The 141,734-nt window shown below is 35.6% G+C and overlaps 14 protein-coding genes, 2 long non-coding RNA genes, 2 other non-coding genes and 1 pseudogene across 43 annotated transcripts; 10 read left to right on the top strand and 9 right to left on the bottom strand.

Annotated features, from left to right (window-relative positions):
- Positions 1–14,635: 14,635 nt before the first annotated feature.
- LOC147533619 (aldehyde oxidase GLOX pseudogene) lies at positions 14,636–16,495 on the top strand (annotated as a pseudogene). The gene has a single exon (XR_015228249.1). The product of XR_015228249.1 is annotated as an aldehyde oxidase GLOX pseudogene (transcript).
- An 11,808-nt stretch (positions 16,496–28,303) lies between these two features.
- VND1 (vascular related NAC-domain protein 1) lies at positions 28,304–32,901 on the top strand. The gene is given in 5 exon segments (XM_086650690.1): positions 28,304–28,478; positions 30,146–30,364; positions 30,701–30,972; positions 32,016–32,612; positions 32,614–32,901. Coding segments are annotated over 4 exon segments (1,131 nt in total). The 5' UTR covers positions 28,304–28,478; positions 30,146–30,201; the 3' UTR covers positions 32,713–32,901.
- A 6,158-nt stretch (positions 32,902–39,059) lies between these two features.
- Positions 39,060–40,462, bottom strand: LOC147533617 (histone H3.3). The gene is made up of 4 exons (XM_086648515.1): positions 39,868–40,462; positions 39,661–39,737; positions 39,473–39,563; positions 39,060–39,384 (listed from the first exon to the last, which is right to left on the bottom strand). Exons 1-4 carry the CDS (start codon positions 39,937–39,939, stop codon positions 39,214–39,216), a joined length of 411 nt encoding a protein of 136 aa, XP_086504641.1. The 5' UTR covers positions 39,940–40,462; the 3' UTR covers positions 39,060–39,213.
- Positions 40,463–42,136: 1,674 nt separating this feature from the next.
- HIS1-3 (histone H1-3) lies at positions 42,137–43,357 on the bottom strand. Its single transcript, XM_086648420.1, has 2 exons — positions 42,934–43,357; positions 42,137–42,817 (listed from the first exon to the last, which is right to left on the bottom strand). Exons 1-2 carry the CDS (start codon positions 43,138–43,140, stop codon positions 42,359–42,361), a joined length of 666 nt encoding a protein of 221 aa, XP_086504546.1. The 5' UTR covers positions 43,141–43,357; the 3' UTR covers positions 42,137–42,358.
- A 2,563-nt stretch (positions 43,358–45,920) lies between these two features.
- On the top strand, positions 45,921–50,441 carry LOC147533615 (putative apyrase 1). The gene is made up of 9 exons (XM_086648419.1): positions 45,921–46,591; positions 46,857–46,985; positions 47,070–47,126; positions 47,240–47,332; positions 48,247–48,452; positions 48,843–48,934; positions 49,357–49,574; positions 49,689–49,878; positions 49,986–50,441. Exons 1-9 carry the CDS (start codon positions 46,277–46,279, stop codon positions 50,099–50,101), a joined length of 1,416 nt encoding a protein of 471 aa, XP_086504545.1. The 5' UTR covers positions 45,921–46,276; the 3' UTR covers positions 50,102–50,441.
- Positions 50,442–51,881: 1,440 nt separating this feature from the next.
- On the top strand, positions 51,882–55,030 carry LOC147533614 (protein BASIC PENTACYSTEINE6-like). 3 transcript variants are annotated; one of them, XM_086648417.1, is made up of 3 exons: positions 51,882–52,134; positions 53,384–53,589; positions 53,797–55,030. In XM_086648417.1, the coding sequence occupies exons 2-3, from the start codon at positions 53,521–53,523 to the stop codon at positions 54,706–54,708; spliced, it is 981 nt and encodes a 326-aa protein (XP_086504543.1). In that variant the 5' UTR covers positions 51,882–52,134; positions 53,384–53,520; the 3' UTR covers positions 54,709–55,030. The 3 variants fall into 3 exon arrangements, with proteins under 3 accessions (XP_086504543.1, XP_086504542.1, XP_086504544.1); XM_086648418.1 differs by having other exon boundaries at positions 51,909–52,982; XM_086648416.1 differs by having other exon boundaries at positions 51,882–53,589.
- Positions 54,918–56,266, bottom strand: LOC147533613 (uncharacterized). The gene is made up of 2 exons (XR_015227744.1): positions 55,789–56,266; positions 54,918–55,062 (listed from the first exon to the last, which is right to left on the bottom strand). It is a non-coding gene; the product is annotated as an uncharacterized LOC147533613 (long non-coding RNA).
- Positions 56,267–56,517: 251 nt separating this feature from the next.
- On the top strand, positions 56,518–60,905 carry LOC147533612 (uncharacterized). 2 transcript variants are annotated; one of them, XM_086648414.1, is made up of 3 exons: positions 56,518–56,552; positions 56,634–59,020; positions 60,523–60,905. In XM_086648414.1, exon 2 carries the CDS (start codon positions 57,303–57,305, stop codon positions 58,590–58,592), a length of 1,290 nt encoding a protein of 429 aa, XP_086504540.1. In that variant the 5' UTR covers positions 56,518–56,552; positions 56,634–57,302; the 3' UTR covers positions 58,593–59,020; positions 60,523–60,905. The 2 variants fall into 2 exon arrangements, with proteins under 2 accessions (XP_086504540.1, XP_086504539.1); XM_086648413.1 differs by lacking the exon at positions 56,518–56,552 and having other exon boundaries at positions 56,602–59,020.
- On the top strand, positions 56,600–109,161 carry LOC147533607 (F-box/FBD/LRR-repeat protein At3g14710-like). The gene is made up of 4 exons (XM_086648412.1): positions 56,600–56,634; positions 100,437–103,209; positions 103,246–103,437; positions 109,082–109,161. Exon 2 carries the CDS (start codon positions 100,515–100,517, stop codon positions 102,345–102,347), a length of 1,833 nt encoding a protein of 610 aa, XP_086504538.1. The 5' UTR covers positions 56,600–56,634; positions 100,437–100,514; the 3' UTR covers positions 102,348–103,209; positions 103,246–103,437; positions 109,082–109,161.
- On the bottom strand, positions 71,607–72,793 carry LOC147533611 (uncharacterized). Of its 2 annotated transcripts, none has more exons than XR_015227742.1 (2): positions 72,690–72,793; positions 71,607–72,091 (listed from the first exon to the last, which is right to left on the bottom strand). It is a non-coding gene; the product is annotated as an uncharacterized LOC147533611 (long non-coding RNA). The 2 variants fall into 2 exon arrangements; XR_015227743.1 differs by having other exon boundaries at positions 71,607–72,211; positions 72,690–72,780.
- On the bottom strand, positions 90,188–90,300 carry LOC147533610 (small nucleolar RNA Z152/R70/R12). The gene has a single exon (XR_015228499.1). It is a non-coding gene; the product is annotated as a small nucleolar RNA Z152/R70/R12 (small nucleolar RNA).
- LOC147533609 (small nucleolar RNA R38) lies at positions 90,769–90,851 on the bottom strand. The gene has a single exon (XR_015228490.1). It is a non-coding gene; the product is annotated as a small nucleolar RNA R38 (small nucleolar RNA).
- Positions 94,289–96,305, top strand: LOC147533608 (uncharacterized). The gene has a single exon (XM_086648411.1). The coding sequence runs from the start codon at positions 94,320–94,322 to the stop codon at positions 96,201–96,203; it is 1,884 nt and encodes a 627-aa protein (XP_086504537.1). The 5' UTR covers positions 94,289–94,319; the 3' UTR covers positions 96,204–96,305.
- On the bottom strand, positions 109,132–111,628 carry LOC147533606 (uncharacterized). Of its 2 annotated transcripts, none has more exons than XR_015227741.1 (4): positions 111,229–111,464; positions 110,741–111,117; positions 110,048–110,664; positions 109,132–109,437 (listed from the first exon to the last, which is right to left on the bottom strand). XR_015227741.1 is itself a non-coding variant. In XM_086648415.1 (4 exons), the coding sequence occupies exons 1-4, from the start codon at positions 111,338–111,340 to the stop codon at positions 109,407–109,409; spliced, it is 1,065 nt and encodes a 354-aa protein (XP_086504541.1). In that variant the 5' UTR covers positions 111,341–111,628; the 3' UTR covers positions 109,132–109,406. The 2 variants fall into 2 exon arrangements, 1 of the variants encoding a protein (XP_086504541.1); XM_086648415.1 differs by having other exon boundaries at positions 109,132–109,424; positions 110,107–110,664; positions 111,229–111,628.
- LOC147533605 (FMN-linked oxidoreductases superfamily protein) lies at positions 111,533–117,109 on the top strand. Its single transcript, XM_086648410.1, has 10 exons — positions 111,533–112,620; positions 113,031–113,147; positions 113,258–113,494; positions 114,007–114,295; positions 114,382–114,635; positions 115,282–115,554; positions 115,755–116,036; positions 116,197–116,317; positions 116,457–116,626; positions 116,715–117,109. Exons 1-10 carry the CDS (start codon positions 112,342–112,344, stop codon positions 116,811–116,813), a joined length of 2,121 nt encoding a protein of 706 aa, XP_086504536.1. The 5' UTR covers positions 111,533–112,341; the 3' UTR covers positions 116,814–117,109.
- Positions 117,110–118,469: 1,360 nt separating this feature from the next.
- On the top strand, positions 118,470–123,156 carry LOC147533604 (protein IQ-DOMAIN 32-like). The gene is made up of 6 exons (XM_086648388.1): positions 118,470–119,048; positions 119,720–120,124; positions 120,237–120,458; positions 120,644–120,724; positions 120,826–122,485; positions 122,755–123,156. The coding sequence occupies exons 1-6, from the start codon at positions 118,971–118,973 to the stop codon at positions 122,772–122,774; spliced, it is 2,466 nt and encodes an 821-aa protein (XP_086504514.1). The 5' UTR covers positions 118,470–118,970; the 3' UTR covers positions 122,775–123,156.
- A 343-nt stretch (positions 123,157–123,499) lies between these two features.
- LOC147533603 (E3 ubiquitin-protein ligase UPL5-like) lies at positions 123,500–126,697 on the bottom strand. The gene is made up of 2 exons (XM_086648389.1): positions 124,416–126,697; positions 123,500–124,264 (listed from the first exon to the last, which is right to left on the bottom strand). Exons 1-2 carry the CDS (start codon positions 125,860–125,862, stop codon positions 123,585–123,587), a joined length of 2,127 nt encoding a protein of 708 aa, XP_086504515.1. The 5' UTR covers positions 125,863–126,697; the 3' UTR covers positions 123,500–123,584.
- LOC147533602 (calcium-dependent protein kinase 18-like) lies at positions 126,457–133,648 on the bottom strand. Of its 19 annotated transcripts, none has more exons than XM_086648392.1 (9): positions 133,426–133,614; positions 133,233–133,340; positions 132,568–132,634; positions 132,353–132,464; positions 132,167–132,245; positions 131,887–132,010; positions 130,464–130,579; positions 128,207–128,347; positions 126,457–126,700 (listed from the first exon to the last, which is right to left on the bottom strand). In XM_086648392.1, exons 6-9 carry the CDS (start codon positions 131,973–131,975, stop codon positions 126,621–126,623), a joined length of 426 nt encoding a protein of 141 aa, XP_086504518.1. In that variant the 5' UTR covers positions 131,976–132,010; positions 132,167–132,245; positions 132,353–132,464; positions 132,568–132,634; positions 133,233–133,340; positions 133,426–133,614; the 3' UTR covers positions 126,457–126,620. The 19 variants fall into 19 exon arrangements, with proteins under 19 accessions (XP_086504518.1, XP_086504520.1, XP_086504527.1 ...); XM_086648397.1 differs by lacking the exons at positions 126,457–126,700; positions 128,207–128,347 and adding exons at positions 130,283–130,361; positions 130,696–130,876; positions 130,982–131,162; positions 131,248–131,329 and having other exon boundaries at positions 132,568–133,648; XM_086648409.1 differs by lacking the exon at positions 126,457–126,700 and having other exon boundaries at positions 128,015–128,383.
- Positions 133,649–138,191: 4,543 nt separating this feature from the next.
- Positions 138,192–140,906, top strand: LOC147533601 (polyprenal reductase 2-like). 2 transcript variants are annotated; one of them, XM_086647377.1, is made up of 7 exons: positions 138,192–138,399; positions 138,677–138,740; positions 138,970–139,319; positions 139,484–139,718; positions 140,149–140,247; positions 140,404–140,475; positions 140,567–140,906. In XM_086647377.1, the coding sequence occupies exons 2-7, from the start codon at positions 138,723–138,725 to the stop codon at positions 140,669–140,671; spliced, it is 879 nt and encodes a 292-aa protein (XP_086503503.1). In that variant the 5' UTR covers positions 138,192–138,399; positions 138,677–138,722; the 3' UTR covers positions 140,672–140,906. The 2 variants fall into 2 exon arrangements, with proteins under 2 accessions (XP_086503503.1, XP_086503502.1); XM_086647376.1 differs by lacking the exon at positions 138,192–138,399 and having other exon boundaries at positions 138,424–138,740.
- Positions 140,907–141,734: the final 828 nt, after the last annotated feature.

The following is a 141,734-nucleotide window of genomic DNA, read 5'->3' as shown; positions in this document are numbered from 1 at the left end:
AACTTTGTGACCAGCTTCCCGCCTGGCCCCCTAAATTAGCAAAAATACTCATATGGCCCCCATTTTTCGTTATCTTTAACTGTCCGTTACTCTCACTCCTCCACCTCATTTCCTCTCTCTGCCAAGTCACCTACAATGCCACATCATCATCTTCTCCGGCTGGGGTCGCCGGCCGGCGACCTTCAAATATTCAAAAAAAAAATTTATTTTCTCTCTCTCTCTAGAATTTTTTTTTCGTCACTCTCTCTCTCTCTCTAAAACTCCGGCGAAGGGGTTTCCCTTCGCCGGAGAAAGGTTTGTTCGTTGAACAGACCTATATCTGCTCAGGAACAGACCCTTCAAGGTCTGTTCGTGAGCAGAACAACAAGGTCTCTACTCACGAACAGACCTTGCAAGGTCTGTTCGTGAACAGAACAGATTTGTTCACGAACAGACCCTTCGCCGGAGTTTTAGAGAGAGAGAGGGTGAGGAAAAAAAAAATTCTAGAGAGAGAGAGAGAGAAAAAAAAAATTTAATATTTGAAGGTCGCCGGCCGGAAATTTGGCCAGCCGGCAACCGATGCCGGAGAAGATGATGATGTGGCCGTGATAGGTGACTTGGCAGAGAGAGAAAATGAGATGGAGGAGAGAGAGTAACGGACAGTTAAAGATAACGGAAAAAGGGGGTCATATGGATAGTTTTACTAATTTAGGGGGCCAGGCGGGAAGCTGGTCACAAAATTGGGGGCCATTAGGGAAATAACCCAAAAAAAAACTAAAAAGAGCCCCACACATAAAATTTGTAGCGCCAGTGGTGACACACTTACTTTTCTTGTAACATTTTGGTAAACAATTTTTTTGGCCAAAATTTTAGTAACATTGAGGTATAATAGGATTTAAATTCCGTCATTGAAATGATTATGGGCATCATTTAATAAAGTTAGAATGCCTTGTATTTTACGTTTGGGTCATTGATAGTCATCTTACTGACGGAAAGCGAGAGTCTCACTCTCTCCTTTCCGTATGTAAGATGGTTACATACAATATTTTAACAAATTTAGAATCATGTCTGCATTTGTAATTTTTGGTGGTCAGGACTCATACTATCGACATATAAGTGGGAGAAATATTTTAAACGGCAACTCTCAATTTTTTTTGCCAGTAGGACGACGGAGTCGTTCGAATAAAATATGAATTATGCCTCTGCTTTGGATTGTAATGTTGGCGATTAGTATTATTTACTGAAGAAAAATCGAGTTTATAAGTAGCTCTCAATATGTTTCTTTTACATTGTGAATATCAATTATACCAAAGGTTAGGCATAACTTGTAAAAGATGTAAACATTTAGAATTAAATTTTCTTTTTTAGAAATCGACTACGGTCTACATACAAGACATTTGTAAATCGCCAAGATGTGGTTGCCCAAATTCACTGAGGGTCATTAAATACATATTACTAGAAATATAAATAATAATAAATTCGTCGGGTTTTAGGTTATATGTTATTATGCTCTAGGCCCTTTTAATACAAAAAAAACACCTACAAGAAAGAAATAACATACTGTACTAAATTTTGATCAGAGCATAAAAGGTTCATGTTATTTCTTTCTTGTAGTTGTTTGTTGTATTCAAAGGTACAAAATTGGTCTCTAGGTTATATGTTATTGGGTGAGATTCAGCCGATCCATTGTTTCTCTGTGTATCAATCAGTCGAGCAAATCAATAAGTGTTATCCTTCCAGAGAACTTCTCACGCAACCACCTCAAGTACATAGCATCTCCGATCTTAGTAGGTAAATTTGTAGCTACAAACACGATTCCCTATTTCTTCTGATGCTCTGAAATAATATATTCAAGTAAATTACACCTTCATCCAATGCCATCGCCGGGTCATGGAGCAACTAAATTGGACAACTAACTGCTGCTACTCTTTCCAACAAAAGAGAAAGTGCTATTACTCTAGCTAGCTGCAGTCTATGTCTTTTCCGCTGAGATCTCAAGCGGACTTCGATTTACCACACTTGACTTTGAGAAGTTCGAACCGTTGTACGTTATCAAACGAACGTCTTTAATAACATCTTTAAGGGAAAGCCAGTTGATTCGGAGTTTAAGCTCCAGTATTTGTTTTGTCACGACCGTTATCTCCTGCCAAGAAACAAGCGAATAGACGTAAGCACGTGAATTAACCTCTGGACTTGGAGCGGCTCTGGAGTGGTATCGATTCTAAGGTGGGCAGCTCTAAGGATAGAGGAAGTCGTCTCAGGGGAGTTTGACTTTTCTGAAGAATGAGTCAATCAGATTTGACCAAACAAATCTTTTAAAGTATGCCACTACTTAATTTTATTCCTACAGGCAAATATGTCAATATATTTTGATTTCAGGACTAGAATTAAATGTTTGAGTAAAATGGTACCATATTTCTACGTGATTCAGTCTAAGTCATCCATATGTGTTACTTTTTTTTTTTTTTTTCTTTCATTTTTGGTAGTTTTTCATTTTTTTTTATTACTACGCATAAATGTTTAGTATTAGACACGAGTATATACATATTGTATTACTATTATGATATGTTAGGGCCATAATGTGTCAAGATCCTATATCACATTTCTCAACAAAAAAAAATCCTATATCACATGTAAAATGACCACAGGTAACTTTAATTGACTAGGGCCATAATGTGTCAAGATCCTATATCACATTTCTCAACAAAAAAAAATCCTATATCACATGTAAAATGACCACAGGTAACTTTAATTGACTAGGTCGAAAGTCGAAACAAATTGACCCACTCCTTCCAAATACGAGTACGAGATACAAGTGCTGAAAATGACTCTCTAATTTCCTTTTCTTATGGAAAACCCTATAGTAGGAAAACACCTCCATTTCACACTACCCTCTCACCTTTTTACTGTCTTTCATACTCTTACATGACTAGCAAATATTCTCTGATGGAAAACAGTGTGACCTCACTCAGACCCTAGGAGGTTAGGAAACAGTGCCTTAGGAGGCAAGGAACTCATTTTCACTCCAAGTCCAAGTAGCATTGATATCAATGGGATCAAAGCGTAATACCTTGTAGCCTGTACATCTTCATCCTATAGCTCAGGCTCTGATACCAATTGTCAAATGGGTATCAGAGCCACCAATTGTCAAATGGGTATCAGAGTGTAATATATCTTTAGCCTTTCATCTAGGCTCTGATACCAATTCTCATATGGGATTAGAGCACCATAGTCTATAGCCTGATAACCAGGCTCTGATACCAATTCTCATATGGGATCAGAGCGCCATAATCTATAGCCTGTCCAACATTATTTTCTTACTGTTTTTTTACCGTTTTTTATGTTTTTAAAAAAAAAACGGGAGCAAGTTACCTCTACTATAAATTCACATCATAAATAGCACAAAAAACCCCAATACCTTGAAACCAAAGGAATAGCTTTCTAGCAAAGAACTACAATCCATTGGAGTTCAAAAAGAAAAAACTACAATCCATTGGAGGGTGAGCTACATTTCTTTACTCTTCAATCTTGTTGAAAACTAAAATTTAGTTAACTTATTTTTATATTTTCTTTTGTTTAAGAGAAATAGTTCTTCAACAATACAACTACATTTCATTTATACTTCAATCTTACTGAAAACTAAAAGTAAGTTACTTTTGTTAACTTGTTTTTAAAAGAAATGGATCTTCAACAATACAACTACATTTCATTTATTCTTTAATCTTACAAAGAACTAAGAGTAATATATTTTCATTAACTTACTTTATATTTCTTTTGTTTAAAAGAAATGGATCTTCAATTACTGTCTAACTTGTTTTATAATTTTTTTTTGTTCAAGAGAAATGGATCTTCAACCAGGGATGGATCCAGGATTTTCACTTAGGGGGTGCGGATTTATATGCTTAATTTTTTTTTTCAAACATAGTAATTAATAAAATATTTATATTAATTAATTATATTAAAACATCAAAGGTTACAAACTCAATTGACTTCTACGAGAGTTTAATTTTACTAAAAACTTTTTTGAGAAAATTGTGGTCTTTTGGTTGAAATGGACCACGTTGTAAATAGTATCTACGAATTTCATGTATATATTTGGATTAATAAAATATTTATATTAATTAATTATATTAAAACATCAAAGGTTACAAACTCAATTGACTTCTACGAGAGTTTAATTTTACTAAAAACTTTTTTGAGAAAATTGTGGTCTTTTGGTTGAAATGGACCACGTTGTAAATAGTTCTTCAACAATACAACTACATTATTTATACTTCAATCTTACTGAAAACTAAAAGTAAGTTACTTTTGTTAACTTGTTTTTAAAAGAAATGGATCTTCAACAATACAACTACATTTCATTTATTCTTTAATCTTACAAAGAACTAAGAGTAATATATTTTCATTAACTTACTTTATATTTCTTTTGTTTAAAAGAAATGGATCTTCAATTACTGTCTAACTTATTTTATAATTTTTTTTTGTTCAAGAGAAATGGATCTTCAACCAGGGACGGATCCAGGATTTTCACTTAGGGGGTGCGGATTTATATGCTTAAATTTTTTTTTTCAAACATTGTAATTAATAAAATATTTATATTAATTAATTATATTAAAACATCAAAGGTTACAAACTCAATTGACTTCTACGAGAGTTTAATTTTACTAAAAACTTTTTTGAGAAAATTGTGGTCTTTTGGTTGAAATGGACCACGTTGTAAATAGTATCTACGAATTTCATGTATGTATTTGGATTAATAAAATATTTATATTAATTAATTATATTAAAACATCAAAGGTTACAAACTCAATTGACTTCTACAAGAGTTTAATTTTACTAAAAACTTTTTTGAGAAAATTGTGGTCTTTTGGTTGAAATGGACCACGTTGTAAATAGTATCTACGAATTTCATGTATGTATTTGGATTCATAACTTGAAATTGGTGGTCCAATATCAATTGGCAAAGATGATAAATTAGAGTCGGTCCCGGTGTTGAAATGAAAAATAACGTTGAAGTCAAGTCCATAACTTCTGGTGTTGAACTTGATGAACCCGAAGAAACATTTCGTTTAAAATTTATAGGATTTATGGTAAATGGGTTGAAGTTTATAGGGTTTAGAGTATATGAATTGAATTTTATAGAGTTTAGGGTAGGTAAATTGAATTTTATAAGGTTTATGGTAGATGAATTGAAGTTTATAGAGATATATAGTTGAATTGAATTTTATAGGGTTTAGGGTAGTCGAATTGAATAATTTCAATTTATAACGTTTTAAAAAGATTTCTATATATAAAAGTTAAAATATTTCAAATTGCTTATAGTGGGACTCGAAATCAAATCTCAGAGTCTCATTCTCCCGCAACTGCACTCCTCAATCATTGGGCCAAGCCATACTAGATGTTATTTAAAAACACAAGATTGAATATATACAGACATAGTCAAATATACATTAAAAAAACACTAAACGTAAAAAAACACCAGAAGTACTTGTAGTGGGATTTGAACTCACGACCTCAAGGTTGTACCCACAATCCGGTATATACTTCATCCGATAAGCCAAGCCGTCTTTGGTGTTATTATTATACATCAGAAGCTATGTATATACACGTATATATAGATATAAAACAATTTGCTATTACTACTATAAGTTTTTTTTCGGGTGGATTCAGGGGGTGCGGCCGCACCCCCATGGATCCGCCCCTGTCTTCAACAATACAAAGCAAGAGTTTCAAACTTGACAGATGAAGGTCTTAACACCTTTCTCTCTACTCTTCCTAAATCTACCCTGGTTAAACTATACAATGCATTGGACAAAAACAAGAAGTCAAAGGATTATTTTGCGGAAGATAAAAATGTCAGTGAGGTCTAGTCACGAAAGAATATCGTATTGAAAAGCGAAAGGGCTGAAATGAACCGCCAATTAAAAAGTGCACAATCATGTAGAGAAACGAAGAAAGCTGGTCTCCCAGACTCCGACGATGCCAAACGAGCTCTGATCATTTTTTATGATATAGATCTCTTGAACAAACACTTAGAAAAGGTGAAACGACTGATCTGAACTTTCTCTTGGGTTTTATTAATTAGTCTTATAATAATTGTGTTTATTGTCTATCATTAGTGTCTAGTGTGTCTGTTGCTTATGGTGGATATATATTTTGGTGTGTCTATCTAGTACTCCATATTTACTGTGGATATATTACGGTTTGGTGTGTCTATTTAGTACTCCATATTTATTGTGGATACTATAGTTTGGCGAGTCTGTCTACTACCCACATTTATTGTGGATATTATAATTCGGTGGGTATGTCTACTACTCCATATTTACTATGGATATTATAGTAACTGGTGAATTTTAATATATGGTAACAGGTGTTTATATATTAAAAGTTGGTGTTTTTATCTACTTCTAACTTTGTTTTTTTTTTGTTAAGAATACTTCTAACTTTGTTGTTTGTTGTTTCTTGCAAATCCTAACAAGAAACAGATAAAAAGCAACTTAAATAACATTCTGTTAAAAAGTGGATCTGCTTTCTTTTTTTTTAAATCGTCAACATAATGAAATTAGATAACATAATATTAAGATTGGTACAATTTCACTATGAAAGAACACAAATTACCTTCAATATTTGTTTGCTTATAATTTGTTAGTTCGACAGAAGACCTGGAAAATAAAAGAATGAATTAGCAATTCAATCATATAATTGATATATAATTAGAGTAATTTAGACAATGAGCATAGGCACTCACCTTCATATCCATATGGTTAATAAAACCTTTTATGGAAACGACATTGTGCATACACAATAAGATCAAATCCTAAGATCAAGCCATTAGAATCCTTCAAATTGATATTACTGTAGTAACTAGAAACAAGAACAAGTATCTTGTAAATGGTATCCATGCCTGAAAAACTAGCACCTCGTTATTGAGAATCACTTGATGATCTTGTTGAATCCCCTTTCCGAGCTCCTCTGTCGAAACACGGTTTTCTTCGACCTTACATGATGCTGAAACAACGACCTCTAAGAGAGTGAGCAGCAATATGAAAAAAAAAAAGCCGAACAGATCACATCATGAATATAAAAAATAAAACAAACTGAAAGCTGTAGAAACCGGATCTGTTTTTTGTCAATTTGGGCAACTAAATGTTGTCCAAATCAAGATCAGGATGGACTACTGGATTCGTCTCGTCGAGCTCTTGAATTTAGACATAAAGTTTGTCCGAATCCGATTTCATATGAATGAGTTATCATTGATTTACTTCAGAAAAATATACGGATAACTACAACGTGTAGTTTTATTATTAGTACAGTATTAGAAAAATAAGGAAAGTTCTACTTCCTTATATAGATTTTTCCTTATGTTACTAATAATAGATTGGTTGGGATGATGGGATGGTTGGCGTGGTTTGCACCACGCACGCGCGGCGTGGGCGTTTAGGGCGCATTGGGCGCTTTAGAGGCGCTCGCACGCACTTTGCACGTCGCACGTCGCACTTCACACGTCGCACGTCGCACTTCGCGCGTCGCACTTTGCACGTCGCACGTCGCACTTCGCGCGTCGCACGTCGCACTTCGCTCCTCGTTATTTGACGTTCTAGACCATCTAATCACGAATACGTTATTTATTACTAATTTCTTTTTGGAGATATACATGGATCTCGAAAAATAACATAAAAGAGTCAACTGTTTAAAATACACGAGACATTGACTTCTTTCTTAGCCGTCCAGGAACCTAAGGCGAGGTAATCCAAGAGAATCATAAGGTTGAAATGTGATTTTATAATCTACATAAGATGTTTTACCAAAAATATATTCGAAGTTAGATGAGAAAGTATTTAATATGTTTATGAGCAATAGAAGTCAACTGTAGGTTTTTTGTTGAAATAAGTCAACTGTATGTTTTTTTAATGTTGAAGGTAATCAACTGTAGGTTGGGTAGTCGGTTTTTTATTTTTGAAATAAATTCATAAGTTAGTGTGTACCCTGGCCCTAGTGTGTTCAAATTAATTTAAGAACTGGACTAAGAGGGGAATTTTCACCTTTTTTTTCCTCCCAAAAATGCCACATTGATTTGGGGAAGGATATGCCCCATCCCCCAACTTGAAGTTTGGGCGAAGCGCACCCAGTACTTCTTCGGAATAGATACAGAGAGCGAGACGAGAAGAGAGATAAAAAAATAGGGACTAGAGAGAGTAAGAGAGAAAAAAATTACGATGGCGGTCGAAGTTGGTGGTAGTGGTGGTGGTCGTGGGTGGTGGTCGGAGATGGGAGGAAATGAGAAAGAAGAAAAATCTTGTTGCAGAAAATTTGACAAAACTCAAGATTATCTTTTAAAATTAATATACTCCTAATTTTTGTTTTGTTTCTTTAAAACGGTGACCTTATAAAATCCTAAATTACATGTATTTTACGGAGAGATTTGTAATTGTCCAAGTACGTATTGCAGTAATATACTTATTTGTATATCCCCCCCAGGTGCAATGGTTAGACACATCCTCAGACCATGAGGTAATGCCGGAGTCCAATGTGAATAAGTAAGGGTAGATTTCGCTTTGGTATCCATAAGTGACATGTAGTTCATTGCCTCCCAGATCTCGAATTATATGTTTTTCCGAAATACCCTTATGATATTTATGCAAATAATTATTTTATTTGTTTTATCCATGTCATCTCTATCTCTCTCCTACACTTCATACTCTTATTCCTGCACATCATCTCTCCCTTTCTCCATCTCGCCTGTATGAGAGGGATAAAGTGAAGAGAGAGAGGGATGATGTGGAAGGGTGAGAGAGTGAAGGGAATGTGATAAATAGAGATAATGTGGATAGAGAAAGACCCCCCAACTTTGTGACCAGTTTCCTGCCTAACCTCTTACTTTATCAAAAATGTCCAGACAACCCCCTTTTTCAGTTACCGTTATAATTCCGTTAACCCGTCATCACTTCTCTCTCCTCCATTTCATCACCTCTCTCTGCCACCTCATCTTCTCGCCACCTCATCGTCTTCACTGACAAGGTCGTCGGTCGACCAATTTTCCGGTTAACGACCTTCAAACATAAAAAATATATTGTTTTTCCTCCTTCCTCGACTCTTGGGTGTTCACAACGGGTTTTGGTTTGTGGGATTGTTTTTCCCAACCCTAATTTTCATTGGATATAGATATCTGAAAGAAGTTGATAACCTCAATCCTCCTCTAGCTTCCAGCCTCCAGGTTCTTTCTCTCTAATATTAGGGTTTGAAGTATTTGCTAATTGTGATGTAACGTTTCTTATTCATTGAAATATCTTGTGTAAATTTCTTGTACTGTTAGGTTTTCCGTGACCTAATTGTTCGATCATGGCGCAATAGTGACTTAACCCCAAAAATTGCTCCCAATCTGGATAGACATCTTGTATTTCCTCTATTGGAATTTCCGCAAGAGCATGAACTTCATCCTAGTTAGGGGTGGGAATTTTGCCCATGAGCCCGAATCCGCCCACGGGCACACGAGCCCAATGAGGACCATGGACGCCCGTGCCCATCTCGGGCACAACTCGCCCAGCCAGGCAAGTTTTGGTGGGCGAGCATGGTTTAAAACATCTACCCGCGCACCCGCCCATGCTCGCACCCACTTAACCTCACCCAATGATAACCAACCAAATTACATCAACTTTATGGGTTGATGAAGCCCAACCGTCCATGTTCCTAGGGTTAGTTGAGATGGTAAACAACATGTTTAAGGGCAATCACATGAACCCAAAGCAATGGCCCGAGAAAATTCCTAGTTTAACACTGAAGTTGTCTTTGGCTTTGAGGGAACAAAGAGTGGGATAAGTTTTATTATATATCATGAGAATTCTTGATTAGTTTTCAATGTGAGATTAAATTCCTAAAAGGAACAATACAAATAACGTCTAGTTTTAATCCCCACATTGTCTCTTTAGAATCAGGAATGGTGTTTGGAGATTTTATAAAAGGAGAGGAAAAAGTGATTTTTTTTTTCAAGTCATGAGATTACCCGCTACCCGCTCGCCCATACCCGAATTACCCGAGCTTCTTAATGGGCTTGGGCGGGTAATGGACAAGGCGAATTTCAAAATTGTCCGTCCGATTAACCCGCTTACCCTAATAGCCATTAAAGTTTTGTGTCCGACCCGACGCTTCAAGTGCCCATGGGCGCCCAGTTCCCACTCCTAATCTTAGTGATGAAATCCTCAAAGCCAAAATTAATTACGCCAAGGATATCCACAAGAGTCTACCATACAGAAGAAGTTCCACAAGGTTCGTTATCAACTTCATCTTTTGGCAAATGTGAAGTTACTTTTTAAGGGTCTTATTAGGGTTTTGATTTTAATTGGTGTTTTTCTATTAGATATGGTTGATAGGCGAGCTGAGGTAATTGGGAGATTGAAATCTCTAGAAGTATTTGATGCCCCCTTGATTTCCTTTCTTCAAAACCCTAACATGATTTCCTTTCTTCAAAACCCTGACATGATTGAGGAACTCCGCACGGATAAGCAGTAAACTTCAGATGTCGTAGGGCCCGTACCAAGTAAAATTTCATATACTTAAAAATTTTAGTTATTTGAATTTGTTGATTGGAGCTTCTTGAATTGAAGTTACTGGTAATTGTCATGAATCCACAAGAGTCTCTACCATACGAACAAACCTAGCTCCGGCGAAGGGAAACCCCTTCGTCGAAGTGTTTAGAGAGAGAGGAGAGAATAAATTAATTTTTTTTTTGGAGAGAGAGAGGAAAAACGAAATATATTTTTTTAATGTTTGAAGGTCGCCCGCCGGAAAATTGGTCGGACAGTGACCTTATCGGTGAGGTGGCGGGAAGATGAGGTGGCAGAGAGAGGTGATGAGATGGAGGAGAGAGAAATAATGACTAGTTAACGGAGTTATAACAGTAACTGAAAAAGGGGGTCATCTGGATATTTTTGATAAAATAAGGGGCTAGACAGGAAACTGATCACAAAATTATGGGCTATTTGAGAAATAACTCAATTTTGTATCAGGACATTTACCAAAATGGTAAAGTTTTTTGTCCTTATGGGCCCAAAACGAATTGGAGACTTAAAATAGCCAAATTCACCCGCTAGTTACAAATTGGGTACCGATACAAGATTAACCTTCAAATTAGGGGCTTGTTTGAGGGGGTGCGACCGGTGTGGTCGTACCGAGCCCCCTCAAACTACAACATTTTTTCTTTGTCGGAGGGGCCTCTAAATTGCGAACCAAGTCTAATAGCTAGACAATGTAAAATGATTCAAAAAATGATGTGTAGCTTAGTTGGTAAACGACTTATAAAATAAGCATGAGGTCACAAGTTCAAAACTCTCCCTTGTCTTTCCTTTTTGTTTATTTTCTCAAATTCTTTGTTAGTTCGAACTATTAGGAGTAGCAACAACAACTATTTATAAATAGATAATAAAGTAGATTTAGGTTACTTTTGTTTTGTTCCAATAAATTTAGGTTAGTTTGTATGGTTAAAGACTAATTGTGAAGTGTAATACTTGTTGTTTCATTCAAGGAATAAGTTTACTTCGATGCGTGTGGTTCCTGCTTAAATAAATTTTTCGGAACAAAAAAAATACACAACTTAAGAAAATAATTTCTAACTTAGTCCATTTTGATTTTTGCTAAATGTGTTACATTTGAAATAGAAATTTACGTTTTAGTGTTATCGGAGAAAGAACCCCCAGTTTTTTTACACACCGGGCCTCTAAATTCTCAGTCACGCCACTAGTCTATAACATGAGTTTTTGTCTCTGAACTAGTTTGACAGACAAAAACAAACGACCTAAGCTGAATTAATAATGTGATCCTCGCTAAGGTTGAAATCGAACAAAATGAAGATTAATTTGAACTGCCATGACCAGTCAAACCCGACAGCCAAGTGGGTCAAACCAATCCGACCCAAAAACACCCGTGAAGGGACTGGGAAAAACAAATTAAGAATCCAAGAGTCCGTGCCCAATTTGTTGTCCACCTCCCAGTGGGTAAGCACGTGTAAAACGTAGACAAAAGCATTACCTTTTTATCTTTTTGTTTTTGTTTTCTATTTTCCTCATAATATTTTAATGGAGAATCAACAAAAGAAAATTGTAGGCTATAAATTGTGTGCATGATTCATAAAAGGGGATTTTGCTGAATTGCCCCGATCCAAAGGGTTAAATTTTTTTTTTTTTTTTTTTCCCCAAGCCAAAGAATCTTTGCGAAAATGCCCTAAATACTATATGTACGGATATACTAATGAAATATCTTTAGTCATTATGAGTGAAACTAACAAGTGTAAATATATTCAGATACATAGGCATTAGCATAACGGATCAATTACATTAACCTTATACATATATGACGTAAATTCATAGAAGACTTACTGTCAAGCAAGTTTTTTTGGGTTAGAAGCTAAGAGACTTAATCTTACATAAAGAAATAAATTCTACGGCGAATATTGAATTTGAGGACGTGTCGTCCATAAACTTTTCTATTTATTTACTTGAATTGCACACACACTAAATATACCATTTAAGTTGTATGAAGTTGACGGTAGTCTTAATTGCTTGTTACAACAAAACACCATAGTTCAATTATTTTATTCGACCTGTTTTTGCACATTTGTAATACAAAAGAAAGATAAGAAGACGACAACAGAAGGAAAAAATGTTTTACTAATTAAAAGAGAATACAACTATCAAGAGTAAAGAGATTGTCACACTAAGCATAGAAAATATAAATAATTGAAACTATGATTTTGTGTGTTCCTGATTAGAACAAATTTATTTTCAATAATGTTTCTTGTTTAGATTCAAATTTCAATGTCAAAAAGTACCTTCATTGTGAGCTAAGTTCCTTTTCCCAAATTGATTAGGTTGACAATTATATATTTATCTTGTTAGGTAGTCATAATCAAACACTCACCTCCCTCATAGTATTTGTCTACGTCTCAAAAATACTACTCTACGTAGAGCCTTAGAATTCTGGAGCAGAGGACTATAAGATTTACGTAAAAGTAAAACAAAACAAAAGAAAGAACATAACTATCCCACGGTGACCCAATTTCTTTGTTGTTTCATAATTTCTTTGTATGATCTTTGTTCTTAAAATAAGTTCTAAAAATAATAACGAGATAAATGCATGCAATGATAGCAAATCCACATTAAAAATTATACATGAGAATGTTGCTTTTAAATTTGCTTAAATATATCTGGAGTATGTTAGGTAGAACATGTTAGAGACCATTAAAATTTGGTGGCTACACCATGGGAATATATTCTATTTAGAAAACATTTTTAATGCCAAAGTAAAATATATTATATATTCATAATGAGTAAGTATAGGACAATATTAATGAATTTGTCACCACATTGACTAATGTTTGAGACCCCTAACCAAAAGAAAATACTAAGCAACTTCTAAAGTGAGTTGTTATTTTGTTGTCAGAGCAAAAAGAATTATTTTTTTGCTCATTGGCTTCTTACTCATATATTATATATTGTCCTTTAAAAAAATATATACTATAATTGTAAAAAAAAATGTACGCAAAAAATATCCAAACTACTAAAGGTGTAGTTAGAACTGAAACTAACTGCCATACTAACAATGTCACCGAAAGATTTAATAAGTCAACTTTAACTTAAATGAAGCATGAATCATCTTGTATGCGAAGAAAATTCTAATTTTGTCCGGACTCAGTGAATACAATATTACATGGTTTGGCATTAGACAATTTATTTTTCAGTTTTTAAAATATTTTAAATATATTTCGGTTGTACCTGTCTAGTTTGAGGATTGGGGTATGTGCATCCCTCATAGTTGGTCAAATTAAGATGTGTGAGGATGAACATGTACCAACTAGACAGCTAGATAATGGAGGTAACCAATACCCTCTTCTTAGAGTGTGAATAGGAAATCAAACCGTGTACATTTTTCTCACACCAAAACAAAGCTACTTGGAATACATAAGATAACAAAAAACACTCCCACCACCCAAAAAAGAACCAAAAAAAAGTACATGTTACCAACTATCTTGCAATTTTTCTCTCTTAACAAAAAAAAAAAAAAAAAAAAAAAAAAAAAAACTATCTTGCAATTTTTCAACAAAAAAAAAAGAAAATAACTATCTTGAAATTAACCAATTTCCTGCGAAATTATTAAGTTGCAGTTTAATTTTTTAAAATTTTTTATGTGATAGTAAAAAAAAAGTATAATTCGAAATTCAATTTTAGTTTAATTACGAAATAGTAACTTGTTTGTTTAAAAAAAAATTGTAATAAATGAAATGCAGATGTATGAGATAGATATATGAATGGAGTGAAATGAGTCTGAATCAAATTAAGATGAGTGACTATCTATGTAGTCATATTCATTCATTGGAAAATAGAACCACACCTTAGAGGTTAAAACTCCTTTATTTTTTTTTTTTAAAAAAGAAAATCAAATAAAGCAAGAGCTTTTAAAAGAACTTGCTCTCCTTCTTCCTACCCTTCTTTCTTTCTTGTACAACTTGAATTTCTTCTGTGAATGAAACTTATTAGTATATAAGGAACAAACAATACACACTTTCTACACCAAACCTCTCTCTCTCTCTCTCTCTCTCTCTCTCTCTCTCTCTCTCTCTCTCTCTCTCTCTCTCTCTCTCTCTCTCTCTCTCTCTCTCTCTCTCTCTCTCTCTCTCTCTCTCTCTCTCTCTCTCTCTCTCTCTCAGACACACACAATAGTCAATAGACCCTTCAAAATGAATCATCTCTTTTTCTACCTATGGAAGCTTATCTTCATAACTGGAATACTCCACCAAAATCTAACCCAAGCTGCTAATTTAGGCCAATGGAACCTTCTTCAAAAAAGCATCGGCATATCGGCAATGCATATGCAATTACTCAACAACGATCGTGTAGTTATCTTCGATAGAACTGATTTCGGTCGATCAAATCTATCCTTACCAAATGGTAAATGTAGAAATAATCCAAAAGAATTAGTTCTTAAGATAGATTGTACTGCTCACTCAGCTGAATTTGATTCTTTGTCTAACTCAATTAGACCTCTTATGGTTCAAACTGATGTTTGGTGTTCATCTGGTTCTGTCTTGGCTGATGGAAGACTAGTCCAAACTGGTGGTTTCAATGATGGTGATACCAAGGTTAGAACTTTCCAACCATGTCCTAATTGTGATTGGCAAGAATTTGATGGTTTAAATGCTCGAAGATGGTACGCAACTAATCAAATCCTACCTGATGGACGTGTGATTATTATCGGTGGAAGACGTCAATTTAACTACGAGTTTTACCCAAAACCCACATCTCCAAACCCTTCCACATTAATCAATTTCCCGTTCTTGGCTCAAACTAATGATGTTGGTCAAGAAAATAATCTCTATCCTTTTGTTCATCTTAATGTGGATGGTAACTTGTTTATTTTCGCCAATAATCGTGCTATCTTATTCGATTATACTAAAAATACAATCGTAAAAACGTATCCTCAAATACCCGGTGGTGACCCACGAAACTACCCGAGTTCGGGTTCGTCGGTGTTACTCCCATTGAAGAATGGAGTTGAAGCTGAAGTTTTGATATGTGGTGGTGCACCTAAAGGTTCATATATTCAAGCAAACAGAGGAAATTATGTTGGAGCTTTAAATACTTGTGGAAGAATCAAAATTACAGATGCTTCACCAAATTGGGTAATGGAAACTATGCCATTAGCTAGGGTTATGGGTGACATGACTTTGCTTCCTAATGGAAATGTTTTGATGATTAATGGTGCTTCAGCTGGGACTGCTGGATGGGAAATTGGTAGAAACCCGGTTTTGAGTCCGGTTATTTATAGACCCGATAATGTAATCGGGTCAAGGTTTGAAGTTCAAAACCCATCTACTATACCTAGAATGTATCATTCAACTGCAATTTTACTTAGGGATGGAAGAGTTCTAGTTGGAGGAAGCAATCCTCATATAAACTACGATTTCGTCGGTGTTCTTCATCCAACAGAATTGAGTTTAGAAGCTTTCTCACCCGGGTATTTGGGTTTGGAGTTTTCGAATATCCGACCCAGAATCATCTCACCCAAGTCACAAGTTAGTCTAAATTACGGACAACAATTAGCCGTCCGATTTTCTATTCCAGGCGTAATAAACTCGAGGAAGGTAACAGTGACTATGGTGGCACCATCTTTTACTACACATTCGTATTCGATGAATCAAAGATTGTTGGTTTTGAGTGGAACTGTGAAACCCGTTTCAAAGTCCACTTATGATATTCAAGTAACGATGCCAGCTTCAAGTATTCTTGCTCCGTCCGGGTATTATCTATTTTACGTGGTTTATTTAGATATTCCAAGTGTGGGTATTTGGGTTCAAATTAAGTGAGATATTTTGTATTTATATTTTATTTATTTGTTATGGAAGTGTGTATAAAATAAGCCCAAAAAATTAGGTAAATCTTTATATAGTGTTACAAATATTTAAAAATGTACTCAGCCGATAAAAATCTGCAATTGTACAATTATTAATAGAATTTGTTATTTTTTTTCATATTCTCATCCGTGAACATTATCTGGTTGAATGACTCCATGATTGCAATAGGCTCTTGTGAATCATGCTTCTAAACTCTAATTACTGCCTTTTACAGCGAACGTCATAGATCAACTTGTTGTAAGTTGAGTTAGGTTTCAGAATAATAATCCTCACTTGTATGAATAGTAATATAAATTTCTCTTTACGCGAGGGACCAACATTGAGATCTTAGTGTTTCAAAAAAATAAATTAGTATTAATTATTGAAGTAAAACAAGAGAGACCAACATTCAAATCTTATTGTTTCGAAAAGATAAAATAACACCAATTATTGAAGTAAAACCTAAGAAAATTCAGTTGGTCTGTAGTCCATTAGATTCGTTCAAAAATAAAGGAAGCGTTCTTTAGTGCTCTCCGCGTTTGGATTGCGAAAAGAAGTAAAAGTAATAAAGCATCATTAACAAATCAACAATAAGATAACATTAACCCCAAATAAAGTATAGGACCGAAAAAGGAAATAGTGGTGAACTTTTGTAATATAATTCTCTTAAGAAAAAGAACAGGATACAAACATCACAAGTTCATAAAGGGATTGGAAATATCAGTGAAGTCAGTTTTTCTTTTCTTTTTTTCTTAAGTTGGAGTATGAAATTTGAATGCCTTAAGATATCAAACTATCAACTTTATTTCTTCACGATATTACTGTTTATCATTTACTGTTTTGTAACTCTTCATTCAGTGTATATGTATTCAATTATATATAAGGGGCGTGATAGGCTAAAATAAAAGCTTACATCCCCTACGAATGAAAATCATTGGAAGTGCTTTGAATTTGGATCCACATTTAATCAGTTTTGCAATCCAAAAATCGTTTAATCAGCGGTCTTAAATTTTGGTCCGAATTGTTTACTTATGTTTAGCCCAGTCTTATATAAAGTTGTTATCAATGTAAAAATTGTATTATATTTTAATTCGGGTTCGGAAGAGAGTTAGAAGCTTTTGTTATTATATTTTAATTTTGGACTCTACACAAGTCATAAAGATAGATAGCTTATGTTTTCTGTAATTGTTTGTTTTCATTATTATTTTTCTTTTTTTACTTGTTCGTCATAACAGAAACTTATTGTACATCATAAAAAATTTCTCTTGTACTACTATCAGAGTTAACATTTTCTTGTCAAGGTTTGTTGGCGAACTTTGTAACTTACATATGTTTAAGGGATCTTATGTTTAATGCAGTATTCGGGTAATTAGACTATATCATAGAAATCCCGAGAAAGGAAGTGCGTTAAGAAACTAATCTATAAGATACCCTAAAACTATGACTAGGAAGAGTCGTGACATCCACTCTACAGCTACAGGTGCTTGAATGATGACATTGTTAGTTAAGACCTGCCTTTTCATATTAAATGCAGGAAAAAAAAAACGGATTTCCTTCTTATAAATTTTAATAAAAATAAACTATTCACGAAAAATCATCTAAGTTGTGTTTATTATATGTGTTTTTTTCTACTGTAGCGAGTTTGCTCAGTAAAGATGAGTTCCTGAGGACAGAATGGTTCTTTTTGTAGTAGTATCATTAGCGATCAATGAAAACTTCAACAAAATACACCACGAAATGGACCAAAAACTGAAAGCAACTGATATTGGAAAGATTTAGTTATACTCTTAGTGCAGGTAGATCATAGCACAAAAAAATTCAACACTAGTAATTCGGTGATGATGTCATAAGAAGGAAATATTGGGAGCATTCATGTGCTTTTATTGTATTATATATGATTATATATATGTCACCCGTGTGTCACGAGAGTAAGAAACTCATGAATTTCAATGACGGGTCACGGGTCTTTTTCACTTTCATGATATTTTCTCTTAGATACAAATAATGAGATGGGAAACAATTGAATAGAAATAAAATAAATTGTCCTATTTGCTGAAGAATTAACATATGTACTTTTTATTTTTGTAGAATCCCTATATTGATTTGGAATTCGACTTCATAGTATGATGACTTTGAAATCATAGGATTCCAAATCTAAACTCCATTTTTGGAACTCGAAAATCCTTCTTTTGCTTAATTTATCTTCTTCCTTTTGTTCACCGAATATTGGTTTGTTTTCAATTATGGGTCAACAAAAGATTAAAGCCCAGGAGAATACGAATCACTTAGTCGTGTAAATGTGGCGGGCTTAGTCTAAAACACACTCAATAGATCCATGTGTAATGGACCCAAATCCAAATTTGCTTAAAACGCCTTTTTTCTAAGGCTGACACAAAATATTAAGGATTGTTAAAGGTGCCCCCTTGCAGGAAGCACTCGTTTGACATTTTTTACCGAGTAAACTTCTTAAATCCATCGCATAAAACAGATTAAGATGGCAATGAAAAAAAAAAGAAACATAGAAGAAGATGAAAAAACGCAGGTCGTTTATTCTCTTGTTTTCTTTCTTCTTCACCTTTGTTTACTCTTCTTCCATTATCTTGGACATGTTCTTCCTTGTTCTTCAACACATGGTTGGAAGAAAAAAAAAAATTAAGCGTTTTAAGTCAATTCCGGTGCCTACATAACCTCTTATGCAATATTTAACTCTTATGCAATATTTAACGGGAGAAAATGTTATAAACACCTAGATTTTGAAATAGGCACAGTGGGCCTCTTACTTGGGCCTGTGCTTGGACCCAGATGAGGTGGGTGAGCATTTAACTAGGGACTTTATATACATACACTCATTGTTTCTAGCTGTCACTCTCACGGTTATTCTCACTCCGCCTTACTTATTTTATTTTTTCCAGGCACACTCGCTTCTTCTATACACACATATGGGTGCACAATGTTTTAACCGATTTTGTGGCTCATAATCTCGTTAAATGTGCAGTTCATAACCGAGTTGTAAACATTTGGGTAGGCCAAATACCGGCTACATGTAATCGGTGAATATATCTTGGTTGATAGTCTTCACATTAATTAGTTCTTTGATTCTTAATGAATAATAGGCTAGTTAAAGTCACTTTTTCATAAATAGATACAAAAAAAAAAAAAAATTCAAAAGCATCGGCAATGATAGCTTTGGGATTTCCATCATTGGGAAATAAAATAGGAAAGACACCTCCAATTTTGTGTTTTATCATCGGCAATTGATATTATTCTCGATTTTCCATATTTCAAATTTTCGTCAATGAGACGATTACCTACACTATTTTAACAAGTCGGGAAAATGCTTCCTATTGTAATGTTTGATTGTCAGTACTTATCCTATCGACGGAAAACCAAGAGAAATATTCAAAAAAAGGCAGCTCTCGATTTTCCGGGCGATAAGATTATCAACACCGTTTGTACCAAATCGGAATGATGCCTCCCACTAAGATGCTTACCGACTTTTGTATGAACTAAATCGAAAGATGTCTCAAATTTTGTCATTTGTTCCTAGTAATCCTCATACGGAGGGAAAACCGAGAACAGTGTGAAAATAATTAAAATAATCAAAAGTATATATTAAAAAATAGAAAACTTACTTGATTTATTCCTTTGATTATAAACAAAAATAAATAAATGTGTATATTGGACAATTTCTAGTTTCCCCATCCACCATTAATGTATTTTCCTCTTTTTCATAAAAATGAACTACACTGTTTAGTATTCCCCTCTTTTCTTTTCTTATATGTTTGGGTCTTTAGGCACTACACCCATTTTAAGAGTGGAGCAACAAGAATCGCTCCTTTGGCAACTTAGTTTTAGTTGATTATCTTCCACTGAGCGGGTTATTGCTTGAATTGCTTACTCAAACCACATATTTGTGGTCTACCAAATCCTTTACACCATATTGCTAGCTTCTCCCGACTTTCAAACACATCAATTTGTCTTTTATGTTGTTTATCCTATCCTACAAATTATTGTTTAGTTAATAATATACGGTTGAAAAGTTTCCGACAAAAAAATCTTATGGTTAAAAGGGTCTATTGGGTAAAGGAGTCCAGTGCGACGTCAACGGGTGCACCCTTATACCCAAGCCCGTGATGCTTTACATCACCGAACAACAAAAAAGAACACTTGTTGGGTTCAAGAAGACAGAAAGTTAAGGGGTGCATGTGAATAGTCTGGTACGACAAACATCTTACTCTGATTTACGAATAATATAATATTTATGTCATGTCAATTAATTTGAGTAGCATGATGACAAACTTAACAAAAAATGTTCATACGCAAATGCATGTTAAATTTGTGTTCATCTAACCCAAAATAAATTGGCAATGAGTAGAGGACCTAAACATTATGTTTTTGGTCGTTCGATCGCTAGTGAGATTATTCTCGCAATACACTGATCGACTGGTACAAAAGACAACAAGAAAAGAAATGTGGTACTTTTCTTCGAGGACCATTAGATCGATTCCTAAGATGTTATCAGAGATAAATTAATCTCTGGGAGGAAAAAGAACATGTCAGTGTAACTCAAGCAAAGGAACACATGGGGGAGCTTTGTCAATTTCAAACCTATCATAATCTATGTAATGAGCAAGCTTTGGACCCCTCCACTGAAACCCTAAGCAGTTCTCAATTGATTCATTAATGGGGGTCCGGGTCGGATCCTCCTCCCTGCCAACCCATCCAACTGCCATCATCCATGTGGCAGGACCCTTCACTCACTTGTATGTTCATTATGGCATTTTAGTTTTCTAGTCATCTTCTTCTTTTATTTTCAATCAAACATCCATCTTATTCACTTTCCTATTTTTGTGCTTTCTTCCTAGAGAGTTCTACTTGAAATTGATGATCTAATTTCTATCAAAATCATCTTTTTAATGGTACCCTAGCTTTTCCTTTACCTACTTCATTCTCACACCTCTTACTCTCATGCTCAACCTATTTCACTCTTCTTCTCTATTAAGATCACTCACTTTTCTTTTACTACTGGTTAGTGATACAAAGCCTAAAAATTTAAACCAAGAACATATTTTCAAGCAAATTAGGGAACAATTATTAGCATTTTAATTAAAATTCAATCGGCAAATTCGATTATCAATTACCAACTGAATGGCCACTATTATTTAATATGATTATTAATAATGATTATGTCATAGAAAGTTTTTTCCCTCTCCTAGCTAACATATCTAGGTCACTATGTGGGTCATTTATCATTTCATGAAATGTGATTTAGAATCCTTTTTTGCTTTTTGTTTACAATCCAAAAATGGTTATCTGATCATTTCATAAAAACTGAGTTATAAAGACCCTTGTTTTCACATTAATCTAAGGTTATAGGTCTTTTCTATTCAGTCACATAATACTAGTGAGATTTTTTTTTTTCAGAAAGGAATTACAGTATACTAGTCACGAACTCGAAACTTAGAGAGTGAAAACCAAATTAGTAACCACTCCAACCAAGGGTTTATGACATATGCTTTAGATATGCATGCATAATTTATGTGAAAATATGTTTCTCATAAGAAAGGTGAACTCTTGCGCTCCTTAATCAACGCATTTTAAATTAAAGTTCAAATCTCATTCGGAGCTTGAACCCCATAATGGGATTTTCACAATGAGAAAGCATGTGTGTATAGTCAAATTTTTCACATTCGCATTTTGGAGGATTTTGCTCCAACGGTAGTGCATCTACTTCGAAAATTTAGAGGTCAGGGAATCAATACTAAATGCAAGTGTTTAATGTCTTCAAGATATTTTATGGTAGTCATCAGCGTATTTTAATCTTTTGATATATTTAAAATTTATCTCATGTAATTCTGTTATTTCAAAAATAACTTAAGCACTTATCTATTGGAAGTCTTTAAATTCTAATATTTTTCTTTTTGAGATTGGATCCCTGGACATTATATTTGGATGTCATTGATAGATCGTGAATACGATATGCAATACATAACGAATTGAATTAACAGTATAACTGTCAATTAAGACATATTGATCCCCAAATGCCATATAAAAACCTTTTCCAACCATCCTAGGTGGCATGAAGTCCATCTGTGGATACCTCTACTTTATTTGTTGTCTTAGTTACATGAGATAAATCTTGATAATAAATTTTTTCTACCGAAATTCGATCTCATGACTTCATCGGGTTAAGATGGGGTGTCCAACCATTACACTAAAGGAAGGGTATTAGACTATATTCTAATTCATGTTTTCCGTCCTTTAATGCTAATGTTGATTAATTAAGTGTTGCCCTTTCTTTTCATATAACGTTTTATGTTGGGGTAATCTATATATAGGAATGTCATAATCGTTCTTGTCTATAGATAGAAGCTTCTCTTTCACACATTATAAGAGAGAGAGAGAGAAAGAGATGTTTGGAATGGAGAGAGAGAGGAGTGAAGCTAAAGATTATATGGTTAAACCCCATTTAAACTTGGTGGTTTTGCTTATTGAGAATAAAAGAAAAAGTACTTAAGGTGGGTTTAATCTTCACCAACCATATCATCAATCTGTAAACTACTACTAGTAAACTTAATAAACTAACAAATAAATTTGAACGGTTAAAAGGTAGTAATAGGATTAGAGAGAGAGAGAGAGAGAGAGAGGGGATGGGTGTGAGTTAGGAGAAATGTCAATTTCAAAGGGAGGTTGGATCCTCATTGGACCCCCAAGGATCTTCCTTTTGCTGGTTACGCCAAGTTTTCTTTCTTTCACCATTTTATTATCAAAACTCCAATTTACAAATTTAGAGAGAGAGAGAGAGGACCTTTTGGGGTTCACCGCCCCTACTTCGTGCGCGTTTTAGAGAGGGAGGGGGGAAAAAGGGGACCCACCTTGAGTCTCAATGAGTTCAATCATGCGGTCTTCCGCGTGGTTGGAGGTCACGGCCGACCATACCGTCCTACGTGGATGACACCTCGACTTCTATTTTATCCCAACACATCTCGGCTCGGCTTACGTTTTTATAAAGCAAGTCCTCCCAATTTCTTTCAACAAAAAAAAAGTCCTCCAAATTTCCCATCTACTGCCATACATGTCCTTCAACCCCTAATATCTTGCCATGTCTACTGCCTCTTACATCCGATTATGGGTTTACACTTTCCGGATATTACATTATTTTCTAGAACATATATTCAAATTAAATATTTTTTTTTGTGTTGAAAGGAAATTAAATATAAAAAGAGTTTGACATATCTTAAGAGTCATTGTATTCGAATATACCATGAATACATCATGAAAATATGAATGAATTGAATAAGCGTTATAACCATGATAGATATTTGGAACCCTAAAAATCATATAAAGATTCTTAAGATTATTCTAAGAACATTGAAGCTCATTCTTACCTTTACATTTTTTATATTTCTTTACCGAAGTCAATCAAGATGTATTAATTTCCACCTCCATTGTGAATTGAACATATTACCTCTGGTTTATAGAGTAGATCCACAACCAGAGCAGCCAAACAGTTGTGACTAAATCTATAAGAATAATAAGTTTGCAATAAGAATAATAGATAGAAACTGAAGAACATGTAATTGAGACCAAAAAATAACTTTATTTTATTCTTATTATTTTTGAAAAGTGACTACGAAAGTCTTCACAATGACATTTGATACATCAAAGATGTGATAAGCACGATAATCGTCGAATTAAACCTTGAAATAAACAAGTCTGAAGCCTAACTAAGTTATTGCCCTAAAGTTCAACTAAATAAACAGCCTAAAGTTCATCTAACTACATTATTTATACCTTTAATCATCCAAGTTCAATAAACCATAGATTCCGCCTCCTCTGAAAAGCAAACTTGGGACTTCAGAGTTTTGCAGTTTATTTCAACACTTTCAATCACTTGGGCAACCACTTAAACTCTTCAAGGAGTATATAGAACCGTTTACATTAGGATTTACAGAAGAGTATAAATATAAAAACACAAGAAAATAACACTACTAGAGTATGAGAAATTAAAATTCTCTCTCCTTTATGGAGGACCAGCTTTTGGAGGGTGCCTATAAAACTTTGCACCCATTATCTATATCGATCTCCCGTAATAAAATTTTAGTTCATTTTCTAAATTATGCGAACTATTTGAAAAAGATTTGTAATATTGGACTCATAGTCATGGACCCAGCATAGCCAATTACAATAGGGACAAAGAAAGAGGTAATATGACTAGAAGTTTGTCTTCCAAGGCTTGCATATGAGACACCATTCACATACATTTATGAAGTGGATTCCTATGGGTTACTGTACGTCTCTTTCAGTAGTCATGACATATGGACCAGCTCTCAAACTCATCAATGATTGCTAGAGTGAGTGGCGGATTCAGAAATTACGGACAGAAGAACTGAGGAGAGAAACTTTTCGACGAAATTTAATTTTATGTGAAGTAAAGTTATACAAAAATAACTAAAACTAAAATCACATATAAATGGTAAATTAACATATTATTTGACTCAAAAGTGTTGCATTGCCAAAAATTTATAGGTAAATTATTTTTTAAAAATATATAAATAAATTACTCGTAGTTTAATTCTAATTTATATGAAATCGCATAAACTTGAACTAAATAAGTTACTTAAAATTGTAGGTGCATTCGACATAAGATATGCACTCACACTTTCACTCTAAATAAGAAGTCGGAAATACAACAACAATTACAACAATAAGATGTTATTTTGGAGAAGATGCGAACAAATATTGAAATGGACCTATTTTCATGAAGTAACCTTATGGTGTGTTTGGATGGCGGAATCATGAATCCGCGGATTCATGAGTCTTTGGGATTCATGATTCCACGGATTCATGAATCCAAGTAATATTTTTTGGCTTGTTTGGCAACTAAGAATCCTATGATTTATTATTATTTGAGTATTTTTAAACGTCTTTAGAAAAAAAATCTGATTTTTGAAAAAAATAATAATTTTGAAAAAAAATAATGATTTTGTAGAAGGAAATATTTTTTTGTTGATTTTAAGTTTGAAATTTAGGTTCATTAATCCAAAATCCTAGCAAATCCTAGGGGGTGGGGTGAGATTTTGGTCCAATACAAATTTTGGAATTAGGAATCCTTAGGATTCAAGAGTCCTAAGATTCTTGGTAGCCAAACAGACTAAGAATTCATGATTCCTACCAAATTCCACTTTTGATAGGAATCATACTTAGGAATCCTGCAACCAAACACACCATTAGTTTTAAACATGAAAATAAAAATACGTTCAAACAATAAGACAAAGTTATAGAAAGCAATGTGGGCATCAAGAGCTGCAGGACTCAAAAATGTGCCACGGATGCATTTACCATAACATCCAACTGTTTGGGCCGAAATCCGGTTTATTTATAAATCTTGGTTGCATTTAGTATTATTTAGTAGAAACTTTTTAGTTGTCTTCAATTTGTTAGAATATTTAGGGTGTTGCATAGGAGTAAGGGGGTTGTTATAACCTACTCTCGCCCAAAAGTAGATTTATAATTCAAATTTATGATGTATTACATGTATTAGTTATGATGTATCAACGTCATTCAAATGTAGTGATTTTTGGAGTTTAGTCTGAAACAAAAACCTTCAGGAATGTTATAACGTTCTTTTACCTAAACGAGTTATCATGTCATAAACTAACTCAAAGATTATTTTTGTACACTTCATTCTCCTTAAACCTTTAAATCTTGAAAGGACAAATTGTTGGACCCCTATAAAAATCATTCTCAACATTCTAAAATTCACAATTGAGGGAGAATTAGAATATCAATTCCAAGTTGGTGAGGTTAATAATGTGTTTTAAGGTAGAGGATTATATAAATTTTGAGAAAGTTGACTCCGTTCCACCCTAACAAGGAGTAGGTGGCCATGGGGATGAATGGGGCCCTAACATTTGTCTCTTCCATATAATGAACGGCTAAGATCACATATTACTCCTCTTTCTTATTATGACATTCTCCTTTGTTTATCTTGTACGTAAAGTACTTTTTTCATTCAACCAATCACTGGCTCACACGTAGCATTAGTAGTTCCTTCCCGTAAATACTTGTCGAACAGAATCATTGAGTCCGTTCTGTACTAAAAAAAATTACGACAACCAATCCGATATAAAGAAAAAGTCCACGTGATTGTACCACTTTAAATTGGGTCTTTCGTAATTAAATATAAATTAAGGGGCTTTATAGCGATAGCTTGGAAGTGGAGTTGAGCCGATAAGCCATGTAAGCCAGTGGCCGCAACATGTGGCAAGGGAGCAGATTTTATCCTCATGGAAAGAGAATTCCCGCAGGAAGAAAGGAGTCATAACTTTTCCCTAATTATTTGAGAAGTGGTGCAATTGACCTTCATTTGGAGGGCTAGGTGAGCAAACAAAAACATTGTTCTTCTTTTATCTTCCTAAGCTTCTTCCACTTCTCCCCATAATAGTGTTACAATGGGAAGAGTATTTTGTAACTGAGAATATAAGGTCTAAGGTTTTTTTATTTATTGTCAATTTATTTTGAATTAGACGACCGCTACCTTAGCATCACGTCAAAACTAAGTCCGCACGAAATAGGTTTAAAAGTCACATGTAATGTATGTAATCGGTAAAAACATTTGTTAAGATCAAAGAACGCTACGCGTGAGAGACATGTAAAGAGAGTCCCACGTGGGTAAGGATCTATCTCTTGACCAAGAATATAATGTTTAGGTCCTTTATACTCATCGTCAATTGATCTTGTGTTGGATGACGACAATCTTAACATGGTTTCAGTTGATAGGTTTAAAAGTCACACGTGCTCCACGTCACAAAAAAAAACTGTGTTGGGCTCCAACAACGCCACACATGAAGAAGCGTATGAGAATAGTATTACATTAAAAAAAAAGGTACTCTTGTAACTATGAATATAATCTCTAGATCCTCTCCAATTGTTGTCAAGTGGTACAGAATTTGATGATCACAACTCTAATACCTCGGACCACCGACCACAACATTTGATCCGTGACCATCACCATTTCTTACTTTCTCTCTCCTCCTTAATCTCTATATCTTTCTCCTCCTTTCTATAGGCACTTCGTCTCATCATACCTGACAAAGAGAGTTGTCTAGATCCAAACGAAATTCTCGCAAAGTGGTTCCCTTCTCCATTCCCAAACAGAGAGAAAAGAGAAATCAAGGGGAGAGAGACACGATTTGGCATACAGAACGAGAGAAATAGAGACAGAGAAATGTGAATTTTTTTTTTGAGGCAAATGATTCCTCTCTCACATTTGGTGCCTCATGAGGATTAGTTGTAGTATGCATAGTTTGGCCTAACTACCATGGTTACCCACAAGATCTCAATTTTCAAATATAGCTTCACTTATTCCAAACCTACAGGAAATCAAGTGTTTTTTTCGTTTTTGAGTCAACTCTCGCCCTATTTAGGTCTGATGTAGATTTACTTTTATAACCTCTTCTACCATTTTTCAGAAAGCAATACTGTAATCGGAGTGTAATAGTTTAAATTCCCTACTTATAATTTCAACACGATGTAATTGAAAATGTATGTCAAAAACGAAAGGATGACCCTCACTGATAGAATTTTGTATATGAATTTCTCAAACATTTGAACAAGTTGAGTGACACAAAAATATGTGAAGTGGACAAGTACTACACAACCTTGAACTTGTATGGGTTGGTCTAAACATAATGACTTGTTCTTTTGTTTTAAATTGTGGACGATTGCTAATGGCCATTAATACTATAATGACAACAAATTAAATTTGTAAAGAGAAGGGGGGTAAAAAGTGAGAGAGACAGAGGGAAAAAGGGATGACGTAATCCACTATAAGGAAGGGAAGGAAAGAGTGAAAGACCCTTCATACCATCAACCCGCCCACGCGCACTCAAGCGGTCCTCCTCTTCCACCTCTTTTTATACTCCACCCTTCTCTCTCTCTAACGAAATTTCTCCCATCTCTCTCTCTCTCTCTCTTTTCTTCCTTCTTTGTCTTCTTCTTTCCTTCATATTAAAACCCAAGCCATCAAGCAACACACATACATATATATAGTTACCATTTTTCTCTCTCTGTCTCTCTAGCTAATTGGATCATCTTGTTTCATTTGTCTCACTCTAAGGTAATTAGGGTTTGTTCTATAAATCATTGCATCCATCTCATCTTCTTTAAACTTAGCTAGCTACTTGTGTTCTTTTTCTTCAATCATTCACTATGGACTTTGTAGATTAACTTGAATTTTTCAACTTGTTCTTACTTGATCAACAGAAAAAACGAGAGAGCGAGACCAGGGTTTGAATCTTACTGTTTCCATAAAATACAAACTAACTAGTTATGTTGTTAGCATACTCAGATTGAAGCCTCTCTCTCTAACTAGGGTTTTAAGTTGTTAATTAGAGATTAAATATTTAATGCTGAAGCAATGGCATTCATGATCATAAAAAAGATGACAATTTTAAGATATACCCATCTGACATTCTGACCAGAGACGTGGGTAATTGGTAGAATATTTCACTGTCATAAACCCTAGGGTATCCGGAGAAGAACGTCGACTTTCATAACAGTAAGCACAAATCTCAAGATTTTTGTCCTTGAAACTGAAATAACAACTAAACCAAGAAAGTAGGGGGGGTTTTTTTTTTTCTCTTCAAGAGGGTCAGAGGGTGGCTTGTGTTTTTTGGACAAAGAGACAAGAAGGTCAGAGAACTTCTTCTACTTCTTAACCTGCAACAATAACATTTGACTCCCTTTCTCTCTCTCTATCTCTCTCTCTCACTCTATATCTTCTCTATACTATATGTTGCATGTATCAATAGGCAAGTGTGATGGTGTTCTTTTTCATGTTTGCCAAGTAATCTTCCACTTCTCATTTTTAGAGTTAGAGAGAGAGAGAAAGAGGCGTGCTCAACATTGTTGAGATCACCCCCAAACTTTGTCTATCCTTCATAATTTTTTGCAAAAGCTACCCCTTCCCTACACACTACAAAGTCAATTTATTCTCCCATACAAATCCCAAAAGTTGTTTCAACATTTTAGTTTAGTTAAGCATATATATACTAATATCACTAAACCACATTCATATGAAAATTGCTTCAAGTACTCATGTTTGTCGAATTTCAGATCAAGGTCACTAAGGGAGATCCATGTAATTAGGGTTTTTACTAGATGTGTAGAATATTAATTATGATATTAAAAATATTATCTTTGTTACTTATAATATATAGATAATAGATAAAATATGGGTGTGAGTTTTTTTAACTTGTTGATGAATGATTTCTACCATTCACCAAAGTCACTAGACAACATCATTAACACAAACCACAACTTGTCTGTTTCTTTGGACCTCAAAAAAGCCCTTCCAGGAATGAGAGAGAAAGAGAGAGAGCATGGAATTCACAAACTTGTCCCATCTTTCTTACCTTTCTAACTTGGATTTTAACAAACTAAACCTCCTTTTCTTATCTTTTTTTTACCCACTAGAAATCATTGTAAGAGACAAAATGGGCTTTGTTTATAACACGCGCTTATTTCCTCTTAGAGATAAATGGTGAGTGTCAGTCTTCACCAAATGAACTTGATCATTGTTCTTAATTCATAACCACCTTACTTGTCTCCTTCTCATTTGTAGGGTTTCAATCTCTCTATCTCTATCTCACATTTCTTTCTTATTTGCCCTGTCTTCTTGTTTTGGGTTTTCTTCTCCTTTCTTTGTCTTTCTTATAATTTAAAGATGATGATGATGAAGAGTACTAAAAGGTCAATAATTTCTTGGTTGTGAATTTGATGCAGTTTTGGGTTGTAGAATTTAGTGGTTGTGGTGGTCATCACTCATCGTAGTAGCGATTATGGAGACGATTGAATCATGTGTCCCTCCTGGTTTTAGATTCCATCCGACCGATGAAGAACTAGTTGGATATTATTTGAAGAAGAAAGTAGCTTCTCAGAAGATAGATCTTGATGTTATTAGAGATATCGATCTATACAGAATCGAACCATGGGATCTTCAAGGTACATATGTGGATCAACTAAATTTACCCCACTCCATAATGTTGTAGGATTCATGTTTAGATCCTTTTGTCCATTGGGCATCATAGTTGGATCAATCTTTTCATATGGTTGATCCAATATGATAACATACTCATGCAGTTTGTTGATCCTTCCATGGATCAACTTGTTATACTATTATCTAATGACAGTAAATCATGATCAAATCTTGCTAAGTTGATTATGTGCTAATTTGCTTATCTTTGTTTGATTTAACTAAAAAGGTACAATTATATTAGGTGAATGGGTTTTTGTTAGACATAATTAATTTGAATGCTGCCTTGTGATATATAATGGCAGATCGATGTCGAATTGGATATGAGGAGCAAAACGATTGGTATTTCTTCAGTCACAAAGATAAGAAGTACCCGACTGGAACAAGAACGAATAGAGCAACGATGGCCGGGTTCTGGAAGGCCACAGGACGGGACAAGGCGGTGTACGATAAGATGAGGTTAATAGGTATGAGAAAGACTCTGGTTTTCTATAAAGGGAGAGCACCAAATGGACAGAAAACAGATTGGATCATGCATGAGTATAGGCTTGAGACTGATGAGAATGGACCTCCACAGGCAAGATTCTAACCCCATATACTCCATTAGTTTTACCTTATAAGTGGAAGTAACAAAATAGAAAAGATAGTGAAAGAAAACCTAAAAGAAAAATCATATTGGACTTATGCCTAATCTGATAATGGTTCCATTACAATCCCATAGAAACAAATTAATTCAAAACCCTAGAGGGGTCTAGGAAGTAATGTATAGCAAGGAAGTATTTTTACAAGTTACTATTGCATGTGATTGTTTAATATCTAACCCAAGCAATGGGTTTGCATGAAGGTGAATGTTTAGAAGTTACAAATGTATTTTTCTCTCCTTCAAATTAGGATGTTCATTTTGTTTTCAAAAATGATAAAAAGACCCAAAGTCCAAACCTTGGAATGAATATGAATGCCACGAAAAAATTCGGGTCAACCAATGATGGATTTTCTCTCTTTAAGGTGGCAAAACCGAGAGGGCTAGGTGTACAAAAAATTTTGACTTAATTTGTGACTTGATAACTTACCTTCACTAAAAGATAAAAGAATACGAAATTTGACTACGATCTGTACCGGAGTCAAGTCATCATGTTACAATATAAGTCCTCATTTTACACTTAGCATTTCCCTGTCCATGTTCAGCCTTGATTTTTGCCCTAGATATCATTGCTTCTTGTCTTCACATAGCCCTCTTGTTCCCTAGTTCCTACTGAAATTTTGAATTTTACCATGCAAAACAAGAGAAAATAGTCAATCATTTGTAGGTCAAAAGTGATGTTTTAATTAGCTCTAAGCACACTAAAAAAGTTTGTTTTTAGAGTTAATTTTTGAGAAATTCTTTAACAGTCTAATTCATAAAGAAAAAAAGAACATTTCTTTATAGTTCAGTGCTTTTAACACTTTTTCAACAGTTTCTACTACTCTTTCTCAAACAGATTGTGATGTTCATTAAAAGGAAACATAATTTTGAATCTACTTAAGCTCTTTTGACTTTGAAAACACTAAAATCTTTGAAAAGATCATTCCCATTTTATTTATTTCATGTTATTGAGTTCTTTCGTATGCTTTTTTCGACAGGAAGAAGGATGGGTCGTCTGCCGAGCATTCAAGAAAAGAACAACTAATCAAACAAAAAACAATGAAGGGTGGGAATCAAGTTATTTCTATGATGAGACAATAAGTGGGATCAGTTCAATAGTCGATCCAAACGATTATATAGCAAGACATCAACCACTACAACAACAGACGAGTTTCATCTGTAAGCAAGAAAATGAAGTTAATAACCTAAATTTCTTGAACTCAACTCATGATCCATTTTTACAACTTCCACAACTAGAAAGTCCATCTCTACCATTAATAAAGAGGCCAAGCTTCGTATCATTGATATCAGATACTACTAATAATAATGAGCTAGATGATTTTCAGGCTAATCGTCCTCATTATCGACAAGAAAATCTGGTCATTAGGTCATCTGGGTGTGGAAACAATAATAACAATGTTGTGGAGAAAGTGACAGATTGGAGGGCCATTGATAAATCTGTTGCTTCTCAGTTGAGTCAAGAAGATAGATATGATGGTGAAGGAAGCTCAAATAACTTTTGTGGTGGTGTTGGCAATCATATTAATAATAGTTCAGATTATTCTTTGCTATTAATGCAAAGTGGTAAGGATGATCAAGGAGGGAATAATGATAAATTTGAAGAATGGGTTTCTCAGTTCAGGTAGTAGTACTACTAGTCAACTTCAGATTTGTTTCTGCATATTTGACAAATGATCAAGATAAAGAAGGAGAAGGGGAAGAAGAAAGAGAGTTTGAGTGGCTATTGTTATAGTTTCATGATATTATCTTATGGTTGGTGAACCCATGGAGAGACTTACTAAGTAATATGTTGTAAAAAAAATGATCAAAAAGAAAAATATGTGGTATGGATGAGTGAAGAAATAACCTCTCGGACCTAGACATTATATTATATTCTTGCTAAATCGCTTTTGTCCCATGTGGGACTATTCTCACACACCTCACATGTGAGGTTCTTTGAGCCTAACACGTATCTTTTTTCTCGAGTGATATAGATCAAGTGTGGCTTTTGAACTAATCATATGTGGGCCTAGCTCTAATATTATATTAAATTTTTAGTCATCCAACTCAAAACCAACTGGCGGTGAATAGATAGAACCTAGACGTTATATTATTGTTTATTAGTTCGCCTTTCTCTCATGTGGGACTATTCTCACACACTCTCTTCGAGGTGCATCCCTATGTAAGCAGAGCACCATCAGATTTTACCTAGTGGAAACATGATAAAAAATGTGTATACCTCATACACCAGACATTCATTGTGATAATTCTACCCAACTTTGGTGAACCAAGAAGGTTTTGTTTGAACTTGGAAGCATATACACAACTACCTAACTGCCCAATATTACAGTCAAAACAAATTATTACCATCAGTTTGGATCAGCCTGATTCCAGTAAGAAATTGAACATATGTACTAAATGTTTTTTGTTTCCTGTAATTACTACTCATCCAGATAGAACCACAAACCCTTATCATGTAAGTACCAAAATCTTGTAGTTGATATTCTACTATCTTAACCTTGTTGAGAAGTGGAACCTACTATATGAATGGGGACAATGGCTATACTAAAGGTTTCATGTATAGGTAGGTAAGTAGGTTATTCTTATCTTAAAGAGTCCTGGCCATACCATGCTAGGAATCCAAGAGTATGATGATGGCCTTTTACTCACAAATCTCAAATGGATGGATTTTGATCAAAACATCTGAATTTTGTGGTTTTATGTGTTCTCACATTTAATTTTTGGTATCACCATTCTATACAACTAGGCATACGACGAGAAAGAAGAGACAAGAGACATAATATGCAATTCAATTCTTATTCAAGGTGAGCAATTCAATTTAATGCTATCGTGCGTTGCTTCATATTGAAGCGAATGGAACTCGATTCTAGTTGATGGTGTACTTGGTCCAGATGGGTATGTTCGGTTTTACGCTCACACTTTATCCTACAAAAAGTATTGACACCATCTAAAGGAGGTTAGACCCATAACATGTATAACTACACAAAATGATAGAATAAACACATAAATAGCCATCTAAACAGTGGCGTGATGTCTAAATATCGATCACACAATCTCTTGAATTATGAAGAGTTTCACAACCAGTTGAGCTTGAACATCATATCTCCTACCTTTCAAGTGTCTTTTTGAACTTGAAAGGCATATGTGCGTGTGAATAAGAGAGACCCATTTTGATCACTCTCGACTAACAATTGGTTACGAGGCCCACCTAAAACCTCCTTGGGGCCACGCACTGTGAGTTTGATTTTTGAGTAATGCTTCAAGGAAAATTTTATATACACTCACCATTATTACCTATCACACTCGCATTCGGATTAACAGTCAATTTTCCTTTACCGGGTCAAATTTCACTCACACTCGATTAAAAAAAACTGGATCTTTCACCAGTCCCAAAACCTAAGAATTCCTCCATTAATTTTTACATTAACCACAATCACTACCCGACTACTTAAAGTTTTTTTTTGTCGACGAGAACATCCAGAAATCAAACAATTTCCTCTGAGATCATATTCAAATTATAGAAACTTTTAATTGGTGTTTAATGGTGAAAATCATGGAAAACAGTGAAATTTTACATTGTTATTTTGATCCAAATAAAACTGTAAAGAATGAAGGGTCGTGTACTAAAAAGGTATAGAAACAACGCATGCATCTTCGTTTTAAGTTATTATTTCAATGAAAGTGGTGTTATCCTTGAAAACTATACAAATTTCATACCGGTAGTCTATTAGAGGTACCAGTCCCACATATTGCATTATAGGTCGACACGAAGCTATCGATGTGTAACGCACATTGCTTTTATCTTACCAATGAAATACTTACCAAAATTCTCTTCAAACGTTGCTCTCTGTTTTTTGTCGGTATAACTATACCAGTGCCTCTCTTTTTGATAATTTGACCATAGAATCGGTTTCATCTTACTGATGGCAATTGGACAAAGCATTTGAACAACATGTGTGTGTATAGGAAAAGTGGGTGTGTTAGGGTAAAATTAGGTTTAAATGTGAGTATGATAACCATGAGTATATTTGGCAAACACGGTAAGTGTATATAACATTTCCCATGCTTCAATTATCTCATTTTGTTTGAACACCTTTAAGTAAGCCAATCTTGCCTTTCTCTCCAATTTTTGAATGGGCAGTTTAGAAGGCACCTCTGGATAGTGTTATTGACATCTCCCTGTTATTGGCACCCCCACCCAAGACAGACTCCCCAATTTTTCCTGACTTAAATTTTGTGGACTCGAGTTGATTAGATCAAAAACTTTGTTTGAATCCACCGACTCTAAATTCGATGGGTTCGAAGCGATTTTGTGGTTGAACAGACCCTACCACCACTAGTGAATACAACTCCACTCGGTGGACCTAGGCCAAATTTGGTTATAAATTTTTGCTGGAGCCCACTGATTTTAACAACATAACATAAGTCAACAGTTGGTAGCCCAAGTGGTTCCAAAGTGTTGACATAAACTCCAGAATCCCTGGAGGTCCCAGGTTGAATCTCAGAGAAGGTAGAATTTTTGGTTATTTGAATTGGGATTATGTAAGAATTAATAAAGTTGTTGGGCTTCAGGCCATTGTCTTTGTTGGGCTATAGGCCCGGTGTTGCTAATGTTTGAGTGGGCAGTTATCGAGCTTATCACCTCTGTGATGTATCAATTGCCAAATATCACGACGTACGTAGTTCATAGTCGTCTTCCAAAAAATAAACATAACATAAGAGTTGAATATGATGAGCAAAATTTTAAACCAAAAATCAAACCGAACCCATCGATTTTCGAAAACCTCTAACCAGATGTAGACATGTAGTCAAACTAGATATACCAAATCAAATGAAATGTGGATGGCACCATTAAAGATATCAACAAGCCAGTCTTTGGATGTTATCTCTCTGAATATGGGTTTTGCGTTTCAAATAGCTTAACTGGTAGGAAGCTCTTTATAAAGACCTTATGTTAACTGCATGACATCAAACAGAAGGTTTTGCAAGTATCATCTCAAGGGAAACAGTGACTTTGGTTTGTAAAAAAACACACCTACTTATGATTCCATTTGAACAGGTGTTTGGAATTGATGATAATCACATCAGCTTAAATATCAGGGATATCGTAACGGGAGCGTTTAGTAGAACCGTCGAGGAGGGAAACGAGGACAGAGAGGTCACAAGTGAGTAGGAAGTCGGTGGTCCATGATCTGTGGTCTAGGGGGTGGAAAGGAAGCCTGACAAAAGAGAGAAACTGGAATCTGGGTGAACATGTTAAGCACTTACAAAAACCTTGCCCTCTATTCATGTATAGAGCACAAACCCGAAGGTAGTTGGACTGTCTAACCGGGTGTCCAAGAGACCAAGAGGGTAGTTGGACGGGCATAATCTGTGTCTGACCTTGAATTGAAAAACACTAACTATGCCGAGTGATGTACCAAGAGCTGGTCCGAGAGCCAAGAAATGAATGGGCAAGGTCCGTAAGGAGAGGCACCCCTTCGCAATTAGGTGAGGTGAGATTGGGTCTCGTGGCAAGGCGAGGCACCCCTTTGCAATGACGTGAAATTGGGTTCTGGTGACTGGTTGGGCAAGGAGAGGCACGAGGCACCCTTACCAAGAAGAAACAAACAAACAAAATACTAAACCCATAAGCCATATACGTTCCTTTCCTCATTCTCACGCTCTCCTTTCCTCATTCTCACAGTCTTGTACAAACACCACTATTGGGGAATAAGAACCCATACCACCGAATTTTAATAGCATGAATTGCTGTCTGCTGTCTAATCTCTTCGTTTCACGGAATTAACCTAAGTTTCAGTTTATATGAACCTCATTAGTACTCAATAATTTCAAAATGAGAACTAACACATCATAAACGAGAAATAACAGCAACAAATATTTACAACGGGGGATGTGTTTTAAGTCCAAAATCGCATGATGAATGAGTCTAGAGACCAAAGATAATCTGAAATAGAAAATAAATCCACTCAAAGTAAATTACATGTCTATCCTCTCATTCTCTTTTACTACCTAACCTATCCTAAGTTAAAAAAAATAACCTAAAATAAAATATACCATAATATTTAGAGATTCATTAAATGATTTCCTTAAAAATAAACTTTCCTTCCGGAAAAAAAGTTGTCTTTTTCGTTTAGCAGAATACTTTGTTTTATATTTATATTAGAATTGGTCAAAATCAAACCGAAGAGAGAGAGAGAGAGAGAGAGAGAGCATCGTCATTTTCTAATATACGAACTAGGTTTTGATTTCATTCATCATCGACGCCAAATTAAACCGAGTGAAAAAGGCAAAAGCATCGAGTGGGAGAGAGAGAGAGAATCGATTGCTGGTTTCATTCATCATCTACAGTAGTGAAGAGTAAGAAAAAACAAACGTTAAAATAAAATGTTAAAAATGTTGTTGGACTCGATAATATTCTACCAGCATAGAATTTTATTAGAATCGACCTATTGTAACAAATTCATATCAGATGGTAACAAAATCAAGAAAATGCTAGTAAAATACTGAAAATGTAACAAAAACAATTTCACATAATATATTTTAATTACTAAAAAGTATTTGTTAACCTACTGTAACAAATTCATAAGATACTAGCAAAATATTCTTGCTTTTTAAACTACTGTATTCATATTCATTCAACAGATGCTAATAGAATGTAAAAATTGCTATTAGAATCAATAAGATGTTAGCGAAATAGTATTTGCTTTTTAACCTACTTTATCAAATTCATTCAGCAGATGCTAGTAGAATGTAAAATATGCTAGTAGAATCAGTAAGATGCAAGCAAAATAGTTTGCTTTTTAACCTCACAAATGAATTTGTAGATGTCTAATTGGATCGAGGTAGAAATAAAAGGCAAATCACAAATTCATACTTTCTTGAAATTCAAAGAACATAGAGTTACAGAGAGAGAAAATCGTTTTTGGGAGAGAGCATCTCGTTTTAGGTAAATATCCATTGAATTGGTAAGTTAATTTAGACAAATATCAGTTTTGAAAATAATATATTTTCTTGAACTCAAAGAACATATAGTTACAGAAAGAGAAATTCATTTTTGGGAAAGAGAAACTAATTTTAGGTAAATATCCATTGATTTGGTAGGTTACTTTAGACAAAGTATTTGTTAACCTACTGTAACAAATTCATAAGATGCTAGCAAAATATTCTTGCTTTTTAAACTACTGTGTTCATATTCATTCAACAGATGCTAATAGAATGTAAAAATTGCTATTAGAATCAATAAATGTTAACGAAATAGTATTTGCTTTTTAAACTACTTTATCAAATTCAATTATCAGATGCTACTAGAATGTAAAATATGCTAGAAGAATCAGTAAGATGCTAGCAAAATAGTTTGTTTTTTAACCTCACAAACGAATTTGTAGATGTCTAATTGGATCGAGGTAGAAATAAAAAGCAAATCACAAATTCATACTTTCTTGAAGTTCAAAGAACATAGAGTTACAGAGAGAGAAAATTGTTTTTGGAATAGAGCATCTCGTTTTAGGTAAATATCCATTGAATTGGTAGGTTAATTTAGACAAATATCAGTTTTGGAAATAATATATTTTCTTGAACTCAAAGAACATATAATTACAGAAAGAGAAACTCATTTTTGGGAGAGAGAAACTAATTTTAGGTAAATATCCATTGATTTGGTAGGTTACTTTAGAAAAATATAAATTTTGGAAATAAAGATTAACATTAAATATCCACCATAAATATTCTTTCATAAAATTTATGGAAAGAACAATTGTATTAACTCAACCATCACAAACCTTTAGTTTACCAATAGATAAAAAAATATCTATGAAAGGACAAAAATGAGAGAAAATTAAAGGATTGATACATGGAGCCCACCAAATAGTGAATTTTTAGACTTATTTTACATTTTCGATTTATTTTGGTTTTATTTTATTTATTTATTTATTAAGGAGTGGATATATGATTAATTACCCCCTATTTTTTTGACCTTAAACTCAAAAATCCTATTTACAACTTGAATCTATGAGACACGCAGCAGAAGTAGTAATTTCCATTCAAGATCAGATATTATCCAAGAATTAACTGGCTTTATATACATCATTTAAGAAAAATTGATATTCTAATTATGAATTCTGAAACAGACGACATAGGTAAAAAGAAAAACTAAAAAGTAAAGCTGGATGGATTCTAAGCCCTTTCTCCACGAATACGCCTAGCGAGTTGAATGTCTTTCGGCATGATTGTAACCCTCTTCGCGTGAATTGCGCACAAGTTTGTATCTTCGAATAATCCAACTAGGTAAGCTTCTGCCGCTTCTTGAAGTGCTAGCACCGCATGGCTCTGGAATCTCAAATCCGTCTGCAATACCACATACAGAGTACTACTATTAGTTTAGAGAGAGAAAGTAGGGAAAGAGATCTAAAAATAATTCTGAACCGGTTATTACCTTGAAATCTTGAGCAATTTCACGGACTAATCGTTGGAAAGGTAATTTGCGGATTAAAAGTTCGGTGCTTTTCTGGTACTTCCTGATTTCTCTGTTTCAAGGTATCATAATGTGAAAATTAGGGTTACTAAACAGATAAAAACGAAGTTATCTGCAAATCAAAAGAATGAAGGTCAAATCGTATATACCTAAGTGCGACGGTTCCAGGGCGGTAACGGTGAGGCTTCTTGACACCTCCGGTAGTTGGTGCTGACTTTCTAGCAGCCTGAAGATATAGATCAGAACGGAATTAGCCGGAGGAAAAGAAGACGATGAAAGAGACGAACGAAATCGACCGGAGAACGGAACATTGACTATAGATAAAACAATTTGCAGAGATTGAAGGAGAAGATTACCTTGGTTGCGAGCTGCTTCCTTGGAGCCTTTCCTCCTGTGGATTTGCGAGCGGTTTGCTTCGTACGAGCCATGAAGTCAAATTCAAGGAAGTAGAATTGAAATCGAGATCTAAGATGAGAAATTAGGGTTTCTGTTCAGATGAGGGAACTGCGAGAGAAGAACTTGAGAAGGGCCGGTTGTTTTGAAAGGAACGCAGTCAGAACGGCTTTATATAGAGAGTTAATAGAGGTAACGTGGCAAACGAGATTATTGGGGAGGAAGTTGAAGAAACACACGATCCGTGTGATTGGCTCTGATTGGCTCATTTTAGTAGACGCGGATCGTGGGTCAATGTAAATGTGTTTTCTCAGTCATTACTGGTCAATAAGTCAATCGAAGTGTTACACGGGAAACAGAATGGTCAATTTGTGGGTGCTATCTTTCTCTGGGGCAGACGAGGTGCTTCAAAAATTCTGTTGCCAAAACCCCATGAGCAATTTCAACAAAGAAAAAAATGCCCATAAACAAATAAATCGGGTACCTTCGACAAAAAAAAATGAACGAATAAATAAAGCGGGTGCACGAGACTAGCCAATACTTTTATTTCTTGTACTAGAAGTTCAATAACCAAAAAGGGTGTCTTTATAGGAGTCTCGCCTGTTTAGTTTGACTAAAATACTCTATAGACGGCTCGTGTTTAAGTGGATAAAAATATAGTTATTTAGTTTTGTTAATTCATATTGAAATCTTTATCTTTTTTCTCTCATATCCCATCCAAACCCAAAAGATCTAAAGAATCCGTCCGAAAACTTCCGTCATTAAACACTCTCACTAATGACTTCATTTGACACCGTCATCCATTGGTGGATCTTCGATATCACGAATTGATTAGACTGAGTTCACATTTTTGTTGTGTTGATATAGATCGTCTTTAATTTAAAAAGATCTATGGTCGAAGGAAGCTCCAAACAAATTTGAATACAGTGAGACTTCTCCACTAATTTCTGAGCATGCATTTGTCTATAAATAAATATATAAGCATTTCAAGTCACACTGTACTATCACTTTTAATAGAGTCTTGTACAGTTATTTGGATTTTTACAAAAATTAGGTATGTTCGGATTGATACCAGACTGGGAAGACATACGAAGCTTCGGTTCGAGTGTTCGACCCCTCTTAAGAGCTGACGGATTTGTTGATATGTATGCCACCTATGTGGTAGATTTGTGTTTATCTTTTGGTTGACGGATCAACCATTCTGAACCATCTACTGTGTCTTACTTTTTTTATTGTTTTTTTCATATATCTTTGATTTAAACGGAACTTCATTTCCTGCAACACGGTATTTAGATCTCTGAGAGTGTTGGGTCACGATGGAAGTTATGTTCCCGTTTTTCTCGTTGCAATGAAGACAACATCCACCAACCCGAATTTTCAAATGACAATGTAGACTCTAGTGAGGGGTAAAGATAAAGACATATATATAGAGAGGAAGAATGGGGTAAAAGTGAGATGAAAAAATTTGACTTTCGATTCACAAAATCATGGTCTTATGAACTACGTAAATTATAATGTTGAGCACGTATAGAGACCAAATTTTTCAGTTTGTCACATACTAGGCTCAAATTGAAACTAACCTTTTAATATGAAGGTTGTGCGAGGAAGGTCCATTTTGGCGAAATGAGTCTACTGTCCACGAGCGACAAGTAATAGGAGGAAGGTCCAAAGTAATTCGCCCTTTACTCAATACAAAGGATTCTTCTTCCGAACATAAACTTATTGAGATTTAACAAGGTTACACTATCCCATTGTCCACGTAATGGACTCTTCTTTTCCGAACATGAACATTGAGATTTAACGAGTTTGCTAGCCTTAGCCTGTGCGTCACGAAGCAATCGTTGATGATACACAACCAAGAGGCTCACAACTTGGCCGCGCAACCGTTGATGTTACACTATATCATTGTCTACATAATGGCAACCAAGAGGGTCAAACTTGGCCGCTGAAGGCTAACCAAGAGGCTCACAACTTGACCCCCTCAGCCTTGAGTTCTACGTCCTGAGATGACCACAAATTGGCTTTGGCTACTCCCATTTATCTCTTTTCTGTCTTTTTATTTGGACAATTTTGTAACCTTATTCTATGAACTATTTTGCCCCGTCCTTGTTTTTGTTGAAAGGATTTTGGGCGTCCTTAAAATAGCAAAAAATTACCCAATCCTCTGCCCAGGTGTGCACCCTGAAATTGATATAGAACAGAAAGAGAAAGCATTCAAAAAACAGATATCAATTGTGAACAAACCAACTTTCCTTTCCCATTATTCCTAACATTAAGTTTTACAGAATACACCATATGTTCAGACTCATATTCTGCAAGACCTACTCTAATGAAGATAAAAGACATCACCACCAACAGTTAAAACTAATATTCCTACACATAATTACAACCCACTAAGCAAAGATTAACTCCTCTCTCTCTCTCTCTCTCTCTCTAACCCTTTCTCTATATGATCTAAGCAGCAACCTTCTTGGCTTTCTTAGCAGCAGGGGACTTTATCGATTTGGGTTGTTTGGCCTTACTTGGAGTTGCCTTCTTCGTCTTCTTCCCACCCACAACTTTCTTCACAGGTTTCTTTGTCATAGTAGTTTCAGATTTCCTCTTACTAGTCTTTGCCTTCGAATCAACAACAGCCGATTTGGGTTTTGTTGGTTTCTTATTCTCAGTAAGAGATTTTACTGTTTTGGTCTTTGAATCCGATTCCCCTTTCTTTGTTGTTGATTCAGAAAGCTTGTATGAAGCCTTGATCTTAATCAATTTCCCCTTTGATGCACTATTCTTCAATTGAAGAGCCAACATTTTCCTGAAATTTACTGGCAGAACTTCTTTGTGTTTCTCTTCCATGAATTTAGCAATTGCATATGGACTTGAACCAGTCTTCTCGTTCATACCCACCAAAGCTTCTTTGATCATCTACATAACCCATAATCAAAATTCATCAGAACCCAGTAAATGAAATCATTTAGTAAGATAAAATAGCATAACCCTTCATTTACAAACCCTAGTTTGAAATAGAATTAATCAATTACCTGGAAGTAAGGAGGATGAGATGGGTTTGCAGCTTTGGGTTGTTTAGGTTTCTTCTCCTTGGGAACTTTTGCTTTCTTCTCCTTTGGAACTTTCGCTTTCTTCTCCTTCACTGGTTTCTCTGGTTGCTCCGCCGCTTCAACTGGTGGCGCTTCCGTTTGCTCCACCACCGTCGTTGCCACAGCATCAACCTCACTTTTCTCAGACATGATGAAAACACAGAATCAAATGATCTTAAACCTTGATGAACGAAAATGTCGAGAAACTATCGTGGAAAACAATTGAAATGGCGATCGAGTATTTATAGGGAAATCTTGGTTTGTTGGAGAAGAGAATTCTGAAACCTCATTGGTTATTATGAACTCACGCGGATCACAATCTTGTGTCGAAGTAAAGCTGACCGTCCACTTGGGTTGACATCTAAACGTGGATGTGATAGAAAATTTTCGTTCTTATCCTTCTCAATGGAATAGTTTCATGTTCCTTTGTTCAAGTTGGTGTGCTTTCTTCGTCTAGTTGATGCCATTTTTGCTTTAATTTGAATCGGTTCAATTTATATTGTTTTCATGTAATTGTAGAGGAATAATCTGATGTAGATTATTGCGGAAGCGTAAAAGTAATGGAATCCACCATTGTTAATAAACTAAACTAACGAAATAAAACTGATAAAATAACGATAAACAATAAACTTGATTAATAATAAACTTGGTTGATAATATTCTCTGATCTGGTTAACAAAGACAGACTAGACTTCTCTTATATAGAGATTGTACTTTCCTGGAGAGACTCAAATAAGGAAATAAGATAACTACTAATAATACTTTACTTGATTGCTAAGACTCATAATTGTGGAAACCCTAAATACTTAATTATAGAAACTACGCTAATGTAGCTTCTTGACCGTGAGGCCCACTATCACCATGGCCGTGAGGCCCAATAAGAAGATGGTCTCCATCAGAATCACTGATTAAAATGAGACACATATGGATCAAATTGAGCCCCCTTTGTATGAGTGTTGATATTTATAAATAGGATGTTCAGGAAAGTGATAGACAAAACAAAAGTTGGTTCAATGGTTTGTAGACAGTTGTGGAATTTTGGCATAAGGGAGATACAAATTTTTTTTTTTTAGAAGTCGACTACGATCTACGTATGCCGTTACATTTGGCATTGATACATCAAAGATGTGATCAGCTCGATAACCGCCCACTGAAACTCTAACAGAACCGGACCTATAACTCAACTAAACAACTACCTGAAGTCCAACTACATTATTTATACCCTAATAATCTCAATTCAAATAAACCAAAGATTCAATTGTGTCAACACCTTGGAACCATGAAAGATACAATTGTGTTAATGATATTTTTCTTTAATACATGTCAACCCAACTAATATACTTAGAAATGATGTACAATCTTCTTTTTTGCATGCTTATGGAAAACTTTCTTATCTTACTTGTGTCGTGAATTTAAAGAAACTCGCAAATCTCGTGAGGATGGAAGATTTGCAGTCAAAGTAAATGGTAGTATTTGCAAAAGAAAAATAAAAATAAATGGTAACAATATCACGAGCGACTCAATAAAAATAAGTATATAATTTTTCATCTTCACCACCTATCCATCTTCACCTCCGCCGACCATCACCATCCCTTATAAACTACAACCATCTTCATTAACAACCACCACCTCCACTGACATCTTTGTCTTCTCCACGATTCGCCATCATCACCCTGACAAAGCACAATCTACTTCTCCTCAAGTCTATATTAAAAAAGACTCTCTCTCAACAATATTCGATTAAAGAAGATAAAAACTTTTCTAACCGTGCAATTGTTTCCTTCAATCAAAGGGATCAGTGGAAAAGGAAAAAACCGAGAAAGCAAAATGTCAAGTAAAAAAAAACACACAGACAAAAGGGCCAAATCTAAGAAAATATATATTTCTAGGACTAGCGGTGCAATTGACAAAAATTCTAAATCCACGTGCGTCCATAACACGATATCTATTTGCACACTTATCCCGTAAAATGTACATCTTTGCACAATTATCCCTTTCTCACTCTTCTCCACCCTGAGCTTTCGATTCCCTTTCCTCATTTTGAGATTGGTTGAAGGAACATTGCGACAAGAAAATATCCCCTCAGATTAAAGAAGGATTATGAGTTTTTATTTATTAACGCGAGTGAAAGGAAAAATGACGGTGGTCTTCTTGGTGGTGATGGTGTTTTGGAGGTGAAGATGGTTTTTTTGTCGATGGAGGAAGAAGATGATGGCGAAGCGTGAAGATAGTGGGTTGTTGATGTAGAAGGAAAGAGACGGTGATGAAGAAGCCGGTGGTGATGAAGATGTGAAAGAGGTGGTTGTTAGGGGCGTTGGAGGTGGAAAAAAGGAAAAAAGAAAGAGAATTGTTTGTTAGGTTGTGAATTGGGCCTTACCATACCCTTTTAGGCTGATCATCTTCGTTCACGTAAGAATTTTCAATGATTTTATTCATCCCTCCATTTTGGTCCGTCCCCCAATCCTTGCTGATGTGACGACATATCACTGGAGTGTGGAGCAATTAGAGAGAATAATGAAAAAACATACTCTAATGATATGTCGCCACATCAGCAGAGGGTTGTGGGAGGGACCAAAATGAGAGATGAATATAATTTATGATGAATTTTTTATGTCGACCATATTTTTCAGTTCATATGAAATAGTTGTATGTCCAGGAGAGTTGCACCCTCACATACAGCTCTCTTGCAAGAGGGTGATTGGTGAATGGGTTTTCGACATGTTCGACTCATGGGCAACCCGTGGCCCGTGGGAAGACCTACTTCGCGAGAAGCTGCTGTATGTTCAGACGGATTAGGGACTTTTCTACTCTACTGTCATGTATTTACTGGATTTCCCGACAAACATTCCTCATTAATCATTATCAAATTTCCAACCGTTAGATCCGAAAAAAATGATACAACTAATGAGTACACCAAACGGATGAAAAATACGCGATGCACTGGATCACTAAGAGTAGCGGGAACTGCTGTCAGTGTTATAAACTAGATATAAATACTGAAAAAGTCTCCGTCACTATACTTTCTCCTGCCTCCGGTACGCAATTTTCAGTCTCTTCTTTCTGACTTTCACTGTTTGCATGAATTTCAAGATCCAATTCTTCATTTTAGAGAGAGAAAGAGTTTTTTAGAGAGAGAGAAGAGCTGGAGCCTTCACAGGAAACCTCGCAGTCCGGGAAATCTCAACCCGGAAACGGACGGATTAGGTATAGAACACCTTCACTAGCAGAACTAGAAAGTCACAATCACTTTGAGCAAGATCAAGATCAAGTAGATCTAGATCATCAAATGGATAAAATGTTGAAGAAAGGTAGACAAGAATCATTGTTTGATAAGATCTACAGAGTTAGAAGCATCATCTGTTTGATATCTGTACCTCTTCTTCTTATCTCCTTCGTTCTATTCTTCATGTCTCAGTCATTTTCATCCGATGATATAATTCAGAATCGTCGCACTTCACCGCATAATCATCGTAGAACTGGATCTAAAAGTTACGCCGTTATATTTGATGCCGGAAGTTCTGGTAGCAGAGTTCATGTCTACTGTTTCAATGATGGTTTGAATCTGGTTCCAATTGGGAAAGACCTTGAACTCTTCGTACAGGTATGAAATTGCACAATTTCTTCAAAATTGTTTCTGAATTTTGATGATTGTTAGATTTATTCTCTTAGGTATGAATTTTTTATTCAATTGATTAGGAGATCTGATTCAATCCTAAACTAGCAGAAAAAGGAATTCGATTAATAAGTTGTGATTTTACTTTGGTGTGGGAATTTGACTCATTTGAACCTGAATTGTCGGACACAAATAGACCCAAAATCAGCCCAAATCAACCTTGAGCTGAATTGATGCATTTTCTATATCGCAGAAAAAACCTGGTTTGAGCGCCTATGCAAGTGATCCCCGCGAGGCGGCTAATTCACTACAGTCTCTTTTGGAGGAAGCGGAAAATGTTGTTCCTCAAGAGCTACGTAGCAAAACCCCAGTTAGAGTTGGGGTAGGTTTCAATAACTATTCAGCTTTAGCATTGAGTATTTCATCTTGGTACACGAGTGGTATTGATATTTCACTATTTGCATAGGCCACAGCAGGTTTGAGGCAATTGGAAGGCGACACGTCCGATAGGATTTTACAATCGGTTGGTGACATTCATCTCTAACTGCAACTATTGTTCATTTCTTGTGGTCTCTATTCGTCACTTACAAAATCACTTACCCTGAACAACTTTCTCTTATGAACTTTGGCTAACAGGTGAGGGATTTTCTTAAAGAGAAAAGTTCGTTTAAATCGGAACCTGATTGGGTCACAGTCTTGGATGGAACTCAAGAAGGTGCGTTTCAGTGGGTATGTACGACACTTACTTTCTCAGCTTTTTCTTTGCAACATTTTGCTCGACTATCATTACCTGGGTTTGTATTTCATAATTTCATAGTCGATTTAGTCTAACCTAAATGTGTGAATAAGTACTGTTTTGCTATGATTGTTACTTTAGAGAATACAATTGTGTGTATATAAATGGCATAGGTAGTGGCCAGTCAATTTGTAGCCAGAAATTCACACAATGTTCTTGCGCTATATTTATCAAAATCAAAAGCAGCATTCAAATATAGAGAATCAATACAATCCACATGACAAAATAGATGATACCTCTTCCACCAATTACCTGCGTACCCACAAAAATGGATACTCAAGTTCATCTTTTCTTCGGCACACCACGATAACAATATGCAAACTTTTGAAAGCTAAAATCTCTTATTGAAATCAACTGCTGGAGAGAAACACCACTGCCTAACTACATTAGGTTATACATCAATAATTCCTTTTCTCTGATTTCACTAGATCCAAATTTAACACTTTATGCTTGTTGTTATTTCCTGTTGGTCAGGTATCTCCCATCTTTCTAACTCCACTTTCACTATTATTGAGTTAACAAATATTACATATTGGTGCATCTTCACCATCATTCCTTATTCATTCATATCTTGGATTATACTCAACTCGACAAGTTACCTGTGTTAGAATGATTTGTATATGTTTGTATTTACTTGTATAGTTAAGGGTACAACAGTCATATGTAATTCATTCTTTTCATTATAAATAGAATCATACCCTATTCATTAGGGTATCTTGAGCTCAACAACATAACCTCTTTCTTTAAGATTAGACGTGAACATAACCTCTTTGGCATGTCTTCTGAATTTCTATAACATGAGCAATTTTCCGTACAATTCTAAGTTGTAATCAGCTCCATTTCATAGGTCACGATAAACTACTTATTGGGGACATTGGGAAAGAAATATTCCAATACAGTTGGAGTAGTTGATCTTGGAGGTGGATCTGTTCAAATGGCATATGCTATCTCAGAAAAGGCTGCTGCAAAAGCTCCAAAATTATCAGATGGGGAAGATACATATGTGAAGGAACTGTTGCTTAAGGGACACAAATACTACCTTTATGTTCACAGGTTTGAATCCTTCTTACTTATCAATGTTGCAGCTTCACGGATTAACTATCAAAACATGATTTGTTAGTCGAATTAAAACTATCAGATGTTCAATTTGTCCATCAGCATGCCCGTTTTCTATATGCCATTTTGGATTTGCATGCCTATTCGTTCTTTTTTATTTTAAATTTGCATATACATTTCTGAATATGTTTTGTAGTTCTAAACTACAATATGCATTTTTGACAATACTAATCAATTTGAAAATGTTGGGCGGACTAAAAGCCCAGTTCCTCCTATCTTTTACGTGCCTACTGTGCCGTTCTTTAATCACAAAGCCCTTAATAGAAAGACATTATTTGTTTCTGAAAGTTGGTTTTAGTGGTGAAGTTTGTTGCTCTAATGTTGCAGTTATTTGCGTTATGGATTATTAGCAGCTCGAGCAGAGATCCTCAAGGCAGGAGATGGCTCTGGCAATCCCTGCATCTTGACTGGCTATCATGGTACCTCCAGCATTGCCTTCTCCACACACACAAACACACACACACACACATATATATATATAATATTCCTTTTTATTCTATGATATAGTAAATATATAGGAAACAACCATCAACTTCGTCACAGACTCGCATGTTATAGCACCTAGTTTAACTGTTCAACCAGCTTAACCTTGAAACTAAGAAAGGTGGAAGTTTTAAATTCTCCCCTGTGTTGTTGGTTTTAGCTCATTGCATACTCTTTTGCGAACCTGAAATTAGACATGCTTATAGTTTCTTGACTTGCTTCAAATATTAAAATATTTCAAGAATAAAGCATGAGATATTTGGATAAACCCCATCCACAGAGGGAAATCCTTGTTACTCGCTGAAACCAACATCTCGTACCCAATTCTGATAATCTTGACTATTTATTTTTCCTATAGGATCGTACAAATACGGTGGAGCTGTATACGATGCATCAGCTTCTCCTTCTGGTTCCGATATGAATAAGTGCAAAAGAGAAGCATTCAAGGCACTCAAAGTTAAGGAATCAACATGTACACACATGAAGTGCACCTTTGGTGGGATATGGAATGGTGGTGGTGGCGACGGACAAAAGAACCTTTTTGTCGCGTCATTTTTCTTTGATCGTGCTGCCGAGGTAAAAATCATCAGATGATTACTGTACTTGATAATCGAGATTACCTCTTCTTATAATGAACATTTGGTTTATCCATCTTAGCTGTATTTACCTAGATTTCTCTTCTGCACACAGGCTGGTTTTGTGAATCCAAAGCATTCAACTGCTAAGGTTCGCCCGATAGAGTTCGAAGAAGCAGCTAAACGTGCTTGTGAGACAAAACTGGAAAATGCAAAATCTATATACTCAGGTGTTGAGGAAGATAATCTGCCTTATTTATGTATGGACCTTGTATATCAATTCACACTGCTCGTGGATGGATTTGGTACATAAACTTCACACTTTTAGTCAATAATTATAATTACTAACATCGCGTATAATATTAACTTTTCTAACATTTTCTTGACCCGTAATGTTTTTTTTTTCCCTCAGGTTTAGATCCATGGCAAGAAATCACATTAGTGAAGAAAGTGAAATACGGAGATTCCCTAGTGGAAGCTGCATGGCCACTTGGGAGTGCGATTGAAGTTGCATCATTATCTAAATAAGTCTAGGTTGAAGTCGAGGACCATTCATCTTTGTAAGTCTTCATTTTTAGAATTATTCGAAGTTGTGTTTTCTTGCATTGAGATTACGCATGGAGTTTCAAGCATAAACTAGAGATTTTTTTCTTGTCAATTTCGGGAGATGTTAGGAAGTATGATTCATCGTGCATTTGTAGTTTATATTACAGGAAATGTCAATTTTTAGCTGCAGGTAGAAAATTCATGGTTTTCCTTTTGCAACACAAAAGATCATCATATTCTTTTATTTGAGTCATTTTATGGATAAAAAGTTCTATATTGTGATTTAGTTACTGATTTGCATCTTATAATTCGTATTTACGTCTTTCCATTTGCCATAATTCTTATTTTTCGGTTGATCTACTTGTACTAAATGTTACTCTTCGCGGACTCGCCCAAATTTAAGCATGATATTAGATTGACATTAATGAGTTTGAGTTTTATTCACCTTGAGAGGTGTCTTTTTAAGAGGTTGTAATCAAACCAGTACAATACATTCTCAGTATCAGAGAGACTGGAGGAGGATATTGATGCTAGAATCATGGCATTATGTTATCTCAGTTGAAGGCACTACTTATTATAAAATTCCAATGGTTTTCCATTCGTCACAATTTGTTAGATTAACACCCTCTTTACAATATTCTTTTTATCTTCCTCCATGAGCAAGATCAGTCAAGCTCTTCTTTTAGGTACATTTTGCTGGTTGCCTGGTAGAAACTAGGATCAGAATAGAAGATTATTTCTTTACCAAAAAAAAAAAGAATAGAAGATTATTTGTTTTAAGAAAATCGAAACACTGTCAGCAGCTACAGCTTCTTTAGTACAATTACGATTGGTCAGAGCTCTTAAGGTAAGACCTTACGAAAGGTGGAGCTCTTAAACTAAGAAAGGTGGAGCTCTTAAACTAAGACAGGTTTTAATTTGTGGTCTACACTCTGGGATGTCAATGTACAAGTTGGGATCCTGAGATCCGACTTGAAGAAAAATTACAGACTCAATGTGATGGCTAATGGGACACGATGTTGAACATAATATTGAACCGACAGAGGTCGTACATTAATTAATTAGTTTTCTTTTCTTCTCGGCACCTCACCAAAATTTCTTCTCTATGTCGGGCAAGGTCGTCCACAAATTGGTATGTGGAAAGACTATTTTTTTTTCTTCATTTCTCTTCTCTCCACTGAATCTCTCTCATATCCTAAATGTTTCAACCAACTTTTTCTCCTATCTTCACCATTCGAAAGTAAGTAGTTCTCTTAATCGAAACAAAGTGAGAGTAGAGAGAGGTTCAACTTAGAGAGGAGAGAGAGATGAAAGAAATTTAGCATAAAGAGGAGAGAGAGAGAGAGAGCGAGAGATTCAACATAGAGAGGAGAGAGAGATGATGGCGCTGGTAGACGAATTGAGAGGAGAAGAGGAAGAAGCGGTGTGTGATTTTTTACCCAAAAAATTATATACTCACGAAAAACTTTATTGTTTTTTTTTTTAACATTAATTAGAAATTAAGTTTTTTCTTTTTAAGAAAGATGCACAGGAATCAGAAATGAAGGTTGTATCACATAGTCATCATATATTTATTTTTGCCATAAACTCAAAGACTAATCACATTCAATATGATACTTAACGTCTAAAAACTATGTAGCCGTGCTGCCGTGGGGCCGTGGGGGTGGGAATGGGGATGTTGTGTAACGGGTTAATTACAATAAAAATCGGAACTTTTTTCCCCGGTTTTTAAATCCGATATTTGGTGGGGTCTTTAAATTGTAAAAAAAAACACACAAGTAGAAAAAACGAGGGAAAACAGAGAAGCAAAAAAAAAAAAAAAAAAAAATGGGGGAAATAAGTGAAGGAAGAAACTGGAAGAAGGAACCTTAAACTTACTTCCTCTCTCAAATCTCAGTACTAGATTTTCTTCCTTCAAAGATTTTCTCAGACAAAACGATTTTGTAAGTAAAAGAAAAAGAGAAGTTGCTTCAACACTTTGGTGTCTCTTCATCTTCTTCTTCTAAGCTTTTGAAGTAAGCTTCTCTTTTTCATCTTTCCTTCAATGGAGTTTCTGAGTATACCCTTTATCAGTTTTATTATTTTCTTTCTTTTAGTGTCTCAAGTTGGAATCTTTTTTCTGTTCCTCTTTACTGTTCAAAATGACAAAAAGAAACATCATCTCTTAATATCCTATGTCCATTTGTTTATCATATCTCATTATCAGCTGGTTGTGTTTTTTTTTTTTTTTTATGTTTCTAGATATTATACACCCTAGATTTAGGGGTTTGGTGTTTGGAGAAGTTTGTTTAGATGGGGATTTGGTCATTTTGCTTTTTTTTTTTTGTTTGGATCTGATTCTAGTAGATTCTAGAATAAGAAGGAAATGCTATTATTCTCTATGGTATTTTGTTGAGTGTTCTGTGATATAACATTATGGATTTTGAGTTTTTAACTTTGATCTTGTCTAGTAAACTATGCTTGTTTCGGTTGAGTTCCATCTCATGAGGCTGCTTCATACATGCATTCCTGGTGAGGGCTTCACAAGCCCATCTAATGCCTCAAAACTTACTAAGCTTGAACATGCACCCTGTAACCCAGGCTCTGCAGCCCAAGGGACGGGGACTATTACATCCCCAAATTAGGTTTTTTGCGCTTGAGTAGTCTGCCTTCTCAGTTGACTCATGAAGACTCGATCTTCAATTGGAAATGACACCGTTTTCTGTAGGGTGGCGGATGCTTCTCACAGGGGGTGGTTGTTTTTATAGGCACATTGGACATGCACCCGATTTGGTTGTAAATTTCTTAACCTGCTCCATCTTATTGAGGTTCAACCTTGGAATTGGGCTAAATGTGAGATGAAGGTTGTTTGCAAGATTTATAGGTAGATAGATGCCCAAGCAGGCTATACATTTTAGTCACGAAATAGGATGCATCCTCTTGCATCATTATTCATTCATGGCAATGTGCACCAATTATTGGATATTACTTACTAAAAGTTGAAGGTTTGTTTGCGTCCTAAGATTACATCTTATTGCATGTAGAAAAACTATCTTTTCTTAAAACTGATCAAGTTGGAATGGTCTGGCTTAATTGTCTTCCATCAATACTATGCTTTCATTTTCTTGTAGTTGGATTTTCTAGTTCTCTGGATCAAATAGCACTCACGGGTGGTTCCTAGGTTTCAGTTGTTGTACTCGCCAAAAGTGTATTTCGTTCATGTTCGGGACCTGTTATTACATATTATGCTACATTAAGTTGACTACCTTACCAATTATTTTGCAGATTTGACTGCAATTATCCTCTTCTATCCTCAACTTCAAGAGAACTTGTGACCTGCATTAAACCAACAAGATACTAAGCTCATAATAGGCGATAGTAACTTGTCTAAGCCACCAGTATTGCTGAGTTTAGCTGTTAACATGGATGACAATGAACACAGTGCAAATGGGAGATACAGACAGGATCAGTATAGATCATTCCACAATCAGGTATGAAGCAGCATTCCCACCAAGAAAGTGTTTTTCTGTTGTCATTTTTTTTATTATAATTTTCTGTTGCGTGAACACATGTGCTGAATCAAGAAGAATTATTCATTAACTTCACAAAATTCTTGATTCGAGTCTCACCGTGCAATCATATTCCTCCTTAATCACTACTTCTGTTGATGTTCCCTCTTACTATCTTGATTGGTTCAGTGGATGATTCCTCCGCAACTGATGAAGGATCAACATGCCTTGACTATGAAATTCATGAGCATCCTTGCTGAAAGGGACACTGCAATTGAAGAACGAAATCTGGCACTCTGTGAGAAAAGGGTAGCTTTGGCTGAGCGAGATATGGCAATCCATCAGCGAGATGCTGCTTTGTCCGAGAGAAATAATGCATTAATGCAACGGGACAGTGCTTTGGCAGCTCTCGAGTATCAAGAGAACTCTAATGTCAGTGGTAATAGTGCTAGCACATATCAACCAGGATCTGGAATCCCCCGTGGAACCAAGCACATACAGCATCCTCAGCTACTGCAACATTCTGATGAAGCTCCTTACACTTCAACAGACACAGATATTCGTGAAGGGATCCCATTATCCTCCGGCCCTGAACCTATCAAACCTAGGAGAGGTAGGCGACCAAAAGAATTCCAGGCAGTTTCATCAAAAAATGCATCAAATCCAAAGAAGAGTAGAAAACGAGGTAAGGATTTGAAATGCCGAGTAACAGTTGCCAAACCGTCTGAGCAGTATATGGGCGAAGATGGAGGTCAAAAGAATGGATCTGAAGGTAACAATCGTGGCGTTTTTGAGATTAACTTTAATGATTTATTCATGTCGCCAGCAGTTTGCTCGTGCACAGGTATAGCTCGCCAATGCTATAAATGGGGGCAAGGGGGTTGGCAATCTGCTTGCTGCACAACTACTTTGTCTATGTACCCTTTGCCTGGAATTCCTAACAAAAGACACACTCGACTTGGCGGTAGAAAGATGAGTGGACCTGCTTTCCAAAAACTACTCAGTCGACTATCTGCAGAAGGCTACGATATTTCGGTGCCACTTGATCTCAAGGATCACTGGGCCAAACACGGAACAAATCGCTACATCACCATCAAGTAGAGGCTGGCAAGGGGTTGATTTATGATCTTGTTTTGAGTGTTAAAATGGTAGCTACTAAAACAGATACATAGATAGTTAGATGATGAATGTTGCTTCTTCCATGAGATTTTGTCTCTTTTTTGTTGGTTTCATGAAGGAGCAACTGGCAAGGTAAAACTATGGACCTTTGTGGGTGTAAAGAAGGAGATGGTAGTGCGTGGGTACATGCATTTGTTTTTTTTTTTTGTATAACCTAAACTGATGTTAGAAGAATGTAGAGAAAAATGAGAAAGTAGCAAAAAACAGAATTGGTTTGATTGAATGAAATTTTGAACTTCTACAATTTGTTCCGATACGTTTTATCTTGTACCAATTCTGGGAGTTTTTCTTTCTCTTCGATCATATAATCCAAGTGGAAGCTGGCTAATCCACGATACGGGTTCGATCATATTGGATTAACCCTGTATGGTTTTAATGGTTTGCTGATCCATGGAGAGTAACCATCTTGATTGAGCACATCATCTAAAAGTGGAATTCTTGGTAATTTTAAAAAAGGACTTAACGAGAAATGATACTAGTAGTCTGTTACTGCATAAGTTTTTTTTGAAGCCACGGGAATCGATTTCCATTCATAAGTGATAAAAATCACATTGTTTACATGGATGTAATTGTTATTTCTCTCTTCCAACTTCATGAGAGTTGCATACCTTTAAATGCAAAGTACCTCATGAATAAGACAGAAATGGGACTAGACTCTGACGAAAAAGATAGAAAAAAGATGAAAAGATCACGGATGAAAAGACCCTAAAGGTCACCAAAATAACTGATAATACAATTTAAGAAAACTAATTTACATTCCCGTCACATTCGCCGGAAAACCACCTTTGTTGCCGGAAAACCGCCTCTATCGTCGGAAAACCGCCTTTGTCGTCGGAAAACCGCCTTCATCGTCGGAAAACCGCCTTCACCCTAGAAAAACCGCCAACACGTTAATGAAATTCGAAATTGCACACCTCTGTTCCTGAAATCTAAAACAACAAGACCTAATGATGATGATGAATTAAAACAACATACTAGGTATTACAACAAAAAAAAACAGACTAGGAAAATCAAGATAGATAATTATGAACATCTAATACTACTATATGTAAGGATGTATATCAGATCTACATATATCTAAGCAGGTCTAGAAGAAGAAATGATTTCTTAGACTTCCCTTGTTCTTGTTGCACGTCATTTGCTGCTTCTTTTGATGTTCACCCATAATGTTATGTATTTCTCCCTCTATCCCGTTAACCCTTTTCTCTCTCAAAAATGAAAGAAGATTGAAGGGATATAGTTGATTCTATTATGGATATGAAGATAAAGACTTGTATTGGTTATGAGTAGTTGATTTTCATCTTCATTGATGGTGGTAGGTGGGAGGAACGAAAGCAAAAGGAGAGGAAGAGGAAACAGGATAACAGATCTAATCCGGTGAAGGGAGATCCCTTCACCGGAATCCCTAGATAGTTAAAGGTTGTTTTTTATTCTCGAAAACCTAGATAGTTAAAGGTTGATATATGATGGGATTATACTTGCAAATGAATATAAATGAGTGAGTTATATGTACTTTGGGCCCAATGGCATGGACGCCACAAAATGCTTAGACGATGTTCGATGGGGGTACGTAGATAAAAGAAGTCACGGACCCTCAAGAAATAAAGTTCTATAGGCGCCTCTAGTTTTTTTGCTTTTTGAGAACGCCCCCGACCATCGGTAAGCGTTGCTAAATGTCACAAAGATTTTGTACGAGAATAGAAATCTGATTTCGTGATCACTTTTTAAGGCATGATTTTAGGATTTAACTTGATCAACAAGTTAGGGTTTTGCTGCTTCTATATAAATCCGATTCCGTATCACTTTTTAAGGCATGATTTTAGGATTTAATTTGATCAACAAGTTAGGGTTTTGCTGCTTCTATATAAATCCTGAGGAGGAACCCTAGTACTAATTAATTCGTAGTAGCTCCTAAAATAATAAGATGTTCTGGTGGGACAAAGTAGAAGAAGAAGAAGAAAAAGTAGAAGATGAAAAAGACAGGATTAGTGAGTTACCACTAGATATTATTCATCGTATTCTCTCTTCTGTTGAGTTGAGAGAAGCCATCAAGACTTGTATTTTATCTAAAAGATGGAGGTATGTTTGGAAATCTCTTCCACGTCTAAATTTCCGTATCACATATAATCATCCTCATGATGAAATTAAGTTTAATCGTTTTGCTGATAACGTTTTAAATCATCTTGACCATCCTTGTCCTATTTCATGTTTTTGTTTAAGTTGTGACTCTTCTTGTAAACTTCGAGGTCATCTTCTTAGATGTATTGAAACCAACCGCCTTGAAGTACTATATCTTGATAATCCTAGAGACGACATAAAATATCAATTACCTCTTGATACCATATTCACTTTGAAATCGTTGAGGATATTAAAGTTGAAATATGATTATAACCATTCTGATTTTCCAAAGCTTGACATACCCAATTCAATAAGTTTACCTCGGCTAGAGAAACTTAGTCTAAGAGGGTTTCGGCTAGATGAAGATGATGACATTAAGAAGATCTTGTTGAATTGTCATGTTCTTGAGTCATTGTCATTTGATAGATGCATATTCAATCAAACCAACCTTGAGATATCTTCCTCCCCATCTTAAGCATTTAAAAATGTCTCGGTGTCAATACATTGACCCCGAAGACTACATTGTCTCCGAAGACGACCCCGAAGAACCCCCTGAAGACAACTCCCCATACGACCAACAAATATCTACTATAAACATAAATGCTTCTAATCTCTTGTCATTCAGATGCCTTTATCCTACATTTCATACTTATTATTCATGTCATTCAAAAATTCAAAGGTCTCTTGAATTTCAATCCGTGATCTGCGAATCATTGGAGAGATTTGAGTTGGAAACTTATGGCGGTCCTAAAGTTTGTATACAAGATGGATCAATGTGTTTACCCAAGCTCAAGAAACTTGTTCTAAGTGGTTTTGAAGGTGAGACTGATGCCCTTAACAGTATGTTCTCGAGTTGCCCACTTCTTGAATTATTGTCCTTAGAAAACTGTGAGTTTGGTGATAACATCCTTGATATTTGTGGTCTTCAACTTAAGCGTTTGAAAATTTATGGCGGAGCCGTTGAATCGATCAAGTTATATGCTCCAAATCTCATATCATATCAGTGTTATAGTCTCAAGTGGAAATACTTTGATATAGGGAGTTTTAGCACATTAGTCAATGCTAATATTGACTTCAGTTTCGCCGAAAAAACAAATACTTTTGTGTGTGAAGCACCAAATATTGATGATGAGAAGAGAAAATTGTATTTACCACAAATTGTTAAGTTACTTAGAGCTTTTCATAATGTGGAAGTACTGACGTTATCACCTTTAGTCATCATGTTACTCTCAGAAGCTCCGTCATTATTAGAAAATCTACTTGAGTTTCGTAACCTTACTTGTTTGTACATCTCGACATGGCTTTTGAGAGACTCCATCAATGTAATATCACACTTACTTGAGATATCTCGTAACGTAGAGTCTCTTATTATGAAGACAAATTCGGGAGATGATAACAGGCTGAAACTAATAAAAGTCTCGCTCCAGAGATGCAACTTCCATCACCTCAAAGAGGTCGTGATTTCTGGTCCAGGTATATCTTTAGATCTTCGAAACTATAAAGGTTATGATACTCTTATGTTTCTAACAGTATTGTTGAAGAAGGCCAACAATTTGCGGAAAGTTAGACTATATTTGTATCGGAATGAAGAGTTAACGGAAGCTGCTCGGGTTGCAGAAGATTTCGAAAGAGTCTCTCCATATGTAACATTCTTCTTAAACCATGTACGCTCTAGCAGTTGGTCGTGAACAACTTCAATTGCAGGCTATGATTGATGGTAAATTTCTCAGAGTTCATGTAAAGCACAAAAATAGTTTTACTGATGACGTTGATCCCCCCAAACAGATTGTTTCATCTAGGATAATATGTTCTAGTAATTTGAATTCTTACCCATTTAATGAACTCCTAAATATTCATTAATGAAAAAATTTATCTGCATAAGTTGTATCTTCAAGGACATCATTGTGGTTGGAGTTGAGTTCCTGGTTTGGTAATTGGTGGCACTAATACTTGTTTCAGTCATCTTTTTTCAATATGTTGTCTATTAAAATATTCAAATTTTATTCTGATTATGTGACATAGTCAAATCATACTTGGGTGAAGTTAATTTTTTTCTTATGTTAGATCTGGCTCGTTTTAACGGTTTGAATTGTTTTAGCCTGGTTGATTTTAGGGGGTAGTGGATTGGGACTTTCACAGATTTTCATAGACAAAATGTTCCGTAGACATTTCAAGACATTTCAAAACATTTCGGATGACTTTTTATAGACAACATGTCTTCATAGACATTTTCAAGACATTGAGTTTGTAGACAAAATGTCTTTATAGACATTTCAAGACATTTGATCCATAGACAAAATGTCCTGGAGATAGACATTTATTACTTTGATATTATTATTATTGTTTAATCACATGAAATAATATATTTATACTAACATTTCAAATATATATTTTTTTTCGACTTTCGTAGACATCTGTGAGTATTTGTGGACATTTGGTAGACATTTATTATTTTAATATTATTATTATTGTTTAATCACATGAAATAATATATTTATACTAACATTTCAAATATATATTTTTTTCGACTTTCGTAGACATCTATGAATATTTCTGGACATTGGTGGACATTTGGTAGACATTTATTATTTTAATATTATTATTAATGTTTAATCACATGAAATAATATATTTATACTAAACATTTCAAATATATATTTTCGACTTTCGTAGACATCTGTGAATATTTGTGGACATTTGGTAGATATTTATTATTTTAATATTATTATTATTGTTTAATCACATGAAATAATATATTTAATGTTATTGTTTAATCACAAAAAATATATACTAACGTTTCAAATATATCTTTTTTTTTGACTTTCGTAGACATCTGTGAATATTTGTGGACATTTGGTAGACATTTATTATTTTAATATTATTATTATTGTTTAATCACATGAAATAATATATTTATACTAACATTTCAAATATATATTTTTCGACTTTCGTAAACATCTGTGAATATTTGTGGACATTAGTGGACATTTGGTAGACATTTATTATTTCAATATTATTATTGTTGTTTGATCACATGAAATAATATATTTATACTATCATTTCAAATATATATTTTTCGACTTTCGTAAACATCTGTGAATATTTGTGGACATTAGTGGACATTTGGTAGACATTTATTATTTTAATATTATTATTGTTGTTTGATCACATGAAATAATATATTTATACTAACATTTCAAATATATATTTTTCGACTTTCGTAAACATCTGTGAATATTTGTGGATATTGGTGGACATTTGGTAGACATTTATTATTTTAATATTATTATTGTTGTTTGATCACATGATGGACTTTAAATGTCTCTTGTTTTTTGAGAGATATTTTGGCTTCTAAAATTGTCCCAAATCCTTCACAAAATCCATCAAACTATGAAGTCCACCAAAGTCTGGGACATTTTGGAAGACAATCGAATGCCTCGGACTTTCATAGACTCTCAAATGTCTGGATTTGAATGCCTAAGACTTTCGTGGACTCTCAAATGTCTGGATTTGAATGCCTCAGACTTTCGTGGACTCTCAAATGTCTGGATTTGAATGCCTCGGACTTTCGCGGACTCTCAAATGTCCGCGAAAGTCTCAATCCAATACCCCCCCTTAGAATGCCTGTGTTTGTCTGATTCCTTCACATGAAGTATTGGATTTCAAAAATGTCTACCTTTGTCAATGTACCGGATGACATCATTAATCCTCTTTCTTGAGGTTGTCATACTGACGACCTCACCATTCTTTTTAAATTTATGTTGATGACGAAGAAGCTATTCAAGTTCAAGTCAATCACTATGGAAAACCAGACCCAATCTGAAATAATAAGTTGATGACGAAGAAGCTATTAGGGTTTTGTGCTTGATTGACTATATTCAGGAATTAAAAACCCAAAAGCTATTAGAAAACCAAACCCAATCTGGAATAATATTTGAAAAAAATTATTTCATAAAAGTACAATTTCACTCTCGAAATGAAACTTGCGGTCGAATTCGTCTCTACTACAATTCCCATACAAATCAACGCGATTTTTTTTTCGAAAAATTTTCTGAACAAATCTTAGTCTGCTTTCAACAATTTTGTAAATTTCTGAACAAATTTGTTTTTGCTCAATAATCGCAAAAATGTTTTTCAATTTGTCCTTTGCATTTGACAAACACATTAACTGGCACTAACGTTTTTGCTAAAGCATTTTTCGATTTGTCTTGTGAAAAAAGAAATGATTTTCACATTTTTTTTTGTTTTGCTTTCGACAAAAACATTTAGACTAATGCATTTGTTAATTTGTCTATGGATAAAATTAAAATGTCATGCATATTACTCATTGTATTTAAAAAGCCCATGAACGGACAAATAATATTTTAGCCACTGCAATATATATGTTGTTAACAACATAATTATATATGTTGTCAACATTTTATAAGAAGTCAGATCATTATTATATATGTAGTCAACAGTTTATAAGGATATAATTATATATGTTGTTAACATAGAAGGGTAAAAAGAGGATTACAAAAAATATATAACTTTCTTGATAACTACATACTTATATATTTTGTCAACCGTTCAAAAGGTGAGTTTTTTGTAAAATTGTTTTTCCCAGAAATTTCTTTCCTATTTGGCCATTTTTGGGCGTTTCATTGAAAATTTCTTTTTTTTTTCGTGGTTGAAATCCAAAAGTTGTGTTGATTAGAGCAACTCTACTCTAACCCACGGGGCTGAGGCCTAAATTCAAATGGTCTAACTTGGTATCCTTAGGGCTTAGCCTCTACTCAGCCCTAAGGAAGCCCTCAATGGATTCTTAACGTAGAGTCGACTAAGGGCTTTCCCCACGTGACCCCTTGGGGTTCCAACGGTCATGTGGGGAATTTGTCTGGTCTAGTTGTTGGAGCTAATCTGACGGTCCATATTGGGGTGGTCCTCTGTAGATAGAGAACCATCCCATAATTTCGAAAGGAAAAAAAAATTAAATTAAAAAAAGAAAGTGTGCGCACGTGTTTCACACATACACAAGATCACCGACGTTTTTCCCACACTCATAACCCATTGATGAAGGTTGTTTATTGGGGAGTGAGAACTATTAGTAATGGATCAATCTTTTCGTTTTTCTTTTGTAGGTGAAACAAATGATCATGATTAGAGGAAAATTGCAAAGACGTGATTAAATGACTTAGTGAAATCGCAGTTAGGTAGTGTTTTTTTCTCTTAATTTAGATATTACTCGGTGAATGGTCTGATTTGTCTTGTCGTGTCCCTGTCACTACTTTTGGTGAAACCGGAGAAGGTTACATGTCTTGGTACGTAACTGTCCCTCACCCGAAGATGTGTAACCCAATTCATATAAATGTTCACTCCTTATTTATATCAGAGTACTTCTTGTGTTTCTTTATATGTATCGAGTAGTCTCACATTATATACTTACCCTGTGTCAAAATTGCAGCTGTAAATGAGTATAGGATTCAGGATATCCAAAGAAAGAGGGAACTTTGTGAAAAATTGTTTCATGAACTCTGCTCAACTGCTGCATCTTTCGACGAGAGTTCGATTCAAATACACAAGGAAATGAAGAAAAGTAGTGACGAAATTTTTCGTGAGATTCAATCAACTTATGCTAGTTTGCAACAAGAGCGAACTCAGAAACTATAAATTGCAACAATGGCAACACCAGCAGCAGCAACAGAAAAACTACAAAAGTGATGGGCTCTGCCGTGATTCAGATAAATCTGACCTCCTAGTTGAAATTGGTTCTATGGTTGGAGAATCTCATATTTGGAAGACAGTCTCTGGGGTTTATTGGCCTTTACTTTTTGTTTCTGGATCATTGTTATACTTGGTATCTGTTCATTAGGTGATTATTATAGAGCTCTCAACCAAAAAAATGCTAGCAAAAGATTCCAAGTCAAGGGGACTTCCTAAAGAACAGTTTCTCGCCCACCGGTAGCTGCAGATTGACAAGTATAGATTTGTTTGGAACGAAGTTATTACATAAATCTTTCCCGATCTTTTTCTACTTGAAGAGATCCTCGTCACTCAGAAGATCTTTGTAATCTTTATGCTTTTGCTTCAATACGCCGTATTTCTAGAGGACGGCTTTTCTTTTAAGGTCATGAATATCAAAGCTGGCACGGTGAATATAGAAAGATAACTAATGGGTAAAGCTATTTGGCTTGATCTAATGAGAATGATCTTGCCTTCCAAGAAAAGCAAATTGGCCTTCAGACTTGCAATCTTTCTTAAATTCACCGTATAATCGGATTCCACAAGGTTTCGACTGAAGGCCCCAGTGTTTAAATAGGTGGGTATGAGTTAGTTTCGCATCACTTGGGCGAGCCAATATTATAGGCAGGAGCTCAATCTTAGCAAGATTTGAGGCTTTCTGATCAAGAAGCCTTCAGGACGAGGAACAAGACCTTGCACTATTTGGGCTTCAACCTAAGTACCCTAAGTGGCAAAAGTGGAGACTAGATGTTTCTTTTTGATCACCCACTTTCTTCCTCAATTCATCTGATAAGCCTCGGTGTGTCATTCAAGCGGAATATTTAAGGAAAAATAAACTCCTTTAAGATGACGAAATCGTATTGACCCAAAGACGTCTTATTTCTCCTTTGGAACTTATATACTGTATTGATCATTTGCCTCAGCGATCACATTTGCTACTAGAGTCATTTGTCATGATCCAAGAAAAATCAGGAGGAAATCGCACCAACAATGATACCAAACATTAAAAGAAAGAAAAAACTATATTAAAAAAGCATGAAAATAGGAACTAAAAAGATCCAAAAATGGGGTTAAGAACAAGTTCCATAACTATCTACACCCACTAGTTTAGCAACAACTCCAACTGCGATCCTGTATATAAATATTTGGGTCAAAACACATATAAACCATGACCAGTTTTGAAAGAAAACCATAACCTAAAATATTTTGGGATCCCATTATCCTCCGGCCCTGAACCTATCAAACCTAGGAGAGGTAGGCGACCAAAAGAATTCCAGGCAGTTTCATCAAAAAATGCATCAAATCCAAAGAAGAGTAGAAAACGAGGTAAGGATTTGAAATGCCGAGTAACAGTTGCCAAACCGTCTGAGCAGTATATGGGCGAAGATGGAGGTCAAAAGAATGGATCTGAAGGTAACAATCGTGGCGTTTTTGAGATTAACTTTATGGTGTGTTTGGATGGCGGAATCATGAATCCGCGGATTCATAAGTCCTTAGGATTCATGATTCCACGGATTCATGAATCCTAGTAGTATTTTTTGGCTTGTTTGGCAACTAAGAATTCTATAATTTATTATTATTTGAGTATTTTTAAAAGTCTTTAGAAAAAATATGATTTTTGAAAAAAATAATGATTTTGAAAAAAAATAATGATTTTGTAGAAGGAAATATTTTTTTGTTGATTTTAAGTTTGAAATTTAGGTTCATTAATCCAAAATCCTAGCAAATCCTAGGGGGTAAGGTGGGATTTTGGTCCAATACAATTTTTGGAATTAGGAATCCTTAGGATTCAAGAGTCCTAGGATTCTTGGTAGCCAAACAGACCAAGGATTCATGATTCCTACCAAATTCCACTTTTGATAGGAATCCTACTTAGGAATCCTGCAACCAAACACACCATTAATGATTTATTCATGTCGCCAGCAGTTTGCTCGTGCACAGGTATAGCTCGCCAATGCTATAAATGGGGGCAAGGGGGTTGGCAATCTGCTTCCTGCACAACTACTTTGTCTATGTACCCTTTGCCTGGAATTCCTAACAAAAGACACACTCGACTTGGCGGAAGAAAGATGAGTGGACCTGCTTTCCAAAAACTACTCAAGTCGACTATCTGCAGAAGGCTACGATATTTCGGTGCCACTTGATCTCAAGGATCACTGGGCCAAACACGGAACAAATCGCTACATCACCATCAAGTAGAGGCTGGCAAGGGGTTGATTTATGATCTTGTTTTGAGTGTTAAAATGGTAGCTACTAAAACAGATACATAGATAGTTAGATGATGAATGTTGCTTCTTCCATGAGATTTTGTCTCTTTTTTGTTGGTTTCATGAAGGAGCAACTGGCAAGGTAAAACTATGGACCTTTGTGGGGTGTAAAGAAGGAGATGGTAGTGCGTGGGTACATGCATTTGTTTTTTTTGTATAACCTAAACTGATGTTAGAAGAATGTAGAGAAAAATGAGAAAGTAGCAAAAAGCAGAATTGGTTTGATTGAATGAAATTTTGAACTTCTACAATTTCTTCCGAAACATTTTATCTTGTACCAATTCTGGGAGTTTTTCTTTCTCTTCGATCATATAATTCAAGTGGAAGCCGGCTAATCCACGATACGGGTTCCGATCATATTGGATTAACCCTGTATGTGTTTTAATGGTTTGCTGATCCATGGAGAGTAACCATCTTGATTGAGCACATCATCTAAAAGTGGAATTCTTGGTAATTTTAACTAAGTACTTAACGAGAAATGATACTAGTAGTCTGTTACTGCACATGTTGAAATATGATGGAATTATACTTGCAAATGAATATAAATGACTTGAGTTATATGTACTTTGGGCCAAAATGGGATGGACGCCACAACTCCGAAAAATGCTTAGATTATGTTCGATGGGGGTAGTAGATAAAAGAAGTCACAGAGCCTCAAGAAATAAAGTTCTATAGGCGCCTCACGTTTTTTTTTTTTTTGCTTTTTGAGAACGCCCCCAACCATCGGTAAGCGTTGCTAAATGTCACAAAGATTTTGTACGAGAATAGAATCTGATTTCGTGATCACTTTTTAAGGCATGATTTTAGGATTTAACTTATCAACAAGTTAGGGTTTTGCTGCTTCTATATAAAGGAGGAAGGGGACCCTAGTACTAATTAATTCGTAGTAGCTCCTAAAATAATAAGATGTTCTGGTGGGACAAAGTAGAAGAAGAAGAAGAAGAAAAAGTAGAAGACAGGATTAGTGAGTTACCACTAGATATTATTCATCGTATTCTCTCTTTTGTTGAGTTGAGAGAAGCCATCATCAAGACTTGTATTTTATCTAAAAGATGGAGGTATGTTTGGAAATCTCTTCCACTTCTAAATTTCCGAATCACATATAATCACGATGAGATTAAGTTTAATCGTTTTGTTGATAACATTTTAAATCATCTTGACGATCCTTGTCCTATTTCATTTTTTTGTTTAAGTTGTGACTCTTCTTGTACACTTCGAGGTCATCTTCTTAACTTTATTGAAACCAACAACCTTGAAGTACTAAATCTTGAAAATCTCGGAGGTGACATAAAATGTCAATTACCTCTTGATACCATATTCACTTCGAAATCGTTGAGGATATTAAAGTTGAAATATAAGTATAGTAGTCTTTATAGTTTTCCAAAGCTTGACATACGGAATTCAATAAGTTTACCTAGGCTAGAGAAACTTACTCTCGAAGGGTTTCGGCTGGATGAAGATGATGATATTAAGAAGATCTTGTTGAATTGTCATGTTCTTGAGTCATTGTCATTTGATAGATGCATATTCAATCAAACCAACCTTGAGATATCTTCTCCCCATCTTAAGCATTTAAAAATGGCTTGGTGTCAATACATTTTCCCCGAATACGACCCCGAAGAAGACCCCGAAAACCCCCCTGAAGACGACTCCGCATACGACCAACAAATATGTACTATAAACATAAATGCTTCTAATCTCTTGTCATTCAGATTTCTTTATCCTACATTTCATACTTATTATTCATATGATTCAAAAATTCAAAGGCGCCTCCAGTTTTTTTGCTTTTTGAGAACGCCCCCAACCATCGGTAAGCGTTGCTAAATGTCACAAAGATTTTGTACGAGAATAGAATCTGATTTCGTGATCACTTTTTAAGGCATGATTTTAGGATTTAACTTGATCAACAAGTTAGGGTTTTGCTGCTTCTATATAAATCGGGAGGAGGAACCCTAGTACTAATTAATTCGTAGTAGCTCCTAAAATAATAAGATGTTCTGGTGGGACAAAGTAGAAGAAGAAGAAGAAGAAAAAAAAGTAGATGATGGAGAAGACAGGATTAGTGAGTTACCACTAGACATTATTCATCGTATTCTCTCTTTTGTTGAGTTGAGAGAAACCATCAAGACTTGTATTTTATCTAAAAGATGGAGGTATGTTTGGAAATCTCTTCCACTTCTAAATTTCCGAATCACATATAATCACGATGAGATTAAGTTTAATCGTTTTGTTGATAACGTTTTAAATCATCTTGACGATCCTTGTCCTATTTCATTTTTTTGTTTAAGTCGTGACTCTTCTTTTAACCTTCGAGGTCATCTTCTTAAATTTATTGAAACCAACAACCTTGAAGTACTAAATCTTGAATATCTCAGAGGTGACATAAAATATCAATTACCTCTTGATACCATATTCACTTTGAAATCGTTGAGGATATTAAAGTTGAAATATGAGTATAGTGATTATAATTTTCCAAAGCTTGAAATACCGAATTCAATAAGTTTACCTAGGCTAGAGAAACTTACTCTTGGAGGGTTTCGTCTAGATGAAGATGATGATATTAAGAAGATCTTGTTGAATTGTCATGTTCTTGAGTCATTGTCATTTGATAGATGCATATTCAATCAAACCAACCTTGAGATATCTTCTCCCCATCTTAAGCATTTAAAAATGTCTTGGTGTCAATACATTGTCCCCGAAGACAACCCCGAAGACGACCCCGAAGACGAATACATTGTCCCCGAAGACGACCCCGAAGAACCCCCTGAAGACGACCCCGAAGAACCCCCTGAAGACGACCCCGAAGAACCCCCTAAAGACGACTCCGCATACAACCAAAAAATATGTACTATAAACATAAATGCTTCTAATCTCTTGTCATTCAGATTTTTTTATCCTACATTTCATACTTATTATTCATATCATTCAAAAATTCAAAGGTCTCTTGAATTTCAATCCGTGATCTGCGAATCATTGGAGACATTTGAGTTGAAAACTTGTGATGATCCTAAAGTTTGTATACAAGATGGATCAATGTTTTTACCTAAGCTCAAGAAACTTGTTCTATATCGTCTTGAAGGTGAGACTGATGCCCTTAACAGTATGTTCTCGAGTTGTCCACTTCTTGAATTATTGTCCTTAGAAAACTGTGAGTTTGGTGACAACATCCTTGATATTTGTGGTCTTCAACTTAAGCATTTGAAAATTTATGGCGGAGCCGCTGAATCGATCAAGTTATATGCTCCAAATCTCATATCATATCAGTGTTATAGTCTCAAGTGGAAATACTTTGATATAGGGAGTTTTAGCACATTAGTCAATGCTAATATTGACTTCAGTTTCGCCGAAAAAACAAATACTTATGTGTGTGAAGCACCAAATATTGATGATGAGAAGAGAAAATTATATTTACCACAAATTGTTAAGTTACTTAGAGCTTTTCATAATGTGGAAGTACTGACGTTATCACCTTTAGTCATCATGTTACTCTCAGAAGCTCCGTCATTATTAGAAAATCTACTTGAGTTTCGTAACCTTACTTGTTTGACCATCTCGACATGGCTTCTGAGAGACTCCATCAATGTAATATCACACTTACTTGAGATATCTCCTAACATAGAGACTCTTATTATGAAGACAAATTCTGGGGATGATAACGAATTGAAACTAATAAAAGTCTCGCTCCAGAGATGCAACTTCCATCACCTCAAAAAGGTCGAGATTTCTGGTCCAGGTATATCTTTAGATCTTCGAAACTATAAAGGTTATGATACTCTTATGTTTCTAACAGTATTGTTGAAGAAGGCCAACAATTTGCGGAAAGTTAGACTATATTTTTATCGGAATGAAGAGTTAACGGAAGCTGATCGGGTTGCAGAAGATTTTGAAAGAGTCTCTCCATATGTAACATTCTTCTTAAACCATGTACGCTCTAGCAGTTGGTCGTGAACAACTTCAATTGCAGGCTATGATTGATGGTAAATTTCTCGAGTTTATGTGATGCTTAAAGCACAAAAGTAGTTTTACTGATGAAGTTGATCCCCCAAACAGATTGTTTCATCTAGGATAATATTTTCTAGTAATTTGAATTCTTACCCATTTAATCAACTCCTAAATATTCATTAATGAAAATTTTTATCTGCATAAGTTGTATCTTCAAGGACATCATTGTGGTTGGAGTGGAATTCCTGGTTTGGTGGCACTAATACTTGTTTCAGTCATCTTACTTTTTCATATGTTGTCTATTAAAATATTCAAATTTTATTCTGATTATGTGACATAGTCAAATCATACTTAGGTGGAGTTAATTTTTTTCATATGTTAGATCTTTCCTTCACATGAAGTATTGGATTTCAAGGGATTCCAAAAATGTCAACGTTTGTCAATCCACCGGATGACATCATTAATCCTCTTTCTTGAGATTGTCATACTGACGACCTCACCATTTTCTTTAAAATTATGTTGATGACGAAGAAGCTATTCAAGTTCAAGTCAATTACTATCGAAAACCAGACCCAATCTGAAATAATAAGTTGATGATGAAGAAGCTATTAGGGTTTTGTGTTTGATTGACTTTATTCAGGAATTAAAAACCCAAAAGCTATTATAAAATCAGACCCAATCTGGAATAATATTGGGAGATTTGCTGTTTGGACCCCCTTTCATAAATTCGACTTGCTGTTTGGACTCCCTTTTTCTAGAGTTGCAATTTGGACTCCCTTTTTCAAAAAACTAGTTAAATATAACAGCACAACAAAATTTTTGAGATGAAAATACTATTTTACCCTAAGCGGATGAAAATACGATTTTACCTTCAACCTAACCTAACCCAACCTATTTTTTAACCTTAATGTTAACTAAACCTGACTAGTCGACCCGCGAACTGACCCTAGCAGCAAAACCTATCGATCAAAAGAGAAAATCCAAACATCGTATTCTTCCACTCTCTCTCTCCATACCTTACAGACATAATCGACTGGGAGGAAATGAATCGTGAGTTCTTCTTATCTCTCAGTCGACATTCATCTTCTCCACTAACCTCTTATTCTTCTAATTCTTCTTTTTTATATTGTTAGTTTTTCTCTTGCAGAATTCTATTGGAGTCCAAATTGTGAGTTTTTTTTGACAGAAATCGATTGGGAGATGAGTATAACTTGTTCGAAGAAGATGTAAGTTCTTTTTTCGCTTTCACTTTTTTACATATTATGAACTTCTTACAATTGTGGATTTCAAATATCTAGGGTTTCTGAAAATTGGGAATACTTTTGGAACTTTGCCTTTGTTTTCTCAAAGATTTCTTCTGCCATGAGAGCCTCATTGCCTTCTGCCCTTTTGCTTTCTAAATCGACTTTGGTAGGAACCAGTATTACCCCTCAAGGCCCTCAATGCCTCTGAGGTGAATTTGTTAAGATCCGATTCTTTGGAGAATAAAATGTGAGTGTGGTATATGCGCCTCACTTGTTCCTAAGAAGCCTTAGGTTTATCTCACTTGTTCCGACTCTAATGGAACTTGCAGCCAGTTCAGGGGAAATGGCATCCCTTGGCCTGGCTGTAGGTCCGTCCCTGGGCAAATGAGTAAGTCAATAACGAATAGACGAAAAGCGAAAGCTAAATAGAAATGAAAATAGAATTATATTGAGCTGAGTTTTATTAGAAAAATCTGTGAACTATACAAGCAAAAGATGCTTCACCTTCACTATATTAGAATTTCGGGTCAAGTACTCAAACCATTATTACTCTTTCACTCCTGCAATTTTCATCTATGTAATCTCACTATATACAATTTCAATCACTTTTACACATTACTCATAACATCTTCATCATCTTTACTAGTCTTCTCTTCTAAACTATTCTTTATGTTTGAGTCCTCAAGCAATGTATTTACAGTACTTTCCACTTTTTCAAACTCTTTTCAAGTTCCAATTGAGAGATTTTAAAGTGAGGGAGTTTGAAACTGAAAGTGTGGTTAAAGTGAGGGGCTTTGATGGTGTCACCAACTTGTATGATCTCGTCTTCGTACCTCATGGTAGAGATGAAGTAAAAACAACTAATTTACCAACTTGTATGATCTCGTCTTCGTACCTCAAATCAGTGTTCATTTTTTTTATTCATATATACAGATTTCTTATGATTATTTGATTCTTCTGTTATATACAACCGACTAATCTACTTGTTCGATTATATTTTTTGTTATACAGCTTGAAGATGGCATTATCAAGAGCAAAATTTTCGACACCCGAGAGACCTTTCTGAAGTTCTGCGAAATAAACCATTATCAGTTTGACACACTTCGATGAGCAAAGCATTCCTCAATGATGTTGTTATACCATTATCAGTATTTTTGGCTTGAATCACGCTGAGAAGTTGAGAAGGAATATGTTTACTTGTTTAGTCTGAGTAGTGGTATAGGTGGCAACCTAGTTGGGATGTATATTGCTGCTAGTAATGCATTACCAGGTCTTGTTTAGTTTGAGTAGTTATGCTCATTTGATTTGAAGCATTCAGTTCTGTACATACATTGATTTGTTATTATATAATCCAAAAATGACTTTCTTACAGTTTTCTTATAGATGTTTTAGTTTAAGGATATATAACTTATATAACTCTTCAAAATCATGTCTATCTTCAACTTTAAGTCTTTCTTACTTTCTCTAGACTTCAAGCCAAAAATACTCATTTAGGAGTCCACAAATATTCAAAGATAAGTACTCAAATATTCTCAAAAAAGACGATTAAGACTTCATTAAGTACTCAAATATTCAAAGATAAGCACTTCTTAATTGTAATTACCAAGTCACTAGTATACACTATGAAAAAAAATTTGACTTTCTATTGATAGTTTAGTTTACATTGAAGAAAATGAAGATAAAAAACCAGACAAGGATCGCTGTTCTTCATGTGATCATTACTATAGAAATAGCTCCAATACCCAAAGTCACAGCTAAGAACTTGTGATGTTATGTGTTGAATGAAGCTATTCCTTGTGGTGTATTTATTCCTTGGAGAGCAAATGGTTTATTGATACATAGATGAAAACCCCATAAGCAATCCCTCTGGAGAGCAAATGGTTTGCAGCAAACACTTCGTGTAAGCTAATTGTCCATAACGCCTTCCAAGCATCATCTTTTGTTTCTGCAACTCCAATAGCTATGCCTTCGAACACACAGAGTGGGAACACAAGGCAGCCAATCTGTTTTCGACCTATCGAAGCAATCAAGTGAACATAGGTTTAGCAATCTGTTTTCGACCTTCCGACACAGAAATAACTTGAATACACAATGGCTATTCCTTGTGGTGTATATAACCCTTTCTGTTTTCGACCTATCAAAGCAATCAAGTGAACATAGTTTTAGCTTTTACACCAACCAAACTCAATTTCCCAAAAATTAATTCGTTGACAAGTCACAAACACATTAGAGGAGCTCACCCGAAGTTGTGATGGTGAGGTTGTACCAGAGCCGTTTTTGGACTTCAGTAATTATAAAAATTAATAGGTAAAAAAACCCTAATTTCTCTTACTATGATCAATATCAATTCATAAACCCTAGAGACATCATTATCCTAAGGGAAATCAAAGCATTTAGTTAGAGAGAGAAATTCTTCACCAATTAACAGAAATCTCAACTCGGTTTGAGGTAAATATGCATTTAGATATATATATATATATATATATAGAGAGAGAGAGAGAGGGAGAGAGAGAGGGAGAGAGAGAGGGAGAGAGAGAGATTCTTCATTGATTTCTTAGAGCAGATAGAAAAACGAAATTCAGCGGGAGAGATTGCATCAGACGGAAGATTACCTTATGATTCTTCACTGATCTACATTCTTTAGCCATCACTAACTCGTGAAGAACCTGGTGAAAATGGTGAAGAACCTTCACGATGGTGATTGAAATGTCCCAAATAGAGATGGACTAGCACACTAACCCGTGTAAGGGTTGGCCCAACGGGTCCGACTTAAATCGAAATGGACCCTTGATCTCCGTACACGTGGCAGACATCGGCTTGCTGAGTTAAATAAACTAGGGGGTCCTAAGTGCAATATCAATTATACAAGGGTAATCTAGGAATTATTTAAAGTATAACTTCAAAGACGGAATATTCCCTTTTGATTCCGTCAAAAGGGAGTCCAAAATGCAACTCTGGAAAAAGGGAGTCCAAACAACAAGTGAATTATATGAAAGGGGGTCCAAACAGCAAATCTCCCAATAATATTTGAAAAAATTATTTCATAAAAAGTACAATTTCACCCTCGAAATGAGTTTGCAACAAGAGCGAACTCAGAAACTATAAATTGCAACAATGACAACATCAGCAGCAACAACAGAAAAACTACAAAAGTGACGGGCTCTGCCATGATTTAGAGAAATCAGACTTCATAGTTGAAATTGGTCCTATGGTTGGTCGTGGACCTCGATAACTCGTGGTCTAATTAATTGGTAGTTTGTCCTTTCATTTCTTTTCAATTTTCTTAGGTAAATTTCTTTTACCCTTTTGGTAAGGAAATATTCAGATAGGGTTTGAGCATGAGTTATAGAATCTCATATTTGGAAGACAGTCTTGGGTTTATTGGTCTTTAATACCAGACTTTTTGTTTCTGCATCATTGTTAGACTTGGAGGGTGTTTGATTTTTGCACTTATTAAGTGATTTTCACTTAGTAAGTGCGGGCCGGCAATTTTAGACCGTTTGTTTTTTCACTTAATAAGTGAATATTACTTGTAAGTGGGGTCAAAGTAAGTGCAAAAAAGTGGAGTCCAACTTGTAGCATATTTTTTTGCACTTACTTTCTAAGTGCTAAAAAAGACATTTCTATCCCCACCGAATATAATAATTACCAATATAATTGTAATTAAAACGAAAATCTTAAACAAGTGATATTTTTTTTTTTTTTGTTAAGAGCTTAAACAAGTGATAAGTAAAAAATCTTTTTATGACTTTATCAATGACCCTTTTCCTTCTTCACTCATCCTTCACCTAAGCTTTTCTCTTAAATTTTTTTCACATCTCTTCCTTCATTAATCACGGAACCATCCAAACTCCATGATGCAACGTAAGTTTTTTCTCCTTCATAATTTTTAATTACTTGAGGTTAATATTTTCAACATAAAGTATTCATAAACCGTAATTCTCTTGTATCCAAACTCGCGGGCATAATGAATTAGTATGAATAATATGTAAATACTTTAAGGTCAAAATAAACAATTTCTCATTTTTATGACATTTGGAATTAATATAAAAACAAAAATCAAACACTTAGGAGTGATAGAAAACAAACGCCATATCACTTACTAAGTGATAATCACTTAGTAAGCGGTAGCACTTATAAGTGATTATCACTTAGTAAGCGGTATCTGTTCATTATGTGATTATTATAGAGCTCTCAACTAAAAAATGCTAGCAAAAGATTCCAAATCAAGGGGACTTCCTATAGAATAGTTTCTCGCCCACCAGTAGCTACAGATTGACAAGTATAGATTTGTTTGGAACGAAGTTATTACATAAATCTTTCCCGATCTTTTTCTACTTGAAGAGTTCCCCATCACTCGAAGATCCTTGTAGTCTTTATGTATTTTGCTTCAATACGCCGTATTTCTAGAGGACGGCTTTTCTTTTAAGGTCATGAATATCAAAGCTGGCACGGTGAATATAGAAAGATAACTAATGGGTAAAGCTATTTGGCTTGATCTAATGAGAATGATCTTGCCTTCCAAGAAAAGCAAATTGGCCTTCAGACTTGCAATCTTTCTTAAATTCACCGTATAATCGGATTCCACAAGGTTCCGACTGAAGGCCCCAGTGTTTAAATAGGTGGGTATGAGTTAGTTTCACATCACTTGGGCGAGGCAATATTATAGGCAGGAGCTCAAGCCTAGCAAGACTTGAGGCTTTCCGATCAGAAGCCTTCAGGACGAGGAACAAGACCTTGTACTATTTGGGCTTCAACCTAAGTACCCTAAGTGGCAAAAGTGGAGACTAGATGTTTCTTTTTGATCACCCGCTTTCTTCCTCACTTCATCTGAGAAGCCTCGGTGTGTCATTCAAGCGGAATATTTAAGGAAAAATAAACTCCTTTAAGATGACGAAATCGTATTGACCCAAAAAGACGTCTTATTTCTCCTTTGGAACTTATATACTGTATTGATCATTTGCCTCAGCGATCACATTTGCTACTAGAGTCATTTGTCATGATCCACGAAAAATCAGGAGGAAATCTCACCAACAATGATACCAAACATTAAAAGAAAGAAAAAACTATATTAAAAAAGCATGAAAATAGGAACTAAAAAGATCCAAAAATGGGGTTAAGAACAAGTTCCATAACTATCTACACCCACTAGTTTAGCAACAACTCCAACTGCGATCCTGTATATAAATATTTGGGTCAAAACACATATAAACCATAACCAGTTTTGAAAGAAAACCATAACCTAAAATATGTTGGGAAAGGAATAAACATGAACAGCCTATTCGTTAGAACACATTTGATATGCTTACCCATAATTCCATATAATCAGCAACATACTTCGTACTCTGAAGTCAAGACATTGGAAAAGAAAGATCGACAAGAAAATAAATGATGGTTGGATGCTTATTACTTCCATCAAGAAAGCCTAATTGAAGTATTAACCATCTGCATATTCACAATTTTTCGGATTTTACTAGTAGAAAAAACAACGGAACTTTGTTGAGGATTGTGTTTGAAATAGGACGAATCCTCTTGCATCATTATTCATTCACGTCGATGTGCACTAATTATTCGATATTACTTCTTAAAAGCTGATCGTCCTATGATTACATCTTATTTCATGTAGAAAAACTATCCTTTCTTAAAACTGATCCTGGAATGGTCTAGCTTAATTGTCTTCCATCAATACTATGCTTTCATTTTCTTGTAGTTGTATTTTCTAGTTCTCTGGATCAAATAGCACTCACGGGTGGTTTCAGTTGTTGTACTCGCCAAAAGTGTATTTTGTTCATGTTCGGGACCTGTTATTACATATAATGCTACTACATTAAGTTGACTACCTTACCAATTCTTTTGCAGCTTTGACTGCAATTATCCTCTTTCTATCCTCAATTTCAAGAGAACTTGTGACCTGCATTAAACCAACAAGATATTAAGCTCATAATAGGCGATAGTAACTTGTCTAAGCCACCAGTATTGCTGAGTTTAGCTGTTAACATGGATGACAATGAACACAGTGCAAATGGGAGTTACAGATATGATCAGTATAGATTTATGATCTGTTTTGAGTGAACGGTAGCTACTAAAACAGATACATAGATACATAGATAGATAGTTAGAGGCTGGCAAGGGGTTGATTTATGTCTCTTTTTAGTTGGTTTCATGAAGGAGCAACTGGCAGGGTAAAACTATGGACCTTTGTGGGTTTAAAGGAGATGGGGAAGCATGGGTACATGCTTTTGTTTTTTTGTATAACCTAAACAGATGTTAGAAGAATGTAGAGAAAAAGAAGAAAGTAGCAAAAACAGAATTTGTTTGATTGAATGAAATTTTGAACTTCTACAATTTGTTCTGATACATTTTATCTTGTACCAATTCTGGGATTTTTTCTTTCTCTTCGATCATATAATCCAAGTGGAAGGCTGACTAATCCACGTCCACTGTATGGGTTCTGATGATATTGGAATCTGTATGGTTTTCTGATCCATGGAGAGTAACTATCTAGATTGAGCACTGGTAAGTACCTCTGTTTTTCTTCTCTTCCAGAACCTATGGTGATGGAATTTTATATAAGCAAGAACTATTTGAGCTGATAGAGGAGCTCACGACCTCAATACACAATAGTGTAAACTGTGGTTAATTTTCGTATCCCTTTCCATTTCCAAATGCCAAGAGATACAATAGAAAGTAGTTCCTTAATATCAGGAAACTAACCCACTAACTCAGAAATAAAAAGAAATAAAGTCTGCAAACAATCTAAGACTAATTCAAACATATAAGTCACTTATTTTGAAATAACTACCTAAAGACTAGTTCAACTATTGTGACTCAGCTAAATAATTCAGCACCCTAACAACTTCCTCCCTCCTTAGGATTGCCCTTGTCCTCAAGGGTAAAATCAGGGAACTGAACTTTTATAAACTCCAATAGCTCCCAGGTTGCATCAGCGGGAGATAAGCCTTGCCAATGAATTAGAACTTCCTTTTTCTTCTTGCGAACTCGTTGGTCCAGAACAGCTTGCGGATGAGCTAATACCTTACCTGAATCCGAATGAACTATGGGAAGTTGAGCTTCAATTGTCACTTGATCTCCGACCTTCTTCTTTAATAAAGAAACATGAAAGATTGGGTGCACTTTCGAATGAGATGGTAGTTCAAGTTTATATGCAACAACACCAATACGAGCCAAGATCTTAAAGGGGCCATAATATTTGGGTGATAATTTGAGATTTCTGCGTACCTCTAATGACATTTGTCGGTAAGGTTGCAGTTTCAAATATACCCAATCTCCCACAGAAAATTCTATTTCTCTATGTTTGGCATCATAAACCTGTTTCATGCGTTCTTGGGCCTTGATCATGTTTTCTCGCAGATCCTTGAGAATCTGATCACGGTTTTGTAATTCATGACCCACGGCCTCCACCTTTGATGTACCAGGAACGTAGGTTAATAAATTTGGAGGAGATCTACCATACACAGCTTCAAATGGAGTTCTTTTAGTAGTTGAGTGCCAACTTGTGTTATAACAGTACTCAGCCCATGCAAGCCATTTAACCCACTCTTTAGGTTGAGAGCTAGTGAAACAACGGAGATACATTTCAAGTGTTCGATTTACCACCTCAGTTTGACCATCTGTTTGGGGATGGTAGGCAGAACTAAAGTTAAAATTTGTTCCATTTAACCTAAATAATTCTTGCCAGAATAAACTCGTGAAAACACGATCTCGGTCACAAACAATGCTCCTCGGCATCCCATGTAATTTAAACACTTCATCGAAAAATAGTTGTGCCACCACTACAGCTGTATATGGATGAGAAAGAGCAAAGAAATGGCTGTATTTTGATAATCGATCGACCACAACAAATATTGTTGACTTACCTTTAGAGACCGGCAACCCATCGATAAAATCCATGGAGATGTCTTCCCAAATCTTAGCTGGTACAGGTAGTGGTTGTAGAAGACCAGCTGGTGTGCGGAGTTCAGCCTTGTGACGTTGACAAACATCACAATTCTGAATGAAGTTTTTTATAAACTTCTTCATTCCCTTCCAATAAAAAGTGGCCCTAACTCTCTGAATTGTTTTTTATGGAACCCTTCATGTGTACTGTTGTGGTACTGCCCAACTATATCACTCAAAAATTGAGAGTTTTTTGCTAAGAATATTCTCTCTTTGAAGAAAATAATACCATCTTGAAACCTCCATGGACCGACAACCTCGTCTTGGTTGATTAATTTCACTATATCTTGTAGTTTTTTATTTGATATAACTTCATCTTTAATAACACCTAGCCAATCTGGCAATGGTTGGGATAACGCAAACACACTACTTTTAGGAATACCTTCCATTTTCCTTGATAAAGCATCAGCCACTTTATTTTCTCTTCCACTTCTGTATTTAATGGTGAAATCGAATCCCATCAACTTGTACAACCATCGTTGCTGTGCAACCGTAGTAATTTTCTGCTCCCATAAATACTTTAGACTGTTATGGTCCGTAAGAACCTCAAATTTTCTGCCCAAAAGATACGGACGCCATTTTTGAACAGCAAGAACTAGCGCCAAAATCTCCTTCTCGTAGGTGGATAACAACAGATTCTTACCTTGCAAGGCTTTGCTAAAGAAGGCAATATTGTAGGGATTTACACCCTTCTACTAGTGTTTATAGCGGAAATATGACATCTAATGTCTACACTAGTATTCCCAGGATCACATGCAAAACTAGTAATTAATCTAATGGAGATAGTAGATTACCTTAATCGCTTTTCCCTCGAACTAGTTGAATTGATTGAAGAAGACCAAGAGCTTCAAGTGTAGCTCCTCTACTTGGGACACGAGCAATCAATTTGATCTCCCACCTTGTTGTATAGCTAGCACACCAATGGTGGTTGGAAAAGAAGAACTCCTTTCTTCTTGACTAGATAGATAGTTAATGGGAATTAGCTCACTTTCTCCTCTCTACTTGATGTGGTAGAGTAAGAAAGCTTAGAGAGAAATTCCACACCTTATTCTCTGCCCTAAGAGTGTTTATATAGAACCCTAATAAGAATCCACCTCCTTTTAGGTTTCCTAAAACACCCTTTAGAATAAGATTTAGGGAAATAGTCGAAAATAACAACTATTGGTATTTTCTCAATTCCCTAAGGAGGAGGTGCCCAAACACCACGAAAATTGACAGATATAATGTTTATTATATCAGCAACTAACCCTCCAAAATTCAGCCCAATCCGAGTCCTAGAAGTACCCGAACCGGTCTAGGCCCAAAAACCCTGTTTTTGGCCCTTTTGTACTATCTTTGCCTAATTCCTTTTTAGGCCTATGAGATATGTTTATGGGACACTCCCATGATTATATCTCACTCCCACTAGTCATATCCTAGATCAATTTGTCACTCTTATGTGTAACCCGTTGTAGGATCCGATCGAAGTTAGCCGCGAATTACTTCGTAATTCGACGATCGTAGTTGGTCTCTAGCTACAACTCTACGATCCCTAAATCAATCGGACTTGATGATCTTCCACATCAATTGTCCTATCCGACAATTTGTTCGCATTGTCACCTTGGTCGAAGGACATCTCCTTCAACTCCTTCAGACTCCCACTTGGACTTAGAACAAGTGCAATGCCTCGATTCCCGTATCAATTTAGTATCCCATCTGATACGTCACATCATTCAGACTTTCTTGATATCCGAGTACAACTGTAAAAGACAAACGATTAACTTTAATCCGTTTGAGCGCGGCCACGCATTTTCAGTTGCTACTCATCAAGTGGCCTTGAGACACTTTGTACCTAATGTGATTAGGGTGACACAATCCATTCTTGCGCTCCCACTTAACTTCATGTCTATCCTGTCCTTCCCAGTATCCGTCTTTATAACCTCCTTTTACGGCGCGGCGTTTAACGGAACCAAAGTCGGGCATTCCTTACATAAGATGAGTGGAGCACTCATGTTTTGAGGAATCTCTCCAATTGTCTTTATGAGAAGTATTGACGTTCATCACGAGTGATGTACTTCTCATTTGAGGGTTATCCAGTGTATAAACCTTTTACACACCCACGTAGTCGAATAGAATATACTATTCATATAGCCCATGAAACTGCGCTATCCCATCGGCTCCCGTGCTAGTCTTCGTGAGTCATTGTTGTCCATGCAATGACCTGGACCAGGGATTTTTGATAATAATTATTCCAAGTTCACTTAATAGGGTTTCATTCATCAGATCACGTATCTGACAAACCTATTCGGAACGTTTTATTATCGATGGACTGTCGTTTAAACACTAAACCAAGTTTAGACGACTGGTGAAATAATTCTTATTATTTCTGATAACGAGAGTTGTAAATCTGAGCCTCTTCCGTAAAACTCCTTTTACCCACTCAGTTTTACTTGTCGAGGTTTAAAATTTATACCTCATGCCTTAGACTGTGTATGAATCTCATACTATGTCTAAGGTGACAGTTTAGTTTGACTACCGTGGTAGTCGGTTTTAAACTTTGCTTATTATCAATTAATTTGAAGATTACTATCTTCAACCTTGATAATATCTAGTAATCTTTACTAGGGTTAAGGCCTTTAATTCTTTGTGTAGTATTTGCAACAGTTCCCGGCTTAAAACACTTTTAGCCTACTTTCCTTCCATGTCTGGAAGTTTGCTACGATGACATGTTCAATTTTGTACTACTTCATCCTTTAGCCTTCTAGGATGTACTAAGTAGTGTTTCGGTTTTCCAATCCGAATTCGGATGTTTAAATGCTAATCATGTCCCACATGATTGACTTTATGTTTTCGAACATAAATGTCTCTCTCATGCGTGCTAGCTCATCGGTGTCTTTTAGACTCCGAGTTTTGCAACGCCCTCTGTCATGAGTTTTTGGGTCGAAATTCTTTTAGACTTTCCGAGTCTTAGATTTTCTGTTTCGGATCTCAAGCATCTCAGCGTACTGAGTCTCTCTAATCCTATCATCCTTTTGATATATGCTTATAGATCTTCAGATGCCCAAAATGGCATTTTATCCTTTTGTGTGTGGTCCTTTATTGAGTCAGTTCGTTACTGTTATACAACACCTTATGTCGTACTCAATCTTTTGTATGTACTCTGCATACGGACCCGGAAGGTTTGTTTACTCCCACTTACCTTCTTGAAACTCGTGATTCAAGATTTTCTTCATTCTCCAGGAATCAAATTTCTCTAATTGCCTTTTGAATCGAAGATTCTAACTCTTGCGTGCTTTTAATCCATCGATAGATTTCTGAAGCATGCTTGTGGACATAACTTGATTGGAAGAATCTTTATTCTTCTTGTCTCGTTTCGGGAAACACGAATGTTTCCATCCTTCTCAGTTTTCTATTTTGGAAAACCAATTTAGGTCTTTTGTTGACTTAAATTATCAAGCTTCATGTCTTGACGAGATATGGATTCCACGATGATTTTGGCTTCTAGCCAAAATCTAGAGTCAGTTTCCGTTTCTGCGCAGGTCTTTTATCTCTTCAGAAATAACCTTTATTTTCTGTGTCTTTGAGATTTGACCTTTTAGGGCTTTTGAACAACAATTTGGAATTTTCTCAACTACTTTGAGATATTCCTTTAGAGACACTTTCACTTGTTTTGAGAGTTCTCCGGCGAATGACATTCGCTTTTGTGCGGTGGGTTTATTAGATCATGTCTTTAACCTTTCCTTTTCCGAGGAGCCGCAGTTTGTTGCTCTTGGTCGAATTTAATCGACTTGTACAAGTTTCATGATTGTTCTTCATGATCCTCCATGATTTTTCTCATGATCGAATTAAATCGACTTGTACTTTTCTCCCACTTATTCTTTTAATAATTAGTGTTTTCTCCCAGACTACTAGGTGTGCTAATTATTAGAAGAATACTATCATGAGCAACAAACACTTTGTTCTCTTGATTAGTTATGGAAGAAGCCCAAATTTCTTTTAAAAGAAATTGCGTCAGATATTAGCTAGTTTTGTGATGCTTTTACAAGCTTAGCTGTTAGACGGAATTTTGGTAGTTTTGTGAGAAGCTATGTCTAGACTAAATGGATTTTGGAGGATAGAGTTTGATTCGTGTTCTTCATCTTAATCCTTTTGGACACTCCAAATATGGATAGGTTAGAAGTACGTTTGAAGATCAATCTCTGTTTTTGACTCAAGGCTTTCTTTCTTGTCAGTTTGATTCATGTTTTGGTTATAGTGGACTTGTTGTCCTCATCCCTTTCGATTGGGATGAACCTATCTTATAGGTTTTTGACCAAGTTTAGAATCTTTTGGTATAGTTTGTTAAACTTAGCACTTATTAACATCTCAATTTAGAAATAAAATTCTTTATTGATTCTCCATAATACTTAGTACAGAGATGATGTTAAAAAACTAGAAAAACGATTAATCTAGAATAGTGCCTAAAGTAGACTTCGATCCCTTTCAGCATCCTTAGCAGTCGAGGCTTCTGCTCCCTCTTGGATCTTGTCTTCCTTAGCCAAATACTCAGTTCCCAGCTGCGCGTGTACATTCACAATGAAAGGGCAATTTTAGGTATTACATACCATAATTTGGGAATTTTACAGTATTTGATAAGTTAACTGTTTATACCTGAATTGGAAGCTACTGTTCCATTCTTTTTGTCCTCCAAGAACTTAGGGCAGTTTCTTTTCCAGTGGCCCTTGCCATCACAGTAGAAACATTTGGTGTCAGGAGGAGGACCTTTGTCTTTAGGTTTGGCAACTTGTTTGCTTTTACCTTTTGACGTGGTTTTCTTCTCCTGTTTTCCACCTTTCTTGAACCCTTTGTCCTTTTGTACCATAAGAACGTCTTTCTTAGTCTCCACTATAGTGACGTCCTTTTCGGCTGTTAGAAGCATAGAATGAAGTTCCTCCAACGTTTTATCCCATCCATTCATGTTGTAGTTCATCTTAAACTGATTAAAACCACTATGGAGGGAGTGAAGGATAGTGTCGGTAGCCGTTTGTTGGCTATAAGGGAAACCTAGTTTAGCCAGCTTGCCTATGAGCCTGATCATTTGGCGAACATGAGGCCCAACTGGTTTTCCCTTTTCAAGGCGCATGTCCATAATTGCTTTAGAGGTTTCAAACCTCTCCAATCTCGACTGTTTCTGGAACATTTCCCGAAGTTGTCGCATCATGGAGTAAGCATCCATGTCTATGAACTGCTCTTGCAGAGTCGATTCCATGGTTGCTAGCATTAAGCAAGTTACGGGCTCTGCCTTTTTCCGCACACTCCTTTCTTCATCTATCTCTTCTTTAGTCGAATTATCATCCAATACAGGAATTGGAGTTTCTAGTACATGTTGCTTTCCTTTCATCCTGAGAACTATTCCTAGGTTCCTTTCCCAGTCAAGGAAGTTGTGCTCATTCAGCTTCTCCTTGTCGAGAAGTGAGCGGAAGTTGAAAATATCTTTTGTCATCTTTGAACTACATAAAAGAAATGGCAAAGTTTTAAAACTCGTTATCGTTTTTGAAAAACATTAGTTTTCCCACATTATTCAATAAAAAACGTCCCCGATTGAATAAGTGATTCCAAGACCCCAGTTCTTCGAAGTAAAGCGGACGAAGGCCCTACCCTTTGACTCCGTCGTTCCGGGTGAGTGAACTACTTCACTGATCATACCTTATGACTCTTGGTTGATAGATTTCATTAATGAATGACTAATCTATCCTTTTGCCTCGAGTATCCAAGACTCTCTTGCTGATCTCGTTGAGTAGAACCATTTAGACGTGTAGGCCTCTTCTATAGGCCTACCCGCATTGTCCCAAGGTAGAGGAGGTACTCTGCGAAGGCCGACCCACCTTCCTCGAATAAGGGCGCAACGAGTGTCTTAATCTGGATAGGCGATTACTCAAGATTACTTTTGGGGACTTTTACGCTAGTCTGGCGTTTGTTATAGTGAACTATTTAGCCTAACTAACATCCACGACATAAAGCGTAAATAAGTAAGTAAATGCGCGCGAGAAAGTAAATCAAGCAGACATGGATCCTAGTATGGCCCCTAACCTAGAAGATCTAATCACCCTTGGTTTTCTTCTTGTTTCGCCTTTTGGTTCGTCTTGGATCACCATCTTTGAACCTCCATTGATTTCTCCCACTCGCCTTTGGATTTCATCCTCGAGTTTCTTCAATGGACTCATAGACCCTAAACTCTAATTACAAGACTCTAACGATTCGCAGATCGTATAAACTTGAAATTAAAATTAATTACAAAGCATGCACCCATCCGTGCTTAAAACAAGAATAAGGAAATAAATCTATGGCCATACTAGTTTCCCGCATTCACATCACATGCAATCATATAATATATCAAGGCTAAGAATTATATATGCATGATTATCTTGGGAGATACTTTTGTTGACATCACATGTCACATTGCGGACCTTAAGTCTAAATTCGAAGAATTCAACTAATGGTGCTTTCCGGTTTTATGTTTTATGATTAAAATCATCTTTTAGAAAAACTCCGTTTTGGGTTCGAGAAAGCCCGGGTCAATTTCGGAAAAAATATTGGTTCGATTCTTAATGATTTCATAAATCAATTTAAGGAGAAATCCGTTTTGGGCTCTTGGATGGCCCGGATTGATTTTGGAATTATTTGGTTGGAATCGGAAAAATTTTTTGGCAAAAACTCCCACTCGAATGATGGTCCCTTTTCGTGGTCCGAAAAGCCTCGAAAAAAGCCCGGGACAAGTCCTAGACAAGTCCCGGCCCAAGCCCAAAAAGGGCTCGGACAAGGTCCGGACATAGCACGGCCCATAGGGCCGGCATGTCCGGGCCGAGGCCTATCAAGGACTGGTCTCGTCCTGGCCGGAGCCAGGACGCTAGTCCATGTACCAGACGCGTCCTAGACGTGTCTGGTACTGGACCGGACCAGCACTAGGTGTCTCGGACTAGTCCGAGACACCCAGAACCTCCCAGACGCGTCTGGTCGAGTGCTCTGGACGCGTCCAGGAAGCTCCTTCGCAGCTGCTGGTCGCGTCTTCAAGACGCGTCCTTAGTAGCTGCTCTGGACGCGTCTTCAAGACGCGTCCAGAAGCTTCTATCGCAGCTGCTGGTCGCGTCTTCAAGACGCGTCTCAGCAGCTGCTCTGGACGCGTCCAGAGGACGCATCCAGGAGCTTCTGGTCCGGCCAGGACGCTTCCTGGCCGGACACTAGGATTTTTCAAAACCCTAGTTTCCAAAAAGAATTTTTTTTTTTCTTATGCAACTTTAAGTTGCTATTTTCCAATTTTAAAACTTTTCTTAAATTTTTGAAATTCCTTTTAGAACACTTTTAAAATTTTTCAAAACTTTTAGAAACTTTTTAAATTTTTCCAAATTTGTTTTGAGAGTTTCCCAAACTCAAAACTACTCCTTTTAGAACACTTCTAAAATTCCAAATCTTTGTTTTTCAAAAGTTTCCAAAATTTAAAAAACAACTCTTAATCAAACCAATTTTGGATCAAAATCTAGGTTTTTGAAATTTTTCAAAGAACAATTTTGAAATCAATTTGAAAAAATCTTTGAATCCAATTCATAATTAATCAAATTTTATGTTTAAAACCTTTTTAAATATAACTATCAACATAATCAAGCATGAATTAGTTTGAAATTCAATGAAATTGAGTCTTTTAAAACACTTTTAATCATCAATTTGATTCTCAATTTGAGAATTTATTGAATCCCATCAAATTATGAGTTTTTTTTGAATTGCCCATCAAATTATGAGTTTAAAATACTTTTAAAAACATCTTTTAAAATACTTTTATAAACTCAATTTTCAAACTATTAAGCATATTAATTAGTTCGATTCTTAGCAAAAACTAGTTAATGGCAAGAGGCTCTGACGCCACTGTAGGGATTTACACCCTTCTACTAGTGTTTATAGCGGAAATATGACATCTAATGTCTACACTAGTATTCCCAGGATCACATGCAAAACTAGTAATTAATCTAATGGAGATAGTAGATTACCTTAATCGCTTTTCCCTCGAACTAGTTGAATTGATTGAAGAAGACCAAGAGCTTCAAGTGTAGCTCCTCTACTTGGGACACGAGCAATCAATTTGATCTCCCACCTTGTTGTATAGCTAGCACACCAATGGTGGTTGGAAAAGAAGAACTCCTTTCTTCTTGACTAGATAGATAGTTAATGGGAATTAGCTCACTTTCTCCTCTCTACTTGATGTGGTAGAGTAAGAAAGCTTAGAGAGAAATTCCACACCTTATTCTCTGCCCTAAGAGTGTTTATATAGAACCCTAATAAGAATCCACCTCCTTTTAGGTTTCCTAAAACACCCTTTAGAATAAGATTTAGGGAAATAGTCGAAAATAGCAACTATTGGTATTTTCTCAATTCCCTAAGGAGGAGGTGCCCAAACACCACGAAAATTGGCAGATATAATGTTTATTATATCAGCAACTAACCCTCCAAAATTCAGCCCAATCCGAGTCCTAGAAGTACCCGAACCGGTCTAGGCCCAAAAACCCTGTTTTTGGCCCTTTTGTACTATCTTTGCCTAATTCCTTTTTAGGCCTATGAGATATGTTTATGGGACACTCCCATGATTATATCTCACTCCCACTAGTCATATCCTAGATCAATTTGTCACTCTTATGTGTAACCCGGTGTAGGATCCGATCGAAGTTAGCCGCGAATTACTTCGTAATTCGACGATCGTAGTTGGTCTCTAGCTACAACTCTACGATCCCTAAATCAATCGGACTTGATGATCTTCCACATCAATTGTCCTATCCGACAATTTGTTCGCATTGTCACCTTGGTCGAAGGACATCTCCTTCAACTCCTTCAAATAGGTCGTTCTTGCATTAAAACAGCCCCTACGCCAGATCCGGATGCATCACACTCTATAACAAAAGTTTTATTGAAATCTGGGAGGGCAAGTACCGGAGCTTCAACCATTGCTGCCTTGAGTCTTTGGAAAGCTTCTTCAGATGTGGGTGACCATACGAATGAGTCCTTCTTAAGCATTTTGGTTAATGGACTACTGATTTTTTCGTAATTCCTGATGAATTTGCGATAATATCCCGTCAATCCAAGAAAACCACGTAAGCCTTTTATTGTGTGTGGTTTCGGCCATTCCACCATTGCTGATATTCTGCCAGGATCCACGGACACTCCTGCACGAGAAATTTTATGGCCTAGGTACTGTACTTCTTCTTGCCGAAATTGGCATTTCTCCAATTTCACAAACAAATGGTGAGATTGCAAAACAGAAAGAGTAATTTGTAAGTGATGCAAATGGTCTGCCCATGTACGACTATAAATTAAAATGTCATCGAAAAAGACGAGAATAAATTTTCTCAGATATTCTTTAAATACCTCGTTCATAAGTGCTTGAAAAGTAGATGGCGCATTGGTGAGACCAAAAGGCATGACGAGGAACTCATAGTGTCCTTGATGAGTGCGAAAGGCTGTTTTTTCAATATCATTAGGGTGCATTCTGATTTGGTGGTATCCAGATCTCAAATCTAGTTTGGTGAAATAATTTGCCCCATGTAATTCATTAAGCAACTCATCTATCACTGGAATAGGAAATTTGTCTTTAATGGTTACCTGGTTTAGTGCCCTATAATCAACGCACATTCTCCACGAGCCATCATGTTTTCTCACTAGAAGAACCGGTGAAGAGTATGGACTGTTGCTAGGTCTGACAACCCCTGATTCCAGCATTTCCTTTACTATTTTCTCGATTTCAGCCTTCTGATAATGAGGATATCGATACGGTTTCGTACAGATGGGTCCATGACCCTGCGACAATGGAATTTTGTGATCGTACGCCCGTAGTGGAGGTAGACCATTAGGCTTGGCTAACACATCTTTATATGATTGCAGCAGTTTGTATACTTGGTCTGGTATTTGTGGTGATTGATGTTCTTGTAAATTCTCCAAGGAAAGTAATTTCAGCAAGAATCCATCCTTGGCTCCTTTACTAGCTTGCCTCATTCCCAACTCTTCTACAATTTTATTGTTAGGTGTTGATAGTCCTTGTAAATGTGTCTCCTTCCCTTGCAAATAGAACTTCATCTGCAACTTAGAAAAATCCCATATAATGGGTCCTAGTGTACACAACCACTGGACACCTAATACCACATCATAGCTTCCAAGAGGTAATAGATACAAATCCACGATTAAAGAAGTACCTTGCAACTTAATTTGGATGTTACGACACTTACCTGCACTTTCTAACCTCTCACCTGATGCAACGTCTACTTGAAATTTCCTTCCTGATGGCTTTAATCCCACCTTTCTCCCTACTTTCTCACTTACAAAATTGTCAGTGCTTCCCGAATCGATCAAAATCAGAACAGGTTTACCTTTAATCATTGCCATGACACGCATTGTCTTCGGTGCACTAACCCCCGTCATAGCATGAAGAGATATCTCTGGAATTTCAATATTTTGGTCCAGCTCCATTACAACGTCTCCGTCATCTTCCTCCAAACATGATTCAATAAGAAATAACTTTTTGCAGCGATGTCCAGGCACAAATTTCTCATTGCAGTTGTAGCATAGTCCTTTACTTCTTCTTTCTTGTAGTTCGGGTTGGGACATTCGTCGAACAGGTAGGGTGGACTGTTTTGGCATTACAACAGGAGTTTGTTGATAGCTCGGTAATGTTGCCTTTGGCCTTGATAAATTCCTGCCTTCATAAAGGCGAGCTAGACCAATAGCAACAGATAAAGTTGTTGGTCTTGCCGCTTGTACATCGGTTCTAATAGAATCTCGAAGTCCACTCACAAAACAACTCACCTGCCTATCTTGTGGTAAATGCCCGACCTTCGCAAGTAGCTTTTCAAACTCAGTTTGGTAATCTTTTACAGTACCTTTTTGGTTAAGTTTAATAAGTTCACCAAAGTAATCATGAAATTGGCTTGGTCCAAATCGTGCTAGCAATCCTTCCTTAAACTCTTCCCAAGGAATATTATGTCCTTCCTTCTTGAATAACTGGTACCAATATTGTGCGTCACCTTCAAGATGAAACGACGCGAGTGAAACCCAATCAGATTCAGGTGCTTGTTGAAATTGGAAAAACTGCTCTGCACGGCAAATCCAACTGATAGGTTCGTCTCCCTCTTTAAAGCGTGGAAAATCAAGTTTAACCAACCTTGGTGCATACGAATTTGTAAAATTCGAACTTGACGATCCTCGATTACCATTATTGACTTCTCTAGTGTTTCTAGCAGTCGAAAGAGAATTTTCTGCAACTTCTTTTGCTGTTGAAATTTTTTGATCTATCCTTTCACATATTCGATTAAAGACATCCTCAAATTTCTTATCGATTGTAGTAGATAAATCCCCGAAAGCAAGCTCCAATCTATCTATTCTTTCCTCCATGCCTAGCTCTGATACCACTTTGGTAAGTACCTCTGTTTTTCTTCTCTTCCAGAACCTATGGTGATGGAATTTTATATAAGCAAGAACTATTTGAGCTGATAGAGGAGCTCACGACCTCAATACACAATAGTGTAAACTGTGGTTAATTTTCGTATCCCTTTCCATTTCCAAATGCCAATATATAGAGATACAATAGAAAGTAGTTCCTTAATATCAGGAAACTAACCCACTAACTCAGAAATAAAAGGAAATAAAGTTTGCAAACAATCTAAGACTAATTCAAACATATAAGTCACTTATTTTGAAATAACTACCTAAAGACTAGTTCAACTATTGTGACTCAGCTAAATAATTCAGCACCCTAACAAGCACATCATCTAAAAGTGGAATTCTTGGTAATTTTAGCAAAGGACTTGACGAAAAACGATACTAGTAGTCTGTAACACTGCATAAGCTGAAATATGATGGAATTATACTTGCAAATGAATAAATGACCGAGTTATATATTAAGGAATAACACTGATAACAATCTAGTTAAAACATATTACATGGACACAGAGATCATAATCAACTATAAAGCTATTCTGCTAGACAAAGTAGTTTGGGCCAAAATGCCATGGCGTGTCCGAAAAACGCTTTGGTAGTTGAAACCCTGCAGAAAAAAGCTTTATTGGATGAAAAAAGTACATATATTTCATGAAGAAAAAGTGGATAAACGGATTTTGCTTGAATCTAATTCAATCAATCAATAAAGAGAAGTTGAAACACATTTGATGCTCAGTGGAAGGAGAAGTCGTTTTGGTTGTAAGGCTCACGGCAGAGATTTTTTAGGTCTCCACCACTGCCCTCGACACACCTCCGTGTGTTTCATCTCATCATCGCATCTACAAGTCTTAACTTTCAAGAACACACAGTTACTAAGGAATACACCACCATGTCACTAGCACCAACAACAAAAAAAAACCCAAAAGACACCACCATGTCACTAGCACCAACAACGAAAAAAACCCAAACGACACCACCATGTCACTAGCACCAACAACGAAAAAAAAAACCCAAACGACGTCCACTTACCCAACTAATATACTCACATAGCTACTACTAAAAACATCACAGGGTTATAACAAGCTAAACAGTATTTTAAAAAAACAAAATCTATATGTGATAGATACTCTATATGGCTCAAATGAGACGATCTAAACACTAATTTTTCGTAAAGATAATCTCATCATTATATATATATAATCTTCCATCACATAATTTCTAATAAAAGCAAAATAAATACATATTGAATCTAACTTCAAATTATTACTACATGCCTTGATATAGATTTGTTTAGAAAACAGTGTTTTTTGAAGTGTCAGATTAAAATTAATCAGCACAAATACTCTCAGACAGGGATACCTGTTAATTTTGAATTCTCATCATCCACAAAGCACTGTAAAATAACAGAAAACAACAACAAACTATAATCTGGGTAGCAAGAAGTAAAATGAGATTATACTTTTCTGTTTGATCTCCTAAACAGATAAAAAAAAATGTAAAACCAATAGACTGCTGGAGTTTAAGAAAATATCAGCAACAAAATAATAGACAGACAGAAGAATGCAAAAAAAAAAACTAGGGTTTACAATTGTAAGTAAGAGACTTCGTTATATCATCAGGCTTCAACTTTATAGGGTTTTGGAAGTAGGAGAGGGATTTTTTTGAGTTTTGCTTAGACTATGTTCGATGGGGGTAGTAGATAAAAGAAGTCACGGAGCCTCAAGAAATAAAGTTATATAGGCGCCTCCACTTTTTTTTTTTTTTTGCTTTTTGAGAACGCCCCCGACCCTCAGTAAGTACGATAAAGCGACCCTCAGTAAGCCCGGCCCGGCCTTTTGAACAAACCGCCGCAAGATTTAACTTTTTTTTTTTTTTTTTGATGAAATTTTAGGATTTAACTTAATCAACAAGTTTGGGTTTTGTCGTTTGATAGTTGCATGTTCAGTCAAAACAACTTTGAGATATCTTCTACCAATCTTAAGCATTTAAAATTGTGTCGTTGTCAATACATTCAATCCCTGATTTGTGAATCATTGGAGACATTTGAGTTTGAAACATCATCTTGTATACCAAACGACTCAATGTTTTTACCTAAGCTCAAGAAACATGTTCTAATTGGTCTTGAAGGTGAGACTGATGCTCTTAACAGTATGTTCTCAAGTTGTCCACTTCTTGAATCAGTGTCTCTAAAAGAATGTGAGTTTGGTGACAACATCCTTGATATTTGTGGTCTTCAACTTAAGCATTTGAAAATTTATGGCGGAGCGGTGGAATCGATCAAGTTATATGCTCCAAATCTCATATCACTTCAAATTGATGGTTTCAAATGGAAATACTTTGATACAGGGAACTTTAGCACGTTAGTTAATGCTAATATTGACTTGAAATTCGCCGAAGCAAGAGATACTTTTCAGTGTGAAACACCAAATATTGATGATCAGATGAGAAAATTATATTTACCACCCATTGTTAAATTACTTAGAGCTTTTCATAATGTGGAAAGTCTGACATTATCATATTTAGTCATTATGTTACTCTCAGAAGCTCCGTCATTATTAGAAAATCTACTTGAGTTTCGTAACCTTACATGTTTGAATCTCTCAACCTGGCTTTTGAGAGACTCTATCAATGTAATATCACACTTACTTGAGATATCTCCTAACATAGAGCCTCTTATTATGAGGGCAAATTCGGGGGATGATAATAGATTGAAACTAATAAAAGTCTCGCTCCAGAGATGCAACTTCCATCACCTCAAAAAGGTCGAGATTTCTGGTCCAGGTCCATCTTTATATCTTGAAAACTATAGAGGTTATGATTATCTTATGTTTGTAACAAGACTGTTGAAGAAGGCCAACAATTTGCAGAATGTTACACTAAATTTGTTTCGGAATGAGGAGTTAACGGAAGCTGCTCGGCTTGCAAAAGATTTCCCAAGAGTCTCCCCATTTTTAACATTCTTTTTGTTTGAAGTAATGGCGAAAAAACAACTTCAATTTTAGGCTATGATTGATTGTAAATTTATCGAGAGCTTATGTGATGCTTTAAGCAGAGAGGTAGTTTTAAGCGACTTTTTTTTTTGTTGAACTGGTAGTTTTAAGTGACGTTGATTCTCCAAACAGATTGTTTCATCTAAGGATAATATTTTCTAGTAATTTGAATTCTTACCCATTTTATCAACTCCTAAATATTCATCAATGAAAATTATTATGTGGATAAGCTGTATCTTCAAGGGCATCCTTGTGGTTGGACTGGAGTTCCTGCTTTGGTCGCACTTGTTTCATTGGCCTTTAATTTTTCAATGTGCTGTCAATTGTAGTGTTCACTTTTTATTCTAATTATGTGACTCAGTCCAATCGTACTTGGGTGGAGTATTTTTTTTCTAAATTTATGCCTGGCTCATTTTTAACGGTTTAGCGTGGTTGATTTTAGAATGCTTGTTTTTGTCTTATTTGTGCATATGAAGTACTAAATTTCAAGGGATTGACTCTATCATACCTGCCAATATATCTCAGGAGGATAGAAGAACCGCCTTATCTAAGCTATGTGAAATTATTAATTTGACATGTGTTTAATGTCTTCCAATTACAACCTACTACCTAAAAGAGATACTACTAATAGACATTACGTTTCGTAGAAGACGATTTACTATCTACTAATTGGCATTGGTGAACATGAGAAATTCGTTGGGAGAGAGAGATGGGGTGGGAGGACATTAAAGAGTCCTCGAACGTGCACTTGTAACACTTTATTAGAAACGAAGAAAGAAATCCGGAGAAGGGAAGACCCTTAGAAGCAATGGAACTCCCTGGTGGGTTAAGCAAATTCTTTTCATTTTTGGAGATTAGAGTTGGAAAGAAGAAGGTCAAGAATACCCACGTTTGTGAAGAAGGTGACGATAATATTTACCGGGAAGAAACCCTAACTGAAAATATATATGAAAAGAGTCATGAATTCAAAGAGGGTACTTTTAAGAAGGAAGAAGATTAGCAAAATAAACCAATTGAATGCTATTAGGTAAAAATTTCTTGCTAAATCTGAGAACCCATTGATGAAGGTTGTGTTTTGGGGAATGAGAACTATTAGTAATGGATCAACCACTTACCCAACTAATATACTCACATAGCTATTAGCTACTATTAGAAACATCACATAGTTATAACAAGCTAAAAAGTATTTTACAAAACAAAAGCTATATGGGATAACTCTATATGGTTCAAATGAGAGGATCTAAAGACTAATTTTTCGTAAAGATATTCTCGTCATTATATATACAATCTTCCATCACATAATTTCGAAGCAAATCATCAATCGGTCGAAACCAAATAACATAATTTGTCTATGGTAATTTACGGTGAAGACTATGGTATGTAGTCAATAGCATATTTTCACAAAAAAAAAAAAAATCAGTGTTTAGATCAATTCAAACGACCTACTAAAAGCAGTATAATTACATATTTTGTGAAGCCTCAGACTGTCCTTAGTTCATGAGTTTCTTCAACATATTGCAATTGAGTAAACCAAACATAAACAAAAATCAAACAAAATTGACCAAGTCTTCACACCTCGGAAACTATTTTGCTTTTCCCAAAGTGCTGACCCTCAAGAAATAAAGTTCTATAGGCGCCTTCTGTTTTTTTTTTTCCTGTTGAAAGCGCCCGGACCATCTTCAGCAAGTACGATAAAACCGTTGCTAAATATAAGAAAGATTTTGCACGAGAATCGGATCCGATTTCGTGATTAAGGCAAGATTTTAGGATTTGACTTAATCAACAAGTTAGGGTTTTGCTGGTTTTATATAAATCCGGAGGAGGATCTCGTTAAACCTTGGTAATTTGTACGTAGATAATAATATTAAGATGTTCTGGTGGGAGGAAGAAGAAGAAGAAGAAAAAAAAGAAGAAAAAAAAGTAGAAGAAGAAAAAGTAGACAGGATTAGCGTGTTACCACTAGAGATTAAACATCGTATCCTCTCTTTTCTTAAGTTGAGAGAAGCCATCATCAAGACTTGTGTTTTATCTAAAGACTGGAGGTATGTTTGGAAATCTCTTCCATATCTAAATTTCCGGGTCAGAAGTTATGGTTCTAGTAAGGAGATTAAGTTTAGTGATTTTGTTGATAAATTATTAAATGTTCGTGACAACTTTGAAGAACTACATGTTAATATTCTTAGTCGTGACATAAAAAATCAATTACCTCTTGGTACCATATTTACTTCGAAATATTTGAAGAGATTAGAGTTGCATTATCAGAATGGATATTCTGATTTTCCAAAGCTTGACATACCCAATTCAATAAGTTTACCTAGTCTAGAGAAACTTACTCTCCGAAGGTTTCGTCTAGATGAAGATGATGATATTAAGAAGATCTTGTTGAATTGTCATGTTCTTGAGTCATTGTCGTTTGATAGTTGCATATTCAATCAAACCAACCTTGAGATATCTTCTCCCAATCTTAAGCATTTAAAAATGTCTAGTTGTCAATACATTGTCCCCGAAGACAACCCCGAAGACGACCCCAAAGACGACTACATTGTCCCTGAAGACGACCCCGAAGACGACTACGTTGTCCCTGAAGACGACCCCGAAGAACCCCCTGAAGACGACCCCGAAGAACCCCCTAAAGACGACTCCGCATACTACCAACAAACATGTACTATAAATATAAATGCTCCTAATCTCTTGTCATTCGAATGCCATTATCCTACATTCTATACTTATTATTCATGTGATTCAAAAATTCAAAGGTCTCTTGAATTTAAATCCCTGATTTGCGAATCATTGGAGACATTTAAGTTGGAAACTTATGGTGATCTTAAAGTTTGTGTGCAAGATGGATCAAAGTATTTACCTAAGCTCAAGAAACTTGTTCTAATTGGTCTTGAAGGTGCGACTGATGCTCTTAATAGTATGTTCTCAAGTTGTCTACTTCTTGAATCGTTGTCCCTAAAAAACTGTGAGTTTGGTGACAACATCCTTGATATTTTTGGTCTTCAACTTAAGCATTTGGAAATTTATGAGGGAGCCGTTGAATCAATCAAGCTATATGCTCCAAATCTCTTATCACTTCATTTTGATAGTCTCAAGTGGAAATACTTTGACACAGGGAGCTTGAGCACATTAGTTAGTGCTAATATTGACTTGAGTTTCGCCGAAGAAGATACTTATAGTTGGAAAAAACCAAAAATTAACGATCAGATGAGAAAATTATATTTACCACAGATTGTTAAATTACTTAGAGCTTTTCGTAATGCGGAAGATCTGACATTATCACCTTTAGTCATTATGTTACTCTCAGAAGCTCCGTCATTATTAGAAAATCTACTTGAGTTTAGTAATCTTACACGTTTGGACCTCTCGACATGGCTTTTAAGAGACTCTATCAATGTAATATCACACTTACTTGAGATATCTCCAGACATAGAGTCCCTTATTATGAGGACAAATGTGGGGAATGATAAAGGATTGAAACCAATAAAAGTCTCGCTCCAAAGATGCAACTTCCATCACCTTAAAGAGGTCGAGATTTATGGTCCGTCATTTTTCAAACATACTAAAGGTTATGATAATCTTACATTTCTAACAATATTGTTGAAGAAGGCCAACAATTTGCGGAAGGTGACACTAAATTTGTCCACGGACAAAGAGCTAACGGAAGCTGCTCGGTTCGCAGAAAATTTCCCAAGAGTCTCTCCATTTGTAACATTCTTGTTTTTCAAAGTATGCCCTAGCAATTGGTCATGAACAACTTCACTGGTAGGCTATGATTGATTGTGAGTCTCTATGAGTTAATGTGATTGTTTAAGCAAAAAAATTTGTTTATAATGATGCTTGGATTCCCAAACAGATTGTTTCATCTAGTATAATATTTTCAAGTACTTTGAATTCGTACCCGTTTTACCAACTCCTAGTTAATCATCAGTGAAAAATGTTTATGTGCATAAACTATATGTTGAGAACATCCTTTTGGTTGCAGTCGCGTCCCTATTTGTTCGTCCTAATACTGTTACAGTCTTTACTTTTTCAATGTGATGTCAACTAAAATATTCAGTTTTTCTTCTGACTAAATTATTCATTGAAACCGCAAGTGACGTAGTTACTATTTTTTTTTTTTGTAATTTAGATCCAACTCGTCTTAACAGTTTGAACTTTTTTACTAGTTTGCTTGGTTCCAGAATGTTTGTTTGTTGTCTCATTTGAGCTTTTGAAATACTGAAATTTTCTAACTAAATGACTCAATAGAATCACAGTTAGATAATGTTTTCTCTTCTTAATTTGGATATTACTATTGTGATTTGTGAATGGTGTAATTTGTCTTAGCTTAGTCGGTTCAGAATATGAGTAAGACGTAACTTAGCTGATTTATGCATTTTATTTGTCTAAACCCTTTATCTTCTCACCTATAATCAGACATTACTCTTACACACACTTTATCTTCTCACCTATAATCTCATCGGGAAACTCCTCCACCTCCGTGTGCTTCATCTCATTATCCCATCTACATATACTAAGAAAAAGCTATATGGGATACTCTATATGGCTCAACCGAGATGATCTACAGACTAATTTTTTGTAAAAATATTCTCGTCATTATATATACAATCTTCCATCACATAATTTCTAAGCAAATTATCAATGGGTCGGAAGCAAATAACATAATTTGTCTAGCATAATTTAGGACAAAGACTCTATGGTAGATAATCAATACCATATTTTCACCAAAAAACCAGACTTTAGATCAATTCAAATGAACTACTAGAAGCAATATAAATACATATTGAGAGATTAAGAATCTAACTATACAAATTAAATGCAGTCATATAGATTTGTTTAGAAAACAACGTTTTGTGTCAGATTATAGGCCCAAAGTTGTTAAAGACAAGCTTGCTAAAGGCAATTCCTAAAATGGTTAAAGGCAATGGGTGTATATGAGGCAATGCCTCAATTAATGTTTGATATAACGATACAATTGACGTTGTTAGGTTCGTTGCCGGTCGGCAATCTCTGGGCGGTGACCTTTATAAAATAAAAAAGTTCGTACTTCTTGCTTTTCTTCTCTTCAACTTTTTTTTCTTCCTTTGGCAAGATAATCAGTAGCCCAACGAATAGCTGTTCTTGCATTCTGCAATTCACTCTTCATTAAACCACCAAATTCAAGAACAGTCCATGAAAACATGGTGGTTGTGAAAGCCATTGGAAACCCAAACTTCACATTGTCACCAGCATCATAGAATCCTCCAACCAAATAAACCTGCAGTTTATCATTTTTTCCACCTTTAAAAACAAACTCACCTTCATATATTGAAAACATAGAAAGTGAAGTTAAGATGGGTAATGAGAAGGTTGAAACTAACATTCATGGCTGATCCATCAGAGAGACCTGCATCTTTTCTCCATGTGACTCTCTGGTTAGAAGAGAGCTTCCCCGATCTTTGTCCTTCAAAAAATAGGATTGATTTTGTGAGTGCATCTTAATAGTTTTGGGAGGCAAATTTATGTTGGCTTCCGTGGGAAGCTAGATAGGCATCCCCAGATCCAGAGAGAGAGAGAATAGAGGAGGAGGAGGAGGAGGAGGAGGAGGAGCCGGTCGGAGTTGATGGCCGATCTCTGCCACATTCACATTTAACGGAAGAAAACAAAAGGATGAGGTGGGTGATAAACACCCTCAAATTTGGGCATTGCCTGTAACTACACTTGGTCAACTTGTTTTGACCAAGTTTTTGTTAAAAAACACATTGCCTTTAAATGTTTGGGCATTGCCTATAAAATTTCCCTAAAATTAATCAGCATAAATATCAGGCTGGGATAACTGTTAATTTTGAATTCTCATCATCCACCAAAACACTGTAAAATAACATAATATAATCCGAGTAGCAAGTAAAATGAGATTTACTAATGGATGTAAAGGAGAATTGTTACTGAAAAATAAATATTTGTGAAGCCTCATACCGTCCTAGTTCACGGGTTTCTTCAACATATTGAAATTGAGTAACCAAACATGATCAACAAAGGCTATTGAATTGTTCAAAAACATAAACAAAGATCAACCAACAATTCAAAAGTTTCGAACTTTGAAACCTAGAAACAAGAATTAAATTTTTCTGTTTCATCTTAAACATAAAAAAATGTAAAACCAACAGACAGCTGGAGTTTAAGAATAGAGAACGCAAAAAACTAAGGTTTACAATTGTAAGTAAGACATTGTTTTTCATCAGGCTTCAACTATAGAGTTTTGAAAGTAGGAGAGGGATTTAGAGTTTTGATTAGACTATGTTGAATAGGTTATTTCCTTTTCCATGAGGCTTTCTGACTGGAGAAAGGAATGTCACGTACGCTGTCGAAGGCTGTATGAAGAGAATCTTGCAGATATTAGGAAAATGTTATATACCCTCATTGTTTTTACCCTATACACTCACCTTTATCTACACCCACACCTTATACCCATACACTCACCTTTATCTACACTCGCACCTTATACCCATGTTTACCCAAATACACCCGCTTATCACTTACACTCACATTTTGGTCAAAATCCTTTACCGACTTGTTATGCTTTTCTTCGGTAACATGAAACCGGCGCCTAACTCAAATGTTCGGAGGGACAGAACCGATATAATATAACTTGTCGGTACCATCCTACCGACAGATAACAGAAAGCAACATTCGAAGGTCTTTAATAAATTTTCTATCACTAAGAAGATAAATATAATATTTTTTTTATCATAAATTGATAAAATAAACTTTTCATCATTTTATTATGTCAATTGCAGAATTACTCAACTAATATTGTGTCACACGGTTCATAAGAGGAACATTTGGGTCAAAGATTAAATCTCCATTGACAATCCTTCTTTCATATAAATCACACCATCTCATAGCAGCGACACTTGCATATCGTCTCCATTGTTTTGAAAAGGTTGGAAGTGGAGCATCAGCTTTTAAGTTTACTCTGAGAAAATGTGTGCCTCCTATGTATCCAAGACATATAATTTTATGCTTCTCGCATTCATTTGGACCATCAAATAGTGGGAAGACAGTCTGAGATCCGGACTTTGCCAAGTGAATAAAGATACAATTATAGTGCGTTGATAAGACTTGATGACAAAAAGGACTCAAGTACCAAAACGGTTCCTCTACGAATGGAGTGATCATCCTACATTATTTAGGGAAATAAATAAAAAAAATAAGTAGGTTCTCCACGCTATAAAATTCCAACATTGTTGTCTGCATATCGGTAAGACACAACCGACAGATTACACAACATGTCGGTGTCTTCGTGTCGACTTGTAATACAACGGTTCGGTCTGATACCTCCGATAGGTTATCTTCTTTGCTTTTTGCTCTTCAAGAATAACATAACTTTCACTTAAGAAAAACTTAAAACGAATATTCATGGATGTTTACATACCTTTTAAGTGGACGATTCTTTAGTCTTCATAATTTTATTTGGATCAAAATAAGGATATGAGGTTTCACCCTTTTCCGTTGTTTTCACCGTTGAAACACCAATAAAAACCTTCAAATATTTGAACATGACCTTGTAGCAAGATAATTGTTTGATTATTGGATGTTTCAGCTCACAAAAAAACTTAAAGTGGTAGGGGTATAGATGTGGTTGATTTTTGGATGTTTGATTTTTAGGTTTTATTCAATGAGAATGACCAATATTGACTTGGTGAGTGCGAGTAAAATTTGGCTCGGTCAAATCAAATTAACCAAGTCAACCCTAATGTGAGTGTGGCCGGTAAAAACGGTGAGTGTATATAAAATTTCCCAAAAAAGAAGTCACAGAATCTCAAGAAATAAAGTTTTATAGGCGCCTCCAGCTTTTTTACTTTTTTGAAAACGCCCCCGACCACCTGTAAGTACTATAAAACCGTTGCTGAATGTTAGCAAGATTTTGTACGAGAATAGGATCCGATTCCGTGATCACTTTTTAAGGCATGATTTTAGGATTTAACTTGATCAACAAGTTAGGGTTTTGCTGCTTCTATATAAATCCAGAGGAGGATTGTCGAACCCTAGTAATTATCACGTAGTAGGTAAAATAATAAGATGTTCTGGTGGGACGAAGAAGAAGAAGAAAAAGTAGAAGATGAAGAAGACAGGATTAGTGAGTTACCACTAGACATTATTCATCGTATCCTCTCTTTTATTGAGTTGAGAGAAGCCATTCAGACTTGTATTTTATCTAAAAGATGGAGGTATGTTTGGAAATCTCTTCCTTATCTAAATTTCATTCGCCACTATAGTCATTTAAATTTCCGTCGCACATATACTCATAAAGTTAAGTTTAGTGATTTTGTTGATAACTTATTAAATCTTCGTGACGATCCTTGTCCTATTTGGAGTTTTTATTTAAGATATGATTCTTCCGAGGAAATTCCAAATCATGGTATTTCTAAATGTATTGAAACCAACAACCTTGAAGTACTATATCTTGATAATCTTAGAGGTGACATAAAATATCAATTACCTCTTGTTTCCATATTCACTTCGAAATCGTTGAGGATATTAAAGTTGAAATATGAGTATAGTCTTTATGATTTTCCAAAGCTTGAAATACCGAATTCAATAAGTTTACCTAGGCTAGAGAAACTTACTCTTGGAGGGTTTCGGCTAGATGAAAATGATGATATTAAGAAGATCTTGTTGAATTGTCATGTTCTCGAGTCATTGTCCTTTGATCTTTGCATGTTCAGTCAAAACAATCTTGAGATATCTTCTCCCAATCTTAAGCATTTAAAAATGTATCATTGTGAATACAATTCCTCCGAAGACGACCGACATATATGTACTATAAACATAAATGCTCAAAACCTCTTGTCTCTCAGATGCATTTATCCTAAATTTTGCCAGTCTTACTATTCATCTTATTCAGACATTCAAAAGTCTCTTGAATTTCGATCCGTGATTTGTGAATCGTTGGAGACATTTAAGTTAAAAACCTTTGTTATTTCTAAACTTTGCTCTATGTTTTTACCTAAGCTCAAGAAACTTGTTCTAGTTGGTCTTCAAGGTGAGACTGATGCTCTTAACGGTATGTTTTCAAGTTGTCCACTTCTTGAATCAGTGTCCCTAAAAAAATGTGAGTTTGGTGACAACATCCTTGATATTTGTGGTCTTCAACTTAAGCATTTGGAAATTTATGGGGGAGCTGCTGAATCGATCAAGTTATATGCTCCAAATCTCATATCACTTCAATTTGATAGTTTCAAATGGAAATACTTTGATACAGGGAACTTTAGCACATTAGTTAATGCTAATATTGACTTGAAATTCGCCGAAGCAAGAGATACTTTTAAGTGTGAAACACCAAATATTGATGATCAGACGAGAAAATTATATTTACGACCCATTGTTAAATTACTTAGAGCTTTTCATAAAGTGAAAGTTCTAACATTATCATATTTAGTCATTATGTTACTCTCAGAAGCTCCGTCATTATTAGAAAATCTACTTGAGTTTAGTAACCTTACATGTTTGGACCTCTCGACGTGGCTCTTGCGAGACTCCATCAATGTAATATCACACTTACTTGAGATATCTCCTAACGTAGAGTCTCTTATTATGAAGACAAATTGGGGGGATGATAACGAATTGAAACTAATAAAAGTCTCGCTCCAAGGATGCAACTTCCATCACCTCAAAGAGGTCAAGATTTATGGTCCAGGTCCATCTTTATATATTGAAAACTATAAAGGTTATGATTATCTTATGTTTGTAACAAGATTGTTGAAGAAGGCCAACAATTTGCAGAATGTTACACTAAATTTGTTTCGGTATGAGGAATTAACAGAAGCTGCTCGACTTGCAAAAGATTTCCCAAGAGTCGCACCATTTGTAACATTCTTGTTGTCCCCTGAACGCCCTGACAATTGGTCATGAACAACTTCAATAGTAGGCAGCAGGTGGTAGTGAACAACTTCAATTGTATGCTACGATTGATCGTAAATTTCTATGTGATGCTTTAAGCACAAAATTAGTTTTTAGTAATGGTGTTATCTTCTGGTAATTTGAATTCATACCCATTTTATCAACTCCTAAATATTCATCAATGAAACTTTTTGTGTGCATAAGGTGTATCTTCAAGGACATCCCTGTGCTTGGAGTGGAGTTCCTGTTTTGGTTCGGCTAATACTTGGTTTATCCGCCTTTAATTTTTCATGTGCTGTCAATTATATAGTATTCATTTTTTTTTCTTCTGATTATGTGACTCCGACAGATTGTACTTTTTGAGGATTCGACTACGATCTACGTTAGTCGTTACAAAACACAGATACATCATGAAGATTTGATAAGCACTATAATCATCAAAGTTAAACTTCTAATGAAAGAGGCCTAAATCAAATCGTAATTAGGTAGAGTATTTTTTTCTTAATTTAGATCTAACTCATTTTAACGGTTTGAATGGTTTTAGCCTCTTTGATTTTTTTTTTGATGAAATAACCTCTTTGATTTTGGAATGCTTGGTTTTGTCTTATTTGTGCATACGAAGTATTGAATTTCAAAGATGACTATACCTGCTAGTATATCTGGAGAGGGTAGAATAATGGTCTTATCTAAGCTATGTAAAATTATTAATATGTTCATGCCATTAGTGTCTTGCAATTGCAACCTACTGCCTTAAAGAGACACTACTATGGCACACTCTTCCTAAAAGATGATTTCCAAGGTGTTTAGAGGGACCCAAATAAATGGTACAAAAATATGGTCAAAATATCATATTTTAAGATTGGGAGCTAATAGAGTGACTTAGATAGTTCAAAAAAAAAAAAAAAAATAGAGTGACTTAGCATTTGATATTTAGAAGGTGACATGTTTCTTCATTTGAAAAAAAACAAAAACGGTCTCCACAATAGTCAAACTTTGAAAAAATTGTCTTTTAGTGTATTTCACGTCATTATGTCACCCTTTAAGTCACCCTCTAAGTCATTGTAGCATCTCCCAGTAAGATTTGAAGTTCATGTCTAGTTCAGTTACATTTTTTTTGATGAAATCTAAAGAAAGGATGCAACACTTCTCAAGATGTCACCCACCCCAGCCAATTAGTTTTGAGTTAGATGGTCACAAATTTAATATGGTATCAGAGTTAGGGTCACACGTGATAGGCTTAAAACTTAAAAGTCACACGTGTTCCAAAAAGAAAAAAAACACGTGATAGGCTTAAAAAGCGCCACACGCGAGGGGGCGTGTAGAATAGTCTCACATGGGAAAAGGGGCATTTAGTAACCAAGAATATAATGTCTAGGTTGTCCCCACTAGTCGCCAATTGGGTTTGAGTTGGATGACCACAAACTTAGCAGTATTTAACCAAAAAACCTAGAAATTAATACAACATTTGATGAGAGACTAGGAGCTTATTTTTCTCTTTCATCCATATCTTACACACCAATATAATCAAAATTGAACCCCCTCATTTATATTCATCAAAAACCCCAAGCTGCAATAATCCGATCAAATCCTTTAAAAAGAAGACTGTAAACCCAAAAATATTGATGAAGCATCTAAATCCCTTAATATGGTTATCGACTAAATGGAAGTTGATACCTCTCTCCAAGAAGAGATATTTTATTTGGAAGAAGTGGAAAAGACAAAAAGTGAACAAAGGGCGAGACTCAAAAGGGTCCATAACGGCGATCGTAATACGAAAGCCTTTCACACGGCCATGTCCATACGTCGTCTAAAAAACAGAATTCATCAATTGAAACTACAATCAGGTACGGTTATTTTTAATGAAAACGAAATAGCAAATGATTGATCGAATTTCTTTTCAGAATTTGTTCACCGTCGAACCGGTTGTTCAACCACCACTAGAAGTTCTCAATGCATATAGAGTGATATCAAACGACAACATCGACGCCATCCCAGGAATCGCAACAAGAGAGGAAATTGAAGGAGTTGTCATGAAAATGGGAGGGAATAAAAGTCTAGGACCAGATGGTCTTCCATGCGATTACTTCCAACAAAATTGGGACAAATTGGAGGAGAACTCATTCTTTATATTCAGAGTATATTCAACTCAGGTTCTATCGACCCCTCCCTTAATTTCATAACCATTGCTTTAATTCCAAAGGTTAGGAATCCGAGTTGCGCTTCTGATTTTCGGTCAATTTCTCTATGCAACTCCATTTAAAAATTCATCACTAAAATAATAGCCGACCGTATAAAACCGTTTTTAGAAGAAAATATAATGTGGACCCAAAATGCTTTTGTGCCTAATAGACAAATCCTTGACAATATAGTGATTATCCAAGAGTTATTACACTCCATGCACGGGTCAAAGGCAAAAAATGGTGGTTTTCCTTTAAAAATGGATATGGCTAAGGCATATGATAGGGTTAGCTGGCAGTTTTTGGAACTTGTCCTAAAAGCTATAGGCTTTTCAGGAAGGTTCCTCCAGCTTATGTTATCGTGCCTTACCACTCCAACTTTCAACATTCAAGTCAACGGTCATTTATATGGGAGCTTTATGAGCTCTCGAGGACTTAGGCAAGGGTGTCCTTTGTCACCCTACCTATTTATCCTCTCGTCTCAGACCCTATCACTTCCTATTTCTCATTATGAATCAAAGAGTCTGTTCACGGTTACAAGATTAATCCCTCGAGTCCCTCTATCTCCATCTATTATTTGCTGATATTTAATTATTTTTGGTAAAGCTACTAATGATGATCTACATGCTATTCTGGAGTTCATGTCTGTTTATTCCAGCTTCTCACGTCAGGCGGTAAATTACGATAAATCGTCTATTTATTTTGGCGTTGGAGTCCCACCTGCAATCAAAGATCAATACAAGTCAGTACTTCAGGCGCCGATAATGTCGGATAAGTCAAAATACCTAGGAGATCTCCTCCTAAAACATGGTAATAGAATCAAAAGTTTTGACTGGTTAAAAGATAAGTTCAAGAAAACTCTTTCGGGATGGAAACAGAACATGGTTTCACAGGCGGGTCGAACAATCCTTATCAAGTCACTCCTCAATCCCTTATGTGTTTATCCTTTTAGTTATCAAATGCTACCAATAGGTGTTATTCAAAATCTCGAAATGGAAGAAAGGTGTTTTTGGTGGGGTCATGGTGTCAATGATAGAAGAATTTATTTTATTAATTGGAATATCATTACAAGCTCAAAGAAAAATGGGGTTCTTGGTATACGATCACTTATTAAAGTCAATGAGTCACTAGTGGCTAAAATGGCTTGGAGGTTTCTTACTAATAAGCAGGCGATTTGGGTGAAACTTCTAAAATCAAAATATATTAAAACAGAAGATTTTTGGACAGTGGAAGAAAATAAACATGCTTCTCCGTTCTAGAAATTTCTACTTCAAACCAGAACCACCATGAGAAATAATACAATCTGGATGCTAGATTACCATTCCAAAAGAACCAGTTCGACACAAACTGATATGGAAAAATACATAAAATGGAAAATTTACCACAAAATCATACTACTCCACTATCAAAATGAAACCGATTCTACCTACAGGGATTTCTGATTTCCCATGGTCGAGGTTATGGAAGAAAAATAAAATGGAACCCAAGATTCAGTTATTCATATGGAAGATTTTGCATAATGGTATAGCAACTCTATCGAACATTGGGAATCGTATTCAAACTGTTAGTCAGATCTGTCAAATGTGCTCGACAGGTGAGATCGAAACATCTGAACACTTATTCGGGACATGCGATAGGTTCAAATCTCTTCTCATTCAAACTTAAGATCTAGATCTGTTAGATCTGAGTGATAACTTTATTGAAAACCTTTAAACAGATCTTGAACAAAGGAGAAACATCTAACAATTTATGGTTTAAATATACTTATCTTCTCTAGAATTGGTAGAAAGGCCGAAATGATATCTCTTTCAAAGCTTTAATAGTTGATCTGGAAAGAATTTGGAGAACAACTATCCTTGATCTTAGAAAGGCCGAAATGATATCTCTTTCAAAGCTTTAATAGGTTAGAAAGAATTTGAATCATACGAAATCCATAAACCTTAACGTGAGCATCTCAATTATCAAAATTCAAAGACTAAAAGAAAACAATTGATAGCCTCGCTGCAAGGAGAAAGAAATATATATATATAACAGACATTTCAAACATTAGCCATGCATCCAAAGCAAGCTATATTATCTATACATTTTCCTCAACAAAAAATAATAATATTATCTATACATTTATACTATATTTACATCTCCAACAAAGACTATACAACAAAGCAATCATTTGGTATTGGGCAAAGAAACTGGGAAGCTGCTTTAACTACAACTACATATCTGGAACATAACCCACATATGGGGATATGATCAGATATGAAAGTTTGACAATCTGGTTCCTTTTTGGCTTTATGTTTGTGGTAGATTCAAAATTGGTCCCCCTCTACACTAATGCATTTGTTAATTTAGACTATCTCTTGCAAAAGACTAAAACGGAGTGCATATTATCATTTGTATTTGACAAACCCATTAACAAAAGAATATTATTGGGCTATTAAAGTCAAATAAAATCTGAAAGTGGTTAAAAAGTCATTTTTTTTAAAAAGAATCGCGATGGACTATTTTTCTTAAGTTGCCCCGTTTTTTGGATTTTTCATTTTCCTTTTTCCATAAAATCTGAAAGATATGTCTATTAAAGCACCTGACTCAGGGTTGAGGTCCAAAATTTAAAATTTGGGCCTTAACCCCTATGTTCTAACTTGGGACCCTTGCGCCTAAGGCTAAGCCCCAAGGAAGCCCTAAATCGACTTTTAATGTAGAGTCGACTGAGAGCTTTCCCCATATGACTGTTGGGGTTCAACCAGTCATGTGGGGAAGTTCCCTAGTCTGGTTGTTGGAGTTGATTTAACGGTCCAACCAATCCATAATTTAAAAAAAAAAATTGGATTTCAAAAAAAGATTTAAAATATTTCATACCAAAGATCACACACGTTTTTCACATGTCCTACAAAATCTACACATGTATAATGTTTAGGCCTAGGTCCCTCCAATCTTGGAGGGGATTTTTGAGGTAGGTTCAGACGATTTAATTATAATAAAGAAAAAATGGCATTTTTAGGCTTAAGCCCCTATGGGTTGAAGTTGCTTTTATTTTGAATCATACGAGTTCTTTGCATTTTTGGAGATTAGAGTTGAAAATAATGAAGGTCGAGAATACTCATATCTCTGAAGAAGATGAAGATGATATTTTTCAAGGAAGAAACCCTAACTGAAAAATACATACGAAAAGAATCATGAATTCAAGGGGGGTACTTTTAAGGAGAAGATGATCACAATAAGGGGGTCTAGCAGTGGTTCAAGACATTGGGGGACATTTATAGACAAAATGTCGCATAGACAGTTTAAGATATTTCAGGATATTTATGCATAAACACAAAATGTCTTCACAGATATTTCAAAACACGATTTTGTAGACAAAATATTTTTGAGACATTTCAAGACATTTGGTTCACAGACAAAAATGTCAATAAACGTGACTCATTTTTTGGTTGACAAATTTCACTCTCTTTCTACATTAAAATCTACCAAAATGTCAATGAAAGTCCAAGTCTACCAAAGTCCATGGATTTGCGAAAGCGACTAGCATTAGCGAACTTTGAAACGTCTGTGATTGAATTGCCACTGACAATCGCAGACTTTAAAATGTTGGTGGTTGAATGCCACTGACAATCGCAGACTTTGAAATATCCGTAATTGAATTGAATGCAGCTAACATTCACAGACTTTAGAATGTCATCCAAAGTCATCATTGACTACCCCCTCTAAATTTCTTTTACCCTTTCGGTGAGGAAATATTCAGATAGGATTTGAGCACGAGTTAGAGAATCTCATATTTGGATGACAGCCTATGGTTTATGGCCGCCGCTAATGCCCCCAGCCAAATTGCTGTAGGCATAAGCTTGGTCGGGGGCCTTTAGCCCCTCCCTGGGTTTATTGGTCTTTAATATCACATTTTTGTTTCTGCATCATTGTCAGACTTGGTATCTGTTCATCAGGTGATTATTAGTGAGCTCTTAACCCAAAAAATGCTAGCAAATGATTTCAAATCTAGGGGACTTCCTCCTAAAGAACAGTTTCCAGAAGATCCTTGTAATCTTTATGCATTTCGTTTCAATAGGCCGTATTGTTAGAGGGCTACTTTTCTTTAAGGCCATGAATATCAAAGCTGGCTTGGTGAATATAGAAAGATAACTAATGGGTAAAGCTATCTGGCTTGATCTAACCAGAATGATCTTCCCTTCCAAGAAAAACAAGTTGGCCTTCAAACTTAGAATCTTTCTTAAATTCACCATATAATTGGATTCCACTAGATTTGAACTGAAGCCCCAGTTTTTGAATAGGTGGGTACGAGTTAATTCCACATCACTCTGGCCAGCCAATATTATAGGCAGGAGCTCAAGCGTAGCAAGTTTTGAGGCTTTCCGGTCGAGAAGCCTTCACGACGAGTAACAAGACCTTGTACTATTTGGGCTTCAACTTAAGTAACCTAAGTGGCAAAAAGCGGAATCTTTAAGGAAAAATAAACTCCTCTAAGATGAGGAAATCGTGTTGAGCCAAAAACGTCTTATTCCTTCGTGAACCTTGTATACTGTATTGATCATTCGATTAACCAATCACATTTGCTACTAGAGTCATTTGTCATGATCCAAGAAAAATCACACCAACAATGATGCTAAACATTAAAAGAAAGAGATCTTTTATTAAAAAAAGCATGAGAATAGAAACTAAAAAGATTCAAAAATGGGGTTAAGAACAAGTTCCATAACTATCTACACCCACTAGTTTAGCAACAAATCCAACTAGGATCCTGTATGTAAATATTTGGGTCAAAACACATAGTCAACATCTACTGTTGTTCTTGTATGAGTCAAATACAAAGCCCATTTTCAGTTTGTACTTGATAAATAATGCTTTCATCTCCTCTATCTCTTGATCAGCTACCACAAACTGTTTTTCAAGCGTACCCATCGACCTGAAACTGAGCTCTGTTAGTATACCTGAAAGTACCGCAGTATTGTATAAACCTAAACATACATACGCTGTTTTAAGACAGCTATTTATGGTGAGCCAAATTGACTGAGGGTTATGCTGAACAAAAGGAAATGATTTAACCGTGAAATATGAATAAAAATCTTTGAAGAACAATAGCCCGTTCCTAGTTAAGAAAAGAAAAAAAAAACGAATTCATATAAAACATAACCAGTTTTGAAAGAAAACCATAACTTAAAATATGTTGGGAAAGGAATAAACATGACCAGCCTATTCGTTAGAACACATTTGACATGCTTATCCATTATTCCATATAACCGGCAACATACTACGGACTCAAAAGTCAAGACATTGGAAAAGAAAGATCGACAAGAAAATAAATGATGGTTGGATGCTTATTGCTTCCATCAAGAAAGCCTAATTGAAGTATTGAACCATCCGCATATTCACAATTTTTCGGAGTTTACTAGTACAAAAAACAGCAAGAGATTCAAATTCATATACCACTTAATAGCCCTGCTTGATACAAACTACGACTCGAAACTGGTTGGGTGTTTCATGTCTACTCCTTCCTATATTTATTTCAGCTAAACTATACATCTCTACATATGCAGCCAATGATTACTATCAAAAACAATAAACTAAAAGTCAAAGAGTTTTCATACCACATGTTGTGGGAAGCGCCTCATCAACCAAATCTTCCTCTCCTCCATCGACAGAGCATAAAAAAGACTAGCTCTGTGAAAGTCAGCTAGCAGGTATTCAGCTGCTTCCAAGATTAGCATGATACTGATATCAGGTACTCTTTTTAATTCGCTAAGTAACTCATTTGCATCCACCCTCCTGGTTCGCTCCACCATAGCCTGGGCTATAATTTTCATACTTTCAGCTATTGATCCTAATGACGATGAGATAGTGGGTTCATCCTTATGAACCCTCTTTTTCTTCAACAAATTTATTCCTCCTCTTGCCATCGAGTAAGCTGGGGATGGAGTCGACCTGGGTGTATCACCCGACAAATCATCTTCCACATCTTCCTCAACAACATCTTCGATATTTTGACTTGTAAACAACCTTTTGGCAGCTATTGTATTTGTTTCGGTATTAGTGAGTCTAGGTGCACTTTCTCGAATCCTACTGGGATGATCAAAGTCAATAAGTGGAACAACCTCGTCCCAATTAACGAAATGCTTAGTCCGGCAAATAGCAGCTTTCTTATGTGTCTGTAAACAAACATACAAAAAACGAAACTTTATTATGAGTTCGACTTTTTCGATTTAATCAACTAAGTAAAATTACCTTTAGGTATTCATCCCATACATCACTTGGAGCATTAACCATCTTTAAGGTATCATCCCACGTAAACCCATTATGAGCAAGACATTCTTTTACAGAAAAATAATGACTTCTCCATAATTTAACACGACTTCGAACATTTCCAATAGTGATAACAATTCCAAGTTTTTGCTCAATTTGATTAGTAACTTTCTCAAATGCACATCTTTTCCAGCCAGTGTCTTTTCTAAACCCTAATTGGAGCTGCTCAGTTAATGTATCTATAAGTATTCTATCCATTGATGGACTCCAAGTTGATTTCTTTCTACCCCCCTTCCCTTTTACACTATCATCAGGATCACTCAATTGTTCTTCCAATTCCATGTCTAATTCGGTAATTCCTATGAAAAATGGGGGAGACAAGGTAATCATTACCTGGGTAGTATCTTTTGATATCATGTAAAATTATAATTGAAATGAAAGAAATTTAGTTGTTAGGGCTAGATAGGTACCTGTTTTTGTTGCTTCAACCACTGTACTGTTCTTCGATTCTTCTGATCCGGAAGCTAGGGTTTTCAGAGAGAGAGGAGAGAGATTGAAATAATTGCTTGATCCATCAACCATTACTGGTCAGATATCGATCGTGAATGGTGATCGATATGAAAGGGGGGATTAGACGAGATACTGGTTTCCTTGTTCTATTGGTTAGGGACACTCTAATACCTACCCTTTCTTCGCATGTAATTTTACTCTTAAGATTCACTGGATCATTGACTATTCAAAGCCGCATATATAATTTTCACGAGGGTTTACTCTTTGAAATTACTATTGATGATATTCTTGGCCATTAGGCTATATAGCCTATAGGGGTTTTGGGTTGAGCAATTTGCCTTCTCCTCTCGAGTCCACCAAATTTGTGCTTCCTAGTTTAACAAGAACGTGCCTAGAACCCATTGGATAAAGTAGTTATAATAGTTTAACGCTTTTAAAGCATAAAATAATTTTTTAGATCCGTTATAAGTCACGCTATGCTTGAACACGCAGGCTGAAATTACAGAGTCCGAAGTAGACGGTATGATTTCGCTCAAATCGTCAGCGAGAAAAGAGATTGGGCGAAATTTGGTCGATCATATAGAGGATTCCGCTTGATCTTTTGGGTGTAATAAGTTTTCTAAGGATAGTAACGATCAGATTTTCACTTTGATTTTTAGGTACAGTAACATTTTTCTTAGAGCAGACGAGCAGTATACGAATACTAACCCAATTTTATGAAAAATTCTCATATCACAGAGAGAGAGTGAAGGTCGAATAAGCTATAATTTAAATCTAATTGCGCATCGAAGTATTGAAGTATCCCATGGGCTCAAAGCCGAACTTTTGTGCCCGTCAATCACATATACGGTGGACACACCTTGTCGTGAACCCTCAAACTAGTAGGTACAGTACAACCAAACTAACCAAGTAGACATTCTGTGCCCAGCGCCCCAGCCGGTTCCTCTACCACACCTGTGTCGAGTCATCCATCCGTGCCCTAGCCCCTAGGGTCCTAAAATGAAAAATCTTCAGTTATAAACTGTACACACTATACGCTCTAAAGAGTTTCTTTCATCTCTGTGTTTTCGGCCATGGACGAAGCTTCGATCGAAGAAGTCGGAGCAACAGTCTCACAAGAAATAGTTACATCTACTACTTCTACTTTAGTGAATGCTTCATTAACACCTGAAGAACTCATCGCTAAATTTATAGCTCCGGTGAAGAAAGAGTACCTTTGTCCTCCACCTATAAGGCCTTCTTCATCCTCTATTAACGATGAAGGAATTGCAGAAAACACATCTGTTCCCTATCATTCGAGCTTGGCTAAGGAAAAGAAATCAAAGAGGCAAATGAAGAGAGAACGTCAACAGGTATATTTCATTTTTTTAAAACTTTTTTTGTTCTTTGAAACAGAAACCTATCAAATCATTATAGAAACTGAAATATTAGTTAGTATTAGATACATATATATATAGCACATTATTTGGATTAAACCTTTTACCCTTTAGTTAAATCATATCCGTTGAATCCTTTTAACATTCAGAATCAATAGGGTTTTGTTCAAATTTTCTATATCCAAGTGTTGTTTGTAAAGGAAGTTGCATCTTCAAACTCATTTAAAAATAATGTCGGTGGATTTTATAATCTCGTAGTTTGTAATTAGTTCGGTGTTATGGGATTATGATCGTTTGTCTAAGCATATATATATATATATATATATATATATATATATATATGTATATATAACTGTTTCTTAATAAAAAGAATCAAATGATTCCAGGAACAAAAATCAGCGCTGCACTTATGTCCTGTAGTAGCGAAGACTGGGCTTGTTAGTGCATGTCGGTATGGTGGTAATTGTCGTTTCAGCCACGACATAGAAGCCTTTAAAGCTGAGGTATTATTCTTTTGCATCTGAAAGCTTGGTTGTATATACCATTTTTATTCTAAATGTAGTTTTTAAATGATTCACGATATTGGTTAATTTATGTTATGCTTGAACTGCAGAAACCGAAAGACCTAGAGGGAAATTGTCCCTTCCTTAATGTCGAAGGGCCATGTCCCTATGGTCTATCTTGTAGGTATTTAGGTACTCACAAAGATGATGTTGGCACACAAACTCTGAGTAATGAAAATATAAGGTCTGAAGTGAATGGGCTGAGCAAGGATGTTCAAAAGCTTTTATGGAAGAATAAAATGACCTTTCCCAAGGCTGATGCTCAACTCAAAAATCTTGGTATATTGGTATGTATTTATGTCAATGTTTCTCATTGTAAAACCCATTTTATCTGGCTATGTTAAGCAATCTCCGTCAGTGAGGTTTGTTCAATTTTTGAGAGTCGTAGACCTTGTGTTCAACTTCATGTTCATCTCTTTTAGTTGGCCACATTTACTTTCTTCCAGTTGAATATTAATCTTTTCTTGTTCGAGATATGATTTAGTTCCATTGTCACCCTTACTTACTTTGGTGTAGTACGATATCCATTTAATATTGATGCATTATTAGTGACTTTAAACCTTAAAATAACCATTTTGGAGGTCGTAACAGAGATCTGGTGTTTTTTACACCTTGATGTGGTCTTTGATTTCCTGATACATGTTAACTCTCCCGTGCTTAAGAGTTTTGATTGTGCCAGAGATCTACTTCGTATAAAATAGAATTTTCTTATTGACGAGGTCACCACTTACAACTATGTTGATTCTTAGTGATTTCAATTTGTTTATGTGCTTAATCGTGAGTTGTGGGCTTATGGCAGGACAACTACAAGAAGAAGGTAGATGGTAAAGAGGAGGAAGGCATATTTGAAAATGTTGAGGTGAAAGAAGATGTAGGTGGCGAAGCTATTCAAAATGGACCTCATGCTGCTTCTGAAAATAATGCTGGTGAAGAAGCTTCTGCTGTTATACCCAGTACAGAGTTCTCGGAGGAATTACAATTGGAAGAGGGGGCTGTAGACAACAAACTTTCAACTGATGACCCTCGACCCATGAAGAAGGCAAAAAGTCCTCTTGATCAAAGTTGTTGCTCTGGGGAAATCGAAAATGGTTTGCAATTCGTCTTCTCTTGCAATTCAAATGTGTGTTAATTGGCACTATTTAATGAGATTACTTAAAATTTCTGTATTGTTCAGGACACTCGGGAAATGGTATTAAGAAAAATGGTACTTTTATTGAAGTAGAAAACCCTCAAACAGATGGTTTCCTATCAGAAGCAGATGCCTGCATGAAATTACATCCTCGTGAAAAGAAGCTTATAGATTTCAGAGGAAAGCTTTATCTTGCACCTCTAACTACAGTTGGAAATCTGCCTTTCAGAAGGGTATGCAAGGTCCTTGGAGCAGATATAACATGTGGAGAAATGGCAATGTGTACAAATCTTTTGCAGGTTAGTACTTGGTTGGTAGTAATTTTTTCCTATGGACTTAAAACAGGATAGAAACAACAAATCATGTTGTTCTTCATTTCTATAATGAATAGAGAAGTGTAAAAGATCATTTCAAGTAAATCTCCAAAGCACATAATTCATTTATGGAGTTGTGGAGCTTATTTCTACTGTAGTTTCAGAGTGTTTAGATGATGTCCTAGAACTCGCCTAACTGGTCAGATCAACGCTTCAACCTAGTATGTCAAATCTGATTTAGGAGGCAGTCCACCTTTTTCTCATGAGAAGATAATAACTTGTCCTTCACACTTAGAATTCATCACTTTCTAGTTTCTGCAAGCATGAAGCAGTTTCCTCGTCCTATGGTGAGATGTGTTTACAGCTTACTAGATGGTGTTAGATTCCTTCAGCAAAAAAAAAAACGAAGATGGTGTTAGATTTGCTTCAGTTGGTAAAAATAACCAATAGTTAGAAAGATAGTATTCATTCTGATAGCTATTAGGGGAAAACAATTATTTTGCTATTAGTTCTTTTGCAGCTCAAGTTCATCGATTTCTTGTACCTTTTCAGACATTTGATCTGATAGGTTGATTTTGTGGTCATAAGACCATAGTGTTGGTTTCTAACTGAATCTTTAATATGACAATAGGGGCAAGCTTCAGAATGGGCACTGCTGAGACGACATTCAGCCGAGGATCTGTTCGGTGTACAGATATGTGGATCTTATCCAGATACCATTGCCCGTACTGTAGAACTAATAGACCGTGAGTGTTCGGTTGATTTCATTGACATAAATATGGGATGTCCTATCGATGTTGTTGTTAACAAAGGTGCTGGATCTTGTCTTCTTAATAAACCAATGAGAATGAAGAGCATTATAAAGGCAACTTCTGCCACTGTGGACACAGCTATAACTGTCAAGGTATTTCTTCTTTATCATTATGATACTGCCCAACATTTTTAAATGGAAGAATCTGAACTACTTGGAATTTTTTTCTCTGTTATAGTAAGAGAAATCAATATATAGGTCTCAATAACCCTGCGTATGCTTTGACACATCTGCGTAACACTTCTACCAAGCTTCATATTCAAATGTGTTATTCCAAATTTTGCTTGCCCCAGGTACGGACAGCTTATTTTGAAGGGAGAAATCGGATTGATTCGATAATCTCAGATATGGGTGACTGGGGAGCCACTGCAGTAACTATACATGGTAGATCACGTCAACAACGGTACAGCAAACTTGCTGATTGGGATTACATATACCAATGTGCAAGGAAAGCACCTGACACATTGCAAGTCGTGGGAAATGGAGATGTTTATTCCTACTTGGACTGGAACAACCACATATCTGATTGTCCCGAGCTTGCTGGATGCATGATTGCTCGAGGATCACTAATTAAGGTTTGTCTTTCGAACTCTACTTTCCACCAAGATTTTGTAGGTATTCTACATGTTAAAATCATTTTACTACTTAAAGTATTAAATATCCACAAACTTACTTCCTTAGAGCCAGCCAGTCTAGTGTTCTGTGAATAATAATAAATAAGCTCTCACTGTGCAGCCATGGTTATTTACCGAAATCAAGGAACAAAGGCATTGGGACATCACTTCTGGCGAAAGGTTAAATATTTTCAAGGATTTTGTCCAGTTTGGTCTTGAACACTGGGGTTCTGATACAAAAGGTACGCCCATAGTCCTTACCTTCTGTCATAATAAATTGGTCCAATTTCCGAACATTTTAGCGTGACCACTTTACCGATTTTTCCCTATTGCAGAAAATTTAAACCTAATATGAGGCACATTATATTCCAATTTTTGCAGGAGTCGAGACAACAAGGCATTTCTTGCTAGAATGGCTAAACTATACGTATAGATATATCCCAGTTGGTCTATTAGATGTTATTCCTCAAAAGTCGAATTGGCGCACTCCCAGCTACTTTGGTCGTGATGAACTCGAGACATTAATGGCTTCAGAATCCGCTGCTGACTGGGTACGCAAATTATCTATTGCCATGCATATTACTTCATTGCGGGAATACATTTTCACTCTTGCCGTTTATGGTTCAATTACTTCTGCAGATAAGGATTTCGGAGATGTTACTTGGCAAGGTCCCAGCTGGCTTCACATTTTCACCCAGACATAAATCTAACGCGTACGACAAAGCAGAAAATGGGTAAGTTATAACTGTTTCCGGTGTTGCTCAGCTGTGTATGTTATCTCAGAGTATCCAACTATCCATTTTTCCGAGATTATGATATGGTTTAAGCTTTGGCATGCCTCAGAAGACTCTTCTTAATTAATTCTTAAACTTATTTGGGTCGGTGGTGAACAAAATTGATATCCAATGCCATTACAATGTTGAAAGAAAGTCTTCCTTTGGACTCTTACTACATTCTTAACATTGTTGTGTGTGCTTTAAGTAATGTCACAAATTATTACTTTTTCTACAATTTGAATATGGGAGACTTTGCCATATTGTTTTGTATAAAAACTCTTTGCGTGAATGTCTAAAGCAGCGACAATATCGATATATGCCTAAGGTTTGGTTGTCAGCCAGGTTCTGTTTAATTTTTAGAGTAGCGATCAAATTTGGTTTAGTTTTGCACGTAATGGTTCGCAACGGGCTGTGTTAACCCATAAGCGGCCCACAAGGCTAGTCTAATTAACCACGGTATCTGCTCTTTTCTAGATCTAAAAGTTGTTGAAACTTGTCCATTAAAGTTTAGACTTTAAACTTCTCTGTTTGGCTCCTTCCTTCTTGTTTGATTTCCTTCATCAAATTTCAATTGGGTTTTCTCTAGGTCCACGTTTTCCTTCCATACCTTCTCTATTCCTTTTCGAAAACTTTTGACAAATAACTAGCTCTCTATCAATCTATTGGTATATTATCCTTTTTTACTTACTATTGTCAAAATAGATGATGTCTAGTGAAAAAACTCACTCTAACCTGAGTGAGTTTGAGTCGTCCCCTAGCCGTTGGAGATTTTTATCTAGCCATGAACTCAGACAGAAAAGCCAAGAGTATGTAAATAAGGGAGAAAGGGATCGCAGTCTGTCAATTAGAAATCTGAATGGAGTACATCAATTAGATTTTTCTCGATCTGCCAACTTAACATGTGATGACACTAATTGCTTTGATTAAAAAAGCATGGCACTGTTACATTTCACGATTATAGAGGGCCATACTTTTTTAATTGGTTTTGTGAAAATTTTCTCTATATGTAATTGCTTATTTATAAAATTAATACTATTAGCTACCAGAATTTCTACTGTGTGTTTGTGAGCGTAGTAGACCATTTTTAGCTAATGGTGTTAGAATTACCCATTTGTGAAGATTTTTCTCTCTTTCTCCGACCACCACAATTATTTTTCTTTCATTTTTAATTATTCTGGAAGTCGCCACCATTGAGAGACATATGAAGATCACCACTTACATGTTTTTTTGATTCATCATTTAAGTACAATCAAATTAAAATATTATTTAAATGAGTTAAGTACCACTTAGTTGTTTATATAATTACTCAAAGAGATTAATTTGTATTAATGAACACCCTAGTCCGACATATTATCTTGATTTGTACCAAGTTTTCAACAAAAATTAGACATCCACTTTATCTAACAGACTATTCATTTAAAACATAAAACTCAAGTAACATAGGGCACCTCTAGATGTTGTCAACGTCAACAATTCAATGCTAGGGCTCAATATATTACTTGAGTTTAATGAAGTTCCGATAAGTTAAAAAGAAGATCCTCCAAACATGTATTCTCTCTTCGCAATGTGAGTCTAAAATAGGTATAATCCTCTATTCTTGAATGAACATACATTAATAATCCGGTGATGTCGGTAAACACTAAGAAGTGTGAGTTCATGACATAACGACGAGACCCACTTCAACTCAAGTGGTACTCAATCGTACGGCTCTAGTGAAGAGGCCTTATCAAAGTTGTAACAGATGTTCAAAATGAACTCACTTTTTGGGGAGGGCTCCTACCAAACCTTGATTAGGTAAATAAGTTAAAGTCTTAATTATTTTTTAAGTTCATTTAACGGAATATAGAGATGAGTCAGAGAAAAGAGAAAAATGAGAGAGAGAGAAATCTGACAGCTTTATAATAATTTTTTGCTTTAACTAACGAGACTGAACTCTGGGGAGTGGAAGAAAGCTGACCGGATAACTGGCGGAATCCAATGCTCAACATTTAACTACATTTAAGGACTACTGTTCATGTCCGCCTCTTTTCTCAACCTTCTTCTTCTTCTTCTTCTTACTAGATCAACAGAAACAAAAAATTGAAGTTCCAGAGTCGGGATTTAAGATCAAGAATAAAAAATGAGCTCCTGTTTTAAGATCATTACTTGCGGGAGTGATTCCGCTGATAAAGATGAACTACTTCAACCTACTACTGAGGTATTATTATTATTATTATTCTACACACTTTCACCTTCTTTTTGATTCAAGAACTGTTTCGATTAGTATTTGCTCGATCTATTAGGGTTAAGATGCAGAGAGCTCTACTGACTTTCTATTTTTCACTTGATTCTTCAAAGTAGTTTATTTAGAAGTGTGTTAAATTGTTTGATTTTTTTTTTTCTGGTGAAACAAGCTCGATCTATTTATTATGTAGGATTCTGTTTTAGAATTCTTGATTTCTGGTGTGAATTTTTAGTTCTTGTTTGAGCTTAACCAGATCCATAGTTACTCAATATCTTGTTGTTTTTGAATGAGATACCAATCAAAACTGAGTGAGAATACAATGATTTTTTGTTCTACAAGAGTAACTTTAATGATTGTGACAAGTCATTTTTAGCTCTTCCGTCATTTCAACTAGTTTGCACCATATTTACTACAAATTAGATTTTGAAATAGATATGGAAACATATGCGACCTAGAAAGCGTCTAGGATTTAGTTTTCTAGGGTTTTCTTTAGGAAATGGAAATCATAGTTAGTAATGGACTTAATTACTTAACGAAGGGAACTTCATTTATTTCATATCTATTAAAGGATTAAGAAGGAAAGAGGGCAATTGCATAAATAACATAATCATTATATTTTTTTTCCTGTTTTTTTTTTTTATCAGAGCAAACGTTCAACAGATAAGCGAGGGTGGAGTTTTCGTAAGAAATCTGCCAGCCATCAAGTGCTAAGCAACACGGTGATTACAGAATCGCCGTCTACAGGGAACAGGGAAATTCCACTACCAACTACTACCAATTCCAATGCACAAACCAACTTCACCATTGCTGATAAATTATCTGTTCCAGAGTGGAAGACTGAATATCCCTTATCAAGTGTAGCATACTCAAATGCTCCTGATTCCATATTTTCCACGAAGAACGAGTCCAAGACAAGTCCTTTAATCCCCACAAAGAGCACTGTTGAGATTGATCCCTTCATTTCCAAGGATAATATTATTGACAAGACTGATCATGACTTGAAAGGATCAAGTGCTATTGTAATCCAGACTGCTATTAGGGGATATTTGGTAATTCCTAACACCAGTGATTTTAATATTGATGTCTGAATCATATTTCTTGGGATATAAATTTAGTTTTTAGCCTTTCCTTTATATCATTCTAAATTTTCTTTTGTGGCAGGCTAGGAGGTCACTTTTGAAGCTAAAGAATGTAATAAAGCTACAAGCTGCTGTTCGTGGGCATTTGGTCAGGAGTAAGGCCGTGGGAACCCTGCGTTGTGTTCAAGCAATTATCAAGATGCAGGCCCTTGTCCGTGCTCGCCATGCTCGTCTTTCATTACAAGGACTTTCAACCAAAAAGAAGCATGATGATCGTGACAGAGATCACAGCTTAAAACCCTTGGTAATGCTCATATTCAAAATTATTTGCCATGAGAAGATTCTCCATAAGAGTAATCACAATTTTTTATATCCGTTTTTAGGATGCCAAGTTCTGTTTCAGTATATTTTCTTCTGATCTATTTTGTTCAGCTCGTCTCTGTACTATTATAGATTCGATAAGTACTAAAATCATCTGACTTTCCACAGGGAAAAGAAGTTACAGGAACAAGAGCAGATATAAGTTATAGTTCCACTAAGAAGTTGCTTAGCAATGCGTTTGCTCGCCAAGTATGGTGACTTATTTTCCTTCTTATTTTTTTGTCCTTTTAAATTCAAGCTCTCTTATTTAGTTTCATTCTGTAACTGGTATTTTATGTTTGTAATATCAGCTCATGCAATCAACGTCAAAGAGCAAACAGATTAACATCAAATGTGATCCTTTAAAACATGATTCTTCTTGGAATTGGTTGGAGAGGTGGATGTCCGTGTACCCTCTGGACTCCGTCGAACCAGAGAAACCACAATTTTCTCACGAGAAGGAGGAAAACGAAGATAGGACTCAAAATACTGGTTCTCAATTGAGACCTGGTATCTCGATTGAAGATAGTTCTTTCTCAACAAATTTGAGCTCCTATAGTGTAAGAGCAGATACATCAATTGATAATGAAGAGAGTTTGATCTCTTACCATGCAGATAATTTTGACCTTGAAGATGGTTGCCCAACCTCTTCCATTGCAGATGATATGCAGAAGCCTTATACTGATGATCTGTATTCTAGCAATTCACAAGAATCTTCTTCAAAGATAGGTACAAGTCAGTCAGGGATGCTCCCAGTTGCTCCCTCTCAAACTCTAACAACCTCCGATCAAGTCGAACATACTGAGCAACCAAAACGATCTATGAAAAGAGGTGCCTCTGAACAACCAGAGTCTGAGTGCAAGAAGCCTTTATTTGGCTCCCGGAAGGCAACTAATCCTGCCTTTGTCGCTGTTCAATCAAAATTTGAAGGGCTCAGTTCAACAGCCACATCACATAGGTCGATCAGTTCTAGTTCTCGAGATGTTGGAGTGGAATCAAAAGGCAACAGAGTTTCTTCTCCAGTAGATTCTCAGACAAAGACTAAGGAAACTACCCCAACAGAAAATTCAACTTCCAATGAAATAAGAGCCCATGTTGCAAGTTCTGATAGTGGCAGTTTACTTTCTATCACTTCAACTCTTGACTCGCCAGATGGTTCTGACGCCGGAGTTATTGAAATCGAGAAGGAACCTGAGGAAACGACAGCCGATCGGAATGTGACAACTGATTATGTAGCAAGTACCGAAGCTCCAGATATCCAACAAAAGACTAAGATATCTGTATCTCAGCCAAATTTATCATCACTTCCCTGTAATCATCCGGGAAGTGATGAGGAAACTGTTGACCTAAGTTCATCCATAGATCCCCAGAAAGTAGAGCGGCTGCCCGAAAGGAGTTCATCAGATGTGCAGCTTCAACTGCATCAGGTAGGAGACCAAGAATCATACAGGTCATCACCTGAAGGTTCTCCAAGAAGCCATGTTACTTTCCCTGAGTCACATGGTACCCCATCAAGCCAGGTATCTATCAATGCTAAAAGGAGCAAATTTGATAAGAATAGGACAGCTCAAAGCAAAAAATATCAGATAACAAGCAAAAGATCCCCATCAAATCAAAACCATGAACTAGGTACAACAAGTAGTATTGAGCAATTGCCCAAGGACCCAAAAAGTGGGAAAAAGCGTAGCTCATTTGGTTCGTCGAAATCCAATCATCTTGATCAAGATCCAAGGGATAGTAATAGTAGTAGTTCCCTGCCTAGTTATATGCAAGCCACAAAGTCTGCAAGAGCCAAAGCTCTTATGAACATGTCTCCAAGCTCAAGTCCTGATGTACAAGATAAGGAGGTTTACATCAAGAAGCGTCATTCTTTACCTGGCTCAAATGGAAAGCAGGGCTCCCCACGCATGCAACGATCGATGTCCCAAGTCCAACCGGGTGCAAAAGGAAGTAGTACAAATTCTCCTCATGGTAATTTCTCACTCTTGTTGTAACATTGTGCTTCTGGATTTTAAAATCTGTTCTTAGTAACGTCTAATATATTATCCATTTCCTCATAACAACCATTTCACCTTCCAACTCCCCTAATGATAGGATTCCGTTGTCGGAGTAAAACCTGTCCAATGCACTTATTACAGCTTAGGTTATCCTTTTTATTCATGTTTTCAGTTAGTTTTGAAATACTTTACATATTTCTTGAACCTAATTTCTTACATTGCTCTAATAATCGTTTGTTTCAGAAAAGAAGTGGATTAGGTGATGCAGTAATATGATATTCAGAGTAGCACAGAACTCAAAATTGCGGATTGGAGACAATATCATCAAGGTGAGCTTCTCAGTTGGGGGACTGAGCTCCTTCGACGTCTCTCGTAGTTTTCAGTCTTAAGCATATTTGATTATAATACACATCTACGACAGTAATGAGAAATGGGACATGGAGAGAGATTAATGAAACAGAAATGAGGATTTCATGTAAATCATTAGAGTATATCTAAATTAGGGTTCTACACTCCTACCCAAAAGTTGGAATGTCTTATTTTCTATTTATGTGTGACTTGTGCTTGTATTTGTGTTGGAGGATTTTGTGTTTGTGAGGGTTTAAAAGAAAAGATTTGCTCTTTGAGTTTGTTTGGAAGTTTCAATTTGATTTTATCGAAGATGGTATAGTTCCGACCTTAAAGAATAGAACGATGAAAAACAATTGTTGGGCCACACCCTCAGCCTATATCTACTATCGATCAGAATTAGAGTTTGTACTGAGTAAAATTCTTTTTCTTTTCTTTTTTTCTTCATAAAAAATCCAAGGGATGTTTTCATATTGATGGGTTTATAAGGAGTTCCTTTCTTAGAGGACTTGGGAATATAAGAATCTCAAATCAATAAAAATGAATTGATCCGTATTCAGTAGAAAAGAAAGTGCCCAGACTACAGTTTACATGTTAATGGCCAGATGGATATAGGTCTCCAAACAAGATACACTTTGTATTACTCAATCACAAATAAATTAATTAGTAGAATAAAAAAGGTTGCTTATAATTCATTACAAATAAGTTGGCGAACGACTAACCAATCAACGGAAACGTAAACGAAACCGCCCAGACTGTTGTTTACATGTTAATGGTAGATTCACAGACTTTAGGCTAGACAAGGGTAACTTGGTTTCTACTATTCTCTTAAAAGGAGTTCTCCCACTACTATAAGATGCAACGACTTCATTGTTTTCTTCCCTTTCCTTTTCGCAAATTGTTTCCTCCAGCAACATATGATCAAGATCTTCCAATTCTATATTCTCGAAAAAGGTCTTTCGGCACTTTCTAGTAAGAACATCATCAAGACCTTGGATAAGTAGTTTTACCTTCTCTTCAATAGATCTGATGAAGCAATGTTGAATAACAAGTTCTATATACTCTTCTCTATTCATACTATTCACAACCATTGAATTACCTCCCGGGCACAACTCAACAATTTTGCTCTTGGATCCAAACTCATCTTCAGATTCCCAAACAAATGTAAGTCCCAAAGCATTTGAATCTATAAATTTAGTATCCATCTCCAAAATATCTTTGCAGCTTTTATACATGTATGGATCCGCATTGCGTATATCTTCCAAAGTGATTCTAGAAACGCCGACTAATTGCAAGAAAAACAAACGATCGAAGGAAATACCTATTTGCAGATTGTGCATCAACGCTAAAGCGATCACTCGACCACAAAATCCATAATATTTAAGTTGTTGAGGATCCACCTTTGCTGCAAATAAGAAATAACATGAAGGGATTAGTAGAGAGACTTGTTGTAGTTAAAAAAAAGACAGTAGTAGTTGTAACAAATAACATGACCAGAACTTGAACAACATTTCAAAAGAGGTCGAGTAAATGTTAAAAGAAAGTGGTTATTATACCTGGATTAGGAAAGAGCCTTCTATGGTCATGTGGGCATGATAGGAAGAGTGAATTTTGTGGAGCGAATAGGTGTTGGCATAACAAGAGGAGCCATTCTTTGAAGACGGCAGGACCTGCACAAGCTACCTCGTCTTTGAACTGAAGAATTATTCCATTTCGCAGCAAAATGGGGTTCGCAAGGCCAACATGCTCAAAAGAATCAACCAATAACTTGGACCTATTAATGATCAACTTAATCTTCTTAACTTGATCTGCAAAGATCATCTTGATCAAATGTCTTCTAGATTCCTTGTTAACTAAGTTTTTATGTCTAAGAAGCCATTGATGGTCATCGCCTCTTTTTGATTTCATAATAAGTTTATTGATTGAAACATGGTGAGAATTCATGCACGAGTAGAGGTTCTCCTCCGCATGACGGTAAAGTTTAGAGATTTTGTCCAATTCCTTGAGAATGGACAGATAATAAGACCACCCATGATTAAAATCACATTCAGTACATCTAGTGTACTCAACTCCTTCATCCATATAAGTGAGACCAAGATCTATGTTGTTCAGCAAACTATCAAAATCATAATAAAACAGTTCGAGCTCTCTCATGTGATATTCAAAATAGCCAATGGAAAAAGAAGCTACCTTAGGAAGCCAGTCAAGCGATAGACCTTTCGATCTCATATATTCCACAATTTTTGAGCACATATGGAGTCCAAATACAGAGAACTGACTAATATCGCTCTCAAATCGTGATTTTAACACAGAGGGTACTCTACAGAAACACGACTCCCTAATCAACTTCATATTCACAAGCAACTGTTTTGTGAGCTCCCTTGTAAACGGATAAAATATTCTAATTACATTATCTGGAAACGGAAAAAATCTTCGAATGTTTGTGTTAGCTGGACCAATTGAATTGAGTAAAGATACGTATGTTTGACGACACGAGTAGTACAATAAACGGGCAGAAGTTGTTGTTTCGTCTCGGAGAAGTTGGCAGAACCGTTGAACTATTGCATTAAATCGGTATTGAACGTGTATAGGAAAGGATTGAATATTAGGATAGAGAAAGAGACGAATTGATTCCTCCGCTATCTCTCTATTATTTCGAATGGTAGAATTGTATAAATAGACCAGATAATCAGGCAGTAGATACCGCAAGAATATTTGAAGATGACGTTTCTTCTTAGGGTTACGATGTTTAGGTGTCATCCTCAAAAAATCATTACAACCTGCTAAAACATATTTTCCTCTAATTGATTCATCATTATCTTCATTATTACCACTCTCAATGAGGAGGCGTGAAATTGAGGACACCAATTTTCTCAGGATTAGAACTGCTGGTTTATGATACTTGAGGTTTAGAAAGTATCTGGCAGATGATGTGCTTTCTACCCTAGGTATGAATTCAATCTCCCCTTCTCGTTTCTCAAAAGGGTAAAGTTTTTTATCCATCACTGATCACTTCACTTTTTCAGAAAAAAAAAAAAAAAGATGGAACTTTTGATTAATTCTACGCACCAAAATCTAAAGAAAACTTGTACTAAAAGAGGTTTGTTCAGAATTCAAGCAGCAGTATCAGTATGGGTGAGATTTATCAATTTAAAATAACAATCATTCTTATCTTACCTGCCCCAAGATTAATTTACACAATCTGTCTGTCCTTCTCAGTAACCAGAATTGAAATCCTCTTTCTCTACCGTCACCTCTGATTGGTGATTGTCTCTGACTCTCCCATGAGTCAGTCCTAGGTTTCCTTTTTTTTTTCTTCCTTTTTTTTTTTTTAAGAAAGTAGTATAGGTTTCCTATTTTGGAATATAAATTTTGACTTTAACCCACATTAATTTTGGAATAAACCCCAATTTTTACTCAACCGACTAAAATTATGGTGTGTGTCAATAAGGTGTGTGGATTGAACTTTTGCAGATTTGAGTGGTTATAAGTGTGTTATTAGTCAACAATTGGTTGCCAAAGTGGTCCGATGTATTACACCTAGAAGTTACAGGTTCCATTCTAAAAGGAGGTGGTTATCGTGTTCATCTCATCTTAATGATGTATCAATGCTTCGTAACGACTAACGTAAATTGTAGTCCAATTCTCAAAAAAAAAATGATACACAAAGTTTAAAATAAAGACAATTATTTTTGAAGAAAATGCATGAACACAATTTACGTCCACTTAAATGAATGCTTCGTTAGAAATGAATTTTTTTTTTAGTCTTCATAAATGAATTCACAAGTGTTCATTTTTTGTGTCCACTGAATATCACGTCTCTTCATAAGAATATCATCTTCTGAAAAAAAAAAAATCAAACTAAAAAAGTCATCATCATCAAAATAAGTGGCTAATATATGGACAACTAAATATTTTACGTGGACAACTATTTTCAGACACATCGCAAGTCGACTATACTTGACTTAATTGACTTTAATTTAATAGGAGACAAGTCTATAAGACCTTAATTTAAATAGTAATTAGTTTGGGGACTATAAACTGATAAGATTAAAAATAGAAAACCTAACCATTATTCTAGAGAGAGAGAGAGAGAGAGAGAGGAAAAAGAAGAGAGATTGTTCTTATTACTCAAATCCATTTTGTTTCTTCCTCCCGTATCTTTTGATCAGAAATACTATAAGTAACAAGATAACACATCCAGCTAACACTATAATGAAGACTTCTACAGAATTCAACGATCTGGTTCGCCTTTCACGTTTGAGTTTGGATTACAGAACTTATGTCTGGAAGGGAATCAAAGATCAGGGTTTCCATTAAAGGAACTCCGATTGAACACCAAGAACTGCCAGCCAATAGGATTTGAATCAGATAGATGATTAAAAGAAAGATCTATAGTTGGAAGGCTAGTCATCGATCTCATTTCGTTTGGGATTTGGCCGGAAAGTTGGTTTCTAGACACAAATCAAGAGTACTAAGGATTTCCAAACTAGTAATCTCGGGTATTTTACCACAAAAATTGTTTTACTTGAATCAATGGGACTCAGAGAAGAAGAGTGGGCAAAGGTAACAGGAATTTCACCTGTGAGATTATTACTACTGAAGTCAATCTTTAAAGACTCTTTACATACCCAATTTCATGAGATATTCTGCAAACTTGTAGTGAAAGAACATGTAAGTTATATAAATTTCCAATAGATGGACGAATCTTTCCTGAAATTTGATTGTTAGAGAGAATAAAAAACCCAACTTTATTGCCATTAACTTCAGAAGGAAGTTCAATGCAGAGTAAATTATCACTGAGTTCAAGTAAATTGCCTAATGGCAAATTGAAGAAACCAGGAGGAATCGTTCCCGTGAAGGAAATCCTTGCAAAGTAGAATCCGAGGAATCATCTCACTGAGATCCTGTGAGATTATTTGAAGTAACATTTCTAATCATCAAATTCTGATCAGAAATTTGACTTCTCAATCGGAACCCAATCTTTTGACTAGTTTGATACTCTTGACTCTGTAATTAGGTATAGATCTGGTTAGGGTGTAATCGGCTAATGATGAATTCAGATTTGTTGGTGGCCATGATTTGGTTGGTGATGAAGAAGAGTAAGGCATAGGGTTTATGCCTTAGAAATATAGTTCATTTTCAAAACGAATTCAATTACCAACTCAGCATGCAAAGGTCCAAAATACAACTAGAAAACCAGTCAAACAAACCATCAGAGTAATTGAAGTCAAACAAACCATTCTAGAAAACAGTCGACCCCAAATTCAATGAAGAAAAGTGTCAAACACATAAAAAAACAGAGATACCAATTGAAGTCAAACAAACCAGACAGAATTATGTTTACCTTTTACCCATTGTTTCTCAAATGACAAATCACCCAGGACTTCGTTAACTGTCCTCTTGCTTGGGTATTGTAGGTAAGTAAGCCCTTCTTCTGCATTCATTGCATGCACCTCAAACCCATGTAAATGCAGTTGATCATCATCTAAATGTTGTTCATAAAGTGAATATCAGAAAAAATCTACAAACAAACAAAAAAGTGGTAAGAAAAATGAGGCAAAAAAAAGGGGATTGAAGATGATGACTATTTATGTTCTTTAAATGTGAGTTTTCTTAATTTATTTGGGTAGAATTCTAAGGGGATTGAAGATGATGATTATCTATTGTTAATTAAGTGGATGATTCTTTATTTGTCATTTTCTAACTTTTGGTATATTCTTGTCTAGTATTTGATGAATATAGAAAAAGACTCTTCTATAGTTGTTTAGGATTTGATAATGTGAAAGATTTTTAATTGAATTTGATATTTTCTTAAGATTTAATGAATATAGATTATCTATTGCTTAGTGTTAACTCTGTGGATAATCTTTTATTTTCGTTTTTATAACTTCTCATATATTATTGCCTAGTGTTTGATGAATATGGAAGAAGATTCTGCTGTAGTTGAGACCTTTATATCAGCTCCTGTAAGATTCATCCTCTATATTCATTTTTGTAACTTTAAGTTGACTGATTTAGTAGATTATCCTTTTTCTCTTAATTGATTCTTGTTTAAGAGATCCCTAATATGGATAATTATGTTGTAGTTGAGGTCCCTGTTAGTACTCCTTTGAGATCCATGGATGAACATGTTGTACAATCTCTCTCCTATAAATTCAGCTTTTAAACAGAGTTGACTGCTTGAAAGCATGTACTGAATTTGGTGTATTCATCTCTAAGGCATTCACGGTCATAACCCTCAAGCTACCCCCCATGTTGCTGCATCTGTATGATCTGTCTTTTATATTCCGCTTTTTCAACTTAACTGATTGAAAACATGCACTGAATATGGTGTATTCATGTTTTAAGGCATTGCCAATAATGATCCTCAAGCTGTCCTCCCTATTCTACCTCCTCAAGAAAGATAGCTTGAGAATCATTATTGAGAATGCCCTAAACATGTATACACAAAAGTGCATGCTTTCAAGAGAAGTTAACTAACTTAAAAAGTAGAAAGTAAAGGAGAGATCGGTCGTAGATGAGCTGTAACATGGGGTATAGTTTCAGAATTATTATTGTCAATGCCCTAAAACATGAACACAACATATTCAATGCATGCTTTCAAACAGTTAACTCTGTTAAAAAGCGGAAATTAAATGAGAGAGACAGTACAACATGTTCATCTATAGATCTCAAAGGAACACTAACAGGGACCTCAACAACAACATGATTATCTATACTAGGACACTCTTAAACGAGAATCAATTAAGAGAAAGAGTTAGAAAAAGAATAATCTACCAAATCAGTTAATTCAAAGTTACAAAAATAAATATAGACGATAAATCTTACAGGAACTGATATAGGGGCCTCAACTACAGCAGAATCTTCTTCCATATTCATTAAACAGACAATAATATACCAAAAGTTATGAAAAAAAATAATAAAAGATTAGCTACAAAATTAACATTAAAATAATCTATATTTATTAAACCCTAAAAAAAATACTAAATTCAATTAAAAATCTTTCACATTATAACACCCTAAACAAACAGAAGAGTTTTTTCCCATATTCATCAAACACTAAACAAGAATATACCAAAAGTTATAAATGAAAAATAAAAGATCATCCACATTATTAACCCTAAACAATAGATAATCAAAGGATCATCAAACAAAATTAACCCTAAATAAAGGATCATCAAACACAAGACATGAAACCCTAAAAATATACCAAATGCAATTAAGAATCTTTCACATTATCAAACCCAAAAAATTCAGCTACCACATTGTTTCAACAAATTAACCCTAAAATGAAAAAAAAAAGGAACAAAAGAAATTTCGTAGAGACTAGCTTAAACCGATAAAATGATATTTATAGTAACAAAAATGACCAATTTAAGTTAACAGTACAATGTGGGACAATGTGGGACAATGTGGGACATTTCTTTTTCTTTTATTTTGTGTTGGCCTTAAGCTTAAGATAATAGCCATTTTTAATTTGTCCTTCAAAATAAGTTGACCTGGAAAAAGTCAAACATCCACTCACATATTGGAACTTGAATGGTTCCTAAGATGATGAAAGTACATACTATTTTTATCCACATGGAATGTCTAGAAAGCACCTTTAGACACTTGGTGCCATTTCCGGGAATCATGTCCTACTAACCGATGAACGTGCAACAAATTTGGAGAGAAGTCCACAAGCCCATTCGTGTTGTTGTCAATCTTTTGCAAGGGCCTGTACATTGAACAATAAAGATCATTATCAGACAACGAATGAGAGAGAACAATGTACATGAACATTGTCTGGAATGATATGCAGATATCAAGAGAGGAATTGAAGTTGGCAGTTGCTTGCTAAAAGAATACACAATTACTGAAATGTCAATGTTAAAAGTCGATGATAATCGATATATTATAGAGCGGAAAACGAGAGAGGCATAGATGTCCCAGCTCTAATAGAGACGTTTTTAATGGCATCAAACTGGTAGCGCAAATCAGCTAGTTCATCTTCAATAAGCATGCTTGCCAATGCCTAAAAAAGATAACAAAAGTTCGAAATTATAACCCACGATAAGTAGGGAAAAGGAAAGAAACAATATGTCAAGTTACAGACTCGTGGGTGAAGGAAACTTCATACCCTTAGCGCAAACTGCTTTAGACAACTATACTTGACAAATTGTCGCATGTTAGAGAGTACTGATATATCTAGAGGAATCTCTGAGGCACAACCAGTTTAAATTCAGCATCAACAAATACTTATACAACCTCATAGTTATTAGTGGTGTCCGCATTATGTATACACAAGGAAATGACAGGATCTGTAATCATGGTCGTCAGGGAGCAATACTTTTAACGTACGTAATGACACTCTGGAACATTAAAAAGACCAACAAAACAACCTACCAGAATTTAATATAATCGGGCCCAATTCAAAACAATTGCGTCATGCAATGTATCAGCATAGTGGGGCGGCACTCCAGACAACCTATGCTTTCAAGCAGAAAATTATCACAAGTACAAGCAGATTCGACAGCAAAATAGATGATGAAGGGTGAGGAAGAAAAACATTTGATGCAAAACGAGTTCTGCAATTTTTGCTCATTATGTAGCAACTAGGGGTATATAGTGTATTTTGTCCTCCCTAGAAGTGGATATACTATCAGAGAGTAGACTTTAAATTCTTTGCCTCATCGCTCGTATAGAAGTTACTACGTATTTCGTGTAATTAGACACAATGCCAGATATATCTAGGGAGTGCGATCAATGAAGTTACTACGTATTTCGTGTAATTAGACACAATCAACCGTCAAGCTTAATATAATTATAAATCTTATGTATTTAAGTAAATGTCAAATTTGAAATTCGAATATAAAATTGCTACTATCAAGAAAATGTATGCAAGATCATGGAAGCAGTCGACAAGTAGAATCTCCGGTAACACAGATTGATAAGAAAAGACATATTGCATCTATTTATGTACGTTTCTTTTTTGTGCTCAAGCAATTACATTACCTCACCAATAAGTTCAAAGTTAATTCCTACCTCTTTGTGTATACCATCTTCTGTCCTAACCCAAAATGGGTGCCTCCAATAGAGCAGAATACAGGTAAGCAGGCCGATAGTCCATGCATCAGACTCGGGCCTGGACCTACGTTGCATTACCCTGCTGTTTACCATAAAAAAAACAACCCAAAATATGAGAAAATTCATGCTAATAATAAATCTAATCCCAAGAACTCTTTTTTAAACAAAATATTTTGTTCACATCCTAATTTTTCGGTAAAATTATAAAGATTCGTCGTTCACAAGAAAACCCACTCACCTGGCTTTATGAAGTCTGATAACCCAAAATATGTTGGCTTCAGAGACGAATCTGATTTAGCTGACTTGAAAAGAAAATTCTACAAACAAAAATACAGCCCAGTAAGAAATGATTGTGTAAAAATCACTTTACTTTAAGCAGAACGACCTAAAGATATCCTATGTATAAAGATCAGTCAGGCAATACCTCCGGTTTCATGTCAAGATGTACTAAACGATGTAAATGGCACTCAGCTGCAACTCTGAGCATCCGCCGCACTAATACTACAGCGTCTTTCTCATTGTAATGGTTATCTTTCCTGTGTAAGAATATCAATATGTGTATCATACAAACCAACTAAAACATAATTTTCAATGTATTATCTAACGAGTAATGACTACGAAAATTTACAGGACTCTTACTTGGACAGTGTTCGGTCAAGTGGCATGCCACCCTCGCATAACCTGATATAATATAAGAAGTTGCCGTCTAGAAAGAAGATAAGTTCCAGCATCTTTCTTAATATAACAACAACAACTCACTTATGTCTATGAAAATCAGAACAACCGTTAACTTGCTCTGCAAAGAACTAAAACCATGAACTTGCTCTTGAGATAACTTTGTAAAGTCATTGAAAGCGGTTATTCAAAAAAAAACCATAGAAAAGGAAGACTAATTTTTTTTTTAAAAAAAAAGCAAGTCTAATAACATAGAGTACGTGATAAAAAAATCATATCAGATCTACTTACATATAAAACATCATATCATATATTATACAGAATAAGATTTAAACCAAAAAAAAAAAGACTTTTTGTGTTTTGAGAGAAAAACAAGTAAAAGTTCAAAACTTTTTATCTTCATAAACATCAAAAACAAAAAACTGAAAACCATAAAATACCAAATCTACTTAGATGTAGAACATTATATGATATATATATATTAAACAAAATAAGATTTAAACCGAAAAAAAAGAAGTGTTTTGAGAAAGAAAAAAAAAAGTTGGGAGCTTTGACAGATCTATCTCTTCGCTTAGAAATGGATGAATGAATGAAGAACAAAATATGGAAAAGGGGAATGGGTAACTTACAGAGGGAGGCTGCCGCTCAAAGAGACATATCTGAACCCATCTTATTAGAAATTGAAGACATCCGACATAGAGGATCTAACCTGAAACAAGATTTGTTTTTGATTTTACCTGAAATAAAAAAAAAATCAATCAAAATTCATAACTTTTATCTACATAAACATCAAAGGAAAAAAATATGAAAACCATAGAATACCAGATCTACTTGGACATAGAACATCATATATCATACAAAATCAGATTTAAACCGAAAAAATGGTGTTTTGAGAGAGAAAAAAGTTAAAGTTGATAGCTTTGAAAAGTTGGGAGCTTTAAAAGATCTATCTCTCCATTGACATCTCTTGTTTTTTGACTCCCCATTTGCTAATGGATCAATGAATGAAGAACAAAACATAGAAAAGGGAATGGGGAAGTTAGAGAGGGAGGCTGCCGCTCTAAGGGCAACTCCAATGTGGGGCTAGGGACTTTTCTCCCTTCCAACGTCGGACTCCCAACCGGGACTCTCAAATCAAAATAATATACGTGTGCAAAGTATGTGTGCGAAATTTGATTTTAAATTTCGACTATGAATTATTAGATTTCGACTATGAATTATTAGATTTCGACTATGAATTAAAGTGTGATATTATTCGAGAGAGGTAATTTCAAAAAGATAAACACAAAAAAAAAAAAAAAATAGAAAAAAATACTTAAAAAAAGTATTTAAAATAATAACAACATTAAAAAATAACTCCAATGTTGGAGTTAAGGGGCGGGGGGATGGGGCTTCCAAATTCAAATTGGGAGCCCCAGCCCCCTCTACATTGGAGATGTCCTAAGGCCATAATTTGTCAGAAAAAAGGAATCAAAGGCGATAAAAGACGGCTTATCTGACCCTGACCCATTTTCTTTAAAGGGCCTCTTATTAGTGTCCATCTACCTTTGTGTCTTATCAAACCCTAATACAATTTCTTATTTGGAGGCGGGCGGCGGACCCCGTTTTAGCGGGTCGGGATCAGTACGGGTCTCCAATCGGAATGAGTCGTTTGACCCAGAAATTCCGCTGGAACAAAAACGTCCACGCGTCAAAACGGAGGATAATTTTTTATTTTTCTTTTTGAAATAAAATGAGAGGATAATTTGCTTTCCCCCAATTATTTTCCTTATTTTAGGATTAGACTCTCGACTTAAATGTAGGTTCACCCATTTTCTCAACTGCATGCACTTTTTTAAACAAATTGCTACTTCCCATGTCAAATGGCTTGAGAGAGAAAAAAAAAAACTTAATAGTTTGGCCCATTTGGGCATGAGAAAGAAAGAAGAAAAACATTGATTGGGTGGCCCACTCGGGCTTTAAGAATAAAGATTTGTGAGAAAGGTAAATAATGAAAAAGATTTATGACCAAAGGTTGGGAGAAGATTTTAGAGGCACACTTGAACACATCACCACGCAAGTACGCAACATCACACCAAGTTATAGGCACCACAATTCTCATGAAATCCTTTTTTTATTTGAAAGCATCAGGAGGTTCTAGATATTGCCATTTTAAGAGCACACCAGGGAAGAGGCCCAACCATTTTAAACTTAGTCATCCGAAATTTTATAGGCACCAACATACTAAAGAAATAGAAGTTAAAACCCTATGTCACATTTCCACCTTCATCTTTCTATGCTTCAAGAACAACTTCTGATCCACATTTTTTTTCCCACCGGCTACAATACCCATATTTGAAATTTTCGAAGTTGCCAGAAAACCTGACATTTCTGGCAAGAATAAGAAAGAAAAACTCAAATGCTAAAGCTTATTGAGAAAAAGAGAAAGAAAGTGATATGTAGAGAGGGAAAGAAATCTCCATTGCTTAAACTCAAATTCATGAATCTGAGTAAAGAAAAAGAAAGAAAAACTCAAATGCTAAAGCTTATAGAGAGAAAGAGAAAGAAAGTGATATGTAGAGAGGGAAAGAGATCTCCATTGTTTAAACTCAAATTCATGAATCTGGGTAAAGAAATCAAAGTTTCAAATGGTTACAAACTCAAATTCATGAATCCGGGTAAAGAAATCAAAGTTTCACATGGTTACAAACAGCGTTTTAGAGAGAGAGGAATTTAGTAGTAATAAGAGAAGTGGGAAATAATTGAAGAAGATGATTGAACCATTAGGGAAAATAGTAGTTCCATGAGATGGGTCTTAAGAAATTTAAGTGATGAATCAAAGGAAGAAGTAAATTAGAAGATTTTCTCTCTCTCTCTGTTTGGAGTGAAGATATTTTATGGGTAATCATGCCATGAGAGAAAGAGAGAGAAATAAAGAAAGAATCAGATAGATTTTTCTTTTTAATGGAGGTAGATATTTGGGTTTTCAAAGGAATACCACCATGAAAATTGAACAAAATATAGTTGTTTGCTTTACTCTTTTAGATCATCATGTCCTACTATTAATAAGTAAGGATAGATAGATCTAAGAGTTAGATATTGATATTCAATCCTTCAAACTTTAATGGTGAAAACCATACATTGTTGAAGACTTACATGAAGAATCAAAAATTTTTGAAACTAAACTTGGCTACTAAAAGAAAATCTAATTCATTTAGATAAAAAAAAAAAGTAGACTAGACAACTAAACCGATAATATTCCGACGGACGGTAGCCATTGACGGGGCTACCGCCGCTGGTTAGTCGGAAAAATCCTAGGACCGAACTCGTTAGAGTAAAAATGCTCTTGATACCATGAAACATAAATGATATGAGAGGGAGAAGTTGTATTGATTGAGTTGATTGCTTAGCTATTACACTTGACCTTTATATAGGCTCTATAAGAATCAATTCTCCATGAAATCGGTATTGAACGTGTATAGGAAAGGATTGAATATTAGGATAGAGAAAGAGACGAATTGATTCATCAACTATGTCTCTATTATTTCGAATGGGAGAATTGTATAAATAGACTAGATAATCAGGTAGTAGATACCACGAGAATATATGAAGGTATTTATTCTTCTTACGATTACGATGTCTAGGTGTCATCTTTAAGAAATCGCTACAACCTGCTAAAACATATTTTCCTCTAATTGATTCATCATTATCTTCATAATTACCTTTCTCAATGAGGAGGTTTGAAATTTAGGAAACCAATTTTATAAGGATTAGAACCGCTGGTTTATGATACTTGAGATTTATAAAGTATCTCATAGATGATATGCTTTCTACCCTAAGTATGAATTCAATTTCTCCTTCTCGTTTCTGGAAAGGGTAATGTTTTTTATCCATCACTTCACTTCTAAAAAAAATATGAAACTTAATTTGATTTATTTTGCACACCAAAGTCTAAAGAAAACTTGTACTAAAGGAGGTTGTTCAGAATTCAAGCAGCAGTAACACAATATGTGTCTCCTTCTCAGTACCCAGAGTTGAAATCCTTTGATCGTCTTTGTCTACCGTTACCTTTTATTGTGTCTGACTCTCCAATGAGTGAGATAAAAAGACCCTTTTTGTTCTTATGTTTCATGGTCATGAAAGATTTCCTATTTACGTAGGGCTTTACATGTATTAGAAATAAAAATATTCTGCTGAACTGACTAAAACTATGGTGGGTGTCAATAACAGCAAGGCCAATTTTGGAAGCCCCTCATTTCTTTTTTAACTCTAATGTCGAGCTCCCAACAGGGACTCCCAAGTCTAAATGACGTATGTGTGAGATTTTTATAGTACCAATTTTCAACTATAAACTGTTAGTTCAATAATATAAACTCTAAATTTGATATTATTGTGGAGAGAAATTTTAAAAGAAGATAAACAATAAAAAAAAATTGAGAAAAAATAACAAAAAATAGATTTAAAAAATACAATTTAAAACAAGTTCAAAAAAAGGTGGATCCCCTCAGCCCCTGGACTCCCAGATAGGAGCAAGCCCTAGTTAGGGTCGGGCTCTCAAATTCGAAATTGGGAGCCCAATCCCGATCACATTGGAGTTGCTTTAAGGTGTCTGGATTGATGTTCTGCAGATTTGAATGGTTATGGGCCTGTGTATTTTGAGTGAGGTAGGGGTCAAAGTTGATTGCCCTCCCAAATTTCAACAATTGTCGTTGATAAATACGGAAATAGAATATGGTTGTTTGGATAAAAAAAATTATTAATAATAACTAAAATAACAAGTATTTTTTCCTATTAATTAAAAGTTACCAAAATATTATCAGTAATGATACACAAAGTTTAAAATGAAGGTATGATGCCGGGGCAAAAAAAAATCTCCAAGACTGGAAAACTAAATTTAATATAAGGGCAAGGTTGTGAGGGAATAAAGAAGAATTGACTTAGGGTGCATATTTATTTTTTTAGCCCAAACATAAGTCGGGTTGTTTTTTAACCCTAAATCTTCACCTCACTTTCCCTACTAATTCCAGTCAGAACCACCACAATTTTCGGCTACAACCATGACCACCATATTTTCTCTCCTACCCCCTCTCTCTCCTTCTTCCTCATACTTTTCCTCTATCTCTCTCTAAAAAACCCAAGCAGATCTCGGGTTTGCTAGGGTTACTTTTCTTCAACTCAGTGAGTTGAAGAAGAAGACGAAGTGTACATAGCCGGATCGAGATTTACTAGATTTCTGTTATCAGAGAAAGTTGCTTAACTTCAATGGATCTGTACAATGGCGGTTTTCCTTTTTGTTATTTCTTGTCTAAACTTTTTACCCGGTTCTGAACCCGTGAAAGAAAAACAAAAGATGAAAAAAGATAGTCGAAGATTTGGACTTCCATTATTTGAGACCAATAAAAGATGAAAAAAAATAGATGATGGTAAAGAAGAAAAAAAAGACAAAAAAGTGAAAATAGAAAAATTCGATACATTAAATTAAATAAAGGTATTATTGGAAATATGTAAAATTTAATAGTCAATTGGTAGTCAATGGACCGACAAAAAAAAATCATTCTTCGTACTTTTGATAAATTAGAGGACTATGCAGAAAACTAGTCATAAATTAGGGGGTCATTTCGGAAATAACCCATATGAGTTTGGCATTGATGTCTTATGATGATGAGATGATCCAAGGGGGAAGGGAAATAAAACCAACACGCAACTCGAGAACTTCATTGCTTGAAAGATAGATTCTGATAAATAAATTTATCCAAAGATATCAGACAAAACTTTGAAGCTACTTCAACCAGTTGTCCTTCTCTCCTCGTGATTCAAGTAAAGTTGATTCTCATCGTCTTTAATGGTTCTTAATTTCTGCAATTACTTCCTTTCAGAAATTTTGGATTTTAAACAAAATTTAGAGTTGCTACTAGGGTTCCAATTTCATCACTTACTTTTCTGTTTTCTTCTATCAAGTCATAGTTTTTTCACCAATGGATCTAGGGCTTTCTCAATTATTCAATGTCCTAGGGATTTCTCAACTGTTACAAGCTGCGTGGTTGGCTGGAATTTTACCAATTCTTATTGCTTCAATCGCTTCTTCTCGTTTCAGTTCTTTTCATGGAGCCCTTTTGGGATTTGCAAAGAGAGGAAAGATCATGCAATCTTCTTCATATGTGAGTTCAAAAAACTTAACCCAATTGTTTTTTTTTTTTCCGCATTTGAAACTTGGGGTGTTTGAATATGATTACAGTTTCTATAGGTTAGAATGATATTTGCATGATGATTTTGGTTCAATTTGATGATCAAATGGTTTAATTGACATTTTGATCTTATTCAATTGATACATATTTTGGTTAAAAATTTGATCTTTGCCCTAAAAATCCTTGCTTTTTGGAAATGTAGAAATTCACAGTTCCGCAGAGATTCTTCCTGCATTTCTATGTGGTGGCTGTGGTTTGGACAACATTGTTACTACTCATGACATGGTTTTATGCATATAGAATGGTACCATTTGGTTCCGAATCACTTCATTTTTCCACAATTGCGAGTCACTTGACCGGAGGTTCACATATTTTTTTCATGAATAAATCTCATGTGACTTCGGTGGAGCACGGAATTAGGGTATGGAGAAGCGTATTTTTGCTTCTCTTGATGGAAGCTCAGGTAGTTAGACGCCTTTATGAAACAATTTATGTATTTAACTACAGTTCTTCAGCTCGAATGCACATTCTCGGCTATTTTACCGGGCTATTGTAAGTTTTCAAGCAACCCTAGTTTATATTATTTCAATATCTACTGAAGTACTAATCCACTTCCACATTCTTCAATCCACTTTCGGTCTTTGAAGAATTGTGAAGTTCTTCTTGATGGTAGTTTTTTGTTATATGCTGAAACGTGTAACTTTTTATGAAGTTAGTTTCTACACAGCTGCTCCCATGTCCCTTTGTTGCATTTGTGCCCCAGAGGTGTTCAAATTTGCAGTTCATCAAGTAGCCGAGTTTATTGTTAAAGGTCGAGATAGAATGCCAATGGTAGAGTTTGATTGGTGGGGATATGTACAGCCGCTCACGAAACTTGAATGGGTTCAATGGATTGGTGCAGCTATTTTTATTTGGGGTTGGATTCATCAACTTCGTTGCCATGCAATTCTTGTAAGTATTTTCATCTGTTATCAGTTGCTAATTTCTTTGTTTCAGAAGTTCTGAGCTAGTCTGAAGCTCACCCGTTTGGATCTGAATCGTTTCATTCAAATTGACGCACAGTCAACTCAAATGAGCAATGCAGACAAGTCAGACGCCACGACTGAGACAAAAACAAACAGTCCGAATCTGAGTCGAGTTAATTGAGACCTCGAGTCAAATTTCAGATATGACTATTAAAAAACCAAACACTAGCTTACTCTTACTTTAACTCTAGTCTCCAGGGCCCAGGCAACCTTGCCATTTGCACCTCAGGATATTCACTAGTTGTGCACAATATAACCCATTAGATTCTTTGGATCCTACGCTGTAGGTAGTTTGGTGTTGAATGTCCTGAACATTTTTATGTTGCATGTTGACTGGATCTCCGTCTCTTGAGCAGGGTTCACTGCGAGAACAGAAGGAACAAGAAGATGAATATGTAATCCCTTATGGGGATTGGTTCGAATTTGTTTCTAGCCCGCACTACCTGGCTGAGATCGTAACTCTCTATCTTTTCTCTCTTACTCGCTCTCTCTCTCTCTCTCTCTCTCTCTCTCTCTCTCTCTCTCTCTCTCTTTCTAGAATGATAGTCCAAGGGCTATATGATGTTAATGGGTTACTCTTTTTAAATCCATATTTGCTTCACTCGGTGCAGGTTATATATGGCGGTATTCTTTTTGCAAGTGGAGGATCAGATCTCACAATCTGGCTACTTTTTGGATTTGTGGTATTTTTCCCTAACTTCGGTTTCATATTTATGTAGTATCATAACCTTCTTCATCTGGAAGAGTAAAAACCATTTTCCTTTGTAATGGCAGGTGTCGAATCTTGTATTTGCAGCAGCAGAGACACACAGATGGTACATCCAAAAATTTGAGAAATATCCACATACTCGACGTGCTATTCTCCCCCTTCTGTATTAGAGATATAATAGATCGGAGTTTCAAAATGTATATAACTGTCAGATGCCCATGTAATGTAGAAGTGAACCTGTGAAATAATAGTTTAGTGAGTGAAAAGTTTGGGTATATATTTACAAAGCTAACTTGTGGTTTGCAAGCATTTTGTTATGTCATTTCAATTGGAGTTGGATGGGCTTGTCGGAGACAAATCATAGGTGGTGGTGTTTTTCTCATAGTTTGAGGTTGACTTGACCAACTCTTTTGAATCTGAATCTTCTGAACCAAATGAGCCCGAAATCAACAACTCGCACGAGTTAAACTTAAGCAAACATTTTGAAATCTAATTTGAATCAAATAAGACATCTTATTTGAATACTTTAAATAGAAAAGCTTTACCTAAAGTTAGTAGGGAAATTCTATAGGCAATGTCCAAACTTGTTAAAGACAATGTGTTTTTCACCAATGACTTGGTCAAAGGAAGTTGATATCAAGTATGGTTAAAGGCAATACCCGAACTTGAGGGTGTTTATTACCCACTCCTTTTCCTTTTCTTCTTATGCCAAATTGTAGCTGGCCGGATTTTTTTCCTTATCACCACCACCAACAATACATACGACCACCATCTTCTTCCTCGCCATTAACCACCACCATCTTCTCCGTCAACCCACCTCTTCATGCGTTAATCTGAAAACTCTTAGGGTTTTCATCACAAATCCTTGTCCAGATCTGGGTGAGGGATCTTCATCACAAACTCTAGTCTAGATCTATTATGTGCAGAACAGGGAATTTGCAGGAACAAGGATAGAACTCGTACGTGGTGAAAAATTTTGTTCTTCGAAATTTGAAGGTCTAGGTTAACCTCTTGAAGATAGATGAGAAAACAAATCACATTGATTGAAATCTAATTGTCTTTTTTCCAGCAAATCCTTGAACTCCCATCATAGAATAAAAATGTCAGTGGCTGAATTTGATGCTCCTAAGAGTTGTCCTCAAATGTAAATCTCAACTCCAGTTAGATTTGAAGATCGAGGAACTAAGATTCTTGATGCATTTGATTTTAACAGTTACATGAAGTTTTCGTAAC

Source organism: Eschscholzia californica, unplaced genomic scaffold (genome assembly GCF_041429995.1).
Source record: "Eschscholzia californica isolate CP2 unplaced genomic scaffold, dmEscCali1.0.p SCAF_6, whole genome shotgun sequence".
In the NCBI taxonomy this organism is placed as follows: Eukaryota; Viridiplantae; Streptophyta; class Magnoliopsida; order Ranunculales; family Papaveraceae; genus Eschscholzia; species Eschscholzia californica.
The sequence above is the reverse complement of the archived record's forward strand: the minus strand, read 5'-3'. Positions and strand labels throughout refer to the sequence as shown.

Coding starts and splice junctions, on each gene's coding strand:
- LOC147533605 (XM_086648410.1), top strand. CDS start 112,342: ATGGACGAAGCTTCGATCGAAGAAGTCGGAGCAACAGTCTCACAAGAA. Junction 113,148..113,257: donor TAGAAGCCTTTAAAGCTGAG/GTATTATTCTTT, acceptor CTTGAACTGCAG/AAACCGAAAGACCTAGAGGG. Junction 113,495..114,006: donor TCAAAAATCTTGGTATATTG/GTATGTATTTAT, acceptor GGCTTATGGCAG/GACAACTACAAGAAGAAGGT.
- LOC147533601 (XM_086647376.1), top strand. CDS start 138,558: ATGGATCTAGGGCTTTCTCAATTATTCAATGTCCTAGGGATTTCTCAA. Junction 139,320..139,483: donor GGCTATTTTACCGGGCTATT/GTAAGTTTTCAA, acceptor TTATGAAGTTAG/TTTCTACACAGCTGCTCCCA. Junction 140,248..140,403: donor CGCACTACCTGGCTGAGATC/GTAACTCTCTAT, acceptor CACTCGGTGCAG/GTTATATATGGCGGTATTCT.
- HIS1-3 (XM_086648420.1), bottom strand. CDS start 43,140: ATGTCTGAGAAAAGTGAGGTTGATGCTGTGGCAACGACGGTGGTGGAG. Junction 42,818..42,933: donor CTCATCCTCCTTACTTCCAG/GTAATTGATTAA, acceptor TGGGTTATGTAG/ATGATCAAAGAAGCTTTGGT.
- LOC147533602 (XM_086648390.1), bottom strand. CDS start 131,975: ATGCATGGACTATCGGCCTGCTTACCTGTATTCTGCTCTATTGGAGGC. Junction 128,348..130,463: donor ATGGCACCAAGTGTCTAAAG/GTGCTTTCTAGA, acceptor AACAACATTTAG/ATGATGATCAACTGCATTTA. Junction 126,701..128,206: donor TGAGAAACAATGGGTAAAAG/GTAAACATAATT, acceptor TTTTTTTTTCAG/AAGATGATATTCTTATGAAG.
- LOC147533604 (XM_086648388.1), top strand. CDS start 118,971: ATGAGCTCCTGTTTTAAGATCATTACTTGCGGGAGTGATTCCGCTGAT. Junction 120,725..120,825: donor GCAATGCGTTTGCTCGCCAA/GTATGGTGACTT, acceptor TTGTAATATCAG/CTCATGCAATCAACGTCAAA. Junction 122,486..122,754: donor TAGTACAAATTCTCCTCATG/GTAATTTCTCAC, acceptor CGTTTGTTTCAG/AAAAGAAGTGGATTAGGTGA.
- LOC147533603 (XM_086648389.1), bottom strand. CDS start 125,862: ATGGATAAAAAACTTTACCCTTTTGAGAAACGAGAAGGGGAGATTGAA. Junction 124,265..124,415: donor AAGGCTCTTTCCTAATCCAG/GTATAATAACCA, acceptor TCTTATTTGCAG/CAAAGGTGGATCCTCAACAA.
- LOC147533607 (XM_086648412.1), top strand. CDS start 100,515: ATGTTCTGGTGGGACGAAGAAGAAGAAGAAAAAGTAGAAGATGAAGAA.
- LOC147533612 (XM_086648414.1), top strand. CDS start 57,303: ATGTTCTTGAGTCATTGTCATTTGATAGATGCATATTCAATCAAACCA.
- LOC147533614 (XM_086648417.1), top strand. CDS start 53,521: ATGGATGACAATGAACACAGTGCAAATGGGAGATACAGACAGGATCAG. Junction 53,590..53,796: donor ATAGATCATTCCACAATCAG/GTATGAAGCAGC, acceptor TGATTGGTTCAG/TGGATGATTCCTCCGCAACT.
- LOC147533615 (XM_086648419.1), top strand. CDS start 46,277: ATGGATAAAATGTTGAAGAAAGGTAGACAAGAATCATTGTTTGATAAG. Junction 46,986..47,069: donor AAACCCCAGTTAGAGTTGGG/GTAGGTTTCAAT, acceptor CTATTTGCATAG/GCCACAGCAGGTTTGAGGCA. Junction 47,333..48,246: donor AAGAAGGTGCGTTTCAGTGG/GTATGTACGACA, acceptor TCCATTTCATAG/GTCACGATAAACTACTTATT.
- LOC147533617 (XM_086648515.1), bottom strand. CDS start 39,939: ATGGCTCGTACGAAGCAAACCGCTCGCAAATCCACAGGAGGAAAGGCT. Junction 39,738..39,867: donor GGAAGCAGCTCGCAACCAAG/GTAATCTTCTCC, acceptor CTATATCTTCAG/GCTGCTAGAAAGTCAGCACC. Junction 39,385..39,472: donor AAATTGCTCAAGATTTCAAG/GTAATAACCGGT, acceptor GTGGTATTGCAG/ACGGATTTGAGATTCCAGAG.
- LOC147533608 (XM_086648411.1), top strand. CDS start 94,320: ATGTTCTGGTGGGAGGAAGAAGAAGAAGAAGAAAAAAAAGAAGAAAAA.
- LOC147533606 (XM_086648415.1), bottom strand. CDS start 111,340: ATGGTTGATGGATCAAGCAATTATTTCAATCTCTCTCCTCTCTCTCTG. Junction 111,118..111,228: donor GGTTGAAGCAACAAAAACAG/GTACCTATCTAG, acceptor CATTTTTCATAG/GAATTACCGAATTAGACATG. Junction 110,665..110,740: donor TATGGGATGAATACCTAAAG/GTAATTTTACTT, acceptor GTTTGTTTACAG/ACACATAAGAAAGCTGCTAT.